General features: G+C 41.7%; 5 protein-coding genes and 1 long non-coding RNA gene across 6 annotated transcripts; 2 read left to right on the top strand and 4 right to left on the bottom strand.

Annotated features, from left to right (window-relative positions):
• Positions 1–6,108: 6,108 nt before the first annotated feature.
• On the bottom strand, positions 6,109–15,759 carry marveld2b (MARVEL domain containing 2b). Its single transcript, XM_034170999.1, has 7 exons — positions 15,377–15,759; positions 12,923–14,189; positions 10,219–10,254; positions 9,955–10,130; positions 8,368–8,539; positions 8,235–8,285; positions 6,109–6,989 (listed from the first exon to the last, which is right to left on the bottom strand). The coding sequence occupies exons 2-7, from the start codon at positions 14,165–14,167 to the stop codon at positions 6,873–6,875; spliced, it is 1,797 nt and encodes a 598-aa protein (XP_034026890.1). The 5' UTR covers positions 14,168–14,189; positions 15,377–15,759; the 3' UTR covers positions 6,109–6,872.
• Positions 15,760–27,283: 11,524 nt separating this feature from the next.
• LOC117511048 (granzyme A-like) lies at positions 27,284–35,785 on the bottom strand. The gene is made up of 5 exons (XM_034170998.1): positions 35,708–35,785; positions 35,461–35,602; positions 35,216–35,348; positions 30,816–31,091; positions 27,284–27,481 (listed from the first exon to the last, which is right to left on the bottom strand). The coding sequence occupies exons 1-5, from the start codon at positions 35,766–35,768 to the stop codon at positions 27,329–27,331; spliced, it is 765 nt and encodes a 254-aa protein (XP_034026889.1). The 5' UTR covers positions 35,769–35,785; the 3' UTR covers positions 27,284–27,328.
• Positions 35,786–63,847: 28,062 nt separating this feature from the next.
• On the bottom strand, positions 63,848–69,639 carry LOC117511047 (granzyme A-like). The gene is made up of 5 exons (XM_034170997.1): positions 69,553–69,639; positions 68,821–68,962; positions 68,593–68,719; positions 65,550–65,825; positions 63,848–64,103 (listed from the first exon to the last, which is right to left on the bottom strand). The coding sequence occupies exons 1-5, from the start codon at positions 69,611–69,613 to the stop codon at positions 63,939–63,941; spliced, it is 771 nt and encodes a 256-aa protein (XP_034026888.1). The 5' UTR covers positions 69,614–69,639; the 3' UTR covers positions 63,848–63,938.
• A 20,535-nt stretch (positions 69,640–90,174) lies between these two features.
• LOC117509854 lies at positions 90,175–102,645 on the top strand. The gene is made up of 3 exons (XR_004560566.1): positions 90,175–90,322; positions 95,348–95,350; positions 102,634–102,645. It is a non-coding gene; the product is annotated as an uncharacterized LOC117509854 (long non-coding RNA).
• A 7,075-nt stretch (positions 102,646–109,720) lies between these two features.
• On the bottom strand, positions 109,721–133,389 carry LOC117509991 (cell division cycle protein 20 homolog B-like). The gene is made up of 9 exons (XM_034169600.1): positions 133,384–133,389; positions 130,274–130,535; positions 122,545–122,661; positions 118,228–118,454; positions 118,013–118,107; positions 113,024–113,252; positions 111,148–111,273; positions 110,546–110,672; positions 109,721–109,818 (listed from the first exon to the last, which is right to left on the bottom strand). The coding sequence occupies exons 1-9, from the start codon at positions 133,387–133,389 to the stop codon at positions 109,721–109,723; spliced, it is 1,287 nt and encodes a 428-aa protein (XP_034025491.1).
• A 2,062-nt stretch (positions 133,390–135,451) lies between these two features.
• Positions 135,452–141,213, top strand: gpx8 (glutathione peroxidase 8 (putative)). The gene is made up of 3 exons (XM_034170996.1): positions 135,452–135,685; positions 135,842–136,103; positions 140,904–141,213. The coding sequence occupies exons 1-3, from the start codon at positions 135,479–135,481 to the stop codon at positions 141,065–141,067; spliced, it is 633 nt and encodes a 210-aa protein (XP_034026887.1). The 5' UTR covers positions 135,452–135,478; the 3' UTR covers positions 141,068–141,213.
• Positions 141,214–144,179: the final 2,966 nt, after the last annotated feature.

Below are 144,179 nucleotides of genomic sequence, written 5' to 3'. Positions count from 1 at the left end.
CTTTTGCTATTTTTCCTTTTATGTAATTTATGTGTGACTTCCATGTAAGATCTTCATCAATCATAACTCCTAGAAATTTCGTTTCTTTTACCCTTTGTATGTCCATTCCATCTATTTTTAATGACACATCATTTTTTTCCACTCTGTCATTAAACAATATGAAATTTGTCTTATTAAGATTTAGTGACAATCTGTTTATATCAAACCAATGTTTAATTTTTTCCAACTCTGTATTTATCACTTGAACTACTTCCTGTATATCTGATCCAGAGTAAAATAATGTTGTATCATCAGCAAATAATATGCTGCCAAGTACTTTAGATACATTCACAAAGTCATTGATATACAAAATAAACAATTTGGGTCCAAGTACCGACCCTTGTGGTACTCCATAAATAATGTTACACAATTCTGATTTAGTATTATTTATCTGTACAAACTGTTTTCTATTTTCTAAGTAGGTTTTTACCCACTGATGTGCAATACCTCTAATTCCATATTGTTGTAACTTGTGAAGCAATCTTGAGTGGTTGATAACATCAAAAGCTTTTATTAAGCTTCTATTGTTGTTGATATTTTCTCTGTTAATTCCATAATTGCCATAGCTGTCCAATGTTTTGTTCTGAATCCATACTGAGCATTATTTAAAATATGATGTTTCTCAATGAATTTGTCCAACCTTGTCACAAAAAGTTTTTCCGTAATTTTAGAAAACTGTGGAAGGAATGACCCTGGCCTGTAATTTGAAAAATTATGTTTGTCTCCATTTTTATATAATGGGACTACAATGGCAATTTTCATTTCGTCTGGGAAAATTCCTGTTGACAGAGACAGATTACAAATGTAAGTGAATGGTTCAATAACAGTTTCTATTATACTTTTTACAGTCATCATGTTTAAATCTTCATAGTCAGTTGATCTTTTGCTTACACAGTTTTTTACAATATTTCTTATGTCATCTTTTTCCACATTGTCAAGGAAAACCGTATTTACAAGTGTATTTAATTTATCTTCTACTATTAGTTTATTTCCCACCAGACTTGATCTCACATTTGAAAAATAATCATTAAACTCATTTGCAACTTCTTTTATGTCATATATCTCTTTATTTTCCTTGACAAAGTAATTTGGAAAAGTTGATTTCGCTCCATCACTTTTAATCACACTATTTATAATTCCCCATGTTGCCTTTATATTATCTTTACTCTTATTTAATTGTTCACTATAATAATCTTTTTTTTGTTTCCTAATTATTGTCAATAGTTTATTTTTATATTTTTTTGTATCTGTGTTCTGTTTCCTTTGTTTGCATTTTTAAAAAGCACCTATATAAATAGTTTTTCTTTACACAAGCATTTTTTATTCCTTAGTCAGCCATGGTTTATTTACTCTTTTCTTACTAATTTTTATTAATTTACAGTTTTTATTATATGATTTCATCAGTATTTTCATAAATGAATTATATGCTACATTAACGTCACCGACATAAACTTTTTCCCAATTTTGATTTTTAAGGTCATAATTTAATGCCTCCAAGGCTTTTACTGACTTATCTCTTTTAAAATTTCTAACAGTTTTTTTTTTCTTGTACCAATTTTTGTATTTAAATATTGAAAAAACTGGTAAATGATCACTAAGATCTGTCATCAAGATCCCATTCTTAATAATTTCATCTGTTCTATTTGTTAATATATTGTCAATTACAGTTGACTTTGCAATTACAATTTGAAAACCTGATGACAATTTCCAATCTTACATTTTCTGGCTTTTCAAAATAGTGTCATTTTTTAAACTGAAAAGAAACCTTTAAAAGCCAGTGGCAGGTTGTGGGGTGGGATTAACAGCATTTAGCTGATGTTCACTAAAGTTTTCAGAAATACAGAATTAAACAACACATGTTGTCAAGAAGATTGTTTAAGAATGTCAACAAGCATGGATCCTTTGTATTTAAACTTATTTGAAAAAGATAATAGCAATTAATTTCAGACAAAATTGATTTTGCACAAAGGAACATTCAACCCTTGTCCTTTCAAAAGTTGAAAGTTCTAAAATTGTCAAACCTTTAGGACCCCTTCACACATAGCACAAATAAGTACAGCTCAGGGCAACTCACGGTGGAACAGCTGGTACAATGTATGAGCGAACCACAAAAACATCGAGCCAACAGGCAGGTGTGAACGATGCCGCTGCGACGGTTTTGTGCACGCGGGAACACAGTGTGAGCTGCTGTGAAAATAAAAAACACAGGCCACCCATGAGATTCGAACCTGCACTTTCCAAACTTTACCACTGAGCTGCCATCACTGTCCTATAAAAGGTGTTGAAAAATGCCTGATATCAAGAAGGACATGGACATATTTAAGAAAAAATAAAACCACACACACACCATATAAAAACACCACATTTTATTGAATCCCTCTTATCAAGTGGCCAATACAAATATGATCCATCTGTTCCTCTGTAGATGACCCATGATCACAGATGTACAGTAATGAAGTGACATGAATAAGAAGCAGGGCGCTCTTATCATGTCCACATCTGCTGGCGACGTGTCCAGCTGGCCCTGTGCACATGTCCTGTCTGACACGCGTGTCTTGTGGATGGCATGCCGCAGGACAGACACTGCAATGTGTGGACCAGAGCTCACATGGGTGACATGACATTCAGATCACCTGCTGCGTGTTATGATCTGACAGTCCATTTCACCTGCGGTAGCCTGTCAATGTGTGCACCGTGCGCATGCTCACTGCAGCCCATTGCAGCAGTGATATATGATTTATGTATGTCCACGTGAGGACAGCAAGCAGACACATGCGCATCACAGTGGACAGTTATTAGTTCATGTCCATCCAAACAAGGTATGTGTTCTCCAGCTGGGACGTCCAGAGCCACAGATCTCCACAGCCGCTCCTGTCGGCAGCCATACCCCTGTCAGTTCAGCGCACACACCACCGTGTCACTGTGTCTGTTTGCAAAGACACACTCGTGGGGGAACTTAGACAAATTTCACATCCAACTCGACAGTGATCATCTGCTGACTGTTGTCGTGCTAATAGTGCAAATGGCCACACATTTTCTAAGTGCCAAGCGAGCGGTGTTGATGTTTGTGTGTGTCAGCTGGAATTTGTCCAACACCTACTACGAGAGGGTTCAATGGGCTCTCATAGTGCACATTCTGTCTTTCAGCCGCTGGTTGTGCGCAAAATAGTTGTAGCATAGGTGTACGAGGCATTGGAGGCAGCTACAATTTTACAAATATTGCATACAATTCCTGCTTCATGCACAATTCGACCACATTTGTACTATGCGTGAAGGGGCCCTTATGCACGTAACACTCTATTGTACACTCAACAAAAATATAAACGCAACACTTTTGGTTTTGCTCCCATTTTGTATGAGTTGAACTCAAAGATCTAAAACTTTTTCCACATACACAATATCACCATTTCCCTCAAATATTGTTCACAAACCAGTCTAAATCTGTGATAGTGAGCACTTCTCCTTTGCTGAGATAATCCATCCCACCTCACAGGTGTGCCATAGCAAGATGCTGATTAGACACCATGATTAGTGCACAGGTGTGCCTTAGACTGCCCACAATAAAAGGCCACTCTGAAAGATGCAGTTTTATCACACAGCACAATGCCACAGATGTCGCAAGATTTGAGGGAGCGTGCAATTGGCATGCTGACAGCAGGAATGTCAACCAGAGCTGTTGCTCGTGTATTGAATGTTCATTTCTCTACCATAAGCTGTCCCAAAGGCGTTTCAGAGAATTTGGCAGTACATCCAACCAGCCTCACAACCGCAGACCACGTGTAACCACACCAGCCCCAGGACCTCCACATCCAGCATGTTCACCTCCAAGATCGTCTGAGACCAGCCACTCGGACAGCTGCTGAAAACAATCGGTTTGCATAAACCAAAGACTTTCTCTGCACAAACTGTCAGAAACCGTCTCAGGGAAGCTCATCTGCATGCTCGTCGTCCTCATCGGGGTCTCGACCTGACTCCAGTTCGTCGTCGTAACCGACTTGAGTGGGCAAATGCTCACATGCCTGGCATTGGCATGTTGGAGAGGTGTTCTCTTCACAGATGATGCCAAGGAGATGTGTTGCACTGCATGAGGCAAATGGTGGTCACACCAGATACTGACTGGTATCCCCCCCCAATAAAACAAAACTGGATCCTTTTCAGAGTGGCCTTTTATTGTGGGCGTCTAAGGCACACCTGTGCACTAATCATGGTGTCTAATCAGCTCTGGATATGGCACACCTGTGAGGTGGATGGATTATCTCAGCAAAGGAGAAGTGCTCACTATCACAGATTTAGACTGGCTTTGTGAACAATATTTGAGGAAATGGTGATATTGTGTATGTGGAAAAAGTTTTAGATCTTTGAGTTCATCTCATACAAAATGGGAGCAAAACCAAAAGTGTTGCATTTATATTTTTGTTGAGTATAACTCGGTTAATACATGTACAGGCTACACACCACATTAGTTTAAGACATCATTATCTGCCTTGATATAGTAACTCAGTTTTATCAATAAAGCAGAGTGCAAACACAACAGTGTCCATGCATGATCACTAGTTTTAAGTTGTTACTGTCATTACGTGTCCTCTGACATTTTCAGACTAATCATATGAAGACAAATGTACAATAAATTTATTGTTTTAAAACAAACAACAACTTACAACACATTTCTGAAATAATACACCACAACTCTCGTGTCATTCTGAAAACACATGAACGTAAAGTATTTACTAAATGTTTTCTATAAGAACCCACGTTTTATTGTAGCTTACTATCATTAACTCAAAACATCTGTGTGGATTTTCCAGAGGAACAGTCAACTTCATCCCAAATTTCAGTGATTACAGCAACACAGTATTTACATCATTCTATCACTGTCAGTAACAGCTCATTGAACCTTGTTTTGCCCCAACTGAGAAGTTTAAATCTCACTTAACAATGACAGTGTTTATGATACTGACAATAATAATGACTAAAATTATTATTGTTCATTTGCAGATCTATTCACAAATGTTCACTATCCTACTTAAAGGGTTCAAACTTCTGGAAATTATGTAAATTGATTTTACAGTAATCCTGGTAACAACTGACTGACAGCCAACAAAAATGGATGTAGTGGCATTTGCCCACATTTCTGTGTACAGCCACTAATTGTCCTTCTCTTTTTGGGACTGGTCACACAGCAGATCATCCATCTCCTCCATCTCACTCTGTTCACTGGATCTTCTCTCACACAAACCACTTGGATGTCCTCTTTTTTTGGCCTTACATTAATCATAATAATGACGTGAATTTATAGAGCACCTATTATTGTTATCATTCACTCACACATGGTGGTGGTGAGATACCAGTGTAGCCACAGCTGTCCTGGGCAGACTGAGGAAGCCTGGCTGTCATTCTGCACCTATGCCCCTCTGACCACCACCTCATTCATACACACTCATAAATAACTATGCTTTTTGATTGTGGGAGTTTCCGGAGATTGTGGAGTACCCGCAGGAAAACCCACGCAAACTCCACATAGAAAGGGTGGGAAGCGATCCCACAACCTTCTTGCTGTGAGGCAATAGTGCTAACCACTAAGCCACCGCCCATTCCTCCTTCTGTTTGTGGTGCCTCCATACTCATGCATCCTTCTCCTGATATACCCTGCCTGCTCCTCTCAAACCATCTCAGTCTCACTTCTCTCACTTTGTCTTAAAACCATCCTGCCTTCTGTGTCCGCTGATATGTTCGTTCACTATTACTGTCCATCCCAAGAAAATCACAGCGTCTTCCCTCTGTCATCTCCAGCTCCGCCCTCCTGGTCTTTTGTTTGTGCTGCTGCTTCTATTCATCATTTTGCCAACCTTGACTTTCACTCTTGCAGATATCCTTTCATCCACAAATCATTCCTGTTACTCTTCCCCACCCACCCCTCCTGCCAGCACTCTATTTTGCATTCTCTACCACACCTCCATTACTTGGAAAGTTGGCCCCACGTATTTACTTATCTACCTTCCACTCCTCTATTCCTTGTTAACTGCACCATTCTGTTGTGCTCTCTCTCATTCACATACATACTGAGTCTTGCTACTTACTTTCATTCCCCTTCTCTTCAGTGCCTACCTGCCTCTCTCTCAGTTCATCTCAAACTGTTCCCTACTGTCACTACAGACTAAAATTCCATCTGCAAACATCATAGTCCATGGAGACTTCTGTCTAATCTCATCCACATAAAACGACTGTTAATATCAACAACAACAAAAACTCAAGTAATACACTAGGTTGTTCCATTATGCCTACCAGAGATGTAAACTTGCAACCAAACTCCCTGTATGTTTGTTTTGTGAATTGTTCTGTAATTTATGTCTGTAGCATGGCCCAAGCAGAGGGTCACCCCTTTGAGTCTGGTCTGCTTCAGGTTTCTTCCTGAGGGAGTTTTTCCTTACTGCTGCTGTTCTGGGGGTTGGTAAGGTTAGACCTTACTTGTGTGAAGTGCCTTGAGGCAACCTTGCTGTGATTTGGTGCTATATAAATGAAAATAAATTGAAAATTGAACCATCCAATAACCAGAATGTAGGTGATGGATGGATGAACAGACAGACGGACGACCAGTCTGTCATTTAATGTACGACCCTGCATCAGGAATGCTGTATATACAAAGCAATCCCATCCATTTTGGATGGTTTCGATTAGGTGCTCTGAACTCAGATGAGGTTTATGGAGAAAAAGGGTGCTTCATGCATGCACACACACACACACGTACACACACACACACACTTTCTGTGCATGTGAACCCTTCACTGGCGTGCACAGAGTGATCTTGAATGTGTAAGCAGAAGCGAAGTGAGAGTTTATTTCCTGTCATTCCAGTCCATAACTTTGTTGTACTCTTGAATCTTCTGCTTGATATGGGAGAGTTTGTTCTTTAGGTACTCACAGCGATCCCTCTTTTCTAAATAGGTTGGATCCTGACCAAAGAAAGACAAATAAATGAGCTTTTCTGCATTGTTCAGCTTTCTTTCTAATAATAACATGACTCCCTTCTGGGGAGGGAATATGTTTCCAAATATTTGTCACAGGTTAATTGCTGCTTCTGGAGTGCAAATAAGGCAATCGATGCCTTTACGGTGTCAAATCTCACGCATAATCACGTTGTCGCTGGGGAGGCCGAGATTTCGTTGTCAGTGTAAACAAGTGTTTGCAGCAACTTGTTTGCAACATTGCGTCATTATGGAGGTGAGTTCAACCAAAATATGTATTTAGGTGTTTAACTAAGATATTCGTGAGTCTTTAATGTGAGTTTAAAAAAAAGTGTGTTGCTGTTAAGGTTGTGTGCCAGGAACTGGTTATTTTTGGGTATCCTTAAGAAATGATTCGATCCGTCGACATCAATTGCCTTTTTGCTTAACGATTCCCTTATCGATCCTTCAGAGTGGCCGTTGTTTTTGGGGATGTTTGTCAGGAAAATGATCATTTCTTTACATTAGTTATAGACCCTGCAGTGGGTCTGTATAATCAACCGTTTCTGCAGTGCGGCTTTGCATTGAACCTTGAATCAATGAAGCAGTGCTTTGATGTTCGATCTGCTGCTTCGTTGGTTCTTTGTTTTATTTCACTTTATCTTAATTTTTTCCCACTAAAACCCTAAAGAGCATATGTCTGTGAGTAATATTGACCTTTTTCATGTTAAACTGACCTGTTGTGGTCTTCTACAATTGTTGATAGATGTATTTTATAACTTAAAAATGGGACTGATGCTAACGCATTAGCATGTCTATGGCATTTTCAATGTTAAAGTTAGCATTAAGCTGAGCCATTATCAATCCTCCCTCCCAGCGTGCAAAGGATTCTGGGATACTCTAAAACCATCAATAAATAAATAAATAAAATCCTTTAAAAAGTTGCTTTAATTCATGTAAAAATTACATCAGTGCTTTCTCACATGTCCCATGACTTACTGGACATGCACCAGCTAACATGTTGTTGCATTGGTTTCCCAATTAGTTGATCAATTATTGGGGTAATTATTAGATTAGTTGATTATCAGAACAAAAACTCTTCAGTTGCAGCCTCATTTATAAAACTTTCTATTCAACGAGACTTAACCTGCTTACAGAACACAAGCACAAATGTTCACCATTAATAGTTTTAAGACGCTTTTAGCTGTTTACAGTAAACTTGATTATAAATCAGTTTTCACTGTGCATACTTACAGCTTTCTTCTTCTGATACTCCGTCACTATGCTGCTGATCCGCTCCTTCTCCTTGAGGAACATGTACATGTTACATGTGTGGTTCTTATACTTGTACATACATGAGTGCAGGGTGACAGAGTGAGGGCTGTACCATTTGGCTGGAGGGACGAGACGACAGATTTTGTATCATTTCATCCATTTCCTCAAACTTTTTGGCCGTGGCCTGAACCTCAGCGTGGAGCTCTCTGTACTCGGCGTACTGGTCATTGAACACAGCCCTGTACTGATCTCTCTCTTCATCATTGTGGATGGTGGGGTACTTCCTGTAAACACAGGACAGGAGAACACTTGTATTCTATTTTCTTGCTGATGTTGCAGTGCTGCCTTCACTATTGCTATTTAAACACTTCAGCTCTGACCCTGAGTCAACTGCTCAAATTTAGATTAAAGCAAACTACAGCAACACAACCTGAGATCCTATAAATGATTTAGGTTTTGTGTGACATCTAGATCATAATCTAGGTGTCACACAAAAGCACTAACATCTCAGTCCAAAACAAGGGATTTTCTTTGGCCACTCCCATTGTCCATCCTCAGCATCAAGGAGGAGTTATGCCACTAAGTCAAACTGGAGGTCTTTGGCAGCTTGAAGGGCTTCCTATCTGGAAAAGCTAAATCTATGCTGATTGTAGTCCACCTGCATTCTTGGTCAGAGGTCTTTTTAGTCTCTGAACGGTTCTTGCAGGGAGTAATTTTGAAAATATGCCTTCTACCATGGACAGTCTCTACCGTGTCTTTGTAAATTTGAGAAGGGGCAACGGTTTCAGAGAGCAGGACTCATAAACTTTCCCGTGAGGCCTTTCCAGCTGGTAAAAAAGAATAGAAAATCTCAGATTACAGCACACACAGAGGGTGTGTTGCTTTTCTTTGCACAATGCAAAGAAAAGCCATACATGAAGTGAAAATTAAGATCAGGGATTGGATCAATATGAACAAAGCCAATAGCAATCCTTTAGAAAATGTCAGTATCTGCACCTGCGCAGACATACATTAGTACTGAGACATCTGTACAAATCTGAGGAAAATCATAAGTGGAATGCATTTTTTTTGTGCCTTTTCAACTGATGAAGATACTCAAAGTGCTTTACAATCATGCTTCACATTCACCTTTTCACTCACACACACTGATGCCAAGGTGATGCAATGAAAAATGCACACAGGGAGGATCTTAGGAATTACAGGCTTTCTCAAAGGCACTTTAGTGAGTCATCCATCTCACGGGGAATCATGCATGATGTAGAGTGGGCATCAGGAGTTGGGCTACCAATGTGAAGACCTGGGTTTAATTCCTGGTCACACTACCTGCCTGTGTCCTTGAATATGATATTTCATCTACATTGTCCAAGTCCATCCAACTTTAAATGGGTACCAGCCCTGGATGGAGAAGTAACTTGTGTCAGACTGGCGTCCCATCCGGGGGGAATTCTCATCCACTTCACGCTACAGAATCCACAGATAAACACTGGCACCCATGGATCTCAGGGCCTTACTTATTCACTCCAGAGTTCAAAAAAGAAAAAGGTCTGTTTCAGGAAGCCATTTGAGGATAAAGATCTAATCCTGGTTAAATTATAACTTCACTTCATCCTCAGTTCTACTTCTTTATACTGTAACAGCACCAAATAAGCTATTTTATAACTGCAAATTTCCTGCTCAGAACTAAAAATAAAACACTCACGCTACATAATCGGCTATAACGAAAGGTTTGGGTATGTGTCCAGCTGGAATGTGTCCGCGGAGGATCTCTGGCTGTACAGCCATCAGCGGAGCAGCAGAGTCTCCCGGCCGGTCCATGATATCCGGCTGGATGGTGGGAAGAGGGGTCTGCTCAGAGGTCCTGGAGCCTCCACCAAGCTAGAAAGACACAGAATGTGAACTCAGATTGTGTATTTTGTCTTCCAGTATCTACTCAAAAACTACACGTGTGTTTCTTCATACTTACTATAGACAGAGGCACTGATGATTCATTGGTTTTCATCTAGGACATGATGAGGACAGAGTGACAGGTTCAAGATTAGAGGGTCAGTACTCAAGCGGTACATTTAATTTAAATTTAAATGCTGTCTATCTGCTTTTACCCAACTAAAATATCACTTGTGCAGCCATTTGGCTTTAGAAACCATAAAGTTCATAAAATATATCTGTCTGTTTCTTGGCGATTTGTAGCGCACAGTCCTAACGTGCATGGCAAGTGCACTCAGGGCGTTTCCAACTTCACTTTGCTTTTTACATGATGCATAACCTGAAGGGTTGTATTCACTGCTAAACTACTAATGGGTTTGTTTTGAATGCAAGATGAATTTATCCAATCACATCACCTTCTGTCATCACCTTTAACAGCCAGATGTGCTGGAACGTTGCACATTTGTATGTACTAGCGAACCAAAGTGAGGGCTTTCCAGGCAAGGGAACGGAATCTGGGTGCAAAGCATCAAATCATGGGAGCGAAAACTGCTCAGTACCTCCTTCCTATCTTAATATCTTAAAAGTCTCATGGGTTCAGGTCATTTCGGTGGGCTAGTGGATTAAGTATTCTTACATCAGTTCAGTTATAAGGGTCACAGGGAGCTGGAGCCTATCCCAGCAGTCATAGGGCATGAGGCAGGGTACACCCTGGACAGGATGCCAGATTGTCACAGGGCCACATATAGACAAAGAAACACAGGCAGACTTTTATTATTATTATTATTATTCATCCACCCCCCCAACACCCCTCCCCAATGAAGAAAACAAGCAAAAAAATCTCGTACAAACCACAGATATTAAAGTTTCATTGTCGATTGATGTAGTAATGCACATTCTGTTTGAATTTAGAGTCTCCCATGTGGCTTCTGGCAAACATGAACCTAGATTTCATGGTCGGTTCTTTTCAATAATGTCTTTCTTTGTTCCGGTCTACCGTGACGCTGGGAACGCTGGAAATAATACATACACTATAAGTTGATTACTTTTTATTTGCACTGTGGCTGAAAGAAAGGTTGTAGACATCTAATTCTAAACACTGATGATAAGAAATGGCTAATATTTATGTTTTAAGTGCCAAGAGAAATTGGAAACAATTTTTCAAAAATATATCTTTAAAGTCTCATGGGGTCAGGTAATTTCTGTGGGCTAGTGGATTAAGTATTCTTGCATTAGTTCTATTAGTTCTATTAGCTCTGTATGCACCACTCTGCATTTAATCATTAGTGATCGATCTCTGCTCCCCTCCACAGCATGTCTTTTTCCTGGTTCTCTCCCTCAGCCCCAACCAGTCTCAGCAGAAGACTACCCCTCCCTGAGCCTGGTTCTGCTGGAGGTTTCTTCCTGTTAAAAGGGAGTTTTTCCTTCCCACTGTAGCCAAGTGCTTGCTCACAGGGGGTCGTTTTGACCGTTGGGGTTTTTCCGTAATTATTGTATGGCTTTGCCTTACAATATAAAGCGCCTTGGGGAAACTGTTTGTTGTGATTTGGCGCTATATAAATAAAATTGATTTGATTTGATTATAAGCACTAAATAATAAACTGAACCCAATGAGACTGAGAAAATGTAGGTGAAAGCATCTTTAACGTCGCTGTTTCAGCTGTATATTTTGCAAAATGTTGCTGCTTGCATTGTGTAACGTGTAGAACGATAGACTCTGAATTCAGTGTTCCCACTTCATATTTTGGTAAAACATAAATTTATTTTGATGTATTGATTTAATACATGTACCACACCTCACGTCCCGTGACTGCTGGGACAGGCGCCAGCCCTCCGTGACTCTTGATTGGAATAAGTGGGCATAGAAAATGGATGGATGGATTTAATACACGCCACATGTAGCATTTTGGCAATAGATGGCAAATATAACCTCACTCACTCACTCTTCTTCAACCGCTTACTCCAATTAAGGGTCAGGGGGAGCTGGAGCCTATCCCAGCAGTCATAGGGCATGAGGCGGGGTACACCCAGGACAGGACGCCAGATTGTCGCAGGGCCACATATAGACAACAAACACAGGCAGACTGCTATGATTATTATTATTATTATTACGTCCACTAAGGACGTAATAAAATCATTGCCGTTTATTGTATTTGTCTGTTTGACTGTTAGCAGAAATCCACTGCTCGGATTTTGACTAATTTTTCAAATACGGACAATTTTTTTAAAGTTTCCAATCCACCTAACCTGCATGTCTTTGGATGTGGGAGGAAGCTGGAGCAAGTGGAGGGAACCCACACAAATACAGGGAGAACATCCAAACTCTATACAGAAAGGCCACAGGTGGGAATCGATCCCATGACCTTCTTGCTGTGAGGCAACAGTGCTAACCACTAAGCCACCGTGCTGCCTGCAAATGACACTGTAGAAATAATTGTTCACTTTTACACCAGAAATGTAAGGATTGTGAAACTCAACAAGTCTATCCCTTCTTTAGGTTGCCAAGTTGGCAGCCTAAAGAAGGATGTTTCCTCAGAACACGTCGCGGCCAGCAAAGGTGGCAAAAATCCTTGCAAACTTATGTTAGGTTTCGGGTTAACATTAGGACTATTTTCATTGATCACAAAATGTTCAAAAGAAGAAGAATTTGCACAGCTGGGAAACTGTAGCACTCAGTGTACATGCTTTCTGTTTGTTTGGCTCCCAGGCTTAGAGTCCATGTGTTATGAATGTGTGTTTCAGACCTCCTGAGCCAGCGCCTCCTTCCTCATCCTTGCTGCTTCGTGTCTCCATAGCTTCAGACAGACTCCTGAACTAATGAAGTAAAGAACCATGTTGAGGAAGAGGAACACGATGGCTGCTGTCTGGCCGGCCTCAGTGCGACAGAATGCTGCATTGATTCCAGCGTTGAAGACTGGGATGTTGCATAGTCCCCCACGATTGGTATCCCTCACATAGACTATCCCTGCTGCCAAGTAGAGCACTGCCAAGGCGAGGTTGATTGAACACTCTGTCAGTGGCCACCATGATGAGTCCAGAAGGATAGCTCGGTAGTACATGCTCATTCCAAGAACGACCAGAATTACAGTTACTATCCATGCCAGACCAGCCACCACAAGGATGAACGGTGTCTTGGGACCTGTGTAACCACCCCCACTTCCATACGCAGCTGCGCCTGCACCTAGACCACCGAAAAGCTGTGGCTGAGAGTATCCATATACATTGAACCACTCGTTGTCTTTGTGCACATAAGCACAAACGCAGGCGAAGATGGCAGCTCCCAACAGCAGCTGCACGCCACCCAGAATCCTTAGCAGGCCAGCCCATGATTTCATGTAGGCATAGCGCTGGTGGTACTCCTCCACCCGTTCCATATATGTGAGGGCTGAAAGGGTTGTCGGCACCGCAGATGCTGAGTCAAGAGCTTCGGCACCCAACAGCAACCCATCCCGCTCCTTGCGAGAGCTGTCGCTACCGCCAGAGCCACCGTAGGGGTCCCGGTAAGACCCTGGAAGGGAAGGAGATGGTGGTGCTGAGTGGGGAGGTGAACATGGGACTCCTGCTGTGGTATGGCAGTTTACACTCTTCTTGGATGAAGGAGTGGGAGAGTCTGGGATTGGTAGTGGAGGAGGAGGGGGAAGGGAAAACTCTTTGTTGCTACGGTTACCGCTGTTGCTGCGGAAGAAGTTCTTGACAGAGTCAGGAATGAAGCGATGGACTGGCTTGATGTCCATTGCATCACAATCCTCATCAAATGGTTCCATATTGCTTGGGGGATAGTAGGAATCCAGACCCACAGCTGGCTGCTCGGGCAGAGGCGGTGGTGGGAGGGGGTCGAGGCTAACAGCCGGCTCTGATGTAAGCAGTGAGCTCGGGGGTGGCAGGGGATACTGGTCCCGCGATAAAGAACCCACAGGGACCTCGTCATAGTATGGGATCTCCCGCACCCGGTCAAACCTGGTGGCAAGTCCACCTCCACTTGAAGACATCGGGATGTGGTCTGTGTCCTTTCTGCAGAGTGAAAGAGAAGATCAGTACACAAAGTGTCATCCTGTCCTTCATGAAAATGATGATTGCCAGAAGATGCAGACTAACACATTCAGCATTGTTCTTGTGTCTTAATGGCTTCCTTCACTAATCTTCATGCACAATCAGTGTTTTGAGGATGGCCTGCTCCATAAAGCTTTACCATAATGTTTTCATCTCCTAAAATTTGATTTGGCTGAACTTCAAGATGGGGACACCAACGCTTCACCACGCTGGAGCAGATAGATAGCAGCTGCCTGAGTAGCTGCCATCCATGAACCAAGATGATTTTGTGGGGTGGTGGTTGCGGCACCATACACCATCAGTGCATAGTCCCATACCAGACACTGGAAATGTTCTTCTATCCATCCCCTGACTTGTCAAAAGACTGTACTGGCTGAGATGTTTTAGTTGTGTTCAATGAAATGAGGATGGCACTTACAGCATGTACTCCATTATTACTGTATATTTGCATTTTTAATGTCATTTTGAAAACTTTAAACTGACCGTAGGAGTGCGTGTAAGTGTGAATGTGTTTGTTTGTCGATATGTGACCCTACGACAGAGTGGTGTTCTGTCCAGGGTGGACCCCGCCTCAGTAAGTGGGTATAGAAAATGGATGAATGGATGGAATTTCAACCATGTTTTAGAGCTTTGTTTTGACTTTGAAATTCAAGAACAGAATTTAGAAAATATGGGAAGAATCCTGTTTATTTTTTCTTTTATTTGACATCATAAAGCAATAAAAATGGCCAAAATCCCAGCAGGTTTAAATGCATCATTTATATAAGTGCTGCATTAAAACCTGTTTCACTGGCGGATTATTGGAACTCAACGTCAACGATTTAAGACAAATACTTTAAAGTTTACATCATCATCAGTCAGAATATCATTACAGTCTCTTTGAATCCCCCCCTTTTTTAAAATCTCAACCCCTCTACAGTGGATCCTATGTGAGGGGGACATGAAAAACTTTAAGACATCCCGTGAGACTTTCATAAGACTACAACATTCATAAATACAGTTTGACATGTTCAGCTTCAAGCTCTTAAAACATTTTCAGGTCTGTGTTCCTGCAGCGTAAAAACTGAATGCAGCTATAAAAAAAAATGACTAACAGCAGCTTGGTGAATGCAGTTTAGACTTTGAGAGGTATGTGAAGGCTGACTTACCTGCTGTTTGTGACTGCGTCTGTTTTTGTCTGAAACACTAACAGCCTGTCAGTCCTTCTTTGTTCTCTGCTTCTCTCACACTGATCTCAGGCCACCATTACTGTCAGCTCTGCTCTCATTTACCTGGGAAAACTGATCCCAGATCCCACACTCCGGTGAAACTCACCTGGCCAGTTAGACCAGGTGAGCCAGGCCAGTCCCATGCTGCGTTCAGAGGCCCGTCTGACATCTGAATTTCAAAGTGCCTCAGGTTGACATTTTTCTTTCTCTTTCCCTTTATGTCTAATTTTGACAGGGGGAAAACAGAAAGGGAATAAAGAGGAAGAAATTTCACGATTAAATAATAAACACAGACAATCTCAACTTTGCCCAACAGTCTTCAGAAAAAAATGACATGAGATCCAAGCTAAAACTTTCCTCACAGAGCTGCTGGGAGCAAGTTTTAAAAAGAAAAAGAGAGAACTGTCAAACAAAGAGAAAGGGCGGGGCTGACCTCGCTGATGGATGATGTAATGTTCCTGACTATGTCCTTTGTGATTGGATTACATGGATGTGATTAGATAGATAGATAGATAGATAGATAGATAGATAGATAGATAGATACTCAACTGACAGCAACCTTTAAATATTAAATACATAATTTGATGTGGATGTACATTCCATAATTGTCCAGCAGGTGTCTGTATTCAGCAGGTGCTGTCGTCTTTTTTCATTGGAAACTGTGTTGAGTTTGCCAACATGTTTTAGATATTATTTAATGAGCTGTTAGCTCACATTTACACGGCACTGCCTCCAGCAGGTCACAGACACGTCAATGGGATGTTACATAGGCTAAACAAAGTTGCTTTTTCAGTTGAGCTAGTGCATCAAAGCTCATTAGATTTTAACCAGTTTGTCCTCATTGTATATAATTTTAAGTTGGAGATGTACCAGGTGATAGTAGTTACCGTGTTTCAGTTATTAACGACATAAGCTAGGTGGAATGGACAAACCCACTCACCCTTCTACATTTTTGTTGTACAATTCCTATGCAGGGAATAAGCTCATTTATTTTCAAAAATGTGCATTTTAGATATTCACACTAAAATCTATTGAGAACTTTTTTGGGATAAAAAAAAAAAAATCTGAATTTGACAAAGTAAGTCTGTCTGCAGCCACCCATAGTGTTGCATTAGTCTGAGAATGGAATTCTTATTTTCTCATTGTTTAAAAGCGGCAATATTCTACAACTCAGATTTCATAGTCACAAATCCACACAACCCTGCAGAAAGGATTTAAAAAAATACCTTGGCAGAATTCTTCCTTCTTGCTCTATCTTTCTGCAACAGGGCTGCCCAGATCTGGACCATTGGGCCATGTTATAGTGCATTTTTTTATTTTTAAATTTTATTTTAGATTCACAATCTTAATTTTATATAAAATATAAATACATAATTGCGGTGTAATTGTATGTATATTATTCACTCAGCATCAACATTTGCCTTCATTCTTTGGCCCTCCATCCAGATTCATTTATAGCTCTTCCATGGAAGGAATTTGGGTACCTCTGTTATCAGCATATGTTTAGTTTTGAAATTACATGTAAATTACATGTTGAAATCAGCTTGTCATTTTCTTCTCTTTTTTTTCTTTGTAGGCCTACATCTGGTGGTCACCAAGGCCACCATTGTCTGTTCTGGCAATCCATCTGGAATTTTTGTCCACTCCTCCAACACATATACACTAGCACGTGATGCAGACGAGCACTAATGTGCTACTATTGTGTTATCTTGTTGTTCATCCTTCACATATAGGACAATGTGGTGCACCAGTCTCATGCTTTTTGAAAAATGTGGATTTTCAAAAGGATACTGTATCCGCAATGTTGGAAAAATTGTAGTTGTGCGAAACACTTGTAGTGGCTGCTCTGCAGCATTTGATCATATGTTTACTCCAAAATATACCTAGAAATTTTATTTTCATTATGATGTTTTTTAATTATGTTTTATTACGCAGTAGCACTACACACTTCATTTACTCCTCAAAATGTTACTAGGGTATCCATCGTTCAGAACTGTGTTGAGGCCATACAAGGCTGGACGGCGGCTAATTATCTGTCTTACACACAGATAATTAACCACCGTCCAGCCTAATGTTGTTGTTCATTCGGCTGCTTCCAGTTTTGTTCGGGGTCGCCACAGCGGATATAGCCAGATCCGCATTGGTAATTGACACAAGTTTTACGCCGGATGCCCTTCCTGACGCAACTCCAGTTTTACCTGGAGAAACACACACAGCCACTGGTGTTCCAAAGAGGTCTCCCATCCAAGTACTAACCAGATCCTGCTCTGCTTAGCTTCTGAGATCTGACGGGATCAGGCTGACACAGAGCAGACCGAGTGCCGCCATCCAGCCTAATACAGACTGTTAATTGAGCAAAGGGTGTTTATACGCATGTACATGTGATTTCTTATTTATTTATTTTTTTTAATAAATCTGCAAAAAAAAAAAACTTTTCATGTTGTCATTATGGGGTGTTGTGAGTAGAATTTTTGGGGAAAAATGAATTTACGCCATTTTGGAATAAGGCTCTAACATAAAATGTGGAAAAGCTGAAGCGCTGTGAATACTTTCTGGACGTACTGTGGACTCAGTCTTGCTGAGACTGATTGTTAATAGTTATATAAACGACAGTGTCTGACCTGGTTGAACAATGAACAAAGTAGCTTTCAGACATCAGGACGTGATCATAATAATGCCAGGTGTTTCCACCCATCAGGGTGTTTTATGAACTGGGCAGCTTCATTACAGTGTGCAGAGAAACTTTGAAAACTTTGGTCTGATGACTTTCTTGTGTTACTTTTATGCACAAACAGTTACAGCTTCAAATAAAGCTCGGTGAAAAAAAAAAAGAAGGGATATTTAACCATAATTAATCGATAAAAATAAATCAGTACAACAGATAGACAAATGAAAATTTTAGCCTTTTAAAAATATACAGTTTCTTTTCAGTGATCTTACCCAATTGTCACTGAATATGCAGTACACTAATGAAAAATGTAATTAATTAATTAATTAATTAATTAATATTCCAGTCACAGTCACAGAAGCCTATAACTCCTTCAGAGGTGTCATGGATGTCTTGGTGGCTTCGTTCATTCATCTCCTTCTCACAGAGTTACTCAGATTTGAACAGCCTACTCCAGGCAGGTTGACCACACAGTACCATCCTTTTGTTTTCCTCATTGATGTAAATTAACTCCAAGATGTATTCAGTGTAAATATTCCTGTTATCAATTTTCTGATTTGCTGAAACAACACTGGCTGTAAATGTGATGATTGAGTTGTGTTATTGTCATTGTGTAAAACATTCTTATCCATGCAGTTGGTTTGGTTTTTTGATATCTGTATTGAATTCATGTCATGCTGTAAAGATTTGTTTTCACTGTGAGTTTAAAGGTGGAGTGCCAGGAAACATAATGAAATTAAGACGACTGTTAGAATGTTGATGGGGACCAAAGTAATTTTGTTTGTTAGTGTGAATATAAAGGATTCCCAAAATATTAGACTGAACGTGATTAAAATTTGTCCGTATCTAAGCAAATTCTGAATTATTGGCATGTGCGAAAAATTCGAAAGCCAGGACGCCATTGGGGTGACATCGCAGGTCACGGGGGGGGGTCACCGCTAGCTGCGATGCATGAAGAGCATGAAGAAGGCAAGATGGAGGAGAGAGACAGTAGAAGTGGAAGAAAGCGAGGAAGACCGGTGATATACACAGAAAGTGTTATGGTCTGGACGCAGGTTGAGGAGCGGTCCAGCGTCTGACTGAACCCAGCACTAAATAACCAGAAGCAGTTCCAAAAGAAACAGTTTTATTTTCTTCCCACTGTGCTGTACACAAAATACAAAATAAATGAGTCTGGTGGGGTGAAGAGGCGGCGCGCTCTCCCAGCGCCTCAACGGATCGGAGCCCGAACGTTCTGGACTCAGGAGTTCCGCCGACACCCCCCAGGTGGCTTTTCCCAAGACTGTACTCTGTGAAGGAGGAACAGAGGTGAGGTTATTCAATACTTATATCAAGAAACACTATTTAGAGGCACACTTATCAGCAACACGTTCAGGACTGATTTCAGGCTTAATTCAAAAGAACAGCTGCTCACAGCTTGTGGAGGATTATCAATCCGCACGCCACAGCCGTGAGGAGCAAACGAGCAATTCTCTTCAATACTTAAATTTAGCTGCGCAACAACGCCACATTATATTCACAGATAAGCTTGTCAGCTTCTGGAGCGGCCCTCAGCGTCCTCAAACGATCATCACACGGTCGTATTCTCCGGCCCCTAAGCCCACATCACTGCTGGCTTAAATGCAGTTCTTCATCTCTTCATTGGTACCAGCTGAGAGTCCTTAGAACTACACGCGAATGTCACAGGTGTCGTAAATCGTCCCGATTAGAGAATCGCACGTGAGTGCAACAGGTGCAGCAGATCACCGTGACAGAGGTGAGAGACTCTTCTGCAGCACATTCTCCCCAGAGATCAGCCCCAAACCACCTGGGAAGGAAAACAAACACAAAAAACGCAAAACAATGTCCATCCAAGCCCCCCAACACACAACAGTACCCCCCCCGTCAACGGGAAGCCTCCCGGCAACCGCACAGACCTGACCCGAAAACCGCCCCTCTCACCGGGGTCCAAAACAGGAGGCAGGCAGCGACGACGCTCCCAGAGTCCACAGCAGGCAACAGGGCCAGGAGACGCGGCTGGAATGCCGGCTGGCAACAAAACAAAAACACCCCCAAAAAAACCCCAAAGAGTCCCAACACAACCCACACAGAAAAACAAAAACACAGAAAAAGCCCCCAGCATCCCCCCCCCAGAGAACACCACGAACACACCCCAGGGAAGCACACCGGGGAAAAACACAAAAGAAAAACACAACATGATCGAAAACCAAACGAAACTTACGGGAAAATTCATCAAAGGATTCTAACAGTGATGATTTGTTGCTCCACAACGCAGTGACCCACGCCAGGGCGTCACCTCACAGCAGATTTGTAACATATGCAACTCGGCTACTCTCAGAGGAGAAAGACGCCGGTCGCTGAGCAAAAACCAAGGAACACTGCATCAAAAACGGAGCACAAACCTCCACATTTCCCGAATAAGGCTCCGGATGACAAATAACTGGTTCAGGAGCCGAATCTCTGGACGGTGAACTTATCTGCACCGGGCTCGATGGAACCGGAGCTGCAACTGCAGGAAGCGGAACAGCCTGCGCTACAAGCTCCATAACACGGGCATCTGTCTGCTTAATTTGGATCGAAAGGTGCTGTACTTGCTCCCAAATCATCTCCAGGTGTTTCTGGACCTTTTCCTGAAAAGGAACTGCTTCTGCCGCTGGGTCCATACTGGTTTGGCCGGAGAATTCTGTTATGGTCTGGACGCAGGTTGAGGAGCGGTCCAGCGTCTGACTGAACCCAGCACTAAATAACCAGAAGCAGTTCCAAAAGAAACAGTTTTATTTTCTTCCCACTGTGCTATACACAAAATACAAAATAAATGAGTCTGGTGGGGTGAAGAGGCGGCGCGCTCTCCCAGCGCCTCAACGGATCGGAGCCCGAACGTTCTGAACTCAGGAGTTCCACCGACACCCCCCAGGTGGCATTTCCCAAGACTGTACGCTGTGAAGGAGGAACAGAGGTGAGGTTATTCAGTACTTATATGAAGAAACACAATTTAGAGGCACACTTATCAGCAACACATTCAGGACTGATTTCAGGCTTAATTCAAAAGAACAGATGCTCACAGCTTGTGGAGGATTATCAATCCGCACGCCACAGCCGCGAGGAGCAAACGAGCAATTCTCTTCAATACTTAAATTCAGCTGCGCAACAACGCCACATTATATTCACAGATAAGCTTTTAAGGATAATCACCTCTGATGTGTGCTGACAGCGCTTGCCTCTCACCCTCGTCCTCCTTCACAGGTGCAATGTCAGCTTCTGGAGCGGCCCTCAGCGTCCTCAAACAATCGTCACACGGTCGTATTCTCCGGCCCCTAAGCCCAGATCACTGCTGGCTTAAATGCAGTTCTTCATCTCTTCATTGGTTCCAGCTGAGAGTCCTTAGAACTGCACCCAAATGTCACAGGTGTCGTAAATCGTCCCAATTAGAGAATCGCATGTGAGTGCAACAGGTGCAGCAGATCACCGTGACAGAGGTGAGAGACTCTTCTGCAGCACATTCTCCCCAGAGATCAGCCCCAAACCACCTGGGAAGGAAAACAAACACAAAAACCGCAAAACAATGTCCATCCAAGCCCCCCAACACACAACAGAAAGTGTGAAGAAAAGACGTCATTTGGAGCAAGAGAAAAAGAGAAGAGCAACGACGGTGAGAGATTGTTGGGAGCGACTGAGACAGAAGACTGGCGATCGAACTCACGAGGATTTTGCAGCGCTGCTTTTGGACAGGTGAGTTGCCTGGTGACTGGTGTCTGATGGTGTACAGTTGTGGTTATTATCTGATATATTATCTGATTATCTGAGTTATTAAGATTATCAGAGATTATCTGAGTTATTAAGTGCATCTTCGCAACCGCAGATGCACTTAATTATTAAGATTATCTGAGTTATTAAGTGTGTCTGCGCACCCGCAGATGCACTTCCGGCTTGGATTCGTCTACAGGTTTTGATGTTTGCTGGAGTGAAATACACTATGGATTTCCCTGAAATTATGTATGTTCCCATGAATTAAAAATTTCCCCCAAATTTTAATGGGTTCTAAATATGATGTTGTTTATATATTAAACATCAGACTATATTTTATCTATTGAAGATTGCCGGTATTCCAGCTTTAAAGGTGGTCATTTTAGAAATTTTGATATGAAAAAGCCTGAAAAAGAAAGAAAGAAAACTCATGATGTATGTTTCTAAAAAGTGGGTGCCAGGAAATTAAGAGTTTACAAATGTCATATTTCTATCTTTCAAACTTCCAAATGGGTCTGCTTGCTGCTGTGCATTTTTTGAAATGCTGAGTTTGGATCTAACTGCCACAGTATCACATCATCAGTACCGCGGGAAACTGATCTCTGTGTTGTTCAAGAATGTGAAAGAAAGAAAGAATCAAGAATGTGTGGCGACAAAACCAATACCTCATGTTGTGTAATCACTTTGCACTCCCCCCCCCCCGACCCCCCTTTATCTTTGAATATTATGAACCTAAAAAAACCAAGCAGATCATCAGCTCCGTTTGCTGACTGTGGGCTGTTTATTTCCTTCCTCGGTGGAGGTCTTTAACATTGATTCACTGTGTTCTCACACATATATTCTATTCGCATGTAACAGAGGTACTAACAAATCTTTTAACAAGCTTTTAACTTTTAATGGAAGACTAAAAGTTGTTCTTGTTGGACAAGCCTTAAGAAAAATAAATAAACGCACTTTGGGAAGTAGAAATAAGAATTCTGACAACAATCATCTGAATTCTTTTGCATTACTCGAGTGCCCTGTAGGGGCTGTTTTTATCGGGGAAATCATCACCAAATTACAACAAAGTTGCCTCAAGGCGCTTCACACATGTAAGGTCTAACCTTAGCAGCCTCTAGAGCAAGCACACGGACTACACACAGACTGCCCCTCCCTGAGCCTGGTTCTGCTGGAGGTTTCTTCCTGTTAAAAGGGAGGTTTTCCTTCCCACTGTCGCCAAGTGCTTGCTCACAGGGGATCGTCTTGACCGTCGGAGTTTTTCTGTAATTATTGTATGGCTTTGCCTTACAATATAAAGCGCCTTGGGGCAACTGTTTGTTGTGATTTGGCGCTATATAAATAAAATTGATTTGATCTGATTTTGACTACAGTGGTAAGGAAAAACTCCATCTGATGATTTGAGGAAGAAACCTCAAGCAGACCAGACTGAAAGGGGTGACCCTCTGCTTGGGCCATGCTACCAACACAGTTGACAATACAAATATACAGGAAATTTTTGGGAGTCCATGCTGGTGTACAGGACGGGAGGCTTGCAGAAGATGATGCCCACTCCCACCTCTGGATGTAGCCACACCTCAAACATATATGGGTGATTCTTTAACTATGGGCACTATTGGCCTTGTAAATGTAATTTCCACCACACCATTGCCTTACAATATAAAGCACCTTGGGGCAACTGTTTGTTGTGATTTGGTGCTATATACATGTGCTCTGATGTCACTGTTTATCTCCATAGAAACTACCCAAACAATCTTTCATACAAACTGTTTAAAGGGACATTACAGTGTTGTGGTGGAAATTACGGCAATAGTGTGGGACAATTACATTTTGTTTAAAAAAAATCACAACAGTTGTATGACATTGAATACCCCAATTATGTTTTGATTATTTTACTGCATTTTATTCAGACATATTTTAAAACATTAGAAAAAACATTTCTTTACCATTCATTTTTATCACTGAAGATCAAAAGTCTGGGTGTGGGACAAGCACAAAACGGCAATATTTGCATATAATGATGCTGAAAAAAGGTGAAAAAGTCATCACAGACTACTAGAACAAATTTTTTAAAACACTTTCATTGTAAAGATAACTATAAAAGTGTGAAATTTTCACTTTTTTCTGTTTTTCATACAATATGATCAAAGGACATAATAAGTGCCCGTAGTCTAAGAATCACCCACACACACACACACACACACACACACACATATATATATATATACACTCAACAAAAATATAAACGCAACACTTTTTTGTTTTGCTCCCATTTTGTATGAGATGAACTCAAAGATCTAAAACTTTTTCCACATACACAATATCACCATTTCCCTCAAATATTGTTCACAAACCAGTCTAAATCTGTGATAGTGAGCACTTCTCCTTTGCTGAGATAATCCATCCCACCTCACAGGTGTGCCATATCAAGATGCTGATTAGACACCATGATTAGTGCACAGGTGTGCCTTAGACTGCCCACAATAAAAGGCCACTCTGAAAGGTGCAGTTTTATCACACAGCACAATGCCACAGATGTTGCAAGATTTGAGGGAGCGTGCAATTGGCATGCTGACAGCAGGATTGTCAACCAGAGCTGTTGCTCGTGTATTGAATGTTCATTTCTCTACCATAAGCCGTCTCCAAAGGCGTTTCAGAGAATTTGGCAGTACATCCAACCAGCCTCACAACCGCAGACCACGTGTAACCACACCAGCCCAGGACCTCCACATCCAGCATGTTCACCTCCAAGATCGTCTGAGACCAGCCACTCGGACAGCTGCTGGAACAATCGGTTTGCATAACCAAAGAATTTCTGCACAAACTGTCAGAAACCGTCTCAGGGAAGCTCATCTGCATGCTCATCGTCCTCATCGGGGTCTCGACCTGACTCCAGTTCGTCGTCGTAACCGACTTGAGTGGGCAAATGCTCACATTCGCTAGTGTTTGGCACGTTGGAGAGGTGTTCTCTTCATGGATGATGCGAAGGAGATGTGTTGCACTGCATGAGGCAAATGGTGGTCACACCAGATACTGACTGGTATCCCCCCCAATAAAACAAAACTGCACCTTTCAGAGTGGCCTTTTATTGTGGGCAGTCTAAGGCACACCTGTGCACTAATCATGGTGTCTAATCAGCATCTTGGTATGGCACACCTGTGAGGTGGGATGGATTATCTCAGCAAAGGAGAAGTGCTCACTATCACAGATTTCGACTGGTTTCTGAACAATATTTGAGGGAAATGGTGATATTGTGTATGTGGAAAAACTTTTAGATCTTTGAGTTCATCTCATACAAAATGGGAGCAAAACCAAAAGTGTTGCGTTTATATTTTTGTTGAGTATATATTGGTCAGTGATCACCTTAGTATTTCTTCTGTTTCTCTTGTTGCTTAATGCTGACAAATTATACCTTATATATATATATATATATATATATATATATATATATATAAGGTATAATTTGTCAGCATTAAGCAACAAGAGAAACTTGTTGCTTAATGCTGACAAATTATACCTTATATATATATATATATATATATATATATATATATATATATATATATATATATAAGGTATAATTTGTCAGCATTAAGCAACAAGAGAAACAGAAGAAATACTAAGGTGATCACTGACCACTAGCCCTAAGCTTCACTAAAAGCCCCAGACTTCAGATAAATTTGAGGCCACAGCCCACTATGTTTATGAAATTAAATAAATTTAAAAGGGTAGGCAGGATAGTACCACATTATGCCAGTATGCTAGCCATACGAAATGGAAAATAAGTGCATCTTAAGTCTGGACTTGAAAGTCTCTACAGAATCTGTAAGAATTTATTGATGCAGGGAGATCATTCCACAAAGCAGGTGCACAATAAGAGAAAGCTCTGTGACCCGCAGACGTTTTATTCACCTTATGGACACAAAGTAGCCCTGTGCCCTGAGAACGCAGAGCCCGGACCGGTACGTAGGGTTTAATTAGGTCAACTAGGTAGGGAGGTGCCAGTCCACGAACAATTTTATAGACTAGTAGCAGAACCTTAAAATCTGATCTCACTGGGACAGGAAGCCAATAAAGAGATGCCAAAATGGGTGTAATGTGGTCAAACTTTCTGCTTCATGTCAAAAGTCTGGCAGCAGCATTTTGAACTAATTGGAGAGTCCTAATGCTAGACTGTGGTAAACCAGAAAATAGAACATTGCAGTAGTCCAATCTAGAAGAGACAAATGCATGAATCAGGGTCTCAACATCAGCCATAGACAGGATGGGATGAATCTTCACTATATTTCTCAGGTGGAAGAAAGTAGTCCTCGTAATATCTCTAATGTGGAGGCCAAAGGACAATGTAGGATCAAAAATTACCCCAAGGTTCCTCACTTTGTCAGTGTGATGTAAGACACACAAGCCTAAGCTAAGTGTTAGCTGGTCAAATTGATGCTGATGTCTCACTGGACCAAGAACCAGGTTCTTGTACTTGAGAGGCTGCACACCACAGGAGACGTTCAATGAGATGAAAGAGACTCATGGAGAGGAGGCCCAATCATAAGCCATAGTAAAGCACTGGCATCGTCATTTCAAGTGTGGTCAGACATCGGTCTCTTGTGCCGTGCCACTACACCACCGTACCACCTTGTTTGTGGATTCAGAGAACTCTTATAAGGTGTTGTATAAGGATGTCTGAGGTCAGTTTGACAGCAGAGAGATGTGTGGTCGGAATGATGTATATGTTCACGGTGTAGGTGGGACTCTATCACAAATCAGCCCCTCATACATTCACATTTTATTCAAAGGGCACAAAAATAATGTCATAAATAAATAAAAAAACAACCAATTTTAGAATGTTGTTAACTAAAGTGAAAATCAAATCTTTCCTTGAGGGTAGTGGAGCCCAAATTAACATGGGTCCATAAATTTGGAAATAGCATCACAGTGGATCATCATTTCTTCATTTGTTGAAGTTGTAATTCATGAATTCATTTTAAATCTTGCTGAAGGAATCATGATGAAACCCATGGACAACGTACATAGAGGCATCAGAAAACTCTATTTCAAACTTTGAATTGATTTTTCTTGTTAAATTAGGATACTTTGAACTTCAAATGATGATCTCAGAACTTCAAACAAAAATCCTTTTCTTTCTACAAAATATTCCAGTCACAATCAGTGGTTCTGCTTAAATGTCCACGATTCTCCAGTGTTTGCCTTGCTAAGACATTTGAATGACTGGGGCTGATCAGAGGGGTGTCATGGTGGCAGCACCCCTCATGGCGACCACTAGGGGGAGTCCTTCTTTGTCTTTTGTGAAACAAGTAAATGTTTGCTTTAGCTTTAGTTTTTAGCATTTCATGAATGATCAACTTGTCAAACCAATTAAAACATTTAAAACATTTTTCAACATGTTTTCTTCTTTTATTGTTGTTAACATGTTAAAAAAAAAAGCATTCCATTTTTATTATCGGGATAAATAAGATGTGCAGAACATTCTATTTCTTCATTGTTTTGTTGATCCAGGTAAGCTTTGTTTCGGAAAGAAAGGCATACACTCCAGGCTTGTGTATCTGACCACAGGGATTGTCTCCAAAAGAAGTGACTCCAACGAGCTTGTTGTCACACAGCAGTGGCCCTCCTGAATCACCCTGGAGACAGAAAACAAACAGCTCTCATTCTGTTCTGCCTCCATCATATACTGCAATCAATCAGTTATTAAAATGCGATAAAGCAAGTGAGGAGTCATGGTAAAACGAGAAACCAATGAATAGCTGCTCCTCAACAGGAAAAACTTCCGCCGCATTGTGTTTCACTGAAACCTGGCTCAGTGAACATATCCCTGACAGCGCTCTGCAACTGCCCAGCTTCCAGCTCCTGTGTACGGACCGTGTAACGGAGCTTTCTGGGAAGATGAGGGGAGAAGGAACATGCTTTTATATAAACGAAGGTTGGTGTACAGATGTGACAGTGTTGAAGAGGATGTGCAGCCCTCAGCTGAAAACTTTTTTCATAAACTGTCACCCGTTCTATTCACAGTGGGAGTTTCCTCATTTGTCCTGGTTGGTGTTTATATCCCACCTCAGCCATGCATAATGGAGGCGCTGCAGCAGCTCGCTGACCAGACCACAGATGTGGAGAGGAAGTATCTAGACTCCCTGCTCATCATTCTGGGGGATTTTAAACAAAGCAAATCTCAGTCACGAACTCCGTAAACAGACAGCACATCACGTGTCCCACAAGGGATGAAAACATTCTTGAGCACTGCTACACCACAATAAAGGACAGTATCGCCCTGTTCTCCGTTCTCCATGCAGCTTTGGGACTCTTTGATCACTGCCTGATCCACCTTACTCCTACCTACAGGCAGAAATGAAAATCTGCAAAGCCTGTAGTGACAAGGGTAAAGAAGTGGACAGATGAGTCGAGGCAGGAACTTCAGGCCTGTTTTGACTGTACAGACTGGAGAGTCTTTGAAGTTGCATCTATAGACATTCATGGACTTTGTGACACTGTGATATTTTACATCAGTTTTTGTGGGGACCTGTGTGTGCAGACTAGAACCAACCTTCTGCACACACAGTAACAAACCTTGGTTTACTGTGAAACTGAGGCAGCTCCGCCAGGCCAAGGAAGAGGCCTACAGAAGTGGTGACAGATTCCTGTACAAGAACGCTAGGAACAGACTGGCAAAGAAGATCAGAGTAGCAAAGAGATGCCACTCTGATAGGCTGAAAAAACAATTCTCAGCCAGTGATCCTGCAACAGTGTGGAAAGCAGACATGGGGTCAAATACTTTGCATTGTATTTAAATACAAATACAAATACTTTAGATTTTCAAATTCCAAATACAAATACAAATACTTTCAAATACAAATATAAATACAAATACTTTATATTTTGAGTATTTCAAATACAAATACAAATACTTTATATTTTGAGTATTTCAAATACAAATACAAATACTTCCTATGAACTATAAACAACAAATCAACACAAAAACTGATAAACCGGTGACAATTTATTGTGAAAATAGCATGACCAAATACTATTGATAAGTAAAGGATTTTTTTTTATCACAAATTCACTATTATAATATCACAGGCAATAATCAAACTATCACAATCTATATTCAACACGGTGTCACAGAGATTCCCAAGTTTGAAAAGTATTTGAAAAATGTATTTGTAAAAGTATTTGGAAATACTTGGGATCTGCAATGTATTTGAAATACAAATACAAACACTTTGAATTCAAAATCAGAAAATACAAATACAAATACTCCAAAAAATGTATTTAAGTATTTTCAAATACAAATACTTTTGTATTTGGCCCCATGTCTGGTGGAAAGGCCTTCAGCATGCCATCCCCCCCACCCTATGGGGAACCCTGACTGGCTGAGGAGCTGAACCTGTTTTATGCAAGGTTTGAAAGAGACCCTCTCACGCCCCTCACCCACCCCAACAACAATGGACTACCTACCCCCCTTAACACCTCTTTACCCGTTTCCCTCTGCAACCCCACCTGCACTAACGATCTGCGAAGAGGATGTATGCCAGCAGGTTCGCAGATAAAAGATCAAGAAGGCTTCAGGACCTGATGGTGTCTCTCCCTCATGTCTGAGCGCCTACAGTGAGCTGCTGGCCCCCCATCTTCACCCAGATCTCTGGAGATGTGTGTGGTCCCCTTGTGCTTCAACCACTCCACTATTATCCCAGTCCCAAAGAAACCCTCCATAACAGGACTAAATTACTACAGGCACATTGCCCTGTCATCTGTTGTCATGCAGTCATTTGAAGAGCTGGTGTTGAGCCACCTGAAGGATGTAACAGGACCCCTGCTGGACCCCCTGCAGTTTGCCTACCGGGCAAACAGGTCAACATGGGACTGCATCACATCCTGCAGCACCTGGACTCTGCAGGGACGTATGTGAGTACCGTATTTGTTGACCTCAGCTTGGTGTTCAACACCATCTCCCCAAACATTCTCCATCAAAATCTCTCCAACCTCTCTGTACCAGCTCCCGCTTGAGTGGCCTCACTTGACACAGCAGATGATGCTGGGGAGCATCACATCCAGCACACAGACAATCAGCACTGGTGCCCCTCAGGGGTGTGTGCTCGCCTCACTGCTCTTCTCTCTCTATATGAATGACTGCACCTCAGGGATCCCCTCTGTTAAACTCCTAAAGTTTGCGGACGATACCACCATCACTGATCTCATCCAGGATGGTGATAAGGCTGCATACAGACAGGAGGTGGAACCGTTGGTCCTCTGGTGTGGTCAGAACAAACTGGAGCTGAACCCACTCAAGATTGTGGAGATGATAGTGGACTTCAGGAGAAAATTTTATTTGCACATTATTTGTTGTGAATTATTTAGTGTTTAGTGTTAATTTCTGCATGCTTGTGCAGAGAGAGTACAGTTCAAACCGGAGTCCAGTTCCTTGTATTTTTTGAAGATACTTGGCGAATAAAGGCGCAGCTGATTCTGATTCTGAATCACAGAATTCTAGTGGTTTGATCACTTTGGCAGATAAATTGCTGAAATATTCATTGAAACTTGTTTTTTTTGTTGTTGTTGTTGTTTGTTTGTTTCATGATACTGTAACTGGAAATTAAATCAACAACCAGCTGTGTTGTTGAGCTAACAAAGCCACCATATTGGGATTTGGGTAAAGAGAACACTGGCCGTTTTCCTTTAAAAATGTAAAGCTGGAAGGTTTATTATTTATGTGATTTATTCTTTAACATAATAATAATAATAATAATAATAATAATAATAATAATAATAATAAACTCTTCAGCTGTCAGTGGATAATAAATTAGAAGAATAAATATTCTTCTCAAATTTGAACTCATCTGTTTCACATTTGTAACGTCATGTTCAAATTTGGTGAAAATCTAGTCCATTTTGATCAAGCATGGACAGAGTACATTTCTGTTTCCCCCTTGTGGTTTTACATCATATTTGCAGTACACTTACTTTACAGGTGTCAACTTCTTTGTCACCATCTGAACCAGCACATATCATGTTGAGGGTGATGACATGTTTGTAGTTATAATATTTTTCACTGTTGCATTTCATTCTGTCAATCACAGTCACGTTGACAGCCATCAGGACATCAGAGATATTGTTGTTACGACTGTTGGTGAGTCCCCATCCAGCAACCAGACACGTGCTGCCAGCTGGGGGGTCTGTGATGGTTTCACTCAGCTTCAGAGGTTTCACCAGGTCTGTCAACTTCGCTGGCTCTTTAAGCTGAAATAAAAAGAAAATTGAATGTTTACAGCTGCAGGTACAGTGTGGTGATAAAGGTTGTCAAGGTTGATGTCACATTATCTCTTCTTTGGTGATGGGGAATCATGCTCCCATTCTATCTCTTGTGATGAACAATAGGTTCCACCATTTCACAAAAAACAGGGTTCTTAAACTTGACTGCACTCGCAACCAATAGACAGTGTTTATCAGTTTTTTCATCAGTCTATATGTGCTGCAAAATGTGAATGTCCCCTTTGGGTGACTGTGATGAAGATATGAAGGGCCCATTCTCAGCTTATGAAAAGACATCAATTCATACACTAACAAGTAGATGCTATTTTCCATTTGTGCACATAACCACCCCAAAATCCGACACACCGTTGCTTTAAATCCTGAAATCTGTGTCCTGAAAATTAAAGGATGAATTTTCAAAAAGCTTGTTGAAAAGGTTTGATCCAACTTGAAACAGGACTTTGTCAAAGTAACACTTTTGGCCTTGAAACTGAGAAACACATATTTGACGTTCCCCTACAATAGACGGGTGTCATGACCAGGGCGTACCCTGCCGCTCGCCCTATGATTGATGTGATAGGCTCCAGCCAAGCCTCCCCCCCGTGACCCTTGATGGGAGTATGGAGTAAGCGGGTACAGAAAATGAATGAATATTCCATGTTCATGCATGAAATATTAAACTTGCATTTAAAACATGCATTTGAAACTTTTTGAAAATGTTGTGAAATTAACTGAAATTAATTAGGTTCAGGACAGTTTTTAATTGAATTTGTGTTATCTGGTGTGGAATATGTGCTATAATCTTTATAGGAAGTCAGAAAGCTATGACATTTGGTTTAATTTTATTTATTTATTTAGATTTTGTTTTTTTAGTATGAGAGCCAATGTTCGTAAAATGCAGAGTCTGGCATTGAACATATAATTCTGATAAATTGTCAGCGCCAAGACAGAACAATACACAACACCTTCTCTGGGAAAACATGCCAAACATGGAATAATATTCTGACTGAACTCCCCATTATTACTGTATGAATGAAGGTATAGCCTCCGTGAGAGGTCTCATAACTCAAGTGTGAAAACATAAACTAAAAAAAAAAAAAAAAAAACGAAAAAAAAAAAGTGCTCAAATTCACACTGAAAAACGTTTTCAATTATTGTATTTTCTGGAGTATAAGTCCCACTTTTCCCTTTTTGTTTGATTGTTTGTTGTTGCCCTTTAGAAGTTTGGGAGGTTCAACAATTTATGTATATACGCCGTTAAATTTTGCTTTTTTTTTTTTTATTAAAATGAAACAACTATTTCTATAGGCCCTTTCAAGCACAATCAAAGCATGAATCAAAATAACTTCCAATCTCCAATAAAATAATAAATCTCAGTAATAAAAGTACACTACAACATTCCACAAAATCTAAAGTGCTAAAAATATCCAGAAAAAGGTGTCACTAATGTCTGGTCTGACCTATAGGTGTGACTTACATTTGACTTCTGTGTGATAAAAAATTGTATGTGAGCTATACTCTGGGAAAAATAAATAATTGGCATCACTCAGTGTCAAACACACACGCACAACTTCAACCGCTTAGTCCAATTGAGGGTTGCAGGGGTGCTGGAGCCTATCTCAATGGTTATAGAGCGTGGGGCGGAGTACAACCTCGACAGGACGCAGTCTGTTGCAGGGCCACATATAGACAAACAAACACATTCATACTTGCACACACACACCTACGGACAATTTAAAGCTTTCAAACCACCTAACCTGCGTGTCTTTGGATGTGGGAGGAAGCCAGAGCACCTGGAGAGAACCCACGCAAACACAAACTCCAACAGAAAGGCCACAGGTGGAAATCAAACCCATGATCTTTTTGCTGTGAGGCAACAGTGCTAACCGCTAACACTGGTCAACAACAACATTTGTTGTCTGCGTTTTTTCAGCTGATTTAGGACGAATCTGATGCGCTGAATCCAAAAGTCACATTGGTTTTGCTCAATCAGGTCAAGTTTTTGAGTTATGGCCACATGTCGTATTTTACGTTTTTGTTCACATGTACGCATGTGTTTCTGTTCATGTGGGATAGTAGGGACCGTGCTCAGCATTACATGAAGAAGGACTGGCCTGTGCGGGAGGAATTGGTGCCTTGCAAAGAAAGGAACGTCATCAACGACCCTCTGGTGGACAGAGACAGAATACTCTTCCCACCGCTGCACATCAAACTCGGCTTAATCAAGCAGTTCACCAAGGCTCTGGACAAGGATGGTGACTGTTTCACTTACTTGTGCCAGGCTTTTCCAGGATTGACCATGGAGAAGTTGAAAGCTGGCATCTTTAATGGTCCTCAGATCCGTAAGCTCATCAGAGATCCAGAGTTCGAAAACTCAATGAACGAAGTGGAACTGGAAGCGTGGAAGGCATTTGTTCTGGTAGTAAAGAACTTTCTTGGCAACAATAAGGCCAGAAACTACGCAGAACTTGTCAACAACATGCTGACTGCTTTCAGAAACCTGGACTGCAACATGAGCGTCAAGATGCACTACCTATTTTCACATATGGACCGGTTTCCTGAGAACCTGTGTTCAATGAGTGACGAGCAGGGGGAGAGATTCCATCAGGACATGAAAGAGATGGAGACCAGGTATCAGGGTCGCTGGGACGCAGTCATGATGGCTGACTACTGTTGGACTCTGAAGAGAGATCCCCTGCAGCTGAGTATTCCAGGAGATCGAATAAATGGAAGTTCAACCCCTGAAGTTTGAACAATGGTGAAGCAACATGCAATTTACGTGTACTTACCTTTATCATTGCCCACCATTCAGTTTACAGTAATCAATGTTTCTATCAGGTAATAAATATATGTTGTTGGAAAAACATTTTTTTCTCTTAAAAACATATTTAGGATGGTATGTGTTGACAAAATCAGCTGATAATGCCATAAAAATGTAATTGATTTTGTCACAAGATCTGATTTTTTTTTTCAAATCAACTTTGCACAAAAACCTGACCTGATGGAGAAAACGGATGCCATTTCCTGATTCAGCAGTGCAAAAATACCCTAAATCAGTTGTAGAAATCTAGACAACATTCAAAAAGTAAAAAATTGTTGCCCAGTGTAATCTACCGTGTTGCCCAGTGTCAAATATTTAAATGTATTATTTAATTTATGTTTATTCATTCCTCATTGTTGTATTTTAATTCTCATAGCTCTTTTTTGTGGCTGTCTGCTTGTTTGGTTTGATTTGTGTTTTTCTTTGCCTCATTCTGTTCATATTCAACTTTTTGGTTTTATTTGTCCTGGTAAGCTACAGAAAGATGATGATGATGGTGATTATTATTATAATTATTGTTATTTAGGGGTGCCGGAAAAAATCGATTCATATCCGAATCGCAATTCGTATTTATTAAGATTCTGAATCGAAAATGTCCAAGAATCGATTTTTAAAAAGCATTTTTTAAAACATTTTCTTGCTTACTTGCTGCATGTACTGTTTGTCAGGCAATGGCCTCCGTACTGCAGCGTCCCCGCGAGGGGAGGGTACGCCGTGCTTCAAACATTCGTGAGCTGCAGCTTACCATGGGGGATGAAGTGCTAATTCAGCCAGCACCGTCTTTGCTGAAGGCAAATGTTTGGGCGCATTTTGGATTTTATTATTTGCTGCGTAAGAAGTAAGAGCTTGACATGATTTATGCAGTGTGCAAAATCTGCAAAATGAAAGTTAAGTACTTTGGAAACACTTCAAATCCACAAGCCCACATGCAACGCCATCACCCGGAGCTAAAAGAAGAGGAGCAGCGGTCTCTGCTGTCTACTGACCAGTGCTTCGCTAAACTGCCAGCCAACTCTGAACAAGCAAAGCGGATAAGTAAATTTACATCTTTAGAATCACTTGATTAACCTCGTAAAGCTGCATTTTCTTAAACATAAACATTTTTTAAGTAACATAACTATTTCTCAGAGCTCTTTCAATCGAAAATCGATTCTGAATCAAATCATCACCCCAAGAATCAGAATCGAATTGAATCGTGAGTTGTTGTACGATTCACATCCCTATTATTATTATTATTATTATTATTATTATTATTATTATTATTATAACAGCAACAGTAACATGGACCTACCTTGACCAATCTGAGGTCATTGTCCTTTGTGCTATCATTATATGAGTCATGGGGAACAGAATCGGTGATGTTTATGATTTGTTCCCATTTTTTCTGAGTGATGTTGCGCACTCCCAGCAGCACCTTCACAACTCTGTAAAAGCACAACCCAAGGGATTCATTACATTGTAACCAAACTCACAGCGTCAGCAGACGTACGTGTGTTCTGAGTTGGTCTCATGTACAGTATGAATTAGGTTCCTTACTCAGTACAGTGGGCAGCAGTCAGGACCCATTCTGGGTCAATGAGGATCCCTCCACAGATGTGGGTTTTGAGCACCACCAGAGCCATATAAGGCATTGAACGAGGGTCGACTGCTTTCCCACCAATGATTTTGGCCCCATCACCTACAACAAAACATAGACACATTCAATGAGTGTTCAGCCAAAGAGAACAAGAGTCCAAGTGGTCCATCTGCAATATTACTTTGCACGGTTACACGAGTGACTCACATGACTGCATCAGAAGAAGGACCGCACCAAAGAAAAACCCAACAGTCTTTGAGCAGAGCATCTTAACTTTGGGTTTGACCTGACAAACGCTTCAGCCAGGACTCAACGCAGAGGAACACTTTTATCCATTCAGCTCAAAGGATGTGGTCTGAGGGTGGAACAAGTGAGTCATCCAAATGAACACGGATGATGCAAGAATTGTTGATACCATCGATTCAGAGTGAATATTTTGACTCAGGTTTTTCATGCGAAGTGTTATCGCATCATCATGGGGCCACTTAATCTCATCTGTCACCTTCCCAACATATTATTTAATTTTAATTGAACCTTTATTTAACCAGGTTAGTCCCATTGAGATCGAGACCTCTTTTCCAAGGGAGACCTGGACAATTATGAAAGTTTCCAATTCACCTAACCTACATGTCTTTAGATGTGTGAGGAAACCGGGGCACCCAGAGGGAACCCATGCAAACATGGGGAGAACATGCAAACTCCATACAGAAAGGCCACAGGTGGGAATCGAACATATGACCTTCTTGCTGTGAGGCAACAGTGCTAACCACTAATCCACTGTGCTGCCAGCATTGCTACTACAACCCCTGGCAAAAATTATGGAATCACCGGCCTCGGAGGATGTTCATTCAGTTGTTTAATTTTGTAGAGAAAAAAGCAAATCACAGACATGACACAAAACTAAAGTCATTTCAAATGGCAACTTTCTGACTTTAAGAAACACTATAAGAAATCAAGAAAAATTATTGTGGCAGTCAGTAATGGCTACTTTTTTAGACCAAGCAGAGGGAAAAAAATATGTAATCACTCAATTCTGAGGAAAAAAATTATGGAATCATGAAAAACAAAAGAACGCTCCAACACATCACTAGTATTTTGTTGCACCACCTCTGGCTTTTATAACAGCTTGCAGTCTCTGAGGCATGGACTTAATGAGTGACAAACAGTACTCTTCATCAATCTGGCTCCAACTTTCTCTGATTGCTGTTGCCAGATCAGCTTTGCAGGTTGGAGCCTTGTCATGGACCATTTTCTTCAACTTCCACCAAAGATTTTCAATTGGATTAAGATCCGGACTATTTGCAGGCCATGACATTGACCCTATATGTTTTTTTGCAAGGAATGTTTTCACAGTTTTTGCTCTATGGCAAAATGAATTATCATCTTGAAAAATGATTTCATCATCCCCAAACATCCTTTCAATTGATGGGATAAGAAAAGTGTCAAAAATATCAACATAAACTTGTGCATTTATTGATGATGTAATGACAGCCATCTCCCCAGTGCCTTTACTTGACATGCAGCGCCATATCATGAATGACTGTGGAAATTTACATGTTCTCTTCAGGCAGTCATCTTTATAAATCTCATTGGAACAGCACCAAACAAAAGTTCCAGCATCATCACCTTGCTCAATGCAGATTCGAGATTCATCACTGAATATGACTTTCATCCAGTCATCCACAGTCCACGATTGCTTTTCCTTAGCCCATTGTAACCTTGTTTTTTTCTGTTTAGGTGTTAATGATGGCTTTTGTTTAGCTTTTCTGTATGTAAATCCCATTTCCTTTAGGCAGTTTCTTACAGTTTGGTCACAGACGTTGACTCCAGTTTCCTCCCATTCGTTCCTCATTTGTTTTGTTGTGCATTTTCGATTTTTGAGACATACTGCTTTAAGTTTTCTGTCTTGACGCTTTGATGTCTTCCTTGGTCTACCAGTATGTTTGCCTTTAACAACCTTCCCATGTTGTTTGTATTTGGTCCAGAGTTTAGACACAGCTGACTGTGAACAACCAACATCTTTTGCAACATTGCATGATGATTTACCCTCTTTTAAGAGTTTGATAATCCTCTCCTTTGTTTCAATTGACATCTCTCGTGTTGGATCCATGATTCATGTCAGTCCACTTGGTGCAACAGCTCTCCAAGGTGTGATCACTCCTTTTTAGATGCAGACTAATGAGCAGATCTGATTTAATGCAGGTGTTAGTTTTGGGGGATGAAAATTTACAGGGTGATTCCATAATTTATTCCTCAGAATTGAGTGAGTCCATATTTTTTTCCCTCTGCTTGGTCTAAAAAAGTAACCTTTACTGACTGCCACAATTTTTTTTCTTGATTTCTTATAGTGTTTCTTAAAGCCAGAAAGTTGCCATTTGAAATGACTTTAGTTTTGTGTCATGTCCGTGATCTGCTTTTTTCTACAAAATTAAACAACTGAATGAACATCCTCCGAGGCTGGTGATTCCATAATTTTTGCCAGGGGTTGTAGTCAGGACTCAGAGGAAAGAGTAGTGGGAGAAGAACCCATTCATTCACTCTCTATACCAGCTTATTCGAGTTAGGGGTCACAGGGGAGCTGGAAGCCATCTCAGCGGCAGGGATGAGAATTTTCTGTGGATCTGCAGATATCTGACTTTTTGTGGATTTCTGAGCTATTTCTGAAATTGGCGTAAATCCGTTGAGAAAATTTTTTTTGGGGGGGGGGGGTGCAGTGGGTGCAGTGGTGCCATCTGCTCGAGTTAAACCTTTTAAAACTTTCCTCTTATGCATGGGAACCAGAATAGCATCGCCGAAACTTGAAGCTAAAAACATGCAATGTCATTGGTTACTTTTTCTGCAACGGTGAACTTTCAGCCAATCACAATCTTGGTAATATGGAAAGTCCCTGAAAGTACCCGGACATCTTTAACATGGCCAAAATTATTGAGAGAGAGAGGATGAAGACCGCGTTAAAGAGTTCAATAGTGGTGTAAAATATAGATTTAATAGGACATGGTTGGAGACGGAGGTGGACGTGGACGGAACAAAGGCAAGAGTCAGTGAATTTGCTCACAAGACTGAGCTCCCCGGTAAAGCTCACCGCATGTTATGTTCGGATTTCATCAGCAGAACCTTGGAAGAACACAGCAAAATGAAGAAACATCACCAAAGTTAAAATTAGACAGACTAATCTGCCCAGGTCCAGAAGAGCGCAGAAGAGGCCAGTGAGCCCCAAAGTAGCCCACAGCACTCATCCTGGCCAGCAGTCGAGCATCCAGTGCTCAGGTGTGTGTCCAATAATTCTACTCATGCAGTTAAAATGTGTTTACAATCACAGAAATTTTTAAGTGTGGTGCAGTTATTTAAACTGTAAACATACTTAAGTGAAATTCAGGGCTGCAAAACCAAAACAGCAAGTTATTAGTTGAGTTAATAGGGTTTCAAAAAGGAATAGTTTGTACCATGTGACATCCTTAGTTATCATGTTATGGGGTAACATATGTCACAGTCATAGAATCAAAATTGACCCTTACTTAGGAGACCAAGCATTCAACACAATCAAAACTATTCCATTTATTAATCCTATTAGCTCATTCAATAATTTGCACTTTTTACCAAAGTTGGAGCAACTTTAACTTTTGACCTCTGTACAAACTGAAACTGACCTTTGTCACCATTCTTGCTGTTTTACCCCATAACTCCAGAACATTCATTTGTAGATGGTCCAAACTATGCCTTTTTGGAACCTTTATCATCAGACAAATAATGTGGTATAGTTTTCAATATGATTGAAGCATTTTCAATTTTTGACCCCTGTGTAATTCCTCAGTTGTTCAATAGGCAGCCTACCTGGCTGCCTATTGAACATTCAAATTTTTTTTTTTTTTCAAAAGAGTAATGCCTAAGGAGTATTTTTTGCCGAATTTGGTGCTTGCTTCACCATTTGAACATTTCCGCCGTCAATATTCTGTTATCTGCTGCACTAGCTTGCATCTCAGATGTACCTGTTAAAGATTTTGTATATAAGTTATCACTGTTAAACATTTGTACCTTTCTCTTTTGTTCATTTATTTGTACAGGCCTGTTGTGTGGTATCTGTTGCATTGTTTATTTTGACTGTTGTGACCTTTATGACCTTATGCTGCGCAAGTGCTTACTGTGCAAAACAGGACACTCCAAGCAGATGCAGAACAGATGATAAGTGCAACAGACGAGCCTGCAAGAACAGGATGTGCTGACCTTCAATGATAAGATTAAACAAAAGGAAGCAAAACTGTTTCTCCACGCAGCTGCAATCATTAGTATATGTGCCATAAGATGTTTTGTATTACGGGAGGAAACTTGTCATGCGATGTCCCCCCCCCACCTTTAAGACAAGTTTCACAATGTGGGTAGGGCTTCTCCTAATAAAAAGAGTGAGCGTGCAGCAATCCACAGTGCTCTCAGTGGTACTACGTGTACGGACTGTCTGCACTCCTCGCGAGCTTCAATTGATATTCTGTCTCACTGGTAGCCAAGTGCTTGCTCACAGGGGGTCGCTTTGACCGTTGGGGTTTTACATAATTATTGTATGGCCTTGCCTTACAATATAAAGCGCCTTGGGGCAACTGTTTGTTGTGATTTGGCGCTATATAAAAAAATTGATTGATTGATTGATTGACTCTGTTTGTCTTGCTAAAGGTTTTAAGAATGTTTGGAGGAGAAAATACCCAACATTGACTGGGGGCTCGTCCGGGATCTCAACAACACCGGAGGTGTCCGGCGGAGGTCGTCAAGTCCAGACGAAAATCCTTGGCCAAGGTCTGATCGATTGATCGTGTCTGCAATTGTCGACCGCCGTTGGCATCGTCTGGTTGATGAGATTTTCCCGAAGAAGACAGACAGGAGGTCGAGTCAGTGAGTAGAATTTCTTTGTAACAGTACTGAGTGAGTGGTGATCAGATCACATAAACAGTTAAATTCCGCAAGCGATGACGTAGAATCGTCTGTTAATGAAACACAGTTAAATTCTGCGAGGAGGTCGGACTCCTCTACGATGGCGAGGAATGCACGTAGTTAAATTCCGAAGGAGGGTGCGGACTCCTCTGTTTATATACGTGTACCGGTAGGGAATAAAAGTGAATAAAAGTGTGAAAGTGTAATTCTTTGGACAAAGTAAGTGACAACCGTGTGTGGAAGCAGAGGCAAGTGATTCCGCTTCCTACGGGGAGGTGAAAGGAATCAACCACACGACGGACTGTTAATTGTCACGTCCAAAGAAAGTGAAAACTTCAGATTTAGAACACCCTAGGTGTGCCCACGTCTGAAGTCCAAATTATAACAAAGAATAATAAAAATGGGGGGAAAGACGTCTAAAAAGAAAGAAAATTTATCAACTGACGACTGGAAATTATTGGAATCAAAAAATCCAAAAGCAACAAAGAAATTGGAGACCTGGATAAATAAACATGACTTTGACGGACGACTGAACCTGACCAGTATTCAGAAACTGAAGGAGGAGTTAGAACAGGAACATAAAGGTGATGAGAAAAAGAAGCAGAAAGTAGGGGCAGATTTAGTGGCATTTTGGGAGGAAGAAGCAGAGAACAGACAGAAAGGAGCAGAGAAACAAAGATTAGAGAAAGCAAGGAAAAAGAAAGGGGTAGGTAAGGCAGAGGAAGATGTGATAATTCAACATAAAGAACCTGAACAACCTCAGAAACCACCGACGGCTGGACCGTCGGCAACAACGCATTTGTACCCTCCTCTACCGGAGGATGATGATGTGCCGCTACCGCAGTATGATATGGCAGTGCAACCTAAAGTAAAAAGTGAAAAACAAGAAAAGCCACAAACACGCAGTCAAACAAAAGTGCCTACAGCTCCTCCCATGGAGGAACACAGTGACCAGGAAGGTGCCTATCCTTTGATAGAAGTACCAAATCCTCGTGCAGGAACTTCAGGGCACCGACCAACCATGCTCGTATATCGAACATGGAATGCTGATGATATCAAAGCAGCAGTCGACATGATACCATCACCACATGTCGATATTGAAGGATTCATGCAAGATATAGAAAATATTAGAAATTCTTACCACCTCAATGGACCTGAAGTCCAACAGGTATGGATGAAAGCATGTGGCCCTAAATGGAGTCAGGTACGCGGAGACTGGAATCCTGCAGACCAGGATGGCGTACCGTTGCCACATGATGATCCAGTCTTGCAAACACGAGTGGAAGCCATGATTACACGAGCAAAAGGTGTGTTAGGACCAAAAATAAATTATACTGAAATTACCAGGACAACTCAGAAAGAAGGAGAGCCATGGACAGAGTTTAGATGCAGATTTGAGAGTGTATTTAGGGTCCATAGTGGCATATTGCCAGGAACACCAGTGTATGAACAACAATTGAAAAACGCTCTGATCCAGCACACCAATAAGGATATAAAAGCTTGGATACAGAAACATTGGATTGGACTGCCAACAGGCACATTGGAAGAAACACACACCCACTGTTGTCATGCAGAAGAAGTCTTAAAGCAGAAAAAGACAGGAAACAGCGACAAAGGAGTGTATGTAGCACAAGGAGATGATGAAATATATTACCAACAGGGTAACTTAAGACAGCAGAAGCAGTGGAAACGCCCCCAAAAGCCATGGCAAAACAGACAAGGTGGACAGCCACAACGTCAAGGACCATGGCAACCACAACAGCAGCACAGACAGGGAGGGCCACCACGTGGTCCCCTGATTTGTTGGAACTGTGGAAGAGAGGGACATATGTCTAGAAATTGTCCGAATCCACCTGCTGATGGAGCAGCAGGAAGAATTCCACAACGGAATAATCCTCCACAACCACAGTATCCACAATGACTAGATTCCATAATCCATGACACCACTTCAGACAGTGAGTCTGAGTGCGATATGGATTTATGTGCCTTACTGGGAAATCCGGTACCAAAACCGGAAGTGACTTTGTTAGTAAATGGACGACCAGTGGTATTTCTTTGTGACACAGGAGCATGTAGAACCACATGTAATGACAACATACCTGTCCATAAATTAAGCAACGAAACCTTTAGGGTTCGCTCTGCAAATGGACAAACATCAGACGTCCCTATTACTAAACCCATAACCTTGGAAGATCCATTTGGAATGACGTGTACACTGCCATTGCTGAACATGCCACAGTGTCCCGTAAATCTTCTGGGACGAGACGGATTGACTGCATTGGGCTTGTCCATAATTGTGGAACAAGGGAAATTAGTTGTTAAGCGCACAGGAGGTGTTAACATGGTGAGAGAAGAAAGCGATGACCCCACATTCCACTATTACTATACATTTGACATTTCTGAAGAAGATGCTGCAGGATGGGGTAAAGATGTCGTCTTGCAAGCGACAGCCCTACTGAAACATCCTGAACAAAAGATGTCGCCACCTGACCTGCATGTCACAATGTGGCACAAAGACACTCCAGGTCCTGATGGTGACTATGAAAACAAACTGAAAGACATTTCACCTGTGAAGCTGACAATGACAGATTTGATTCATGATGGCAATTCAACAGCTGTCATAACTGTAACAGGTGCCACTGAAGATATCCTAAAATTAAGACTCACAGGCATGCCACTACATGTGTCACTTTGTAAACCATATTTGGCTGAGTGGCAAGATTTAGGTGTAATGACCATGACAGCACTATCAGTAACTGATTGGGACAAAGTGGGACCACACACTGAGTACAGCCCTTCAACAAAATTGTACAAAATCCCAGTTAATGTGTCTCTGTTATTGAAGGCAGGAACACACATTGATGTGTCCACTTCACAGTCCTGAGTGTTTCAGTTGAGTCCTGAAGAAGATGATCTTCTTTCTTCAGTACCATCAGGATTGTGGACAACAGGTCCTTCAGACGTAGGACTGATTAAAAATGCACAACCTGTAGTTATAAGACCAAAAACAGAATACAGACCATGTGTAAGACAGTATCCGTTGAAACCTGATGCAATTGAAGGAATCAGACCAGTAATAGAGGATTTGTTAACAGCAGGAGTAATAGTGCCATGTCCAGATTCACCATGTAACACACCCATATTTCCTGTAAAAAAGGCTCCGCCCTCAGTAGGATGGAGAATGATACAGGATCTCCAAGCTGTAAATGCTGCTGTAGTGAAAAGAGCTTCATGTGTTCCAGATCCGCACACACTGTTAAATTCATTGAGACCAAATTCTAGTTGTTTTTCTGTAATAGATATCAGTAATGCATTTTTCTCTGTACCGGTGGACCCAGATAGTCAATTCTGGTTTGCCTTTACCTTTAAAGGACAACGATATACATTTACCAGATTACCGCAGGGTTATGCAGAAAGTCCAACTATTTATTCTCAAGTCATGTCAGCATGTTTAGCCAATTTCGTTCCACCGGCAGATAGCCAACTATTAGTGTATGTTGATGACATTTTGATTGCCTCTGACACACGAGAAAACTGCATAACTGACACAGTAGCATTATTGTGTTTCTTATTTGATAATGGCCACATAGTGAGTAAAAACAAAGTTCACTTGTGTAGGGATAAAGTAAAATATTTAGGACATGAATTATCAGCCACAGGGCGTACTATCCTGTCTGACAGGAAGGAAGCGATTTTACATGCTCCAAAACCACAAACCAAAAAACAGATGATGTCATTTCTTGGACTGACTAATTACTGCAGGGCATGGATCCCTTGCTATGCAGAACTGACTAGTCCACTTTCTGATTTGATGTACAAAGATGATATTTCAATGTCAACCGTGTTGGAATGGAACAAAGATGCTGAGGAAGCTTTTGTGAAAGTGAAACAAACATTAGTGTCATCCACAGTTTTGGCACTACCGGATTATAGTAAACCATTCATTCAAACAGTAGATTGTAAGAATAAGTTCATGACTAGTGTTTTGGTACAAGCATATGGTTCAAAATTAAGGCCAGTCGCCTACTACTCATCTAAACTGGATGCAGTGGCAAGTGCTCTACCACCATGTGTGCAAGCTGTTATTGCAGCCTCCATGGCTGTTCAAAGTAGCAGTAATGTTGTTCTATTCCATCAGCTGACATTGAAAGTTCCACATGCAGTTTCAGCACTTCTGTTGCAAACAAACATGACCTTCTTATCTCCAGCAAGACATCTTTCGTGTATGTCATTACTATTATCACAACCACATCTTACTGTAGAACGGTGTACAACATTGAATCCGTCGACATTGATGCCTCTACCTGAGGATGGTGAACCGCACAATTGTCTCGATGTAGCAACAGTTTGTATGAAGGCCCGCGCTGATCTACTGGATACGCCCATCCCACATAGTACAATTGTGTATGTGGATGGTTCCTCCACTAAAAATGCTTATGGACAAACACAATCTGGATATGCTGTTGTCACAAATTCAGAAGTATTGGATTCTACTTCATTGCCATCGTCATTCTCAGCGCAAGCAGCTGAATTAGTTGCTTTAACTGCAGCTTGTCATTTGTTTAAAGGAAAAGCTGTGACAATCTATATGGACAGCCAGTACGCTTTCAGCACAGTGCATGTGTTTGCAAAATTGTGGGAAGAGTGTGGGATGGTGACGTCGTCTGGAAAACCGGTGACTCATGCCACTCTTCTAACTGCACTACTGAAAGCTGTCAAATTGCCAAAACAGATTGCTATATGCAAATGTGCGGCTCACACCAAAGGCTCTGATGTCGTTTCAAAAGGAAATGATTTCGCTGACAAAACCGCAAAGGCAGCAGCAGCTTCTTCTGTTTTTGTTGTACAGGAAACCACTCCAGATTTGCATTTAGGTCACACCCTGCTTGCTGACATGCAACAACAGGCACCTGAAAAGGAAAAACAAATGTGGTTAAACAAAGGAGCTACATTTGCAAATGATTTGTACTCATGACCACAAAAGAAACCCATATTGCCAAAAAATATGTTTAAATGGGCAGCTATCATGAGCCATGGCGTGACGCATGTCTCACCAGGGGGTATGATATCGCAATTACAATCTATTTTTTGTCTTTATGGGTTTGATGCATATGCAAAACAGCATTGTAGAGCATGCATGACATGTGCAAAACACAACTCACAAGGCAATTTGAGACCCCAAAGAGGCAAATTTCCAACACCACAATATCCCTTTCAAGTGATTCATATGGATTATATACAGTTGAGTAAACATGAAGGGAAGGAATTTTGTTTAGTCATAATTGATGCCTTCTCAAAATGGGTAGAATTGTTCCCCACAAAACATGCAGATGCACTTACAGTGGCTAAAGCATTGTGCAAAGACATCATTCCACGATTTGGAATACCAGAAACAGTCTATTCAGATAATGGAGCGCACTTTGTTAATACAATAGTGCAATATGTAGGAGAAGCGCTACAGATTAATCTCAAAAATCACTGTGCTTATCATCCACAAAGTGCCGGATTAGTGGAAAGGATGAATGGGACAGTAAAAAACAGACTTAGAAAGACAATGGAGGAAACAGGCAGACCATGGACACATTGTATAGATTTGGTGAAGATGTACATAAACATAACGTGTACCACGGGTTTGACACCTTATGAAACATTGTTTGGAAGAAAATATCGACTACCATATTATGGGCATATTTGGGATGTACCTGAGGAAGCCAATTTGGCAGATTACATGAGGAAGATGTTAGAAAGACAACGAGGGAGAGTTTCAAACACTGATGATCCCATTTCTCCACAGGATGACCCTAAAGTGGTACCTGGAGACTGGGTGTTGATAAGAAGCATCAAGAGAAAACACTGGCATTCACCTAAGTGGGAAGGGCCCCATCAAGTACTACTCACAACACCCACAGCCTTGAAAATAGGAGAAAAACAAACGTGGATACATTTAACACATTGTAAGAAAGTGATCTCTGTAAACCCAGTGTAAGTACGGAAGGTGAGAAAGTCTGATAATAGTGTGTGGCTCGGGTGTTAAGATCCAGAGCAGACACGAAAATCAGCAGAAGCAATTACAAGCCACTGACCAGAAACTTAGGACACTGACTTTAGGGAGATCCTGACTATGGGGCGCCATACACCATTATGGATGAAAACAGCATTGTGCTGCTGGGCGTTAGCGTTGGGAGCCATAACGGTCACTATATGGGGAATGCATGTGTGGAAAAAGGGAATTGACAATGGGAACATAGAGAACACCACAACCAGAACAGATGAAATTACAATTGGTAATGCAATCCACCGCGGTAGACGATATGTGGTTACCTCAAATGGAGTAACCTGCTACAATCATGGGAGGCAGATACTATGCGGCCTAAATCCTTGCGAGGACCAGGAAACATCCTACCAATGGGTTTATGCCTGTTACACCACGCCCAGAATCTATTATGTTGTACAGATACCCTTTTTGGCCCTCAGGCAGAGCAGCTGGGTTAGCGACCCGGAACAATGGCTGCATTATGATTTTTATATGACTACAGGTTTTCCCCGAGCCAGTCATTGGTGGGGAAATACCTTTCTAACAAATGGCCACTGGGCGCAAAACTCGTATGGGTGGACAGATGATGCAGTTAAGTGGAAAAATATATCAAATTTAACAGTCAGCGGCCGAACCAAAACAGTGACATTCACAATAAATTCATTAGCAGTCCCGATAAGTAACCCAGTGCATGTCTGCCACACATTTGCACTGTGCGCCTACAAAGCGGGATATGATCCCTGCTGGAAGATTGTGCTGTGTCCAAAAACACCGAACACCAACGTTTCAAGAAACACCTTCGATCAAACAGTACCGGGCGATCTTCTGCCAGGACCAGGGTCAGTAAGAGCAAAGCAGGCTCGTCTGCACAAAGGGCCGCTATCGGCAGACGACTGGTTCCTAGTAACCACAGGAATTTGCGGACAGAATAATAATTGGCTCCTGATGGCAGAGCAAGCAGGAAATTCCACAAAACAGGACTGCATAGTATGCATGGGTCCAAGACCTATATTGCAAGTCATACCAGCAGCCTTAGAACAAAGCTGTGTACTACTGGTAATGACTAGTACATCAATTAGACCCGAACATAATTGCTCAAAGTGGGATAAGATCTATCCACTGTCTGCCATGTCACGAAGCAAACCGCTGTTCTCTGAAAAAGTGGCACTAGGAAATTATACGTGTGTAAACCTCCCAGGAACGGGAAAACAGTTGGGTTTGTTGAATTACAGTACCTGGTGCCAAAACACCGTTCAAACCAACATGCCCTTTAAGCCAGTAAGCAGAAGTGACGTGTGGTGGTGGTGTGGAGATAATAGCCTTTTTGATAGATTGCCTAGGAATGTGTCGGGCTACTGTGCCTTAGTGTCCCTACTCCTCCCAGTAAAAGTCATTCCCATTTTAGCTAAGGACTTGCTGTCGCACCTACAGTCTGTGGTGCCTGAAAATTGGCATAGAGTAAAAAGAGATTGGAAAGGAGTGGGAGATCCAACATATATTGATGCGATAGGAGTCCCCAGAGGAGTGCCTGATGAGTATAAACTGGCTGATCAGATAGCAGCTGGATTCGAATCCTCCATCTGTTGGTGGTGTTCAATTAATAAGAACGTGGACAGAATAAACTACATCCACTACAATGTACAGAAATTAGGAAATTGGACTGAGGAAGGATTTAAGGCTGTCCATTCACAGTTAGCAGCCACATCCCTTATGGCCTTCCAGAACCGGATTGCTCTGGATATGTTGTTGGCAGAGAAAGGAGGTGTTTGTGCCATGTTCGGAGAACAATGCTGCACATTCATTCCCAACAACACAGCTGCAGATGGCAGCCTCACTCAAGCCATCGACGGTCTGAGGACGTTGAACAGGAAGATGAAAGAGCACAGTGGAGTAAACACCGAAGGCTGGGATTGGTGGCTGGAAGGGATGGGAAAATGGAGGTCTTTGATTTCTTCACTATTAGTGTCTATAGCAGTGTTTGCTGCGATTCTGACATTGTGTGGATGTTGTTGTATTCCGTGTATACGTGGACTTATTAATCGAATGATTACAACAGCAATAGGGCCAGGAATGCCCACTTCAGCAGCATACCCTCTCCTCGGACCCGAAGCCGGGGACGATGACGAGGATGAAGATGGCCACAATGATGACTGGGAGCAAGGAGTTCCTGAAGTTTTCCCTGGCCAAACTAAGTATGTTGACCCAGACACCGATGATGATGAAGACGATGACATAACCTCTGGGGTGTAAGCCTGTAGAACATACCATGATGAACCTCTTAGTGAAAATCTCGCAAAAGAAGTGCTAAGCTAGGTGATAACTACTATATGTTTAACAGGCGATAAATAGGAGGGAAATGTTAAAGATTTTGTATATAAGTTATCACTGTTAAACATTTGTACCTTTCTCTTTTGTTCATTTATTTGTACAGGCCTGTTGTGTGGTATCTGTTACATTGTTTATTTTGACTGTTTGACACTCCAAGCAGATGCAGAACAGATGATAAGTGCAACAGACGAGCCTGCAAGAACAGGATGTGCTGACCTTCAATGATAAGATTAAACAAAAGGAAGCGAAACTGTTTCTCCACGCAGCTGCAATCATTAGTATATGTGCCATAAGATGTTTTGTATTACGGGAGGAAACTTGTCATGCGATGTCCCCCCCCCCCACCTTTAGGACAAGTTTCACAATGTGGGTAGGGCTTCTCCTAATAAAAAGAGTGAGCGTGCAGCAATCCACAGTGCTCTCAGTGGTACTACGTGTACGGACTGTCTGCACTCCTCGCGAGCTTGATATTCTGTCTCACTGGTGTTCTTGACTCTGTTTGTCTTGCTAAAGGTTTTAAGAATGTTTGGAGGAGAAAATACCCAACAGTACCTTCTGGCAAATTTTAGCTGAACTTTCAGGTCTTCTTTTTAAGGGCACTGTAGATCAACAAACTCAGTCTCACCTGTGGTCAGATTAGAGTTCCCAATTCATCTAACCTGCACGTCTTTGGATGTGGGAAGCCACGGATCCTGGAGTGAACCCACACAAACATGTGAAGAACATACAAACTCCACACAGAAAGGACCAGGTGGGAAGCGATCCCAGGACCTTCTCACTGTAAAGCCAACAGTGCTAACCACTAAGCCACCATGCCACCCATCACTATCGTGTTTTGGGGTTTAGTTTCATGTTTGAACTTCTAAAATGTTAATAAAAAATGAGAATACTGTACATGCTTTTCTAACACTGAAGTGGTCATTTGTTTCTGGGCTGGGTTTAGTTTTCTGTAATTTGACTTCATAAGATACCTAACAGGAATTAGGCTCCTGACATTTAAATGTAACATGCCAAGGCCTGATCTGGCTCTGAAACTATCAGGAGTGTCAATATTTTTCAGAGAGGGCAAGGGACCTGGATTAGGCTGAACATTGCCAGACAATAGTAGAAGAAAGATAAAACAGTTCCTTTTTACATAAAAAAAATGGTCCCTCGTTATCGATACTGGAGATTTTCAGGTCAATGAGTGAGTTTTCTGTGTGTATAAAACTGCCCTGCAAAACAGACATACACATCAGGGAAAGGAGATTCAATCGGTTTAATCTCGACAGATAGCAGGACAACAGTTGATGTGAAACCACTTTATCAACAGCCGATAATGACCAGGTACAGGTCCCAGAACTGGAGAAATCCAAAGATGGTTGTGCCTATGCACCCCACCACCACAGCTCAACAGTACCGACCCCCGGAAAACACATGAGAATACAAGAAATAATACAAGAATTAGATTCATTATTACTATTGTTACTGTCTGCAAAATATAAATCGAGGAAGAAGAATGGACGAAAAATCAATTAATTAAACAACATAAAGACATTCAGAGCACAGCTAACGGCTATAATAGCTGTGTTTTGGACTGTCCCCGGTAGCCAGCGGCTGACTGTATCCTGACACCGATGGCCAGCAAACACCTGCATCCAACAGACCAGCAGGCTCCAGCAGCTAAAGTAAAACAGGCTTCAGCAGCAAGTGGGCTCGCAGGGTCCAGCGAGCTCATGAGCTCCCACAGCTAGCAGGCAGGATGGCTCCAGCAGCAAGTGAGGCAGCAGGGATGTAGCAGCAAGTAAGATAGCAGGCCTCAACGACTCCAGTGGCAGCGGCTACAATGGCAGCTAGCAGTTCCAGTGGCAAGTGGGCCAGCAGGCCTTGATGGCTCTAGTGGCAGTGGTTCTAATGTCAGCGGCTCCAGCAGCTGCAGCACCTCCTGCTAGCAGGCTCTAGCAGCAAGTGGGATAAAAGGCTTCAGCGATGAGTGAGCCAGTAGAACTCCGGTAGCCAGCAGGCCACTACCAGGGCAACAGGCCGTGAAATCTCCCCCAACGGTAAAGGCTCCAGCGGTCAGCAGTCACGGCAGTGGGGGTGTTTTAAGACAGCAGACCTTAGACACCAGCAGCCAAAACTCTAAATGGGTCCACAGAGGAAAGCCGAATGGCGCTGCAAGAATGACAGACAGCGGATGAGGTTGGAGCTTGCAATTAACTTAAACTCTCCAGCTCAGGATGGGAAAAAAGCTCAGTCTGCAACAACACCTGCTAAATCCAATTTGGTCTCAGTGAGAAAAAAAATGCACTTAATAATACAAATCTAAGGAGAATGCCATACCAGGAAGTAATGCTTTGCTAAGCTTGGGGGGAGAAAAAAACAAAAATGGCACAAGGAGTTCAAAGTTCTACTTGGAAACAGAGCATGAGGAGACCAAACATTGCCACAAAACAAAATAATAGATTCTGGCGATGATCTGCCCAACTCCAACACAGAAAGGACCAGGTGGGAAATGATCCCTTGACCTTCTTTCTATGACATAACAGTGCTAACCACTAAACCACCATGCCACCAGTAGAATGTTATATCAACAGAAAATCATACTTTATACAAAGTGAAATTTGGATTGGCACATGAGACCGGCTCATATTGTTCGTTTTTCTGACAGTATAGCAGCATCTAGGTACCCTGGAGTCTTTTGTGTGGAAGACGTCCTGTCCAGTGCAACTGGCTGTTGGCTCTCAAAGCTTGGTAGACCAACACCTCTCCAGGATCTCTAATTTGGAAACCTTGCTTTTCCACTTTATATTCATGATTTTCCTCAGGGATCTTTGCTGAAACTGCTCCAGCAGCTGCATGTGGCGATGGTTAATTGTCCAGGACTCACAGCAGAAGAGCACAGTCCTCAGGGCAGTGGCTCTGTAAGTGGTAATTTTTGTGCTAAGCTTATGCCCTTATTGTTGGAATAGGCTCCAGCCCCCCTCTCCCCCGCCTGCCCATGTGACCCTTCATTGGAGTAAAGGCCTCCTGACACTTGCATGACTTTGATACATGCACTTGCATGCTCTGTGTCATGCAGGAGAGTAAACTCGTCTTTAACTGGTGTAGACTGAACGTGAGAGGGCGCTGGTGCGGGCAATTGTGCAAAGAGAATTTTTAAATATTCAAAAAATCTTTCACGCATAAATGTCATGCAATGTAGCGTGATCTACTCACCAACACTATGTGCAGCTTGTCGAGTAAAGAAGTGAACAGAGTGAGTGATTGCGTCAGTGCATGGCATCAGAGTGCAGCTCATCTGAACGATTATAATGAGATGTTAAGTCTGTCATAAACATACTTTTACAACTGCACACAAGAAGGAAAGAACATCCAACTGTTTTAGCAAGCCATGACAATGTAAACATGACAAATAATTACCTTTTTAGGTGGCTCCAAATGCTTTCTCCATCTCGTCCAGTGCGCACGTGCTCGAACAGCTGCTGCTGAAGTGCTTCTCTGTGATTCAGGAAGCGATTCAAGCCATTTTCAACAGCTAGTGTGTAGAGTAGTTACTAGAGTTAATAGAGTAGTTACTTGTAGTTCCTGGGGTTTGTAAGAGTAGAATGGGAGGCAGAGCCTTCAGCTTTCAGGCTCCTCTCCTGTGGAACCAGCTCCCAATTCAGATCAGGGAGACAGACACCCTCTCTACTTTTAAGATTAGGCTTAAAACTTTCCTTTTTGCTAAAGCTTATAGTTAGGGCTGGATCAGGTGACCCTGAACCATCCCTTAGTTATGCTGCTATAGGCTTAGACTGCTGGGGGGTTCCCATGATGCACTGAGTGTTTCTTTCTTTTTTTGCTCTGTATGCACCACTCTGCATTTAATCATTAGTGATTGATCTCTGCTCCCCTCCACAGCATGTCTTTTTCCTGGTTCTCTCCCTCAGCCCCAACCAGTCCCAGCAGAGGACTGCCCCTCCCTGAGCCTGGTTCTGCTGGAGGTTTCTTCCTGTTAAAAGGGAGTTTTTCCTTCCCACTGTTGCCAAGTGCTTGCTCACAGGGGGTCGTTTTGACCGTTGGGGTTTTTACGTAATTATTGTATGGCCTTGCCTTACAATATAAAGCGCCTTGGGGCAACTGTTTGTTGTGATTTGGCGCTATATAAATAAAATTGATTTGATTTGATTTAGAGAAAATGATTAATCCGCCATGAAATAATTATTTTATATATGCAGCATCCAGCGTCCAGCATCCAGCGCGTGGCAGCCGGTGGAACAAAGCACGACATCCAGCTGGAAACAGAGCAGGTGGGATCATCACGACGACGTGCGTGCAAGTGTGTTCATCAAAGTCATGCAAGTGTCACTGGGCCTTAAGTGGGTATAGAAAATGGGTGGATAGCTAGATAGTTTATTGATGAGTCTACCAAAAGCTTGGCTTACCTCAAGAGAACTTGGAAGGGAGGGAATATAGTTCTTGGGTCCTGCAATGGTGCTGCTTGGTATATAGGTTCAGTTTTTTCTGAGACTGATTGTTAATACTTATGTAAACTACACTCCATGCAGACTGACCACACAGTACCATCCTTTTGTATTGCTCACTGATGTAAATCAACTCCAAGGCATATTTGGTGACTTGGAAATATTCCTGTTATTTATTCCCTGATTTGTTGAAAGAAAAGTGGCTGTAATCATGATGATTTCATTTGATTATTCTCACTGTGTTATACCTTCTTATCCATGCAGTGGGTTTGGTGTTTTGATCATTTTTATTGAATTAATGTCATGCTGTAAAGATTTGTTTTCAATGTGAGTTTAAAGGGGTTCATTTTAGAAAATCTGATATAAAAAAGCCTGGAAAATGAATGAATATAGAAAACTCACAGTGTATTTTAAAAAAGCAGTTGCCAGGAAAGAGTATTGTCATAGTGTGTGTTAGTGCTGTTGTAGAACAGCTGTCACGTAACCTTGCAAAAGCTGCACTGCACAAAAAGCTGCAGCACATCAGTGATATGTGTTATGCCCTTAAATGTAATGTCCACATCAGCAATAAGAAAACAGACTGTTTCCAGGACAGGATGTGTGATGAGTGAAACTTTTTTTTTTCTCAAAACTTCTGAGATAAGCTATCTTTCTCAGAAGCACATCTCCGAGTCTGAAGACAAGAACTCTTCAAACAGAATGGGCAATCCACCGAGTCAGCAGTCAGAATTTTTTTTTTAATTTGAATTCAATTTATTAGACACCCATCCATCCATCTTCTACTGCTTAGTCCAATTAAGGGTCGCAGGGGGCTGGAGCCTATCCCAGCAGTCATAGGGCGCGAGGCGGGGTACACCCAGGACAGGACGCTAGTCTGTCGCAGGGCCACAAACAGACAAACAAACACAGACACACCCACACACACACACACCTACGGACAATTTTTAAAGATTCCAATCCACCTAACCCGCATGTCTTTGGATGTGAGAGGAAACCGGAGCACCCGGAGGAAACCCACGCAAACACGGGGAGAACATGCAAACTCCACACAGAAAGGCCACGGGAATTGAACCCACAACCTTCTCGCTGTGAGGCAACAGTGCTAACCACTAATCCACCGTGCTGCCTATTAGACACCCATGCAACAAAATATCACTCATATACGACAACAAAACTCAAACAAAGTAGTCAAAGAAAAAAAAAAGGCAGTAGGAAAATAAATAAATAAACAATGTACACAGTGTTTCTGTGAAGGCTCTTAGTTGTCCAGGTGGTTTCCATAGTAGAGAAGCTTGAATCTTCGACTGGACTGGGTTGCTTGACGCGAGGACTCGCGTCAAGCAACCCAGTCCAGTCGAAGATTCAAAATTCTCTACAATGTACACGGTGCCTAAAGGCGTAGGCAGAAGCAAATCTTATCAACGCCTACACCCCTCCATGAAGTCAGATCAAACCAGGCATATGTGCCTGTTCATAAACATTCATTTCTAAACAAAATCTGAACAACAGCAGCTCATAATTACAATTAAAAGAAAGCAATATTTCACAAACACCTCCCAACACAAGCTAGGTACCACCTACGTATTTCAGTAGAAAAGGTTCAAGTATAACAACACCTTCATACAACAGAACTAAACCACTTTCATCTAATACATATCTGGAGAATACCATTTCTTAGTATAAATATTTGAACTGGTTGATATCTGGACATCGCTTGAGTTTGTCAGGTAAATTATTCCATTTTTTAGGACCACAAATGGAGACACAGAAGCATTTCATTTGCTGCAACATGGTGAAGAGCCCTCAATAACTCTGGATTCAGTACCTGGATTTCTATCAGTATAGGTTTTCAGTCAGTTTTTTTTAATTGATAAAGAACGTGAGTCATTCATGATTTACGAACACGACAGTATACAAATTTCATATTTATATCCTTCAAACGTGTAAATGGGTCTGCTTTCTGCTGTGCGTTTTTTGAAATGATGCATTTGGATCTAACAGCTATGGTATCACATCATCAGTACTGTGGTAAACTGATCTCTGTGGTGTTCCCTGAACATCAAGAATGTGTGGCGACTGGTATTGGTTTTGATCATCAGCTCATAAATATATTCTGTTCCCATGTAATAGATGTACTAACAAATCTTTTAACAAACCTTCACCTTTTAATGAAAGACTAAAAGTTGCTCTTGTTGGACTAATGTTAAAAAAAAAAACACAAGCACTTTGGGAAGTAGAAATAAGAATTCTTACAACTATCATCTGAATGAACACCTTCAAACCATGAAAATGCTCTGAGAAATGGAGCGTCACGTAGATTCACCCTGTAAGACTCAGGATTTAGCTTTCCTCACATTCGCTAATTCATAACACCTGTTATTTAATCAGAAGCAGGTGATCTCAATTTCTGCATAAACAGTGACCAATAGAAAATGCCAAAGCCAGTTCAAGATGGCAATCCTGACTCACCTCTGGTCTGTTAACATACCCTGTCTGAGGCTTTGCCTCCTCTACCCCGCCACCTCCTGGTTGGCCTCTGTGTTCTGCTGACTTCTGTTGGTTCCTGTCTGTTTTCGACCTTCCTTCTGCCTCCTCTTTGTGTCACCTTTGCTTGGTTCCTCCATCCGACGCCCGGGGGTAGGCTACATCCCTGCCTTCTTCCGATGGCAGGATTTAAGTGCAGTATATTCCAATGCCATCAGGAATGGGGACCTGAAGGGATAAGCAGAGTGCCAAGAATACAGTTACTGAAGTACAATGTGTGGCCATCATGATAAATCATAAAAAAAACTTTGGGCTTCATTTGTCCTGCTCAGGTCACACAGGGTCTTGCCAACGCTTCACCTCTTTACCCATTTATGGATTAGCCAGGATATAGGTGGAATAAGCACTGTTTGTAGCCCTGTGCTAGCTTCCCATTGAATAAAAAGTATAGAAGAATAAAAATGAATATTTTGTTAATTGCAGCTCGGGCATATTTGAAAACATATTTTACTCGTACATATGCCCGGTACGAAGCTCAATACTCAGGCACGTACGTGCTAGATCAAAAATTGTGCCACATGGCCAAAATATTTAAGCTGAAGCTCCCTCACAATGCAAGTGGTACTCCTCATCTTCATCTCCCTAAGTAACCACTCATTTGATACAAAGTCATTCCAGCAGCATCCTCTGAATTCTCCCTTTGCTTCTGCTTACACGGACATTGTTACCTTTTTAAACTGATAATCTGTGTTCCAGACCCACACCTGTGTGTTTAACAGTGACATTGATTGTTCCAATCCACATGTCAAACTACTACAGCTAATTGTTATTTCTGCTGACGGCACCCTGCTTAGAAGTAAATAAAGACTATTTGAAAAGCCCATTGGTGGTGTTTTCTGTTCAGGGGTCTCCAGTTGTGCAACAAACATGGCAATCATGTTGACTCTATGCCAAAATAAATTGATCATCTGATGCTGGGTTCTATGAGTTATATTAAAACAGTCAAACCCAGTTGGCATTAAACCATCTGAACAATATAATAAAGCTGTCATAATGTACTCCCCATATGTATCATTTTCTTGATGTAACTTACCTGTAAAATATGTAAATCAGAAATGTTTTATCATCAGCAGAGGTGGCCAAGAGATTTGTGTGCTTGTTTTCAGAGCAAAAGCTTCCCAGCTCAATACCACACCTGCCCATTCAGACTTCAGACAACTTTATTGATCCCAAAAAAGGGCAATTACGTTTACACTCCAATTACCTCAGACAAGATACAGCAATTAATCCACAATTACTTGTTTATCGTAATAATGGCACACATTAAAATTAAAGACTAAACTACTAGATTAAATCTTGATAAAACTAAAATTATGTTTTTTGGAAATTACAAAGTAAATTCTGAGATAAAGATATGTATAAATGGCGTTCAAATTGAAAGAGTATCAGAATGTAAATTTCTTGGTGTAATAATAGACGAAAAATAAGATGGAAAAAGGACATTAGATATACATCAATCAATCAATCAATCAATAATTTTATTTATATAGCGCCAAATCACAACAAACAGTTGCCCCAAGGTGCTTTATATTGTAAGGCAAGGCCATACAATAAATACGTAAAAACCCCAACGGTCAAAACGACCCCCTGTGAGCAAGCACTTGGCGACAGTGGAAAGGAAAACAGGAAGAAACCTCCAGCAGAACCAGGCTCAGGGAGGGGCAGTCTTCTGCTGGGACTGGTTGGGGCTGAGGGAGAGAACCAGGAAAAAGACATGCTGTGGAGGGGAGCAGAGATCAATCACTAATGATTAAATGCAGAGTGGTGCATACAGAGCAAAAGGAGAAAGAAACACTCAGTGCATCATGGGAACTCCCCAGCAGTCTAAGTCTATAGCAGCATAACTAAGGGATGGTTCAGGGTCACCTGATCCAGCCCTAACTATAAGCTTTAGCAAAAAGGAAAGTTTTAAGCCTAATCTTAAACGTAGAGAGGGTGTCTGTCTCCCTGATCTGAATTGGGAGCTGGCTCCACAGGAGAGGAGCCTGAAAGCTGAAGGCTCTGCCTCCCATTCTACTCTTACAAACCCCAAGAACTACAAGTAAGCCTGCAGTCTGAGAGCGAAGAGCTCTATTGGGGTGATATGGTACTATGAGGTCCCTAAGATAAGATGGGACCTGATTATTCAAAACCTTATAAGTAAGAAGAAGAATTTTAAATTCTATTCTAGAATTAACAGGAAGCCAATGAAGAGAGGCCAATATGGGTGAGATATGCTCTCTCCTTCTAGTCCCCGTCAGTACTCTAGCTGCAGCATTTTGAATTAACTGAAGGCTTTTCAGGGAACTTTTAGGACAACCTGATAATAATGAATTACAATAGTCCAGCCTAGAGGAAATAAATGCATGAATTAGTTTTTCAGCATCACTCTGAGACAAGACCTTTCTAATTTTAGAGATATTGCGCAAATGCAAAAAAGCAGTCCTACATAATTGTTTAATATGCGCATTCAATGACATATCCTGATAAAAAATGACTCCAAGATTTCTTACAGTATTACTAGAGGTCAGGGTAATGCCATCCAGAGTAAGGATCTGGTTAGACACCATGTTTCTAAGATTTGTGGGGCCAAGTACAATAACTTCAGTTTTATCTGAGTTTAAAAGCAGGAAATTAGAGGTCATCCATGTCTTTATGTCTGTAAGACAATCCTGCAGTTTAGCTAATTGGTGTGTGTCCTCTGGCTTCATGGATAGATAAAGCTGGGTATCATCTGCGTAACAATGAAAATTTAAGCAATGCCGTCTAATAATACTGCCTAAGGGAAGCATGTATAAAGTGAATAAAATTGATCCTAGCACAGAACGTTGTGGAACTCCATAATTAACCTTAGTCTGTGAAGAAGACTCCCCATTTACATGAACAAATTGTAATCTATTAGATAAATATGATTCAAACCACCGCAGCGCAGTGCCTTTAATACCTATGGCATGCTCTAATCTCTGTAATAAAATTTTATGGTCAACAGTATCAAAAGCAGCACTGAGGTCTAACAGAACAAGCACAGAGATGAGTCCACTGTCTGAGGCCATAAGAAGATAATTTGTACTATGATGAATTCTAAAACCTGACTGAAACTCTTCAAATAGACCATTGCCCTTCGAGTGTTATATTGTACATTGATTTTGCCATATTTAACTTACTGTATAGAAGTATGGGGTAACAACTATAAGAGTTCACTTCATCCACTCATTATATTACAAAAACGCGCAGTTAGAATTTTGCACAAAGCAGAATATCTAGACCACACAAATGAATTGTTTATTAGGTCAAAATTATTAAAAATGACTGATCTGGTAAAATTTCATACTGCATTACTAATGTTTAAAGCCAATAAAAATGAATTGCCATGTAATATACAGAAACTGTTCTGTAAGAAAGAAGGACAGTATGGATTGAGGGGATGTGGTAACTTTATAGTACACTATGTAAGAACTACTCTGAAAATTGGTGTGTGTCGGTATGTGGAGTCAAGTTATGGAATCATTTGAACAACCACATTAAATTGTGTGGAAACATTTATAAGTTCAAAAAGAAATATAAAGAAATTATGTTAGCACAGTACACAAACAAGTAAAAAATGTTTATAGAGTTAGTAAGAAGTGTAGACTATTGTATAGACATTGAACAGTAGTATCTGGTGTACGGCATTATGACAGTAATGATCAGGGTGCAAGACTATTTGTAATTGCTTAGAAGGTAAAAATGTGTTAAACTTTAAATGAATTGAAAATAATGGAAAGCCATTGATACAATTGTTAGTGCCTAACTACATTCTAATGTAGAAAAGTATAAATGAAAAGGACAATATGTATGCATGCATAGATGTATGTGTGTAATTGTGTATGGGTTTTCATGTACTTGTATATAGGTGTGCGTATATGGGTATTGATGAGCACTTGTAAGGGGTTTGAATAATTGAATATGGAGTTGTTGAGTATACTGCTATTGAAAATTGAATATGTACCTCACAAGGAAGATCCAAATATGAAATTGTTCTATTCTGTTCAGTTACGTTATTTTCTGATTGCTATCTCATTTTGAGTGTATTTAACTGTGTATAGTAACGGGTGTATGGGGTGGGCGTTTATAAGCTTTTGCTTCAGCCCATGCCCTTTCAGCCGCACCCAATTTGTTGTATTTTCTTTGGTTTTTTAATTTGTTATGTTAGTAAGAGTTTATGTTGGTATTTTGTTCATGTGCGTGCTGAATAAACTTATTCATTCATTCATTCATTCAAAAACACATATACATTTGACATTGTTTATGTGCACTAAACTTGAAGGCCTCTTCAACTGGAGTCACGCCGCCGCTAGCTTGGGGGGAACGGGGACCTGCCACAGCTAAAACCCGCGCAGCCCCCGGAGGGGAAAGGGGTGGCGTGAGCAGTGGCTGGGATGGGGTGTGTGATGGGGGGGGGGGGGGGGGGCAGGAAGGGAGGTAAAGGGAAAAATGGAGCATGCTTCAGTCTTTGCCCATGTGTAAGTCTGTCAGTTTATTGTCTTTGCGGGTTGAGATAAGAAAGGAGCCGAATAATCACACCAAGGCCTGAAGACATTCCTCTGGGGGAAAACAGTCAGGCAATTTGTCCTTCAGGCCAGATAAGCCTGGAGTGTTGAGGTTGAGCAGTGAAAAACACTTTTAACAGTTCTACTTAAACAAACAAATCCAAATTATGAATTAAGAATATTCACCGGCCTCCGAAACCTTCAGCTTCAACTGCAAGGCACGCATCTGCTCCAAGATGTCATCCAATTTGCGTCTGAGTCAACGCAGTCTGAAAATGCACTGCTTTGCCAACCTCGTTAATCATGACGGACAAGCGAGGGGGCAATGGTTCTTGATGCAGTTGTCTTGCCAATTTTCCGGTAGATCAGGGCTGCACATAAGCCAGAAAGTACCAGCCCTGCTACCATAAAGCATGGTTTACACATAGACAGTTTTGTCGACGGGTAGTACGTAGACCGAGTTCGCGGTAGTTCCGGCTGTTTTCACGGTGGAAAGGGGCGGAGCATTTCGACCACTGTACTAGCCGCAAATACGCAGATAAAACGCCGCTAAATCTGCCGAATAAAGTGGCGTTTTGACGCCGTAGCATCCGGCACACATTAGGCAACAGGGGTTAATACCCAGTTCTATCTTTTACAATCGCAGGTTAAGACGCGCGTGAGAACGGCAGTGTTCTGCTGCCGCCGATAATGTCCTGTGTACCGCTGGATTTATCCAGGCAAATCCTGCGTTACTCCAGGAACTTTTGCATATAGGCACTGCCCCCAGAGTATAATAGGCTGAAGCAGCAGGAATACATGCCTTTGTCACTGCAGGGGGACGGAGATACTCAGCCTTTTCTTCTCCTTTCCTTTTCCCCTCCTCAACGTGTTGCTCCGTCTCCACCACAGGCTACCCTCTGCTTCTGAATCAGACCTCTTGGTAAGTCCTTGCTGCTGCCAATTTTCTTTTAGGAGGTATACTGGAGCTTCTCTGCAAAAATATCTGGAGCTGGCCGCGAGTGAGCGAGTGCATGCAGCGCACTAACGTTCTTATACTGACCGCCGCCTATCGGCCGTTTGGAACGCCGTTAACCGGGAGGTGGCATTTAGAACGGCGTACTGTCCGCTAGCGCCGCCGTTTTGTTTGCCTCTATCGCCAGTTAAAACGCCTTTGAGGACACTGATGTGGGCTCTATCGCCGTTTTACACGCCGTTGATTAGGGATACAACGCCGGCCGCCAATTATGGCGGTGTAAACTGCAGCACTACAGAAAGGGGCAGGATGAAATGGCGATTAAAAAGTATCAAACGCCGTTGTTCGCGTTGTCTCCGTCGTCACGCGAATTCTCCGGGAGCGCTCCCGGAATTATTCGACATGTTGAATAATTCCCAGTAAAGCCAGAACTAAGCCACGCCCCCTAGTGCCGGCATTAACAATGGCATTTGATCCTTAAGACGGCCAAAAACTCTTCCGGGATGCTTCCAGGAGCTCTTACCGTCTTTGTGTAAACGGGGCTTAAGACCAAAAATGAATAAATCCTCGACATCCTCAATGGAGAAAGGCTCCAAGTATGCAATAAGCCAAGACCCCCAGGAGTCGAGAACATAGCCCGCAGGATATGTTCCATCTGTGCAGGTAGGATCCCCCGCTCCTGACCTTCTTGTAGAAAAGATGGTGTCAATAGCCTTCAGAGACCTGCTGATCAATTCCATGGTTAATCCAATAGTAGTCCAATAGATCCAATATCCAATATAATTTGAGGAATTCACAGTCTGGTGAAGTAGGGACTTGAAGGTTAAAGCAGAGAGCAGAGATAAGGGAGTGGAGGAGATGTAATCACCCTCCACATTACATTACCCATGTAATGTGGAGTTGGGTCAGAAAGGAAATCCAGTGTAAAACATGTGCCAAATCAAAATGTAGAAGAATAGGATCATCTTTAACATGGGTAGCCAACGAAAGCACAAAGCTTGTTTCCAGAAGGACCCATGGCACATGTCTCTCACTCCTCCCCAGCACTGTTGTTGAGAGTGCCATTTGGGAGCGTGACTACAATCGGGAAGCGAACCTGGATCGCTGGTGTCCCAGTCCAACATGCAAACCATTATGCCACCACCTCCCTCCCTAGATTCATAGTGGATTGATGGTCTACAGTCTCGACCTTCAGGTAAGTGTCTGTGATTATTTCATTTCATTTAATCTTTATTTAACCAGATAAGAAAACACACTGACATCAAGTTTTTTGTTTTTGTTTTCATTTCATTTAATCTTTATTTAACCAGATAAGAAAACACACTGACATCAAGTTTTTTGTTTTTGTTTTTTTTTTTTTTTTTATATTGTAACAATGTGTTTTTGAACTTTTATACTGAAACTTTTCCATTGGCTGGTAATTTGTTTATTCTGTATGTGTGGTGGAATGCTGAAATTGACACGTAACCTTGCTGCCTGTCTTGGCCAGGACGCTCTTGTAAAAGAGATTTTTAATCTCAATGAGACTCTTTTCCTGCTTAAATAAAGGTAAAAAAAAAAAAAAAAAGACCTCTTTCACAGGGGCAATCTGTTCAAACAAACACTTGTACAAACACAAGTAGTTAACGAATGGGCACAATAATTATTTTACAATAACACAAGCTCTAAATCAATAAAACTCATGGTCTAAGACAAGGTTTAAGACATACACATTGAATAAGGATTTCCGTTGTCGGTTTTCTAATATCGATCGGAAAGCTGTTAGCAAAATCAGCCCAGGCAGTTTCAGTTCCATTTGAAGGGCATTCCAAGAAGAGGGGAAGGCAACACTAAAAGCTTTCTTCCCCTTTCCGTTGGAACACAGGGAACAGAAAAACACAAAATGTTATTTGAATGTAAGGTATAACAGCTTACAGTTCGCTGCAGGAAAGTGGACAGATAGGTAGAAACCAGCCCAACAAGTACATGAGCCACCTTTGTTCCAAAGAAGACATGCCATCCTTGACATAGAGTTCGCAATGATGGGTAAGGCAGCTACTACCGGTGATGAATCTGAGAGCACAATGATACACTGGAGACTGCAAATACACAACATCACCATAGTCCAATACAGACATAAAAGTAGCAATTATCAAATACCTCTGAGCTTTGGGGGAGAAACAGAACTTGTTTCTATAGAAAAACCCAAGTTTATGAATGCATCTGTATTCTATAGAATTAAATAATAGATGAAAAATGTCCTGATGGAGTTCCAAAAACATGACATCAGAAGTCATACTCAAGTTTCTTTTTATTATGTCAGTCTGTGGCATTACATGACAATAGTTTTATCTCAAAATCACAGACAATAATTTCCTTTTTGAAAATATTCCTTTCAAAAATCAGTAGTTCTACCTTAAATGTGCATGATTTTTAAGGGTTTGCCTTGCAAAGACAGCTGAATAATTGGGGCTGATCAGAGGGGTGTTGTGTTGGCTGAACCCCTCACAGCCAACATTAAGGGAGCACTCTTGTTTGTCTTTACTAAAAGCAGAAGGCTGTAGTTTAACTTTTTTAAATTAGCTTTCTAACACTGATCAAATTGATCAGAAATGTATTTTCTGCACGTTTTTTGTTTTCTTTTACTGCTATTTAACATGTAAAAATAATATGCATTACATTTATATCAGGCTGAATAAGAAGCGCAGAGCTGAATGAGCAGAATTTTTTATATTTCGTGATATTTCTTCATTGTTTTGTTTATCCAGGCAAGCTGTGCTTTGGAAAGAAAGGAGTACACTCCAGGCTTGTGTATCTGACCACAGGGATTCCCTCCAGAAGAAGTGACTCCAACGAGCTTGTTGTCACACATCAGCGGCCCTCCTGAATCACCCTGGAGACAGAAAACAAATAACTCTCATTCTATTCTACCTCCATCACATACTGCAATCAATCAGTTATTAAAATGTGATAAAGCAAGTGACGAGTTATTGTAAAACGAGAAAGGACACTCAAGTTCCAAGTATCCGTCACTCATAATTTGCATCATACAGTGGCTTGCAAAAGTATTCAGCCCCTTGGTTTCACACATTTTAATTTGTTAATGGCATTTCAAATACAAAGAGTAAACCAGGCTTCTCAATATAAAAATTTCTAAAATTATCTTCCTTAGACTCAAGCTGAAAGTAAATCGCTACAACCTGACATAAATTAATTAAAAATATAAAAGCCAAGATGATGGGTTGCATAAGTAATGGGCCTGTAAATAATTACTTTTATTGCCAGTTTTCTTCAGACAAGTTAGGGGATGGATACATGAACATTTCCAAGTCACTGAATATGTCTTGGACTTTATTTACATCAATTATGAAGAACTAACTGATGTAAATAAAGTTCAAGACATAGTCACTGACTTGGAAATGTTCATGTATCCATCCGCTAACTTGTCTGAAGAAAACTGGCAAACTGATTATTTACAGGTATTATACCAAAGGGGCTGAATACTTTTGCAAGCCACTGTAGAATTCTGCTGGTTTCTTTGGCAGATCATCCATCCATCCATCCATTTTCTTCTGCTTTATCCGGAGTCGGGTCGCAGGGGCAGCAGCTCAAGCAAAGCCGCCCAGACCTCCCGATCTACACACACCTCCTCCAGCTCCTCCGGGGTAACCCCAAGGCATTCCCAAGCCAGCCGAGAGATGTAGTCCCTCCAGCGTGTCCTGGGTCTTCCCCGGGACCTCCTCCCAGTGGGACGTGCCCGGAACACCTCTACAGCGAGGCGTCCAGGGGGCATCCGGAAAAGATGCCCGAGCCACCTCAACTGACTCCTTTCGACGTGGAGGAGCAGCGGCTCGACTCCGAGCTCCTCACTCGGGAGGAGCTCGGAGGAGATCAATTATGATTTGGCAGATCAATTATGACATATTCACTGAAACTTGTCTTTTTGTGTGATGATCCTGTAATTGGAAATAAAAACAAGCTGTGTTGTTGAGCAAACAAAGCCACCATATTGGGATTTGGGTAAAGAGATCACTGGCAGTTTTCCTTTTAAAATGTAAAGCTGGAAGGTTTATAATTTATGTTATTTATTCTTTAACAAAATAATAATTCAAAAACTCTTCAGCTGTCAGTGGATAATCAATTAGAAGAATAAATATTCTGTTCTGTACAGCGGGTGGTCCTTTGAGGGTCATGCTCAAATTTGAATTCATCTGTTTCACACTCACTTGTGACGTCCTGTTCAAATTTGGTGAAAATTTAGTCCATTTTGTTCAAGCACGGACAGAGTACGTTTCTGTTTCCCCCTTGTGGTTTTACATCATATTTGCAGTACACTTACTTTACAGGTGTCAGCTGGTTTGCCACCATCTGAACCAGCACATATCATGTTGAGGGTGATGACGGGGTTGTAGTTATAATATTTTTCAGAGTTGCATTTCCTTCTGTCAATCACAGTCACGTTGGCAGCCATCAGGACATCAGATATTTTCTTACTACTACTGTCGGTGAGGCCCCACCCAGCAACCAGACACCTCCTGCCAGCTGGGGGGTCTGTGATGGTTTCACTCAACCTCAGAGGTTTCACCAGGTCTGTTTCCTTCACTCGCTTTTTAAGCTGAAATAAAAAGAAAAATTAATATTTACATTATTTTATCATAAATCACCCCTGCCATTTTTGTCCACCTACTTCACCCTACCTGTTCTTCACCTCTCTACCGCACTATCCATTAATCTGGATAGTTAATCACAAGTATTTAAACTGTAGCAAAGGTGCTTTGGACGACCACACAACCAATTGTGTTTTCTTTACCTTCCCCATTTTACAAGATTGCCCAACTCCCAATGTCTGCATTGCCTCAAAGTTCACAATAAAATCACCAGTGTAAAACTAACACTGACAGTGTTAAATTAACACTGCCAGCGTGCATATGGTCCCATATGTACGTGTGGGACCATATGATCAGAGTGGGATCATATGTATGCTGGCAGTGTTAATTTAACACTGGTGATTTTACTGTGTTGTCACCAAGTTGTTGACCTAACCAGCCTGGCCCAGAATACTTATCAACCCTCAAGTAATTCATGAATAAATTTTAAACACCCAGGATTTCCGGCAGGGAGCTTCAAAGTATTGTTGTGAGGCCCAAAACACACTCCTTCCTATTGTAGGAAAATTTAATGTAAGCCACGAGGATGGAACCATAGTGCCCATTTTAGACAAGTTTGGTAAAGATATGGACCTCCTCATAAATGTATTTTTAACAAAGAAAAAAGTTAAGTCTTGATTCTTTTATTAAAAAAGGCTAGTAACCAACCAAAGGCCAGAATCAAACCTACTTTCAAAGCTGTTTATTCTGTGATGTAGTTAGAATTTGCATAACCTTATCACTGTGTTTTATCAATATTATGGTTATCATATTTTTATTTTCATAGGTGTAAACTTGTATTTATCACATTTTATTTTGAGCGGGAAATTTAAGAGTGGAATACAATAAAATATTGTCATCTTCGAGTTACACAAAGAAAATGTTAAGACTTTAAAAACCAGCGTCTCCATGCAGACGCTCTCTTGTGAGCTTTCTCTTTTACCCTTTTTATCTTTTTGTGCTCACTTTTCACATTTGTCACCTCTTCTTGCCTTTTCGGCTCTTTGCTCTGTGTACCTTGGTAGACTTTGTGTGCTAATCAACGTTCTTAATTGAGTTAAAGTGGCTTCAAACTTTTTGTAAAGTTAACGTTTGCTGGCGAACATTACTTCCCATTAAGGCCTTCCAAATTAAAACAACAATCCTTTTGTTACAAAACTCCTGATCCACTTCACGTTTTTCTTTTTGGTGAATAGATTAATAAAGTCACTGAAGCATTTATTCTGATAAGCAGAGACAGCAGTCTCTCAATGGGAGAATCTATCCGGGGCCATTGGTACTGGCATTCATTCAAAATGCTGCTCTGAGAACAGAACCCAGTGAAAGCTTAGAACTGACAGAAGTAACGGACAACCTGCAAACCACCTCAGGCAGTGGCTGGCAGATCCATTCTCTCAGAGCCCATGCAGTTGAGCTGGTGGAGAGCGGGAGAGAAATGAGCGAAAGGCACTTAGGACCACCACATCTGCAGCTTTTTGGGTACCGGGCCCCCTGGGAGAAATCAAGAGATCCCTCACAGCTATCAAAGTAAGCTGTCTGGTTTTGTCAGACTCTAGCAGGAATGGCTTTATTCTACCTATTCCCATTTATCACTATCGCACCACTCAAATAAACACCAAATTCAATTCCCAACAGAAGATAAACTATTGCATTCTTCATTTTCCCGTAGATGTTATGTTATAAGACAATCAGACAATAATCATTCTCTGAACCATTGCTGCCTTTGCCAAAGTGCATCACTGCAACACCTGCATGAGTTAAATAAATGGATAAACATAAAGCGGGAACAGAGGTATCGAACCCATATATACAGAATTCAGGACTTGAAAGAAAGAGATTGATTTCTTGTTGGCTGATATTCCACACATTAATATCATATGTTATACTCATTCTGACCAACAGGTGGTGTCCCGAATTACACACACACACACACACACACACAACTTAATTGGGCTGGAGCCTATCTCAGGAATCACAGGGCATGAAGCAGGACACCAGTGTGTCGCAGGGCCACAAACAAACGAACACATTCACACCTGCACGCACACATACGGACACTTTCAAGTTTTCAGTCCACCTAACCTGCATGTCTCTTGATGTGGGAAGAAGCCGCAGCACCCGGAGCGAACACACACAAACACGTGGAGAACATACAAACTCCACACAGAATGGCCATGGGTGGGAATTGATCTCATGACATTCTTGCTGTGATGCAACAACCACTAAGTCACTGTGCTGCCATGCCCCAAATTAATTAAAGGGTAAATTTAACATAGTTTTGCTGCAAAACTCATCAACTTTCACCATCTCTACTCCTTCCAACCGCAATATTCCACTGTACTCCCCCTCATTCACACACATGTACTCAGCATTGATCCAACTGACTGTCATTTCCCTTCTCTTCAGAGTGTATCTCCACATTTCCAGGTTTATCTCAACCTGCTCTCTACTCTCACTACAGATCATGTCATCTGTAAACATTATTGTACATGGAGACTCTTGTCTGATGTCATCCGTCAACTTGTCCTGCTGTGCATTTTACCACTATCACTCTGTCTTTGTACAAACAACAAACATTTAAGGTATGGGTCTTGGACCCTTTCTGACTGTCGCTTCATGTTTTAAATGGAATTTTAAATTTAGTTAATCCAAATATGTTCATGAATCACCGAGAATGAATTCTTGCTGTCCATCATTATAACTAATAGAATCTTTATTTCATGAATATCTCCTTACCTTGAGCAGCATCAGGTCATTGACCTTCTCATGTTCATTAAAACATGGATGTGGAACAGAAGTCTTGATGCCTTGGACCTGTTCTGGTTGTTTGATGGAGTGCATCCCTAGCTGCACCTTCTTAACCCTATAAGAGCACAAACCAAAGGAGTTAAAACAAACAAACTCACAGCATCAAAAGATATGCGTGTGGTCTGAGTTTGCCACATGTATTGATTAGGTTCCTACTGAACACAGTGGGCAGCAGTCAGGACCCATTGTGGGTCAATGAGTGTTCCTCCACAGGGTCCCTTACTGGTCTCCAGCAGAGTCATATAAGGCATTAAACGGGGGTCGACTGCATTTCCATTGATGATTTCGGCACCATAGCCTACAACAAAACACATTCAGAGAATTTGATTAACAGAAAACAGACACATTCAATAAGTTATCAGCTAAACAGAACACAAGTCCCAACTTTCCTTTTTGCTAAAGCTTATAGTTAGGGCTGGATCAGGTGACCCTGAACCATCCCTTAGTTATGCTGCTATAGACGTAGACTGCTGGGGGGTTCCCATGATGCATTGTTTCTTTCTCTTTTTGCTCTGTATGCACCACTCTGCATTTAATCATTAGTGATCGATCTCTGCTCCCCTCCACAGCATGTCTTTTTCCTGGTTCTCTCCCTCAGCCCCAACCAGTCCCAGCAGAAGACTGCCCCTCCCTGAGCCTGGTTCTGCTGGAGGTTTCTTCCTGTTAAAAGGGAGTTTTTCCTTCCCACTGTAGCCAAGTGCTTGCTCACAGGGGGTCGTTTTGACCGTTGGGGTTTTACATAATTATTGTATGGCCTGCCTTACAATATAAAGCGCCTTGGGGCAACTGTTTGTTGTGATTTGGCGCTATATAAAAAAAAAATTGATTGATTGAATTGATCGGTCCATCTGTAATATTCCTTTGCACGAATACGCATGAGTGACTCACATGACTCCAAAATCAAGAGGACCGCACCAAAGAAAAACCCAACAGCCATTGACCAGAGCATCTTGTTTTTGACTTTGACGTGACAACAAATCAGCCAGGACTTGCCTTAACACTCATGCACGCTTTTATACGTTCAGCTCAAAGGATGTGGCCTGATGGTAGAAGTAATAAGTCAGCAAAATGAACACGGATGACGTGAGAATCCTTGAGCACATCTTCATTTCAAAGTCCGCGGTCAGTCTTTCAGTCAGTGTGAACATTTTGGTTCAGGTTTTTCACATGAAGCACCATCTGTTGTGGTCTGTCCTGTCTGTGTCTTGTGTCCTTATGTTGGTTGTCATTGTGGTCTGCCACGTCTTTGTCTTATATGTTGGTTGTGTTTTGCATGCTTTAACCATTTTTGAGTTTCACTTTAGTTTTTAGTTCTTGTTCCTTGATTTTGGGACTTTGCTACTTTGTGGTTTGATATTTAGTTATGGTATGTGTTATTTTCCACTCACCTCCAGACTTTGTGTTTCTGTCACGCTGTCTTTGTTGGCCCTGTGTGTGTGTGTGTGTGTGTGTGTGTGTGTGTGTGTGTGTGTGTGTGTGTGTGTGTGTGTGTGTGTGTGTGTGTGTGTGTGTGTGTGTGTGTGGGTGTGTGTGTTTGTCTTTTCATTTATCTTTGATGTCTTTTTAATAGAATGCAGTGGGCCCCAAACCTGGGGTCTAAAGTTGCATCCTAGGCTCTATAGTTATCCTAACCAGAGCTGGCATTGTATCCGAGGGCTCTCTTCAAGATAGCGATCGTTCCCTTAATTGTAGACAACTACACCTTATGGTGCTTGGGTGACCAGGTATTGCCTCAAGGTATTTCTTCAGATTCTTCTTCATCAGGCCTGTGGCTCCCACCACAACTGGGATGATATCGATGTCTTTCAATGACCATGTTGTTCATAGGTCATTTTTCAGGTCTTGGTATTTCGTGATCTTTCCCCGTTCTGCTCAACTTAGGCCATAGTCATTGGGGACTGTCACATCGATGATTTTGGCTGTTTTCTCTTGCTTGTTCCAGATGACAATATCAGGTTTGATTGCACCTCCTTTGATATGTCTTCCTGCTGGGAACTCTTTGTCGTAGAAGACAGTTACTTTTCCTTTGGTGTGTGTGTGTGTGTGTGTGTGTGTGTGTGTGTGTGTGTGTGTGTGTGTGTGTGTGTGTGTGTGTGTGTGTGTGTGTGTGTGTGTGTGTGTGTGTGTGTTTGTAGGCATGTCTCTGTCACCGGTTCTCCCTCACAGCTGTCTCACATTCCTAGTCACACCACCTGTCTCTCATCTACTCATCTCTGTCTCACTACTTAAGTTTGTCACAGTGTGGTCCTCAGTTGCTGGGTTTTTCTGGTTTGTCGCATTTTTGATTGGTTAGTTTTTCTGTGTCTGTTCTTATCTACTTGACCTGGTGTTGCTGTTGCCTCTCCTCCTGTGTTACTGTTTATTGGACTGCTCATTAGCTTTGGACTAACCAGAATCTGATAAATTATTGGCTCTTTTCATACACCTGTCTGGCTCATAGCTGCATTTTTGGGTTCAATCCTGCCTCATCCTAACACCAACATGTCATCACAGGGTGAAGTATGGGTTTAAGCAGTGGGCCACAAGGCCCCATTAAAAAAAAAATAGTTTATTATCCTTGACATCAGAAAGAAGCGGTCAGGGCGGGAGGATTTTTTTCTTAAGCCGCGTTCACACCAGGCACGACGCGAGCGACAGCAGGGACAGGTTGCAATGTAATCCCTATGGAAGGAGGCACTGTGGCGTCCAACGCGATGCGATGGATGCGAATGAAATGATGCGAGTGAAGCGATTTTGAGCAATTGGCATGATATCACGTCGCGTTGCCCTCCTCCCCAAGTTGAAAAATCTGAACTTTTTTGTCTTGTCGCGAGTTTGGGGGAAGAACGAGCAGCAGCCCCGCAGCAGCGGCAGCGAAGTTTTTTTCTTCACGTGCGCACGCGAGTGAATCATCCATGAAGATTATTTGATTTATTAACTACACAGATGTATAACAAATGGTGACTGGTTTATAAACACAATTATGACAGAGCGAGCAGCAGAACCGCATCAGCGACAGCGGACAGTTTTTTTTTTTAATTGTTTACATGTGCGCGTGTGAATGGGACAGGAGGCCCTCAAACTGGGTCCTGCAGAGGCGGAAGGACCACTGAAAGCAGCCGTCATCCAGACACAGCGCCTGCAGCAAATGATGCATTTGATACTCCCCGAATTGGGAACGTCTCATGAGGATGTTGTGAATCCAGGGACGGTGCCGCTGGCGACGTTTGTCAGCTTTCAACAACAATTAAGAGCACAGCAACTCACTCCGTGTGATCAAGGTCTGTCATGTTGACTTGACTGACAACCGGAGCCGGTGAGCGGAATGAAAGCTCCTCCTATTTGATGACACACTGGGGCGAATTTTTGTCTCGCCTCGTCACGCCGGTGTGAACGTGGCATTAGAAACAACTACATAAAATGTCATTTCAAAACTGAAAAACAACACATACTGTTGGGAAGGTGTCGTAGCACGGACCCACAACAGGGGGCGCAAATGAACTGACAATAAGTAAGCCAAAAGGTAACAATTTAATGTTGTGATATTACACAACGAAACGTGTCTTAATGTTCACAGTCAATAAACACCAGGTGACGTGTGGGCAGGCTCGAAGATAGAAGACGCCCGACGAGAGAGAAGCCGCGTCCCACACGGCCTCCACCACCAACGGCCTGAAGAACACCGGAGCCGCCAAGTCCCGAGTCCCCAGGTGGCCTCTGTCTTCGGCTGTCGACCCTGGTACTGCTGGCAGAAAACAGAAAGATGATGTGTGAGTGTGAGTCCGCACACTCAGTAATTAACAGTCCAGACACCGTTAGGAGGGAGCACCTCCACCTCCAAATCACACACACTCGTGCAGCTCCTGATCAACCACTTATCTGGGACAGGGTGCGAGGTGAAGCCGTCACTGTCACACCAAACGCCAATCCTCCAGACAAGGAAAGCACCAGGAAAACGGCTGCAACAGAAGTTCAGATTACTATTCAACGTATAAGTCAGCAGAGAAAATTACCTTAGTACTGGTAGTCGATTTCTCGGCGGGGAGGTGGAGTTGCAGTCCGGCTTATATGGTGGTGTAGATGAGTGACAGCTGGAGTAATGAGTGACAGCTGTCACCTCCTCTGGGTCTGGCGCCCTCTCGTGCTTGGAGTCCGCACTCCAAGCAGGGCGCCCTCTGGTGGTAGTGGGCCAGCAGTACCTCCTCTTCAGCGGCCCACACAACACATACAGCACCCGTATACCAAGTGAGGAACTGAAAATATCAGATTTGTTTAAAATAAATATTTCCATGTTGAATACAGCCATTGTACAGCACACTAGTAGTGAGATAAACATGCATAATGTGTGTGAGTGACAAGGAGCAACTGATTGTGGCTGTCACAGTCCAGTCTCACGTTTTTTTACGTCCTCCCGTCACGAAATGATTCAAATTTTCGCGACAGGGTTTTTTTTATTTAACTCACTATTACTCACCCTACTCCTACCCCCAATGCTAACGTTAACCATAACCTAACCCTACTCCTTCCCCTAACTCTAACTATAACCACCCCCGACACCCCCCCTGGCTGCACTTTTAATTATGTGCTGCCATCACGGAATGAATTAGAATGAATTTGTGCTCCCATGATGAAAATTTTGCACTTTTCATGACAATATGACAAACCAATAGATTAATGTATATTTTGTGCTGCTGAATCACGACATGCCGTGAGACTGGGTTGGATTGTCAAAGGCCGTCTTTGGCCAAAGCTCACTCGCCTCCCAGTGTACGTGCCAGAATAGACTCTTTCTCTCCGATTGTTCTGAGTTATTTTCATTAGTTACTTCCTCCAAACCATCAACATGTCTATTAGATCCCATTCCTACCAGGCTGCTCAAGGAAGCCCTACCATTAATTAATGCTTCGATCTTAAATATGATCAATCTATCTTTGTTAGTAGGCCAATCTCCAACCTTCATTTTCTCTCAAAAATTCTTGAAAGGGTAGTTGTAAAACAGCTAACTGATCATCTGCAGAGGAATGGTCTATTTGAAGAGTTTCAGTCAGGTTTCAGAATTCATCATAGTACAGAAACAGCATTAGTGAAGGTTACAAATTATCTTCTTATTGCCTCAGACAGTGGACTCATCTCTGTGCTTGTCCTGTTAGACCTCAGTGCTGCTTTTGATACTGTTGACCATAAAATTTTATTACAGAGATTAGAGCATGCCATAGGTATTAAAGGCACTGCGCTGCGGTGGTTTGAATCATATTTATCTAATAGATTACAATTTGTTCATGTAAATGGGGAGTCTTCTTCACAGACTCAGGTTAATTATGGAGTTCCACAAGGTTCTGTGCTAGGACCAATTTTATTCACTTTATACATGCTTCCCTTAGGCAGTATTATTAGAAAGCATTGCTTAAATTTTCATTGTTACGCAGATGATACCCAGCTTTATCTATCCATGAAGCCAGAGGACACACACCAATTAGTTAAACTGCAGGAATGTCTTACAGACATAAAGACATGGATGACCTCTAATTTCCTGCTTTTAAATTCAGATAAAACTGAAGTTATTGTACTTGGCCCCACAAATCTTAGAAACATGGTGTCTAACCAGATCCTTACTCTGGATGGCATTACCCTGACCTCTAGTAATACTGTGAGAAATCTTGGAATCATTTTTGATCAGGATATGTCCTTCAATGCGCATATTAAGCAAATATGTAGGACTGCTTTTTTGCATTTGCGCAATATCTCTAAAATTAGAAAGGTCTTGTCTCAGAGTGATGCTGAAAAACTAATTCATGCATTTATTTCCTCTAGGCTGGACTATTGTAATTCATTATTATCAGATTGTCCTAAAAGTTCCCTGAAAAGCCTTCAGTTAATTCAAAATACTGCAGCTAGAGTACTGACGGGGACTAGAAGGAGAGAGCATATTTCACCCATACTGGCCTCTCTTCATTGGCTTCCTGTTAATTCTACTCAACAAAAATATAAACGCAACACTTTTGGTTTTGCTCCCATTTTGTATGAGATGAACTCAAAGATCTAAAACTTTTTCCACATACACAATATCACCATTTCCCTCAAATATTGTTCACAAACCAGTCTAAATCTGTGATACTGAGCACTTCTCCTTTGCTGAGATAATCCATCCCACCTCCAGGTGTGCCATATCAAGATGCTGATTAGACACCATGATTAGTGCACAGGTGTGCCTTAGACTGCCCACAATAAAAGGCCACTCTGAAAGGTGCAGTTTTATCACACAGCACAATGCCACAGATGTCGCAAGATTTGAGGGAGCGTGCAATTGGCATGCTGACAGCAGTAATGTCAACCAGAGCTGTTGCTCGTGTATTGAATGTTCATTTCTCTACCATAAGCTGTCTCCAAAGGCGTTTCAGAGAATTTGGCAGTACATCCAACCAGCCTCACAACCGCAGACCACGTGTAACCACACCAGCCCAGGACCTCCACATCCAGCATGTTCACCTCCAAGATCGTCTGCGACCAGCCACTCGGACAGCTGCTGAAACAATCGGTTTGCATAACCAAAGAATTTCAGCACAAACTGTCAGAAACCATCTCAGGGAAGCTCATCTGCATGCTCGTCGTCCTCATCGGGGTATCAACCTGACTCCAGTTCGTCGTCGTAACCGACTTGAGTGGGCAAATGCTCACATTCACTGGTGTTTGGCACGTTGGAGAGGTGTTCTCCTCACAGATGAATCCCGGTTCACACTGTCCAGGGCAGATGGCAGACAGCATGTGTGGCGTCGTGTGGGTGAGCGGTTTTCTGATGTCAATGTTGTGGATCGAGTGGCCCATGGTGGCGGTGGGGTTATGGTATGGGCAGGCGTCTGTTATGGACGAAGAACACAGGTGCATTTTATTGATGGCATTTTGAATGCACAGAGATACCGTGACGAGATCCTGAGGCCCATTGTTGTGCCATACATCCAAGAACATCACCTCATGTTGCAGCAGGATAATGCACGGCCCCATGTTGCAAGGATCTGTACACAATTCTTGGAAGCTGAAAATGTCCCAGGTCTTGCATGGCCGGCATACTCACTGGACATGTCACCCATTGAGCATGTTTATGATGCTCTGGACCGGCGTATATGACAGCGTGTACCAGTTCCTGCCAATATCCAGCAACTTCGCACAGCCATTGAAGAGGAGTGGACCAACATTCCACAGGCCACAATTGACAACCTGATCAACTCTATGTGAAGAAGATGTGTTGCACTGCATGAGGCAAATGGTGGTCACACCAGATACTGACTGGTATCCCCCCCCCCCCCCAATAAAACAAAACTGCACCTTTCAGAGTGGCCTTTTATTGTGGACAGTCTAAGGCACACCTGTGCACTATTCATGGTGTCTAATCAGCATCTTGGTATGGCACACCTGAGAGGTAGGATGGATTATCTCAGCAAAGGAGAAGTGCTCACTATCACAGATTTAGACTGGTTTGTGAACAATATTTGAGGGAAATGGTGATATTGTGTATGTGGAAAAAGTTTTAGATCTTTGAGTTCATCTCATACAAATTGGGAGCAAAACCAAAAGTGTTGCGTTTGTATTTTTGTTGAGTGTAGAATAGAATTTAAAATTCTTCTTCTTACTTATAAAGTTTTGAATAATCAGGTCCCATCTTATCTTAGGGACCTCATAGTACCATATCACCCCAATAGAGCGCTTCGCTCTCAGACTGCAGGCTTACTTGTAGTTCCTAGGGTTTTTAAGAGTAGAATGGGAGGCAGATCCTTCAGCTTTCAGGCTCCTCTCCTGTGGAACCAGCTCCCAATTCGGATCAGGGAGACAAACACCCTCTCTACTTTTAAGATTAGGCTTAAAACTTTCCTTTTTGCTAAAGCTTATAGTTAGGGCTGGATCAGGTGACCCTGAACCATCCCTTAGTTATGCTGCTATAGACTTAGACTGCTGGGGGGTTCCCATGATGCACTGAGTGTTTCTTTCTCTTTTTGCTCTGTATGCACCACTCTGCATTTAATCATTAGTGATTGATCTCTGCTCTCTTCCACAGCATGTCTTTTTCCTGATTCTCTCCCCTCAGCCCAAACCAGTCCCAGCAGAAGACTGCCCCTCCCTGAGCCTGGTTCTGCTGGAGGTTTCTTCCTGTTAAAAGGGAGTTTTTCCTTCCCACTGTCGCCAAGTGCTTGCTCACAGGGGGTCGTTTTGACCATCAGGGTTTTTCTGTAATTATTGTATGGCTTTTGCCTTACAATATAAAGTGCCTTGGGGCAACTGTTTGTTGTGATTTGGCGCTATATAAATAAAATTGGTTTGATTTGATTTGATCAGTACCCCAGGAGAGAAGGGGACCAGAGACTATTAATCAATGCCGATACATCTTTCTGGCAAGGTCACAAGTCCTCTCTATATCCATTTTTGTGACCTCTGAGTGCTTCATCTTGACATCATTGGTGCCGACGTGAATAACTATGCGACTATATCTTATGTCATGTTCCTGAGTCTGTCTTCCCTTCTGCAGTGCCAGGACCCTAAGATGGGATGCAGTGTTGGGAGCTCTGGCCCAGGAATACATTTAACGTCAGGCGGCGTCTGTAACCTGACTTTGTGGGTGATAGAATCCCCTATCACTAAAGTCCAGCATTTTGGCCTGGAGACAGGAGTGGAAGTCACTCGTGGGCTCAGAGAATTCACATCAGGCAAAACCAAGGGGGAGAACCAATTCACACTTCGAAGTGGCAAGTGTGATTGGGGTACCACAACTGGGCACCAAGCTCTACGGGGCTTCCTCCGCCTAGCCACAGTCCGAAAGCCGTCCTCCACAGCCGGCGTTTCTAGGCTGATGCTAATGGGCACGCTAGTCGGCCCAACACTAACCTCATCTGGAGTGCACGTAACATCTAACTCCACTGAGCTAAGAAGCTGTTCTAACTTATGGACACGGCTCTCTAAGAGAGCCACCCTATCTTACAATATCATGCAGGATTACAGAGGGTGTAAAGTAGTGTACTTTATGCACTAGGAAATTCAAGCGTAAAGCCAAGCAAGCACGAGCTAACCAATAATGACTAAGCTAGCCAGTCCTAAGGCTCACACAGGATTCACACAGATGAAAATAAATGAATTAAAATTCACAGCAATTACACTGAAAAAGTAGCAGAAGTATTAGACTTGTAGGAGCAGTTTTAAAAAAAAAGTGAAAAAAAGAAAAACCTCCCACGAGTAAACCACTCCTAAGATTACCACAAGAGTATATTGATGAAAGTATATTTGACTTAAAAACGATTGGTTGTGAGTATTATACGGTAGAACAGCTGAATAGTGAAAAAATTGCAGAAGATACCCTGTCACTCATACATATAAACAGTCGAAGCTTGTATTGTAAAATGTCACAAATAAAAGATTATTTAAATCAGTTTAAAAATAGATTTAGTATTGTTGCAATCACTGAATCTGGCTTAAAGATGATCTCATGGATGAAGTTCAAATGGAGGGATATGAGCTGTATTTTGTAAACAGAAGATATAAAAAAGGCGGTGGTATTGCTCTGTATACAAAAACAGATCTGATGTGTACAATTGTTGAAGAAATGACAATTATGAATGATGTCATAGAAATTGTAACAGTGGAACTTGTACATGAAACATCTAAGAATATTTTAATTAGTTGTGTATACAGAGCACCAGATTCTTGTGTTGTGAAATTTACAGATAAAATAATTGAATTATTCCATCAAATTAAAAACAAAACGCTTTTTATGTGTGGGGACTTTAATATTAACATAGAAAGCTCCAGCTGCCAAAGATTAAGTGATTTTGTGAATACAATGTATAGTTTGGGGTTATTCGCCTTGATAACAAAACCAACCAGAATTACATCGCAAAGTGCAACGGTAATTGATAATATATTTACAAACAGAACAGATGAAATTATCAAGAATGGGATCTTCATGACAGATATTAGCGACCATTTACCAATTTTTTCAATATTTAAATATAAAAATAGGTACAACAAAAAAACTGATATAAACTTTAAAAGAGATAAGTCAGTAAAAGCCTTAGAGGCATTAAAATATGACCTTAAAAATCAAAACTGGGAAGAAGTTTATGTCAGTGATGTTAATGTAGCATATAACTCATTTATGAAAATATTGATGAAATCATACAATAAAAATTGTAAATTAATTGAAATTAGTAAGAAAAGAGTAAATAAACCATGGCTGACAAAGGGAATAAAAAATGCTTGTGCAAAGAAAAACTATTTATACAGGTGCTTTTTAAAATTGCAAACAAAGGAATCAGAACATAAATACAAAAAATATAAAAATAAACTATTAACAATAATTAGGAAACAAAAAAAAGATTATTACAGTGAAAAACTAAATAAGAGTAAAGATAATATGAGGGTAACATGGGGAATTATAAAAAGTGTGATTGATAGTGATGGAACGAAAGAAACTATTCCAAATTACTTTGTTAAGGAAAATAAAGAGATATATGATATAAAATAAGTTGCAAATGGGTTTAATGATTATTTTTCAAATGTAGGGTCAAGTCTGGTGGGAAATAAACCAATAATAGAAGATAAATTATGTACATTGGTAAATACGGTCAATAGTATTTTCCTGGACAATGTGGAAAAAGATGAAATAAGAAATATTGTAAAAAAAACTGTGTAAGCAAAAGATCAACTGACCATGAAGATTTAGACATGATGACTGTAAAAAGTATAATAGAAATTGTTATTGAACCATTTACTTATATTTGTAATCTGTCTCTGTCAACTGGGGTTTTTCCAGATGAAATGAAAATTGCTAAGGTAGTCCCATTATATAAAAATGGAGACAAACATAATTTTTCTAATTACAGGCCAGTATCATTGCTTCCACAGTTTTCTAAAATTATGGAAAAAGTTTTTGTAACAAGATTGGATAAATTTATTAAGAAACATCATATTTTAAATAATGCTCAGTATGGATTCAGAACAAAACATTCGACAGCTATGGCAATTATGGAACTAATAGAGAAAATATCAACAACAATAGATAATAAGGATTATTTTGTAAGTATTTTTATTGACCTGAAAAAGGCTTTTGATGTTATAGACCACTCAAGATTGCTCCACAAGTTACAACAATATGGAATAAGAGGTGTTGCACATCAGTGGGTAAAAAGCTACTTAGAAAATAGAAAACAGTTTGTTCAGATAAATAATACCAAATCAGAATTGTGTAACATTATTTATGGAGTACCACAAGGATCGGTACTTGGACCCAAACTGTTTATTTTGTATATCAATGATTTTGTGAATGTATCCAATGTGCTTGGCAGCATTTTATTTGCTGATGATACAACGCTGTTTTACTCTGGATCAGATATACAGGAAGTAGCACAAGTGATAAATACAGAGTTGGAAAAAGTTAAACATTGGTTTGATATAAACAGATTGTCACTAAATATTAATAAGACAAATTTCATATTGTTTAATGATAGAGCGAAAGAAAATAATGTGTCATTACAAATAGATGGAATGGATATACAAAGGGTAAAAGAAATTAAATTTTTAGGAGTCATGATTGATGAAGATCTTACATGGAAGTCACACATAAATTACATAAAAGGAAAAATAGCGAAAGCCATTGCTGTTTTGCATAAAGTAAAATATTCATTAAATAGTTATGGTTTATTAACATTGTACAATTCATTGATTGTCCCATATTTAACTTACTGTGTAGAAATCTGGGGATCAACATATACAACCTATATACAACCTTTATTTATTTTGCAGAAAAGAGCTTTAAAAGTGATTAGTAATAGTGGTTTTAGAGATTCATCTAATCCATTGTTTATTAAGTATAGGGTACTTAAATTTCATGATTTAGTTGATTTGAAAATATTACAAACGATGTACCAAGTTAATAAAAATACTTCACCAACAAACATTCAAAATATGTTTGAAAAAAGAGTAAGTAGTTATAAATTGAAAGGAATAGAAGTCTTTAAAAAACCAAGATTTAGAACCAAAGTAAAGGAAAGGAGTATTGCAGTAAATGGTGTCAAATTATGGAACAATCTTAATAAAGAAATTAAAGAATTAAGGTCACTTAAATAATTTAAAAAACATATTAAATTAGATGTATTAAGTAAGTATGAAACTATGAAGTAAGTCAGTGGGCTGCAAGAAAGTCAAAAAAAAAAAAAAGTAAACTGTTAATAATGTTTGGAGTGTCTTAAGTTTAAATATAACCTGTCAGTGATGTAATCTATTAATTAATGGTCATAATTATGAAATGGGTCAGTGGTATGTGACAAGTTAAAGAAATGCAATCTGTTAAATAATGTTGACTATGATGCTGTATATTGAAAGATTGTATTGTTAAAAGGGGCAGAAATCATAAGACTTGTTCTTCTTTCTGCTCCTTTTCATTCTGGTATTGTGGTGCTTTTGTTTTTTGCTTTTCTGTTTTTCTTTTAAATGAATGAAATAAATATTAAAAAGAAAGAAAGAAAAAGTAAGGTACTAAACTAAAATTCACAACAGTTACACTAAAAAACTAACATAAGTATTAAAGGTGTCGAACTCAGAGTGTTGCTGTCATTGAACCGACATGTCTGCTATTTTGGCATTGTGTGATAGCTCGCGCCCACAGATTGAGCTCGCCAGACTACTTTCGCTACCCTGCTCAGTGAGCTGATCTCGTTGGAGTGACAACACACAGAATGTGTCTTCCCAGATAGATCTCTTTCAGTGCAGCTTCTTGTTCTGACTTTAATACGAAGTTAACACCCAAGTCTTTCATCGCCAACTGTAAATGGTCATCAAAACATTCCAATTGTATCTTTCTGAACTCTTACGCAACAAACTCCATCGTGTCAGTGTTTACAATGTGCTTGAGCAATAACAGGTGATTTACAGTTATTGTTTATATATATTTATTGTATTCTGTACTCTCATATGCCATGTGGGGTCGTTAGAGTGATCAATAAATTTCAAATTTCAAACTTCAGGTGAAGTTGCTGATAAACTTTAAAGTGTCCCTGCCACGCCATGAAGTTTTTACATATTCTTGAAGAATAAAAAAAGCTTTTTCCACGTCTTTTTTTTTTTTTACCATAAAATTACACTGAACAAGGATTTAGACATTTCGTTACCCATATGAGAATTTGTATTTACCGCCTCCAAGCATAACCTACTTTATCGCTGCGACAGATGTGATGTCATGTGAGTAAAGAGTAAAGCGAGGACCTGTTTACCAACACGGCAGACACGGACAGCGAAGGCATAGTGAGCAATTATAGTGAAAATTTAAGTGACATATTGATTGTTTTAGAAGAAGATGAGGTTTCTGATGAACGAAGCGACAATGAAAATAATGAGGGGCTCTAGCCGTATATGTTCGAGTCGTACGCAACAGAAGACCAGGATGAAGCGGAGGTGTCAGGGGATGACAACAACAATGAAGGCGATGTCGAGGAGGATATAAGCCGCTTACAAAATACAGAATGGTTTGTTCACCCACCACCTTTTCTTATAAATGATCATTTATTCCTGGGTAATAGACAGTTCCACCTGCATTTTGATCAATTTGGACTTGGACTGCGGTGTGTTTGTATGTGTATGAAAAAATTATTGTACAGCTCGCAATATGCCTTTTCCTTCACTTTTGCCACTTCTCTTTTCGCCTTACGCTGCATCTCCTTGTACAACCCCTGGCAAAAATTATGGAATCACCGGCCTCGGAGGATGTTCATTCAGTTGTTTAATTTTGTAGAAAAAAAGCAGATCACAGACATGACACAAAACTAAAGTCATTTCAAATGACAACTTTCTGGCTTTAAGAAACACTATAAGAAATCAAGAAAAAAAGATTGTGGCAGTCAGTAACGGTTACTTTTTTAGACCAAGCAGAGGAAAAAAAATATGGAATCACTCAATTCTGAGGAAAAAATTATGGAATCACCCTGTAAATTTTCATCCCCCAAACTAACACCTGCATCAAATCAGATCTACTCGTTGACATTGACCCTATGCCATGACATTGACCCTATGTGTCTTTTTACAAGGAATGTTTTCGCAGTTTTTGCTCTATGGCAAGATGCATTATCATCTTGAAACATCCCCAAACATCCTTTCAATTGTCCAAATAACAACGTAAACTTGTGCATTTATTGATGATGTAATGACAGCCATCTCCCCAGTGCCTTTACCTGACATGCAGCCCCATATCATCAATGACTGTGGAAATTTACATGTTCTCTTCAGGCAGTCATCATTATAAATCTCATTGGAACGGCACCAAACAAAAGTTCCAGCATCATCACCTTGCCCAATGCAGATTCGAGATTCATCACTGAATATGACTTTCATCCAGTCATCCACAGTCCACGAATGCTTTTCCTTAGCCCATTGTAACCTTGTTTTTTTTCTGTTTAGGTGTTAATGATGGCTTTCCTTTAGCTTTTCTGTATGTAAATCCCATTTCCTTTAGGCAGTTTCTTACAGTTCGGTCACAGACGTTGACTCCAGTTTCCTCCCATTCGTTCCTCATTTGTTTTGTTGTACATTTTTCGATTTTTGAGACGTGTTTTAAGTTTTCTGTCTTGACGCTTTGATGTCTTCCTTGGTCTACCAGTATGTTTGCCTTTAACAACCTTCCCATGTTGTTTGTATTTGGTCCAGAGTTTAGACACAGCTGACTGTGAATAACCAACATCTTTTGCAACATTGCATGATGATTTACTCTCTTTTAAGAGTTTGATAATCCTCTCCTTTGTTTCAATTGACATCTCTCGTGTTGGAGCCATGATTCATGTCAGTCCACTTGGTGCAACAGCTCTCCAAGGTGTGTTCACTCCTTTTTAGATGCAGACTAACGAGCAGATCTGATATGATGCAGGTGTTAGTTTTGGGGATGAAAATTTACAGGGTGATTCCAGAATTTTTTCCTCAGAATTGAGTGATTCCATATTTTTTTTCCTCTGCTTGCTCTAAAAAAGTAACCGTTACTGACTGCCACAATCTTTTTTTCTTGATTTCTTATAGTGTTTCTTAAAGCCAGAAAGTTGCCATTTGAAATGACTTTAGTTTTGTGTCATGTCTGTGATCTGCTTTTTTTCTACAAAATTAAACAACTGAATGAACATCCTCAGAGGCTGGTGATTCCATAATTTTTGCCAGGGGTTGTACTCCTGTCTACTTTCTTCATCTCTCCGACTATCCCAAAACTTTTTCACCAACCTCTTTCTCCTTATGCTTTCCTGGACCTCTTCATTCCACCACCAAGTCTCCTTGTCTTCCTTCCACTGCACCTTCCTCCACTCTTATATGTTACCCTGTGCTCCTCCTTTTTCTTAAAGTAGGTATTCACCACAGCCATTTCCATCCTTTTTGCAAAATCAACTATCATCTGTCCTTGATACCATATCTACCCATTACTTCCTCATCACCTCTGTTCCCTTCATCAACATGCCCATTGAAGTTTCCTCCTATCACCACTCTTTCATGCTTGGGCACACTCTCCAACACCTCATCTAACACACTCCAGAAATCTTCTTTCTCCATCTCACAACCTACCTGTGTGGCATATGCACTGATGATATTCATCATCACCCCTTCAATTTCCAACTTCACACTCATCACCCTGTGAGACACTCGCTGAACCTCCAACACACTTTTAACATACTCTTCCTTTAAAATGACCCCAACACCATTTCTCTTCCTGTCCTCACCAAGGTACAACAGCTCTTACTTCCCTTCCACTTGGTCTCTTGCACACACAATGTCTACCTTTCGCCTCTCCATCATATCAGCCAGCTCTTTCCCTTTACCAGTCATACTACCAACATTCAAAGTCCCCACTCTCATTTCCACCCTTCTAGTTTTCTTCTTCTCCTGCTGTTTGTGGAAATGTTCTCCTCCTCTTCTTCGTCGTCTTTGCCCAGGAGTAGCCCAATTTCCACCGGCACCCTGTTGGGCAACAGCACTGGTGGCGGACGTTGTCAACCCGGGCCTCAACCGATCCGATATGGAAATTCAATTCTTAGTCTGCATAGTTGGGTTGGCTTGTTTTACGCCGGATGCCCTTCCTGACGAAACCCTCCTCATTTATCCGGGCTTGGGACCGGCACTCAGAATGTGCTGGCTGCACATCCCATGTGGCTGAGTTGTGTCCAAAAAAAAAAATCTGCTCAATAAAAAACACAAAAAGCTGGAAATGCTGAACAAGGAGGCAGAAGAATTGGACAGAGATAAATCTGGTCTGGTCTTATAAACAATATTAGGGAACAAAATGCATCTTTGCAGGAGAAGGACAAACAGATTCAAAGGCTGAAGGAGGAGACACAGGAATTTGAGAAGGACAGATCTGCTCTTATGAACGAGAATCAGGAACAACATACTTCTGTGATGAGAAGGACAAAGAGATCGAAACACTGAAGACGTCTGTGCAGCGTCAACAGTGTGAATTGGACAAACTTGAAGATCAACTCTTTGACAAAAAAGAACTCATCAGCAAACAAAAAAAAAGCAACTGGCTTACCAAGAAGAACACATTGAGGAGCTAAAGGACAGCAGGGAGGCTCTAAAACAGGAGATCCACAATCTTCGTCATGAGCTTGACAGAAGAGAGGAGGAGGAGATCCTAGGGAGACTCCCAAATATTCACAATGAACTTAAAACTTTAAAAGAATCTTCAGAGTCCATTGAGATTCCAGAGGACTTACAGCCAACCACAGTCTGTGGTTGCTAAGCAACCATCCAAAAGTTGGTGGTATCACTGTTCTTGTGGCCTGCAAACACTAGCCAAGGCTGGAGGACTCTTTGCCATGGGCCTATTTGTCGGTGTTGCGATAGCCCAGCACACCATAAGAGGTGCTTTCACTCAGTAGAGCAGAACATTGATGGCCTAGATGTTAAATCTGTGGGCTTCAGACCAGAGGCTTTTTGGTTCAAATCCGTGTCAGACCAGCAGAAATCATGAAAGGGTGTTGAGAAAGGTCCTTAATCCCCAAGTTGCTCCCAGTGTTCAGCTGGGTGCCATGCAGGGTGAATGTGAGCCATTTTTTAATTCTTATTTTATTTCTTCTAATAGTAAGTCCCTTCGGCTGCTCCCTTGTTTGCACTCGGGGTCGCCACAGCAATTCCAAGGTGGATCTGCATGTTGAATTGGCACAGGTTTTATGCCGGATGCCCTTCCTCACGCAACTCCACATTACATGGAGAAATGTGGCATTAACCCCATGGACACCACCCCTTGGCCACCATTTTATTTCTTCTAATGGGGTTCTGATATTTTGAGTATTGTTCATGGATCTTTCATTATAACTCTGTGCTTTATTTGATTTTCATTTCTTTTGAACACTACATATTTCATGAAAAAAAAAATGTGTGAAAAACACAAAATAAATATTTAGCAACATGCGATGTGTGTTGTCAGTGTGTGATGTTTCATTTAAATCCATGAACCAGCTGAGGAGGAGTTACATTTACAATGTCAATATCACGCAGTAAGATGCATGAATTAAGCACAAAAGTACAGTTAGTTTCTTGCTGAAGACATTTAGTTTGACCACAGAAATTTACCTCGTGTTCTTTTTCATAAAGTGTGCAACTACTGTCTGAAGTTTCAATGAAATCCACCAACTGATCGAGGAGAAGTTGCACTTATGACAACAATATGTTAAATCTGTGCGCTTCAGACCAGAGGCTTCTTGGTTCAAATCCATGTCAGACCAGCAGAAATCATGAAAGGGTGTTGAGAAAGGTCCTTAAAGGTTCCCACGCCATGATGTTTTTACAGCCGTATGCGACAGAAGACGAGGATGAAGCGCAGGGGATGACAACAACAACAAAGGCACTGTTGATTAGGTTATAAGCCACTTAAAAAACAGCAAAATGGTTTATTCCCCCACCAGCTTTTCTTATAAATGATCATTTATTCCTGTGTAATAAACAGTTCCACCTGCATTTTGATCAATTTGGACCTGGACTGAGGTGTGCTTTTATGTGTATGAAAAAATTATTTCAGCAGCACAACGTGCTTAAATTCAGGAGTTTGTTCTAAAATCAGTGAAAGTGAAGTTTCTGTACATTCTGTATATATTTAATAATTTATAAGTCAGTTTCTTGTGATTGCTAATTCTTCACATTCTATTCAAAGCAAATGATTGCTAATCTTTATCTGAAAAGCTGAAGACCCACATAGGATGGGGGAAAAACGATTTCTAAATAAAAGAAAATTTTACAGTTGGATCCCCTCATTATCGTCACTGTCACTTCATTCATCAGAAACCTCCTCATCTTCTTCAAAATCAGTCGATATGTCACTTAAATCTTCGCTATAATCGCTCACTATGCCTTCGCTGTCTGTGTCTGCTGTGTTGGTAAACAGGTCCTCACTTCGATACCTTTACTTGCATGACGTCATATCCGTCACAGCGATAAAGTAGGTCAAGCTTGGAGGCGGTAAATACAAATTCTCATATAGGTAATGAAACGTCTGAATCCTTGTTCAGTGTAATTTTATGGTAAAAAAAACAAAGACAACATGTGGAAAAGGCTTTTTTTATTCTTCAAGAATATGTAAAAACGTCATGGCATGGCAGGGACACTTTAAATTTCTTAAATATTTATTAAGGCCACTCTTAAAACTTCAGTTATCTTTATAATTTTATTACTGGTAAATTTTAGAATTCATGTAGATCAGATATACTCATTATCAATTATCTGAGAACTACTTTTTGTGCAGGAATTCATCAAGCACGTTGGCCGCGTACTAACACAGAATGCTCAGAAACTGGAGTTGTTCAGCCATAATGAGAGCGTCTACTTTTAGCTTGCCATAAGCTAAGCTAGTGGCACTCGTGAGAGTGTGGGTCAAACTAGCTAACACAAGCTAACCGCTAGCGAAAACGGTAGCCACTCCTAAGATTTACACAGGAGTAAAATAATGACCTAAAATTCACAGCAGTTACACTGGAAAGCTAACAGAAGTATTACACAGGTAAAAAAGAAACAGCTATAAAAGTAACGGTGGGCGGGGGGGGGGAGTTGACCTAGCTAGCGAATGCTAACCACTAGCGATTCACAACAGGACTGTAGTTAAATAAGATTCAGAGTAGATACACTTAATAACCAGAAGAGTGCTAAAAGAAACGTATACAACCGTGTAAAGTTTGGAAGAGCATCACAACAGCAAACAATCCACTGGAAGCCACTGGTACGGTGGAAAGAGCCAAAAAAAAAAAAAAAAAAGCTGAAGCTCACCGGTTACACAAATAGCAAAATGTTACTTGCACTTATGATGTCAATATGTTAAATCTGTGCGCTTCAGACCAGAGGCTTCTTGGTTCAAATCCATGTCAGACCAGCAGAAATCATGAAAGGGTGTTGAGAAAGGTCCTTAAAGGTTCCCATGCCATGATGTTTTTACAGCCGTATGCGACAGAAGACGAGGATGAAGCGCAGCTGTCAGGGGATGACAACAACAACAAAGGCACTGTTGATTAGGTTATAAGCCACTTAAAAAACAGCAAAATGGTTTATTCCCCCACCACCTTTTCTTATAAATGATCACCAGTTACACAAATAGCAAAATGTTACTTGCACTGCATTGCTTTGAAAGAAGAAGAAATAATATCTCACACACAATTAGAATGTTCTAACAATAGAAAATCAGACAACAGATAAAATTGCCACATGAGACTCATATAACATGGCTCATAATTTTGCTCATATAATTTTAATTTTGCAATGTTGTCTTTTAGATTTAGCTTCATGTTTAAACTGTAAAATGTTTCATACACAACAAGAATACTGTGGGTACACTGAAATCTTTATTTTTTCTGTGCTCGGTTTTGCTCTGATTTGACTTCATAAGATATCAAACGCCTGTATGTTTGACACATTTGTCAAGCGTTAACCATGGTGAGTATATACAGGGTTTGACTTTATTTTGTCAGAATGCATTAATGGACCCAATAGTGAAATGAAAAGAAAGTCTTTGAGAATAAATCCAAAAGCACTCTGTCTCCTCCTCCTGTAAAGGGATATATAAGTTCAGCATCCATTAACTGGAGCTCAATAACCTGATGATTACTGTTCCAAAATGTCTTGCACCAGGAAATTACACGCAATGGTAACGTTTGGCACACTTATCTTCATAGATCTTCATTGGTTTTCTCTGTTTTTCTCCACACGTACAACTTGTTACATGGATATTTCAGATTATACAACACAAAACAGCATTTTACATGTGAATCAACCAATAACAGAAAAGATGTTTGCATTGATGGGATCAATCAGATTATTTGTTCTAAGAGAGACACTGGACTTGGATGACAAGGAAAATTGCCATTCATTATCTCAAAAAAACAAAAACAAAACAACAACAACAACAACAAAAAGACTGAAACCAAACTATCATGCAATGAGATGAAAGATTTTCCTCTCTGTGTTCTTTCTATAGAGCAGTGTCAAAGTAAAAATAACACAGACATAAGTGGGATTTATTCTTCTGTCCCCAAATTGTGACTCTTCATTGACAATTTATGTAGCTGCAAACATCCCAATGCATGCGTAAAATCGGTCCAGAAATTTTGCATAGTGACACTGTGGTAGAGTGGAGACTGATATCACAGTTTTTAGGATCACCAGGATGTCGTTCTCCACTGTTAACACAAAGAAGTTGGTAGAACTGAAGATGTAAAAAAAAAAATTGTTTATGCACTCAAAAATAAATTAAAAGAACCTAAATATTTGAACTTAATGTAGTATGCATGTTTTGATTGCCGTTAAATTAAGTCATTTAACTCAAAATGTTTAAGTTTTAATAAAATAAACATTGCTGAATTAGATGATTTAAATGAGCAGAATAATGTAATGCTTTGAGTGGATAAAAATGTAAGGTAATCAGTTTTTTAAATTTTTTTATTAGTTCTGACAATGTATTCAGAGTTAAACTGCTTCGGTTGTGCTGCATCTCCCAAAACTTTGAACAACATGTATTACTAAAATGAAAGTTTGACTGCAAGTGTGATAGGTTAGAAGGGTAGCGCGCCTTTAATACTATGCTCATTACCAATAAATAGTGATTAGTGATTGTGCCAGTGCCCAAGGTCGGGAGGTCATCAGGGGTCAAAGACTACAGACCGGTGGCCCTGACATCTGTGGTTATGAAGACAGTTGAGAGGCTTCTTCTTCGGCTTCTTGGGCCACAATTACAGCCTGCATTCGACCCTTTACAGTTTGCCTATCCAGCGCATATGGGTGTGGAGGATGCCATATTGTTCATGCTGCACAGGGCACTCTCCTTTCTTGATGGCGTGGGGGAGTATGTGCGGCTTATGTTCTTTGACTTCTCAAGTGCATTTAATACCACCCATCCCTCTATTCTGAGGGATAAGCTTGTGAAGTTGGGTGTGGAGCACATATTTATCTCCTGGATCAGCAGTTACTTGACAGAGAGAACACAGTACGTTAGGTTGGGGCAGGCAATTTCTGGAACTGTGCAAATGAGCATCGGCGCTCCCCATGGAATGGTCCTCTCTCCTTTTCTTTTCACATTGTATACATCTGACTTCACCTACAGGACTCCAACATGTCATATGCAGAAATATTCTGATGACACAGCTGTGGTGGCCTGTGTGAGGGGAGGGGACGAGACAGAGTACAGGGCAGTTATCAAGGAGTTCACCAACTGGAGCAGGTGCAACAGGCTGGTATTGAACACCAGCAAAACAAAGGAAATGATAGTTGACTTTGGCAAGAGGAAAGCACAACACCTACCAGTCAGTATAGACAATGTGAGCATTGAGGTCATCTCCACATACAAGTACCTCGGCGTCCACATTGACAATAGATTGGACTGGTCGGTGCAGGTAAATGCAGCGTATAAAAGGGGACAGAGCAGATTGTTCTTCCTCAGAAGACTGAAATCTGTTGATGTTTGTAGCGATATGCTTTTCCTTTTTTATTAATCTGTTGTGGTCAGCGCTCTATTATTTGCTGTTGTGTGTTGGGGGAACAGCCTATCTGTTAGGGACAGTAACAGACTGGACAAATTTGTCAGGAAGTGCGTGTCAGTGATGGGGAGGGAGGCGGCCTCTGTGGGTGAACTGGTGGAGTGTAGGTTGAGGTGTATTATGAATTCCATTATTAATAACAAATCTCATCCTCTACACGACACTGTGGTTGCTCAGAAAAGCAACTGCAGTGACAGATTCCTCTCCATGAGATGCAGGACTGAGAGGTATAGAAGATCATTTGTCCCGGCCGCCATGAGACTGTTTAACGCTTCTTGTTATTGTAGTTTTATTTCCATGTGTTTTTATATTTGTCTTATTTATTGGTATTTTATTGTATGGATGAACTGTGTATGTATGTATGCTCTCAGGCAGATGAATTTCCCCTTACAGGGGATGAATAAAGTATTTATCTATCTATCTATCTATCTATCTATCTATCTATCTATCTATCTATCTATCTATCTATCTATCTATCTATCTATCTATCTTTCTGCCAATAAATAATAACTCATAAGGTGATGTCATATTAAAAACAGTAGGGAATAGAAATAGCTAAAAAATAGTAAAGTGCTTAAAATGTTTAAAAGGTTTGTAATAAATATACATTTACATAAAAGCCTTCAGAAGAATATAAATACAGTTAAGAGTTGGTTAAAAGTGTGTTACTCTTTATTTTTTCGAAAATGTTTTGTAATTCTATTCAAAGGAATTGTGATCGCATTCTCTGAAATCGTCTAGTAATCCTGGGATCCTTTATTCTTGCAACTTGTAATGTCTTCATTGCAATAAACCGTAGGAGAAACGACTCAAAATAACTCTTGATTATTTCCTCATATTTTTAGGTAAAAGTTTCCCAATGTTATAAAAATGCATTATATGCATTATTAAGCTATTTTTCTGCTTATATTGCATGTTACAGTGAAGCTAAAGAAATGTTTTCATTCATATTTTAAGAGTTTAAAATACGTTTTTCTGCATGTGAACTTAACTTGAGTCTGCCATTTTATGTTAAAAAAGACAAGGGGTAATAACAGTTGGTCATACTGATTTGCAATAAACCTGCATGAGAGAAACAACTCGAAAAAACTTAAGATTATTTCCTCATAATTTCAGGGGTACTGCATTACATTACCCCATATTCAGGGGTACAACACAAATATCACATAATAGAGATCAAAGACATGCACAGTGCAAAAATTAAATGTACTGACAAAAAGCAACTTAAAAAACAGAATACAGTAAAATAATTTCCATGTATTTACCACTGTAAAATGGAAAAAGGGTCTGTCTTTTGACAGATGACTGCTTTCTTGGAGATGTTTAATTAGGTTCACAGGATAGTGATTTAAGACTATGGCAAGAGGTTAGTAGATCAGGGATGGATGCTAGGGATTGGGATAGAGATATGGGATAGGCCTTGAGGTTTGTGGCTCAGTAATTAGTGTGAATTAGAGGGTAATTAGAGTGTAGGGGATCAGAGGTTATGGTTAGTGGTTAAAGGATCAGGAACTATGGATAGAAGTTAGGATTTAGAGTTAAGGGATAGGGTTAGGGGATCAGAGATTACAGCTAGGATTTAGGGGCTACGGGACCAGGTGCGAGGGCTACAAATCAGTGGATTATGGTTAGGTTAGATTTTTAAATGATAAAACAATAATAATCTGCATGGATGAACCTGTGTTCTCAAGCACTTGTTTTCCTTTCTCATAAATGATCAATCTCGTTGTCATCGTCCTGCTCTTGTTGGGCTGAGACACTTGTTTCTTTCTATTTGTGAGACAGTTTCTTGTAAAGCTTCATGCAACAAGAATAATGAACAAAGCCGCTGAAGGAGAGCAGATAAGGTGATCATCATTCAGTTTAAAAGTCCTTTCTTCTATTTGTTATCCATGTCTTCAGGGGTTGGCATCAGCTCGACAACTGTGTCATCACTGGAGACGCCGACTGATGAGATGTCATGATCTGAATCCTTCACAGTGTCTGGACACATAATAGGGTGACACATGATGAAAAACAATAGTATCCCCTTACCTCTAAATTCCACCAAGCACAGTGCATTGTGACCACATCTGTACCATATTTTGGCAGTGTCTATTCATGTCACAGTTGTCAGAGCTGATCTTAGCCATGCTTATAATTCCACCAGGAGTACAGTGGAACCTTTAAGGCATGTCCCAAAAGCATCTTTAAACTTTGCTATGCAGACACTATATGTGAAGTATATTTTTTGACAAATGTTAGTTCTGGTACTTGTCTGTCAGATCAATCAGGCAACGCTCTCACCATGATTAATTCATTTTTTTCCATCATTTCATTTCTCGTCAAAACAAGGAATTTTTAACAAAAAATTCAGCCAGTCTGTATTGTTCAGAGCTGGACTTTTACTGTACAACCTTTGAAGACTACAGCACAATAAAGTAGGAAATAACAACATTACACGTTTCATTCATGCATTCATCTTCTACCGCCTTGTCCAATTAAGGGTCGCGGGGAGCTGGAGCCTATCCCAGCAGTCATAGGGCGTGAGGCAGGGTACACCCAGGACATGACGCCAGTCTGTCGCATGGCCACAAACAGACAAACAAACACAGACACACCCACACGCACACCTACAGACAATTTAAAGATTCCAGTCCACCTAACCCGCATGTCTTTGGATGTGGGAGGAAAGATTCCAGTCCACCTAACCCGCATGTCTTTGGATGTGGGAGGAAACCGGAACACCCGGGGGAAACCCACGCAAACACGGGGAGAACATGCAAACTCCACACAGAAAGGCCACGGGAATCGAACCCACAACCTTCTTGCTGTGAGGCAACAGTGCTAACCACTAATCCACCGTGCCACCCTTACACATGATTAAAACATGCAATTAAAAAACCTTATCACTATAGGCTACAATTAAGACATGGTAGAAGCACAGCATTCAGTGAAAAAGATAACCGAAATCCACAAGTAAACAAATGCTCCACTCCTGAAACACAGCCGGTGTGATGTGATAAATCAAAACCATGGTTGCACATGTGACCTCATGAAGGCATTACTAGTGAAACCAGTGAATTATACTTTCAATCTGTGTAAAATGTTCAAAGCTTCCATTGCTGAAGCTGCAGCAGCAAGCTGTGGCCTGAAGGTCTTAGGTGCCTCAAGGAGCATCAACCCTCGAACACTGTGGTAGACACCGGTGGTCAGAGAAGCTGTCTGACTGAAAAAGGAGTCCTTTTGGGATATGTCATCTCGGAAGACTCCTGAGGAAGTTGCAAGGTACCGACAGGCTCAAAGGGCAGCAGCCTGTGGTGTGGAGGAGGGCAGAGCAACCACGGAGGAGGACTTTCTGTCGGCACCAAGGTGCATCTGGCGGACTGTGAGGCATCTCAGGAGGGGAAAACTGGGAACCATCCAAGTTGTCTACAGTAAGGATGGGACTCTGTTGACCTCAAATGAGGATGTAATCTGGTGCTGGAAAGAACACTTTGAGGAACTCCTGCATCAGACCAGAGCGCCCTCTATAGTAGGGGCAACGCTGGAAGCTGATGAAGGATTATCATTAATTTCCCTGGTGGAAGTCACTGAGGTAATCAAACAACTCTGCAGTGGCAAGGCCCGGGGATTGATGAGATCCATCCGGAAATGCTGAAGGCTCTGGGTGTGGAGGCATTGTCCTGGATGAGACATCTCTTCAACATTATGTTGAGGTCTGAGACAATGCCTAAGGAGTGGCAAACTGGGGTGGTGGTCCCCATATTTAAAAAATAAAAGGGATCCAGAGAGTGTGTCCCAAATACATGCGCATCACACTACTCAGCCTCCCTGGTAAAGTCTACTCCAGGGTGCTGGAAAGGAGGGATTTGGCCGATAATCGAACCTCTGATTGAAGAGGAACAATGCGGGTTCTGTCTTGGACGTGGAACAACCAACCAGCTCTTCACTCTCACAAGGATCCTGGAGGTTGAATGGGAGTATGCCCATCCAGTCTACATGTGTTTTGTGGACTTGGAAAAGGCGTATGATTGGGTACCCCAGGAGATACTGTGGGAGGTGCTGTGGGAGTATGGAGTGACGGGGTCCCTTTTCAGGGCTGACCCATCTCTGTACTCACAAATCGAGAGCTGTGTTTGTGTGCTCGGCAGTAAGTCAGACTTGTTTCCGGCTGGGGTTGGCTTCCGCCAGGGCTCCATGTCACCACTCCTGTTTGTGATATTCATGGACAGGATGTTGAGGCATAGTCGGGGGAAGGAGAGTGTCCAGTTTGGTGGGCTCAGGGTCTACATAACTGGTTTTTGCAGATGATGTGGCCCTGTTGGCTTCATTGGCCTGTGACCTCCAGCACTCACTGGATTGGTTCACAGCTGAGTGTGAAGCGGCTGGGATGAGGATCGGCACCTTTAAATTGAAGCCATGGTTATCAGAAAACCAATGGATTGCCTACTCTGGGTAGGGAATGTGGTCTTGCCCCAACTGAAGGAGTTCAAGTACCTCAGGGTCTTGTTCATGAGTGGGGACAATGGAGCATGAGACTGGCCGGAGAATTGGTGCAGCAGGGGTGGTATTGCTTTTGCTCTCCCATAATGTTGTGATGAAATTGGAGCTGAGCCAAAAGGCAAAGCTCTTGATCTACTGGTCAATCTAGGCCGATATCAAACCTATCATTTTGTTCTAAAATTCTAGAAACAGTGGTTTCACGGCAGCTTGTGGGCCACCTTACTGAGAATAATCTTTCTGAGCCACTGCAGTCTGCTTTTAGAAAATATCATTCCACAGAGACAGCTCTCACTAAGGTGGTGAATGATCTTCTGCTTGCAATGGATTCGGACACCACTACGGTTTTGTTGCTGTTGGATCTCAGTGCTGCATTTGATACCGTGGATCATCATATTCTACTCAATAGGCTGGAGAATCATTTTGGGATTACTGGGAGTGCCCTTGCATGGTTGACATCATACCTGAGCAGTCATTCTCATTGTTTTGTACAACCCCTGTTCCAAAGTTGCAATGTTGTGTAAAATGTAAATAAAAACAGAATACAATGATTTGCAAATCATCTTGAACCTATATTCAGTGGGATACACCACAAAGACAAGATATTTAATGTTAAAACTGATTAACTTTATTGTTTTTGTGCAAATATTTGCTCATTTTGAAATGGATGCCTGCAACACGTTTCAAAAAAGCTGGGACAGTGGTATGTTTACCACTGTGTTAGATCACCTTTCCTTCTAACAACACTCAATAAGCATTTGGGAACTGAGGACACTAATCATTGAAGTTTGCAGGTGGAATTCTTTCCCATTCTTACTTGATGTTCGACTTTAGCTGTTCAACAGTCCGGTGTCTCCGTTGTCATATTTTGCGCTTCGTAATGTGCCACACATTTTCAATGGGCGACAGGTCTGGACTGCAGGCAGGCTAGTCTAGTACCCGCACTCTTTTACTACGAAGCCACGCTGTTGTAACATGTGCAGAATGTGGATTGGCATTGTCTTGCTGAAATAAGCAGGGACGTCCCTGAAAAAGACGTTGCTTGGATGGCAGCATGTGTTGCTCCAAAACCTGGATGTACCTTTCAGCATTGATGGTGCCATCACAGATGTGTAAGTTGCCCATGTCATGGGCACTAACACACCCCCAGCATTACAGGTGCTGGCTTTTGAACTTTGCGCTGGTAACAATCTGGATGGTCTTTTTCCTCTTTTGTCCGGAGGACACGACGTCCATGATTTCCAAAAATAATTTGAAATGTGGCCTCATCAGACCACAGCACACTTTTCCACTTTGCGTCTGAGAAGGGCCTGAGCATTTCTGGATGTTGTTGATGTATGGCTTTTGCTTTGCATGGTAGAGCTTTAACTTGCACTTGTAGATGTAGCGACGAACTCTGTTAACTGACAGTGGTTTTCTGAAATGTTCCTGAGCCCACGTAGTAACATCCTTTACACAATGTCAGTTTTTAATGCAGTGCCGCCTGCGGGGTCGAAGGGCATTCAGTGTTGGTTTTCGGCCCTTCCGCTTACATGTAGAAGGTTCTGCAGATTCTCTGAATCTTCTGATTATATTATGGACTGTAGATGATGCAATACCTAAATTCCTTGCAATTGAACGTTGAGAAACATTGTTCTTAAACAAAGGACGTACAGGAGCACTTCAGCATAACAAAAAAATATTATATTTACAGTTTAAAGGAGGCTTCAGCATAATGATGAATACCATCTTTACATACACACACATCTTTACGAGTGACAGGGCAAAAAAAAATCTAAGAAGGTATCAGAAAATTTAATTTGAGATGGCAATAAAAGGTTAACAGAAAATAGAAGGGCATGTAATCATGTTAGGGTTGTTAGAGATGTTCGTAGAGGAGGTACTCTAATAAGAGCTGGGTTTTCAAAAATGACTTGAAAGTAGAGAGGGGTGCCTCTGCTCTGATAGTATTCGGTAGCTTGTTCCACCATCAGAGAACCACAAATTGGAAAAGTCTGAATGGCCTTAAGGATGGCAGTGCTCAACGCCATTCCTTGGAGGATTGAAGCAGTTGGGGTTTGTCTGGGATTTTCTGCTGACGGATCCCCTCCCGTTAATTTAATGTGGGGAGCGAACTTGGGGACTCAAAGATTGACAGTAGATGGACTTAAAAACCAGATGCTGTATTAAAGAAATGCCCACATTGAACAAGAGAGTCACCATTTACAGCGCTGGGAGCTTGACAACAGACGTCTCATGCACCGCTGAGGCCAAGAACCCCGACTTCCAGGCTATAGCTGCTCTTAAGCCTGTCCTGGGCCCCCAGGTGGGCGGGTCTGGCCCTATTGGGTGAAAAGTGTTGTGTTTGACATGTATATGCGGTGATGCATTATCTGAAATGGTATATCTAAAAGTAAAATTGTGTTTAGTCTGTGTAGCATGGTAAGCAAAAGGACAGTACACATCATGGCGTCCCAGAGGAGATATGAAGTTATCAATGTAGCAAAGTAGAGACATACTGCCCAACAGGTAGCATAAGATTTTTTGAGAGCATTTAATTAGATGGGTGCAGACCCACTAGGCATTAGTGACTTGAATCTGATGTGGCTGGCAATGGACAGACAATGGAGTTTGATAAAGAGTGAACTTATGCCCCTTTTTAGGTTGACCAAAAAAAAAACCAGAAACACTACGGCGTTCTGGATCATCTGTAAAGGCTTCACCTTGAAAGCTGGGAGGCTCATGGAAGAGTGTTACAGAACTCAAGGTGAGAGATAACCATGGCCTGTCCCAAGAGAGTTGGGTGGGATACTGAGTTAACCAGTTGATTTTTCTATTGTTTTTTGGTTGTGCTATAGTACAAATAGGTGCAACCAGGATTACTCTGGAAATCCATATTTGACACTTGCTTGATTCTCTTTCTGTGCACGTTATTTTGATTTTGTACAAATCGGAATTATTCCAGAAATATTGCATGTTCAATAATATTTTTGCTCTTCTAGCAATTGTGATACTTATTGCAAACAACATTTTGAGATACTATATCGGCCGGTGACCTCCAACACTCACTGGATCAGTTCGCAGCCAAGTGTGAAGCGGCTGGGATGAGGATCAGCACCTCTAAATCTGAGGCCATGGTTCTCAGCAGTAAACCGATGGATTGGCTACTCCGGGTAGGGAATGGGCCTTGCCCCAAATGAAGGAGTTCAAGTACCTCTGGGTCTTGTTCACGAGTGAGGTGACGATGGAATGTGAGATTTGCCAGAGAATCAGCGCAGCAGGGGTGGTATTGCATTCTCTCGACCGTACTGTTGTGACAAAAAGGGAGCTGAGCCAAAAGGCGAAGCTCTCGATCTACTGGTCAATCTTCATTCCTACTCTCACCTATGGTCATGAGTGTTGGGTCGTGACTGAAAGAACTAGATCGCGGGTACAAGCAGCCGAAATGGGCTTCCTCAAAAGGGTAGCTGGTGTCTCCCTTAGAAATAGGGTGAGAAGTTCGGTCATGCGTGGGGAGTTCGGACTAGAGTCATTGCTCCTTCGCATTGAAAGGAGTCAGCTGAGGTGGTTCGGGCATCTGGTAAGCATGCCCCCTGGGGACGTCTCAAGGGAGGTGTTCCAGGCACATCCAGCTGGGAGGAGACCCCAGGGAAGACCCAGGACTAGGTGGAGAGATTATATCTCCACACTGTCCTGGGAACCCCTCGGGATCCCCCAGTCAGAGGTGGTCAATGTGGCACGGGAACAGGAAGTCTGGGGTCCCCTGCTGGAGCTGTTGCCCCCGCGACCTGAACCCGGAAAAGTAGTTGAAGATGGGTGAGTGAGTGAGTGAGTGATATGTAAATACTAGCAAGTTGCCCGTGTAGATACACGGGCTCTAGTTTGAATCAAATACATAAACATACCAAAAGGCAAACGCCAGCTCTCCCCAGTTTGTCCATGATCAAAGTTACACACATGCACAAACGTGCACAGAGGCCACTTGGCTTTTAATATATGGTCATTTTCGAGACATGGGAACATTCTTGGGATGCAGACCTTGGACAAGTTCAGAGATGGCGAACCTTGACCTATTTTAAGAGGTCAAAAGGTCACATTCTGTTTCCTGTTTTTATGCTCATATGGCCGAGGGTATTTTAGCATTGCGTTATATAATCACAGCACTGTGATTTGTTAATACTTGTGCATTATCTGTCGCAAGCAGGTGTCACATGTCACCAAATCAATTTCAATAGAACTCACCTTGGATGTTTCCAAAAAGTGTTTGACAGTAACGGTTGTATAAAATGTTTAATATTTTACACATAGAAAATAGTCTGGTTTCTGCTTTTTGGATCTAACGGTCACAGTATCACATCATCAGTACTGTGATGAATTCATTTTTGTGGTCTTCTCTGAACTTCAAGAGTATGCGATGACAAAACCCAAATGTCAAGCTGTTTAATCATTTTGCACCCACCCCCAACACACACACACACATACACACACACACACACACACCATAAAAGGTTTCAGAATGTCATATCAATTTGGGGACTGGGGGCTGGGGTTTTTTTCCGATTCTCAGCAGACGTTTTCGCACAAACCCATACAGGTCCCATGTAACAGAAGTACTAAGAAATCTTTTTACAAGCCTTTATTCTGTTTTACAGCCATTTCCTGGGTTTACTGTTTAATGGTTATGGTAATAAACTTATCCAGCAGAAGTGAATCCAGTCTGCTCACGTTTGACAAACTCAGGTCAAATATCAGGTATAAACAGTGTTGCCAAAGTACATTTTATAAAGTTACTTTATTAGTTACTTTATACAGTTCATTAGTAGCTGCAGACAACTTTTCGGCAGCTGCTGAATGTAACTAATAAAGTAATTAGTAATCTAACGGTTATTTTTAAGATTGAGTACTCAGCAAAGTAATCAGCAAAGTAACTATTAGATACTTTGCTGATTAGTTACTTTTCTGAGTACTCAATCTTAAGAGCCCCTTCCCACATAACACGATTAAAGCTGACTAGTGCACAAAGGAGGAACTGCATGCCATTCATGAAAAATCGGAGCCACCTCTAACGTCTTGTACACCTGTCACTACAACTATTCGCGCACACCAGCAGCCAAAAGACATGTGGTGTGCATATGCTTCATGCTCCCCCACTCCACAACACATGGCATGTGTGTGTTTTGTGCGCATCCCCCCTCCCCACCCACAACACACGGGGCGTGCGGGGGGAGCACACTTGCATGAAATTGTATGTTATGTATAGGGTTGGGTATCGAGAACCGGTTCTTTTCGAGTATCGTTAAGAAATTATTCGATCCACTGATATCAATAGCATTTTTGCTTAACGATTCCCTTATCGGTCCTTCAGAGCGGCCATTGTTTTGAGGGTGTTTGTCAGGAAAATGATCATTTCTCTACGTTGATTACAGACCCTGCAGCGGGTCTGCAATCAACCGTTTCTGCAGCGTGACACCACTTTGAAGTGTGAATCAATTAAGCAATGCTTGGATCCATTAGCTCATTGGTTCTTTGATTCGCTGCTCTTCAGAAACGACAAGTCTGCTTCTTAACCCCCCTCAAAGCCATTAAAATATCGTGAGTCACTTTTGTGTGGATTAAAGTCACTAACTGGGACTCATGTTTTGTTGCAGTCAAGAAACGAGAATCGTCATCCTTTCCGTTGGCACAGCTCCAAACGCTGCGCGGCTCTCTGCTGAGACAGAGTCCGGTCGGAATTAATAACTTCAAAAAGAATTGCCACTTTGAATAAAATGACACTGCTTATAAACGTTGTAATACAGAGAAGAAACTACAATTGACTAAAATGTTTTTTCCCTCCCAAAATGAGACTTCCTGGGTTCCTTATAAATTTTATCCTGACGTGCAGCGCAGCCAGCTGTAAGAGCTCAGCTCAGACGTATGGAAAGACATTCATACCAATAATGTCTGAAAGGAAATGCTTTTGACAATAACAATAGATTTTGTTTATTTCTATTTATGTCCAGAGATCAAGGATCCACCATGTAGAGTTTATTATGTCCAAAGTGTTGTGAAAGTGTAGGAACACGGACCCACAACAGGGGGCGCAATGAACGGACAATGGAGGAAGATAAATAACAAGGTTTACTATTGTGAAACAAGCACAATAAGTACAACAATCACAATTTGGGGTCGAATTTGCTGGTGTCGTGTGGGCAGGCTCGAAGGTAGGAGACGCCCGTCTCAGTCGAACCGGAACCACCCCGATCTCCTCTGCCACCGAACCCTGGAAATACTGGAACCGCCAAGTCCCGAATTCCCAGGTGGCCACTGCCTCCGCTCGTCGGATCCGGTACTGCTGGCAGGAGAGAGCAACAACACACAGGTGTGATGCGACAGCACCCAGTAACGGAGAGGGGAGAAGCCGCCTCCACCTCTTGTCAATGCACAACAGGAAGGTGAGTACTTCTCCAAGCAATGAAGCTTCTAGCAGTCAACAATCCTGAAAAGGTTTAACAAATGATTAGCTGGTTAATCAGAATAAGAATGCAGAGATACTACCTCAGTCTTAGGCGATATCTCGGCACTGAGGTGGAGACGCCGTCCTCCTGATATACCTTGGTGCCGAGTAGAAACAGCTGTGTCCAATAATGGGTGACAGCTGTCACCCTGGCTGCTCATCTCAGGTGGCGACGCCCTCTGGTGCCTGGAGCCCGCACTCCAGGCAGGGCGCCCTCTGGTGGTGGTGGGCCAGCAGTACCTCCTCTTCAGCGGCCCACACAACAGGACCCCCCCCTCAACGGGCGCCTCCTGGCGCACGACCGGGCCTGTCCGGATGGCGACGGTAGAAGTCGGCCAGGAGGGCCGGGACCAGGATGAAGCTCCTCTTCACCCAGGAGCGTTCTTCGGGGCCGTACCCCTCCCAGTCCACCAGGTACTGAAGACCCCGACCCATTCGACGGACATCGAGGAGCCGACGCACGGTCCAAGCCGGTTCCCCGTCGATGATCCGGGCAGGAGGTGGTGCCGGACCCGGGGTGCAGAGGGGTGAGGTGTGATGGGGCTTTATCCGGGAGACGTGGAATACTGGGTGAATCCGCAGCGAGGCCGGCAACTGAAGCCTCACTGCGGCGGGATTGATGATTTTGAGGACCTTGAAGGGGCCGATGTATCGGTCTTGGAGCTTGGGGGAGTCCACTTGAAGGGGAATGTCCTTGGTGGACAACCATACCTCCTGCCCAGGACGATACGTGGGAGCCGGGGCCCGCCGCCGGTCTGCATGTGTCTTCGCTCTCGTCCGGGCCTTCAACAAGGCAGAGCGGGCGGCACGCCACACCCGACGGCACCTCCGTAGGTGGGCCTGGACCGAGGGCACACCGACCTCTCCCTCGACCACCGGAAACAAGGGGGGCTGATACCCCAAGCACACCTCAAACGGGGAGAGGCCGGTGGCTGATGACACTTGGCTGTTGTGAGCGTACTCGATCCAGGCCAGGTGGGTACTCCAGGCCGTCGGGTGCGCGGCTGTCACACAGCGTAGTGTCTGCTCCAAGTCCTGGTTCGCCCGCTCTGCTTGCCCGTTGGTCTGGGGATGATACCCAGACGAGAGGCTGACCGTGGCCCCCAGTTCCCGGCAGAAGCTCCTCCAGACGTGTGAGGTGAACTGGGGACCGCGATCGGAGACGATGTCTGATGGTATACCATGCAGACGGACGACGTGGTGGACCAGGAGGTCCGCTGTCTCCTGGGCCGTTGGAAGCTTCGGGAGGGCCACGAAGTGGGCCGCCTTGGAGAAACGGTCCACTATCGTGAAGACGACGGTGTTTCCCTGGGACGGCGGGAGACCCGTGACGAAGTCCAGGCCGATGTGGGACCAGGGGCGATGAGGCACGGGCAGTGGCTGTAGCTGCCCTGAGGTCTTCTGGTGGTTGGCCTTGCCCCTGGCGCAGGTGGTACAGGCCTGGACGTAATCCCGGACATCGGCCTCCAGGGATGCCCACCAGAAGCGTTGCCGGACGACTGTCACGGTCCTTCGCACCCCCGGGTGACAGGAGAGCTTAGAACCGTGACAGAAGTCTAGGACTGCGGCCCTGGCCTCTGGTGGGACGTATAGTTTGTTCTTTGGTCCGTTTCCGGGGTCCGGGACACGGGTCAGGGCCTCCCGGACGGTCTTCTCCACGTCCCAGGTGAGGGCGGCCACGATAGCGGACTCCGGGATGATGGGATCCGGGGGATCCGACGGTTCCGTTTTGACCTCATCTTCGTGCACCCGGGACAATGCATCCGATCTCTGGTTCTTGGTCCCGGGGCGGTAGGTAATCCGGAAGTCAAAACGGCCAAAGAACAGTGACCAGCGGGCTTGCCTGGGGTTCAGACGCTTAGCGGTCCTGATGTACTCCAGGTTCCGATGGTCAGTGAAAACCGTGAATGGCACGGCTGTTCCCTCCAACAGATGTCTCCACTCTTCGAGGGCCTCTTTCACAGCAAGGAGTTCCCGATTGCCGACGTCATAGTTCCGTTCAGCGGGGGTCAACCTGCGGGAAAAATAGGCACACGGGTGAAGGACCTTATCGGTCTTCCCGCTCTGGGAGAGCACCGCTCCTATCCCTGAGTCCGAGGCATCCACTTCAACCACTAACTGGCGGCTAGGATCGGGCTGCACCAGAACTGGTGCAGACGAGAAGCGCCGTTTCAACTCCTTGAACGCGGCCTCGCACCGGTCCGACCAGGTGAAGGGAACTTTTGGAGAGGTCAGGGCTGTCAGGGGGCTAACTACCTGACTGTAGCCCTTGATGAACCTCCTATAGAAATTAGCAAAGCCGAAGAACTGTTGCAGCTTCCTACGGCTTGTGGGTTGGGGCCAGTCTCTCACCGCCGCAACCTTGGCCGGGTCCGGGGCGACGGAGTTAGAGGAGATGATAAACCCCAGGAAGGACAAAGAAGTGCGGTGGAACTCACACTTCTCGCCCTTCACAAACAGACGGTTCTCCAACAACCGCTGTAGGACCTGACGGACATGCTTGACATGGGTCTCAGGATCCGGAGAAAAGATGAGTATATCGTCTAGATATACGAAGACGAACCGGTGCAGGAAGTCCCGCAAGACATCGTTTACCAACGCTTGGAAGGTCGCGGGAGCATTAGTGAGACCGAACGGCATGACCAGGTACTCAAAATGACCTAAGGAGGTGTTAAATGCCGTCTTCCATTCGTCTCCCTTCCGAATCCGAACCAAATGGTACGCGTTCCTAAGATCCAGCTTGGTGAAGATTCTGGCTCCATGCAAGGGGGTGAACACTGAATCCAACAAGGGCAACGGGTATCGGTTGCGAACCGTGATCTCGTTCAACCCCCTGTAATCAATGCATGGACGAAGTCCGCCATCTTTTTTACCCACAAAAAAGAAACCAGCGCCCATCGGTGAGGTGGAATTCCGGATCAACCCGGCGGCTAATGAGTCCCGGATGTAGGTCTCCATTGATTCGCGTTCCGGCCGTGAGAGGTTGTACAGCCTACTGGACGGGAACTCACTGCCTGGAACCAAATCAATGGCACAATCGTACGGGCGGTGGGGAGGAAGCGTGAGAGCCAGATCCTTGCTGAACACGTCCACAAGGTCATGGTACTCCGCTGGCACCGCCTTCAGATTGGGCGGGACTCGGACCTCCTCCTTAGCTTGGGAGCCGGGAGGAACCGAGGAACCGAGACACTCCCGATGGCAGGTTTCGCTCCACTGAACCACCACCCCGGACGGCCAATCAATCCGGGGATTGTGCTTAAGCATCCATGGAAACCCTAAAACCACACGGGAGGTGGCCTGAGTCACGAAGAACTCGATCACCTCCCGGTGGTTGCCTGACACCACCAGAGTTACTGGAGGTGTCTTGTGTGTGATTGGTGGGAGTAGGGAGCCATCTAGTGCTCGAACCTGCACAGGCGAGGTAAGAGCCACCAGAGGGAGCCCTATCTCCCTGGCCCATCTACTGTCAAGCAGATTCCCCTCAGAGCCCGTGTCCACCAGTGCTGGGGCCTTCAGGGTTGAATCCTCAAACAGGATCGTGACTGGGAGTCGTGTAGCAATGTGGGTGTGTCCCACGTGAATGTTTTGGCCCACCCCTGGCCCAGTCTCTAGGGGCGGGCGTTGGAGTTTAACCGCTCGGGGCATTTGTTTGCCATATGCTCACTCGAGCCACAAACATAACAAGCTCCGTGGGCCCGCCTCCTTTGTGCTCCAGGTGCCCTAAATGTTGCCCTGCTCGTGTCCATAGCTTCGTCAGCAGGGGGAGCCGTAAGCGCACGGAGCGCCGGAACAGAGGAGCGTGGGGACGGCGGAACTAGATCGGACCCGGAAGGGAGAGGGACGACCCGTGCCTGGCCACGCCCTTCGCCTCGTTCCCGACGGCGTTCTTCTAACCGGTTGTTAAGCCGTATGACTAGATCAATGAGCCCATCTAGATCCCGCGGTTCGTCCTTAGCCACCAGGTGCTCTTTTAGGACCAGTGACAGTCCGTTTACAAAGGCAGCGCGGAGGGCAGTGCTATTCCAGCCGGATCTCGCCGCCGCGATGCGGAAGGCGACTGCATAGGCAGCTGCGCTCCGACGTCCCTGTCGTATGGACAGTAATGCGGTTGAAGCGGACTCTCCTCTGTTGGGATGATCGAACACCGTTCTGAGCTCCCGTACAAACCCGTCGTATGACTGAAGGAGCCGTGAGTTCTGCTCCCAGAGCGCTGTAGCCCAAGCGCGTGCCTCCCCGCGAAGCAGATTTATCACATAAGCTACCCTGCTAGCATCAGTTGCGTACATCACGGAACGCTGAGCGAAGACGAGCGAACATTGCATAAGAAAGTCCGCGCACGTCTCCACACAGCCTCCGTACGGTTCTGGAGGGCTTATGTAGGCTTCTGGGGACGGAGGAAGGGACCGTTGAACGACCAGAGGAACGTTGCTTTCGCGCGCAGGGTCCTCAGGAGGGAGAGCCGCAGCGGCGCCCGAAGGGCGCGCCTCCACTTGTGCGGCGAGAGCCTCCACCCTGCGGTTTAGGAGTACGTGCTGCTCGGTCATTAAATCGATCCGAGAGGTGAAAGCGGTGAGGATCCACTGCAACTCACCGATTACCCCTCCCGAAGCCTCCGCCGCGCCTTGGTCTTCCATTGGCCGTTCAACAGCCGGTTGACGCCCCTCGGGGTCCATGACGCTGGCCGAGATATCCTGTTGTGAAAGTGTAGGAACACGGACCCACAACAGGGGGCGCAATGAACGGACAATGGAGGAAGATAAATAACAAGGTTTACTATTGTGAAACAAGCACAATAAGTACAACAATCACAATTTGGGGTCGAATTTGCTGGTGTCGTGTGGGCAGGCTCGAAGGTAGGAGACGCCCGTCTCAGTCGAACCGGAACCACCCCGATCTCCTCTGCCACCGAACCCTGGAAATACTGGAACCGCCAAGTCCCGAATTCCCAGGTGGCCACTGCCTCCGCTCGTCGGATCCGGTACTGCTGGCAGGAGAGAGCAACAACACACAGGTGTGATGCGACAGCACCCAGTAACGGAGAGGGGAGAAGCCGCCTCCACCTCTTGTCAATGCACAACAGGAAGGTGAGTACTTCTCCAAGCAATGAAGCTTCTAGCAGTCAACAATCCTGAAAAGGTTTAACAAATGATTAGCTGGTTAATCAGAATAAGAATGCAGAGATACTACCTCAGTCTTAGGCGATATCTCGGCACTGAGGTGGAGACGCCGTCCTCCTGATATACCTTGGTGCCGAGTAGAAACAGCTGTGTCCAATAATGGGTGACAGCTGTCACCCTGGCTGCTCATCTCAGGTGGCGACGCCCTCTGGTGCCTGGAGCCCGCACTCCATGCAGGGCGCCCTCTGGTGGTGGTGGGCCAGCAGTACCTCCTCTTCAGCGGCCCACACAACACAAAGTTTAAGGATCTAGTAACCAATTTCATATTTATTTACTTTAAGACTCAATAAAATGTTGTTCAATTTCAATTCAATTTAATCAGCTTATAAAGTGCCAGATCACAACAAAAGCCGTCTCAAGGCACCTCACATAGAACAGTTCAACATAAAAAAAAAAAATAAATAAATAAATAAATAAAAATTAAAACATTCAAATACATAATTAAAAACAGAATAAAAGAATAAAACAGATAAAAAATAAAAACTATTCATAAGAAAGAGAATAAAAATAGGCTTTAAGTCTTGACTTAAAAATGTCCACGGACTCCGACTGCCTCACGGTCGCAGGAAGACCGTTCCACAGAGCGGGTGCACGATAAGAAAAAGCTCTTTGACCCGCTGACACAGAAAACCTGTAAAGCCTACTTTTAGTAGACAAAAAATTCACAAGAGGTATCAATAAGGGAATCGATAAGGAATCGGATAAATAAGCAGAATCGATACTGGTATCGATATTGATAAAATTTTATCAATACCCATCCTTAGTTATGTATATGTATGTACAGATGGGGAGCGGCCAGCCAGTGCGCACACAGCACAGTGAAGCACCTCTCAGCTGATCACCGGCCAGAGACTCACTGACAGCTGGAAGTGACAACTCACTGCACACGACGTGTCACATTAAAAACACAGAGGCCACAGCCAGGACAAGTATATAAATAAGTACTACAATAACTACATACACAATTACATGCCAAAATAACTAAAGAAGAAATGATCACATAAGAACAGAAACAGAGAGTGACACTTTGGTCTTTGCGCTGAACAGACAGGCGGGTGTGGCTGGCTGCCAACAGCAGCAGCTGTTGAGATCTCTGGTCCTGCATGTCACAGCTGTAGAACACATACCGTGTTTTGATGGACATGACCTTACAACTGTCCACTGTGATGCACGTGTGTGTCCTTGCTGTCATCATGTGGAAATACATAAAACATAGATCACTTCTGCGATAGGCTGGAGCACGCGTTGACAGGTGGACATCATGTCAACATCATTTGGACATGCAGCAGGCAATCTGAATGTCACGCCTGTCTGACAGGACATGCGTGTCCTGAGAGCGGCGCGCCACAGGACTATGACAAGCCAATAGTGCAACAAATACTCCACTTTCAGTCACGTGTCACCAAAAATATGCCGTAACGAACGCTGTTTTGTCAGTTATTACGGCCCTTTTTTTCACAGTAATTAAAGATAATGAAAACTTCCTCTTCTATACATCGTCTAAGTTCTCTCTTTTTTCTAAATACGTTTATCTCCTTGTTGATTTTAGGCATTTTACGCTCCTGTTATAACACAGTGATTGTAGTGTGTGGTAAAGTTTCCATGTGTTAATCAGTGCTTTTGTAAATAGCAGGTTTGAATCCCGTGAGTGGCATTTATTTTTTATTTAACCAGGGTTATTTAACTGCAGGGTTCTGTATTGGGCCCCCTTTTATTTATTATTAATATCAGCCCAGTGATTTCTACTAATTATACACCAATATCTAATCTGTCAGTGTCCGGTGATTGTAGTGACTATTTATATACTGGGCTAGACATAATAAAACATAATGAGTGCACACTGCGTCATTCATGTCATTTCATGACTGTACGTCATGAAATGTATATGACCATGGGTCATATACAGAGGCACAGAAGGATCATACTTGTATTGTCTGCTCGATAAGAGGGATTAAATATTGGACATTGTGGTGTTTTCTTTTTTTGTGGTGTGTAGATTTTTTTCTTTTATTTATTTTCTCCATAGCAGCGGTGAGATGTGGTTCCACACGTTCCAGCTGTTTTTTTTTATTTCATTTCCTCCACAGCAGTGGCGCGATGTGGTTCCACACATTCCAGCTGTTATTTTGTTGTTGTTGTTGTTGTTTTTCTCCACAGCAGTGGCGCAATGTGGTTCCACATGTTCCAGCTATTTTTTTATTTTTATTTTATTTTCTCTACAGCAGTGGCGCAATTTCAGGGTTCGCTCATTCGGGCTCTTTCGCCATGATTTGTTAGATTACTAGTTACCTTATTGGTTACATTACTTATTAGTTACAAGTTGTTGGCAGCTCCTAATAAAGTAACTGCATAAAGCTGCTAATTAAGTAACTGTATAAAGTAACTAACAAAGTAACTAACAAAGTAACTTTTCAAAGTAACTGTGGCAATACTGGGTATAAATTGAAAAGCAAAGTAAACCTTGCTATAATTGGCTGCTGTTGTTAAAACTGTTTGGACGTTCAAGGTGTAAAAAAAAAGGGTAACGCATAAAACAACGCTCAGTATATTTCAATTAGCACAGCAACATCACCTTATTAATTACACAAAATTCACTTAGAATAAATAAACAGTAACAAGCCGTATGTGGCTCAATTTTGTTTTATTGCTGCCAACAGGCTTTTGAATTCCACACTGATATAATGTAAAATCTGTATTTCTGAAGCATATAACAACCAATGAAACATCACAAAAACTGAAACTTGTACAGCGTCTTTGACACAGAAAGCCTGTGTTGCATGTTCTCATGGTATGCTGTGGTTAGTTCAGGTTTAAACAGGAAACTTGCATTCTGTGCAATGCGACCAAAATATATGTGAGTCCACATCTCACACAGACACCAACCATGATCAGTCACGTAGTGCTGCGGGGGGAACGACATGTTGAGACAATTACATGTCCCAGATGTGAAGGCTCTGGTCAGCTCCTGCAGAGAAAATCTGAGTGCAACCTGGATTTAAGTCCACATGCAGAACTCGATTCAAATGACCTGAAAACAAAAAATGACCTTTAACATCAGATTTATTGTGTTTGTCGTGCATTGGACAAGTCGGCATGAATACAAGAACAATCCAAAGTTACTAAAGCAGCCCTTAAAATCAAGTCACAAAGTGCAAAAAGATGGAATGGTATTTTTGCTTTGCAGTTTTTTTTTTGTTTTTTGTTTTTTTTGTATAATAAAAACAAAAATGTGTGTGAAATATTTCGCACACAAGAGTATAAACATGAAAGAATTTTATTATTAATTAATGACTAACTCTGTTATATCAATATGGGTCGACCAGTGCAGTGAGGTTATGCTGTTAGTAACAGGCAAAAACATCACCGTGTTGATCCAGCCCAGTCTCACATTTTTTTTTTTTCGTGCTCCCTTGACGAAATGAGTCAAATTTTCATGACGGAGCTGTTTTTAACTCACTATTCCTAACCCTACTCCCACCCCAAACCCTAACCTTAACCATAACCAAATCTTACTCCTCCCCCCCACCCTAACCATAACCACCCCTGACCCCCCCCCCCCCCGCTTCACTTTTAATTTCATGCAGCCATCACAGAATGAATGAGAATGAATTTGTGCTGCCGTGACGAACATTAGGTGATTTTTGTCACAATATCACGAACCAATAGATTAATGTATATTTTGTGTTGCTGAAGCACGACTTGCCGTGAGACCAGGTTGGTTGATCAGAGTGCAAATGTCTTTCAGGCGGTCTAACCTGACAGCTGATAGTTTAGGCTGAGAGAACCATCAGTCTGAACCACCCAGCAGGAGACATAGTGATGAGGGAGGCCATGACCTGTGACCAAACATCTCTTGGATTCCGCCCACTTTAGGGAACAGATCTGCAGATAGAGTCGATCAACATTTTATTCAGCAATATGTCCTGTCAGATACACAGATTAGCCATCACACTGTAACCATCTGGCTAATATTATGTAGATCCCCCTTTTGCCATGAAAACACCCCTGAACTGTTGAGGCATGCACTCCACTAGACCTGTGAAGGTGTGTCGTGGTATCTGGTACCAAGACATTAGCAGCACACAAGAACTGCAGTTTTGGAGATACGCTTGCTCAGTTGTCCATTTTGCCCTTGTCAAAGTCCCTCAAATCTTTGTGTGACCCCATTTTTCCTGCTTCAGAAACATCAACTTCAATGACTAAATGATAAATTGCTCCTGTCCCACACACTGACAGGTACCAGTGTAACAAAATAAGAATTGTTACTCACTTCATCTGTCAGTGGTCACAAAGTTACAGCAGATTGGTGAATATTCAAAGAAAATAAATAAATAAATAAAGCGTGAGTGTGTTACACCTGTGAGTTTGTGTTGACAGACGCTACACAAGTCCCTGACTCCGTGTCCCAGATTCTCAACTGTCCGTCTCTCCATCCCCCTCCTGTGGCGATCATCTTTGTTTGCCACGGACACCATCCTATTGCCTACACACACACACACACACACACACACACACACACACACACACACACACAAAGTATACACCCAGGCACATAGTCATCAGCTTGCTCTCTGCTTATTTTCATCTCCACAAAAGCATCAACCTTTTAGCAGCAGTTCTCAATATTGTGATTGTGCAGTGTATCCAGAAAGTATTCACAGTGCTTCACTTTTTCCACATTTTGTGATGTTACAGCCTTATTCCAAAATGGATGATATTAATTTTGTTTCCTGAAAATTTGAAAAACAACACCGCATAACGTCAATGTGAAAAGTTTTTTTTTTTGTTTTGTTTTGTTTTTAGATTTTTGCAAATTTATTAAAAATATAAAACTAAGAAATCACATGTACATAAGTATTCACGGTCTTTGCTCAAATTTAGCTCAGGTGCATCCTATTTCCACTGATCATCCTTGAGATGTTTCTACAGCTTAACTGGAGTCCACCTGGGGTAAATTCAGTTGATTGGACATGATTTGGAAAGACACACACCTGTCTACATATAAGGTCCCACAGTTGACAGTGCATGTCAGAGCACAAACCAAGCATGAAGTCAAAGGAATTGTTTGTAGACCTCTGAGACAGGATTGTCTCGATACACAAATCTGAAGAAGGGTACAGAAACATTTCTGTTGCTTTGAAGGTCCCAATGAGCACAGTGGCTTCCATCATCTGTAAATGGAAGAAGGTCAGATCCACCAGGACTCTTCCTAGAGCTGGTCATCTGTCTAAAATGATTTATTGGGGAGAAGGACCTTAGTCAGTGAGGTGACCAAGAATCTGATGATCATTCTGTCAGAGCTCATTCATCTATGGAGAGGGGTGAACCTTCCACAAGGACAACCATCTCTGCAGCAATCCACCAATCAGGCCTTTATGGTAGAGTGGCCAGACGGAAGCCACTCCTTAGTAAAAGGCACGTGGAGTTTGCCAAAAGGCACCTGAAGAACTCTCAGACCATGAGAAACAAAATTCTCTGGTCTGATTGAACTCTCTGGTGTGAATGCCAGGTGTCATGTTTGGAGGAAACCAGGCACCATCTCTACAGTGAAGCATGGTGGTGGCAGCATCATGCTGTGGTGACATTTTTCACTAGCAGGAACTGGGAGACTAGTCAGGATTGAGGGAAAGATGAATACAGCAATGTACAGAGACATCCTGGATGAAAACCTGCTCCAGAGCGCTCTTGAAATCAGAGCACTCTGGAGCGACGGTTCATCTTTCAGCAGGACAATGACCCTAAACACACAGCCAAGATATCAAAGGAGTGGCTTCAGGACAACTCTGTGAATGTCCTTGAGTGGCCCAGACCTGAATCTGATTCAACATCTCTGGAGAGATCTGAAAATGGCTGTGTACTGATGCTCCCCATCCAACCTGATGGAGCTTGAGAGGTGCTGCAAAGAGGAATGGGCAAAACTGCCCAAAGATAGATGTGCCAAGCTTGTGGCATCATATTCAAGAATACTTGAGGGTGTGAATTGTTACGTACATGTGATTTCTTAGTGTTTTTTATTTTTAATAAATTTGCAAAAAAAAAAAACAAAAAAAAAAAAAAAACCTTTTTCATGTTGTCATTATGGGTGTTGTGAGTAGAATGTTGAAGGGAAAAAAATTAATTTACTGCATTTTGGAATAAGGCTGTAACATAACAAAATGTGGAAAAAGTGAAGCACTGTGAATACTTTCTGGATGCACTGTATCAAGACATTAGCCACATTAACATGCACAGACCTTTACAGCACTGGGCTGTTCCATTGTAGTGAGTGGCTGCCGTGACCTCGACAGCCCTGTGATATCACTATCCCATATATAAAGGACACCATCTGTGGAACCGCTGGCCAGCTGGTCATCTCCTGGCGACCACTGCAAGCTGCACAGTGCCCCTTGCTGGACAGCCGTGCCTACAAGATGTGCTGGAGCTCGTGGATCATGGTGATGGATACGCCCAAGTATAGAACCACTGTCAGAATGTGAAACCATATACAAAGCAGTTTTCTGAGTACTTAAGCCTATATTATTCTCTCTTTAGTGAAATTTATTACAGGGATCATGCTGTACATATCTTTTCAACATTTAGAGTGTTTACACATCTACCTTGTTTGATTCATATTTTGTGAGAAGTGTGAAACATTTCCTGGACCACAGTCCAGACGCAAACTAATCTCAAGTTTGTACCGTTTGAACAGGCAGCTGTTGGAGTGCCAACATGTAGACTTGGGTCATGTCCTTGTCCTTCCACAAGACATTTCATTTGTTTCGTCCTAGTCCACCTGTTGTACATGGGTAAGTAGTGTCCAGCCTTACAGTACAAAATCTGTGGATAAGCACCAGTACCAATCGGCCTCAGGGTCAGTATGGGACTTGCTAATTCACAAGGTTTAATGCCTAATGCCCTTCCTGACACAACTCCAGTTGCACAAGAAGATTGAAGCACAAGTGGTCTTTGAGCCCTAGACTTTCTTACTGAGATGCAAGGATGCTGACCGCCCTGCCACCATGTTGCCAGAAACACAATCCAGACCAAACAGCCAACAGTTACTCAAATGAAAAAGAAGTGGAGGTAAATAGACTGCATTTATATAGCACTTTTCTATCTGAATCAGAAACTCAATGCACTTTACAATGAAGCCTCACATTCACCCATTTACACAAGTACACTCATACACCAATATCAGGCTGCTGCCATACAAGGCGCTCACTACACACCGGGAGCAACTAGGGGATTAAGGACCTTGCCCAAGGGCCCGTAGTGATTTTCCGGTTGGGCTGGGGTTTGAACCGAGGATCATCTGGTCTCAAGCCCAACGCTTAACCACTAGACCATCACCTCCCCCAAGTGTGGTCTCAGTCTGGGTCAAATTGTACAATGTAACATCATATGTGTGGATGATTTTGACTTTTCAACCAATTACAGAAAGTTCACAATTTTTACACAACATGGTGTTTTAATTTAGTAAATTTGAACTAGTCTGAGGTATTACACATGAAGTAATTACTACTGGTAGCCATACTATGAAAATACTATTCTAATCCAATTATATTTTTTCCAAAAATCTGACTGGTTAATCATGTGAGATTTCAGACCATGAAACATTGCGTGGATGGTGGCAAAATATTAAAACCGTTTCACATTTGATGTGTAACTCTGCGCCCTAACCGTGTTGCTGCGCAGGTATCAATAATGGCGCTGTCAGCTGAGAGCAATAGAAACTAGTGCAGTGACAACGATGCCGAAATGTGTTGATTTAATGGATTTAACTGGATTGACTGATGGATTTACTGTGGATTTAACTCAATTCGACCCATTGAGATATCCCATAATCCCATGCGGGCCAGAGAGTTGCTGCAGTCATAACAACATAGAGCCGTTTTACCAATGCATCGCCAGTAAAACTCAATTTGCGACCGAAAATTCCTGCATGGACGTCCGCAGATCATCAGACACAAAGGGTTATTCCCTAATTACAACAGCAACAAAGCACACTGAAATCAGCTTGCATACATTTTTCTATACTGATTCACACACTCTTAGAATGTGACAAACCAAATCCAGATGCCTGTCTCTCTACTTTTGCTTCTGTTGTTGTTGTGTTGCAAGTGCAAGGAAGTGTAGCCCATGTGGGTGAAGATTATAGGACATGTGTATGTCTCAGAATAGATCTTTGATGTGATTTGAATCCAGTGCAAAATAAACATTAAGATGATGCTGCCCTTAAAAAAGAAATGTTCTCTGTTCTTCCTGTGCGTGTCAATTTAAATAGCCAGGAGCTGCTGGTGGCCATGCCCCTTTCCAAAGTGATGGCGGGTCTGTTTTCCAGTGTTGGGGAAAGTAGCTTTGGAAAGTTACTTCAGTAGTTAATCTATACAGTTATATTTTACAGTTACTTCTTACATTTACTTCATTAGCAGCTGCGGACACCTTGTCAGCAGCTGCTGAATGTAATTAATAAAGTTACTCATAATCTAATTTGGTTATTTTTAAGATTTAGTACTCAGAAAAGTAACTATTAGTTACTTTGCTGATTAGTTACTTTTCTGATTGCTCAATCTTACGAGTAACCAAGTTAGATTACTCGTTACCTTATTAGTTACATTACTTATTAGTTGCAAGTTTTCTGCAGATTCTAATAAAGTAATTGCATAAAGCTGCTAATGAAGTAACTGCATAAAGGAACTGTATAAAGCAACTAAAAAAGTAACTTGTCAAAGTTACTTTCCACAACACTGCTGTTTTCACACTGAACTTTTCCTGAAAGTTCGACATGTACAGGCAGAATTGTGGAACTTTGAAGCCATACAGCAAAGTAAACAACACTGCACAACAACCATGCAAATGGTCGATTAAAATCTGATTTTGCACAATATGACTCAGTAACAGCAGCAGTGTAATAGCTCATACTTTAACAGACTAATGTGAATTTGTCTCAGAAATTCTGTACATCCATGATCGAACAGTAAATTACATGGTGTGAGAAGTAAATCTGATCTGTATGACGGCTCCAAACCGTGCTTTTATTTTTTATTTTTAGCTCTGTTCTTGTTTACTTTTTGGAGCTGTGAGGTGAAAAAGACACTAACATCTGTTAAATATTTACATGATTTAAAGCACCAATTTGTAGGATTTAGTGTCATCTAGTGGTGAGGCTGCAGACTACATTATGCCGTCACTAGTCATGATTTTGTTTTCCTTCAAGGCGTCACTTCTTTGGTGATGGGGATTCACGCTCAGTTGGTTTCTCTTGTGATAAGCAATATGTATGACCATCCATTTCACAAAAATAAGGGTTCTCAAGTCGTAACCAGTAGATGGTTTCCAGTGAATGGCCTCTGACTCCTTTTCTTTTTTATCTTCTGTCTTCCAGCTTAGAACCCGTCACACATAACAAGAATGAGCAGGAACCAAGCAGAATCAGCCGAAACTGGAAAAAACACAAACTTTGAGGCGCATTCTGGAGGGACAGACAGTCAGACAGCCGTGCATGACTCCCGTACAACCATGTAGAATGTGGGCAGATCCGGTCCAGAATGAGTCGTGCACACCCACATGGCTGCAGCCCAATCGTTGTTGGACAACTGTACGTAAACACAGACTGCTATCAGACTGCACCAAGATCATAAATAAAGTGCTCAGTCTGTCGGATGGATGCAAAGTGCTGTCATTCACTCACTCACTGAATCGCTCGTCGACTCACTCCCTTGCGCACACTGACATCTGAGTAGGACATTGCGCCGCAAGGATGGATATGTGTGTCACACACATGACGGACTGTCAGCACTGTGCTCATGGACGCAGCACGGCGAGGACGATGTGTTGAACACACGGAGTGCACAGAGGGGCTGTGTGCCGCGCTGTCTGGTTGGATCATCAGCACGTGCCACACCACAGGACGGTGCCAAATATATTTATGTTGTGTTGGATGAGGCATTTGTGGGCCAATGTTGTCAGCACACGGCAGAGCCGGGACAAGAGGGACTTAACCACAGGTTGCAGTGCCTGGCCGGTGTCTGCCCTGCCCTGTCACACACACACCTGGGGCCATAACAAAGGTGAGTTCACATGTTTATTTATGGTGTCATGGGCTGGCGAAACAGTTCCATCATCATTCCGCTGACAGAGTTCGATGATAAACATGTCATAATGTGTGTATTACGGGGGTGGGGGGACATCCAGTTTAGCTGTGTTGCGGGCGCTGCGCCGAGCCGCTGACGCGCACAATGACGCATTGACTCACAGTGAGAGACGGTGCTTTTGTTTGATTGCGCAATGTCTGCGTCCACGTTACATGATGGATCCATGCCAAATACAAGTTGCATAACAACATTTCCTTTGCGCTCCATGAACAGGATCCAGCGGAGGTGCACGTACATGGCACAAGTGGGATATGCAGCAGGATTTGATGTGCCCGATCCATTTTGACCGAGATCAGCTTGTTCCACTGTATGACGGCATACGAATATGTAAATTGCAGTGAGATTGCGCTCAGACTGCGCATTGACTGCCATTCGATGGGTGTCCCACCTGGACTGTACCACAAGTGTTTTGTCCATGTGCAAAACATTCAACGCAGCTGTGTGAATGAGCCCGCCCATGTCGACTGCTCTGAGACTGCTGTCTGACGTTTTCAAACTGCACCTCGACACTTTTTAGATGTGGGTCGATTCATCATTTGGACACTATTTGGCTCCGTTTTTGCTATGTGTGACGGGGTCTAAGCTACAAAATGCAGTGATGGAGTAGGGGAAGTGTACACTGAAAAAAGAGCATGTTTGAGCCAACTTAAAAAAGTGTTACAATTTGTAAAAATGTGAATGAATTAAGTTGTTTGAACTTAAGTTTGTAAGTTAGAGTTGATTTAACTTTCAAACTTAAGTTCAAACAACACTTTTTTTTAAGTTGGTTCAAACATGCTTTTTTTCAGTGTACCTATTTTTGGACAGGTCCTGAACCTTGATCATCAGCCATTCTCAACTCCACTATCACAGACTATCAGATTAGACTATCTATTATTATTATTATTATATATTATATATTATATAATATATATATATATATATATATATTATATTATATATTATGTATTATATTATATTATATATTATTACTATTAGACTATCACATTACTGTGATGTTACTTTGATGTCATGATGATGTAATGGCCTTCACCTAAGCATGTCCATTTTGGGCGATGCATGCAGACACACACACACAGACTGTTGTACCTGCTGAGTAACTGCTGTTTCCAAGAAAGCACTCTGACCACAGACATATGTGATGGCAGACACCTCATATTTCGCTTGTGTTCCACATCCCACAACTAAACAGTCAAATACACAGAAACCATTAAAGTCTTGTGAAAGCCACACTGACTGCTGCACAGCCCCTCACAGCTTGCATGACTCAATTTGCTATGCACTTTATCCTTCAAAGCGTTTACCTGTATCTCCCCTTGTCTCGTCCCAATACAGAGCGCTGTGCCATCTCTGCACCAGCAGAGAGACGAGATTGTCTGACTGTGAGGATATGGCCGGCCCAATTGCGTCTTGGACAGATGTGGGTATATTTGTCCTGCAAGAGTGTGTGTTTCTGAACTCCAAAGGTAAACAGAAGAACCCAGAGCTAATGCAATCATACCATTACAACTGCAGTCGAGAAGATTCGCATCTGAAAAAAGAAGAGAAGGGTCAGGAAAGACAAACTACAGGAGCGACTGTGCTGATTTCACATGCATAATAAGTCTAATCTGAAATGTTCTCGGGCAGCACGATGGATTAGCAGTTAGCACTGTCCTCACCGACAGATGATCTCTGGTGTGTTGTTTGTGAGGGTTTTCCTTCTGGATACACCAGCTTCATCCCTCTTCCACAGACATGGTTAGGTGAATTTGTGATTCTAAATTGATGGTAGGTGTGAGTGAGAGTGTGAATGAGTTTGTCTGTCTACATGTGTTCAGAATAATAGTAATGCTATGTGACTAAAAAGATTAATACAGGTTTTGAGTATATTTCTTATTGTTAGATGGGAAACAAGGTGCCAGTAGATTCAGTAGATTCTCACAAATCCAACAAGACCAAGCATTCATGATATGCACACTCTTAAGGCTACGAAATTGGGCTATTAGTAAAAAAAAGTAGAAAAGGGGGTGTTCACAATAATAGTAGTGTGGCATTCAGTCAGTGAGTTCGGCAATTTTGTGGAACAAACAGGTATGAATCAGGTGTCCCCTATGTAAGGATGAAGCCAGCACCTGTTGAACACGTTTTTCTCTTTGAAAGCCCGAGGATAATAGGACGTTCAAGACATTGTTCAGAAGAACAGCGTAGTTTGATCAAAACGTTGATTGGAGAGGGGAAAACTTATACGCAGGTGCAAAAAATTAGAGGCTGTTCATCTACAATGATCTCCAATGCTTTAAAATGGACAAAAAAACAGAGACGCATGGAAGAAAATGGAAAACAACCATCAAAATGGACAGAAGAATACCCAGAATAGCAAAGGCTCACCCATTGATCAGCTCCAGGATGATCAAAGACAGTCTGGAGTTACCTGTAAGTGCTGTGACAGTTAGAAGAAGCCTGTGTGAAGCTAATTTATTTGCAAGAATCCCCCGCAAAGTCCCTCTGTTAAATAAAAGACGTGCAGAAGAGGTTACAATTTGCCAAAGAACACATCAACTGGACTAAAGAGAAATGGAGGAATATTTTGTGGACTGATGAGAGTAAAATTGTTCTTTTTGGGTCCAAGGGCCACGGACAGTTTGTGAGACGACCCCCAAACTCTGAATTCAAGCCACAGTTCACAGTGAAGACAGTGAAGCATGGTGGTGCAAGCATCATGATATGGGCATGTTTCTCCTACTATGGTGTTGGGCCTATATATCGCATACCAGGTATCATGGATGAGTTTGGATATGTCAAAATACTTGAAGAGGTCATGTTTCCTTATGCTGAAGAGGACATGCCCTTGAAATGGGTGTTTCAACAAGACAATGACCCCAAGCACACTAGTAAACGAGCAAAATCTTGGTTCCAAACCAACAAAATTAATGCCTCGCAGATGTGACGAAATCATGAAAAACTGTGGTTATGCAAATAAATACTAGTTTAGTGATTCACAGGATTGCTAAAAAAGCAGTTTGAACATAATAGTTTTGAGTTTGTAGCATCAACAGCAGATGCTACTATTATTGTGAACACCCCCTTTCTACTTTTTTTTACTAATAGCCCAATTTCATAGCCTTAAGAGTGTGCATATCATGAATGCTTGGTCTTGTTGGATTTGTGAGAATCTACTGAATCTACTGGTACCTTGTTTCCCATGTAACAATAAGAAATACACTCAAAACCTGGATTAATCTTTTTAGTCACATAGCACTACTATTATTCTGAACACTACTGCATATGATACAAGTAAATTGCCCATAAGGGTAAGGGACACAGCTGTAAGTTGATTTTTGACTGTCAACTCATCTTATTTTCACCAAAAGTTAACTTCTCAAATGAATAAACAGTCGAGACCTTTCCGCACATTTCAGCAGCATTTGTCACCATCTAGCGAGCAGTGTGCACATTTCAGAGCTTATGTACATTTCCTACTTAAACCAAAATTCAATTAAAACAACAACAAAAAGCATTTATAAATGTCAGAAATACATAATTAATATGTATATGTCGCATGTGAAGCTCTTCAGCATCTCACCATGTCATTTAGGTCAGTCAGACTTTTTTGAGTAAGTGCTTCAGGGGAGCATTAGCATGGCTAAAATCTTTCAGGTTCTGGCGGCGATCCACCCCCCGAGACCCCCGCCTTTTTAAGCATTTTTCTTTTTTTGCCTTTCAGGTCCGGGGGAGCTCCACCCCCAGACCCCCTAATGACAGCCCTCTTAACCCCCTACCACTTTAAGTATTTTTTAAATGTAGAAGCAAATTAAAATTCAAAGTTTTCAGCTAGTTGACAGTAGGGCTGTACAATATGGCCAAATTATCATATATCAATATTGTCATATCAATTTGATATACAATATGACTATGATTTCACACAGTGAAAATTAAACATTCTTAAACAAACAGTAGTAATGCCATGCTCATTTTGCACTCATCATAAGGATACACTGCCCTCCAAAAGTATTGGAACACTTGGAATTTCACACATTTTAATTTGGTTATGCCATTTTAAATACAAGAAATGCAAAAATAAATAAATAAAAATAAAAATAAAGAATTAAAATTTCTAAAATTATCTTCTTCAAACTCAAACTGAAAGCAAATCTCTAAAACTTGATAAAACCTGTAATCAGTTTTATTGCCAGTTTTCTTCAGACAAGTCAGGGGATGGAAACATCAACATTTCCAAGTCACTGAATATGTCTTGGACTTTATTTACATCACTTATGAAGAAATACAAAAGTTTCTTTCACCAAAATATCAAATCTAGGCTTTCATCTGAAATATACTTTCTGTCAAATTGTAGCTGAACTTTCAGGTCTTCATTTTAAGAAAGGAATTGTTCAGCATTTGACATTTCCTGTTTCACTGTTGACTCAAAATGTGGCACTTCCTGTTTCAGTGTGAACTTGCCACTGAGTTCCCATGAGATTCCATGGGATCTCATCTGTCAATCCAGGAAGTGTCGATCAAGGAAGTGTTTGACATTTGACATTTCCTGTTTCACTGTGGACTCAAAATTTGGCACTTCCTGTTTGGGACTCCCTGTACCATGAGTGAGCTTCACACCGCTGCATGGCGCTTCGCTTGTATTATTTTTATCTCTTTTTTTTTTGGCAGGCAGGCAGGCAGATTTTTGACTTCCCAGTATTAATTCAATTTATTTTCAATTTCTTTCATTTATATAGTGCCAAATCACAACAAAGCTGCCTCAAGGCGCTTCACACAAGCAAGGTCTAACCTTACCAACCCCTAGGGCAAGCACACAGGTGACAGTGGTAAGGAAAAACTCCATCTGATTATTTGAGGAAGAAACCTCAAGCAGACCAGACTGAAAGGGGTGACCCGCTGCTTGGGCCATGCTACAAACACACTTGACAATACAAATATACAGTAAATTTTGGGAGTCCATGCTTGTGTACAGGATGGGAGGCTTGCAGAAGAAGACACCCACTCCTACTTCTGGATGGAGCCGCACCTCAAACAGAGAGAGAGAAAAAAACATAATCAGGCCACAGAAAGACAACAAATAAGGTAGAATATGTCAACATTAAGCAACAAGAAAACGAGAAGAAATACTAAGGTGATCGCCGGCAACTAGCCCTAAGCTTCACTAAAAGACCCAGACTTTAGTTGAAGTTAATTTTAATGTATAAACGTTTCAACTTTGAGAGTTTTACAGTTCTTGTTTTAGGATGTGGAAGGTTTTTTTCAATTTCTTCTTTGCTGATATGACATCTCTAATTTCAGTGGCCTCAAATGATGCATTTCTGATGAGATTCCAACTTGTTTAATATGAGATAATTGTTGTCCTGAGATTATCTTTCTCAAGTGTCTTGTGCCGCTGTTGGTTTGTGGCAAATTAAGGAAAAACAAAATTGAAAATCAGCCTTTTTTTTTTACCTGAATCAGTACACATGGGGTCCAAGCCAGTTAGACTGTGATTGTGTTTGCATTCTAAACCAATACTGCACTGATTAAATTTATTATTGCCCCATGCAAAAACATTAACCACACAGCTTTGAAAAATAGAGTCCAAAGTGAAAATGTCAAAGTTTATCTTTGACGTTTTTTTTTAAATCATCACTCACAGTAGTCATTCAGCAGTGCTGGTGCAGCTAGCTTCATCACGGACCTGCCGTGTTGACTTGATGAAGATTTGTTCAGGACAGCAAATGGCTCTCGATCATTTGAGTTATCTTTAGTGCCTGCAATAGAACACACACACTACAATGGTATACAGTCAAATTAAAACACAGTTATTCATCAGTTTGCTAAAATACCCTTGATTTTTGTTTGTTGTATTAGGGCCCTGTCCCACTGGGGAGAGGATTAATTGCGCATGAATTGAGGATACAAATTACGGGCGTTCCTTGTCGTCCGCAACAAAAATGGCCAAAAATGACAAATGTCCCATTATCACGGCTGTATAACGCATGTAGTGAGGGAACGGATCAGACGCATTGCAATTATCATTTCGGGTGTATTATGATGCATTGCACACGTGTTGCGCGTGCACGGCACCTGCATTGTGGTCATAAATGAAGCACACTCCAGCCGTCGGCATCACTATTCACACCAACAATACAGGCTCTGGAGCATTTGCTGGACTTGGATAAGTTGATTGGAGTAAAGATGCAGTGACCAGGGCGAGTGGTGACGTCAGCGGATCGCATCAGAGCGCAGCTCGTCTGAACGATTATGACAATAAGTTAAATCTGTTATAAACATAGGAATAAATACTGTAACAGATGCAGACAAGAAGGAAAAACACGCAACTGTTTTATCAAGCCTTGACAATGTAAACAAGTCAAATAATTACCTTTTTAGATGGCTCAAAATGCTTTATGCAGCTGGGCCGTTCGCATGTGCACGTGCGCGCGCGAACGGCCCAGCTGCAGCGTCCTCTGTGATGCAGGAGGTGATTAGAGCCATTTTCAACAGGCATTTTCCAGAATAAAATGATTAATCCGCCACAAAATAATAATTTTATATAGGCAGCGTCCAGCGCAGAGTGTGTGGCGGCCAGTAGAACAAAGAACGGCGTCCAGCTGTGAACACAGCGCATCTGATTTGTGGAGGATGCAAATCAGACGTAATAAAAAATGCTTTATTCATGGCCAATATATATGCAGTTGCTACAACTTATTTTAGTTTGTGATGTGGACATGATGGGCACATAAAATATCCATTTTACACACTGTCCCAGTCCACTGCCAAGCTGCAAATCCCTGTCAGTTGCGGATATCAGCAGATGACGGAGAATATACAGCGCATAGATTGAGTATGTATTGAGTATGTATGGAGTATGTAAGGCAGATGTTTCCGCAGCCAAAATTTTGTGCAGCTCAAAAATCCCAGTAATGGAAAAACGTGCCTCTGCGGATAATTGTGGACGTGTGCGGGTGTCGGCCGATTCATACAAGCATGTTTCATGCATATTGCGGATGTTAAGGGAATATGAGCCAATTCTGTGCACAATCCATACGCAAATCCTCCTAAACGCCAGTGGGACAGGGCCCTTAGACCAAGCAGGAGCATGTTCATGCACCGTGCTTCCTTTGCAGAGTTGTGATGTATCACACAAACTGTCTGTGTGTGGTCCACCGGTTATACATGGAGACATTTATGCTTAAAGAAACAAGCACAAAATAAGTTAATTATGCCTGATGTTTACAATTAATTAATTTTTTTCTTTATTCTGTAAAGTCTCTATCTGTGCCGGAACAGCATTCTAGAACAGCAGTCTGTCAAGCACAATCAGCAAACGCCAAGGTTTCAAACTCACAAAATATATACTATCAGTACCTGCTAACATTCCTCTTGACCTTGACAAGTCATTTTGCATGTGCAAACCTAAACTATTTACATGTTTCTATCCTGAATTTTGTGCACACAGATGGACAAACCCCATATTGTATATTTATTTAATGCAAACATCTAAATGGGCAATATGCACTATTTTGTGCATTTTACAGATGCTGTCCTCATTGCACTGTGTTAGTTACTCAGCGTGGAGGTGCATTTGTGTGTGCAATGGTGTTTGCACATGGTGTTACACCTCTGGTCTGTTTGTGGGTGTGTAAAAATAAAAGCACCTGTTTAGGGAAGAATGCAGAAAAGACCAAATGTTCTGGCTCAGTTTTAGCCTTCTACACAGCTCACCACAATATAGAAAAAGAGAAGTGTCGTTTGTGTACACGGATGTATGCATACATATAACTTCAATCATTGACAAACTGTGGAGAGCTCACATTTGTTGTTTGGTATGCTTATGCATTCTGGATCAAGGATGAACACCGCCGAACAGAACATTGATAGGAGTAACTACAGATATTAGCTAACAACACTGAACAATGGACATTGATAATTACATTCTGGGCTCACACGCCAATCCAGCAGGAGGCGGTAAATCATCTATATATTAAAAGTTAAGTGGCATCTGTGTATGTTGTATGAGTGTGTGTGATTTTATTTTGTAAGTTTAATGTAAGTAGATAAAATAATTGTAATATGTTAAAAATACATGGATGACACAAGAAAGTGAAAACAGTTATTTCCATTGTGGTCCATTTAAACATCAAATGACAAAATAGAAGTAATAATAAAACAACATATTAATAATAATAATAATAATAATAATAATAATAATAATAATAATAATAATAATAATAATAATAGTGTGTATATGATAACAAGAACCTGATAATAACAACCTGTTGAAGTAATGAGGTCAGTGGACAAAGGTGTCTGGCAATAAAGTTGAATGGTGCAACACTACTGCAAACTGTATATATTACAGACTCATTACACATAAACTATTGAGTATTCTTTTACTTTAATTTTGGTAATTGCAGCCTACAGTACCAAAAATATAAAATGCATATCTCAAACTATCAGAATATTTCAAAAGATCACTGATTAAGTTCACTGATTAACATCACTTTGAGCAGATGGAGTCAGTTAATCAGTGACATCACCTGGTGGAGTGGGGTGGCTGCAAAGAAAACCTGCACTCTCTCTGCCCTTTCAGGAATCACTTGAATATCCCTGGTCTATGGGGTCACTCAGGTACAGTAATACCATAGTCAGCAAACCAGTTACTAGTCATTTTGGTGCTGTGGGCAGATGCCAAGTCCTGCTGAAAAAGAAAATTGACATCTCTTTAAAGCCTGTCAGCAGATGGAAACATGAAGTGCTCTAAAAACTTTGGACTTAATAAAACACAATGGACCAACAGTAGCAGATAACATAGTACCCCAAAACAAACACTGGCTGTGGAAGTGTTACAGTTTACTTCAAGTGGTGTAAATTCTGTGCCTCTCCACTCTCTTCCAGACTCTGTAACCTTGATTTCCAAATGAAATGCAAACCTTACTTTCCTTTGAAAAGAGAACTTTGGATAACTTAGCAACAGTCCAGTTCTTTTTCTCTTTAGTCCAGCTGTTTCTGACATCGTCTCTTGATCAGGTGTGGCAAGACTCAAGGAATGCCACACTAGTTGGCCATGTGCTGGACACACATGTGCATGGTGGCTCTTGATGCACTGACTCCAGCCTCAGTCCACTCCTTGTGAACCTCTCCCAAGTTCTTGAATGGACTTTGCTGGACAATTTCTGCCAGGCTCCACTCATCCCTGTTGCATGTGCCATGATTTTATAGCACACCTTTCCCTTCCAGTCAACTTTCCGTGAATATTGTCAACAATGACCTTCTGTGGCTTACCCCAACCCCCCGCTTTGTTTGTTTGTTTGTTTTTTTGGAGCTGTAGTGTTGTGTGTTGGGGGGGTGTGGCTGGACATTTTGGTGTTCTTTTCTTTTCTTTGCTCTCCAGGTGGTATGAAAACTGATTTGTCTGTGGAGAAGGTGCTGGCTGAAGAGTCCTTCACCCTCATCAGTGTTATGTGCAGCACCTGTGGATGGTGCTCAGGTGCAGCCTTGGAGACTTTCGGCTGGAGCGGATGATGAGATGGCGTTCTGCATTTAAGCTGTGTGTGATTCAGGCGGAATTGCCGGGAACTCGACCTTGTGATGTTCGTTTGTGAGACGCTGAGGACCGCGCCTGGGTTTGACACATCGTGCCTGTGAAGGAAGAAGGGTGAGGGACACATGCTGTCAGCACACATCTGAGGTGATTAATTGTTTGACTAATTGTTGATAGTAACTTGGTATTTTGTTACGCAGTAGATTTGAATTGTGATGAGAATTGTGCAGCTCGCTTCTCACTGCCGTGGCGTGCGGAGTGGTAATCATCCACCTGCTGTGAGAAGCTGCTCATTTACATAAAGCTTAAATACAGACCTGAATGTGTTGCTGATAGTGTGTGCCTTTTGAAGGATATTGGTTGTAGCTGCTGACTTACCTCACCTTTTCTATCCTTCGCAGAGAGTCGGTTTGTCGTGTCCACCTGGGGGGTGTTTGGCGGTAAAGTGAGTCCAGAAGCGCCGGGCTTCGATCCTTTTAGGCGCTGGAGAGCGTGCCAGCCTTCACTCCACCAGACTGACGCATCTTTTGTTCATACACTTTGTTATGCACCAGAGGGTGGAAAAAATAAATTGTTTTGTTATTGGAACCGCTTTCTGGTTATTTTAGCGCTGGGTTCCTTCAGACGCACGTCCGCTCCTCAACCCGCGTCGACACATAACACTGTAGACTGTAATTATTTAAATTCAAATAATGCTTGGAAATATTTTACTTTATATGCAATGAGTCTAGAAGATATATGATTTTCACCCTCTGATGTATCTGACAAAAAATACTGAACTTTTTCACAATATTCAAATTTTTTGAGATGTACCTGTATTTTCTAAAACCTTGTTGGGAATATTACTTGTGTTAATATCTCCACATAATTACGTTTTGGACAAGACTGGTCAAAACTCAAGGTCAAGGAAATCATAGCGCAAAAATATGTTTATCATATCTCAAAAATTCATATTGATTAGTAACATATTTGTGATCAGTTGGTATAAGTGCCTTCCATATTGAAGTCACAAAAAAGTCACAATATTAAAACATATATAGTTTTAAAAAATACTTTCTGCACATGGTAGGCATCAGCCTACTCTGATACCTTTTAATTTAATTTAAAAAGGCCATTTTTTTTTTAGCATGATGGTGTTTTTTAAGGTGCATCATTTAAAATCTTGCTTTCTGTACAGAATTTTCTGAAACTTCTGATTTACTGAATTGACATTTGGAATTTTCAGATTTGGTCTATTGCTCACAAAACAAATGAACAAAAATAAATAAATCATCAAATATTACAACTGTTAAAAACACAGCGGTGCTTTGGAGGTTTGTGCAGCAACTCCCTTATCTTATTAATATGGTTTCTTGGGTTGCAAGAAACAGGCGGCAGACACCCCCCTCCAGAATGGAGTGAATTTTGCGGTCTTAAAGACAATATCATACTGATTTACTACAGAGTGAGTGGCTACAGTAATAACAGTTAAATAAGTGAACTCTCTCAGCAGCTTAATTAAATGGAGTTCATATTTTATCTTTCTTTCTATATTTTAGTTCAGTTGGATTTGTAACTTGTGGCATGTGTATAAGTCTGTGAGTTATGGTTTTGACTTCTGGTTGTCACTTGATTTAGATTCGATTTTCATTTAATTTTTGAGTTACTTATACAGAACAGAGGATCATGGGTTGGGGAGGAGGGAGGGCGTTATGGGTAGTTATGGGGTTCTGTTCGGTTCCTGTTATATACTTTTTTTTAAAAACTATTTTTGTACCTTAAGTCGGTGACCTGCATTTGAAAATAAAAATTATTTTTAAAAAAAGATGGTTTCTCAGGGAAAGGCAATGCTTTACTCAGCTTCTAAAAAGCGGTGCAAAAAAAAAAAAAAAAAAAACTGAGAAGCACTGGTGTAGATTAAGCAGCATTATGAATTTTAGTAAGAAAACTATCAAGTTAATACCAGCCTGATTTGTGCTTCCTTTCCCTTGTACATCTCTGCTCCACAGCCATCCCTGCAACAAAATAACCAACTCCTTTAACTTTTGCACATTTTAAAGAACTTTCCCAATCAAACTGTTAAAATGAGCTCTCAATAAAAGTCAGCATTAACAGTGACTGCAGTTTATCTGAGTTTGTGATACAGATTTTTTTTTTTTAAAAACTTCCTGATAAGATATGGACCATTTTGATCAAAATTCTGCAACTGATATAATATGTAATATTATTTTAGATTAAGTTCAGCTGTTAAAGAGTATTGCATATTTATTTTAAAGCACTTTTATTAAAGGCATTTTCCACACTTCGAGTCATAATGCAAACAAAGTGTAGAAGAACATCCAGTGAAATAATTTTTCATGTTTTACCTTGTGAATTTGTGTTTACATTTAATATTTGTTATATTAGCAGCATGCAAAGAAAAAAGAAAGCTGATGGAGGGAACCTGAAGCCTTTTTAACCATCACCACTGTGTTTGTATTGTGGCCTGTTTACAAAGTTAACAACAGTGGCACCAGTTCTACACACCTGTTCTGGTGCATTTGCTGTGTCAGACCATCCTGTCACAGTGATGCTGTGCCGTGATGTTGATGTTGCATTATCATAGTGGGACACACCCCTCACCTCCGCCAGTTTCTCTGATGGCAAGACAGAAAACGGAACAAAGTTCACCTTAAGCGAATTGTGCTGGAAATAATCAGCCATCACCACTGTACTTTGAGAGATGTTAATTTTAAAGAAAACTGAATAAATAAGACTAAATCACTAAAATGTTGCTACTATAGTAGTAATAATAATAATGCATTTATTAATGCAATTTATGTTGTAACCATGACTAAATTAAAAATATATTTGAGTTGCTTGGATATGAATTGCATTTAATAATAAAAACAAATTACAAAAATCAAAAACTTTTATCTTTGAACTAGAAAGATATATTTTGTTCTTATGACATGTTAGGGCAGATCGTGCATATTATATAATGGCTGAGTAGATCCTTATCATTTGATTGGTGCATTGTGTGTCACATGACATGGATTATTCTTCCCATTTGTGTTGTGTTGCATTTAGTGTGCACATTTGGTTCCATACATTTTGTACCATTGCACGCTGCAAACCCTACCCACGCACACACGAATGGGGGTGGCGTTTAGCTAAACATAGCGGAGTTTGTTTGGCTGACAGATGATTGAAGGTGCTAATTCTTCTAACGCAAAAAAATCATCCACGACTCTATAAGCCATCTGGAGGCATGAAGAGCTGTTAGGATGAAAACCTGGACAAATTGCTGACATGATTTTTCACTGGATTGAGGAAATACACAGTCTTTTTTTTTTTTGGAAGGACGTCTGTTTTTCCAAGATGTCTGAGAACAATGTTGGACTGTTAAGCACCAGTGACGAACACCAAAATATAAGTCCCTTTTCTGTTGTTTATAAATTAATATAATATCAAATGACAAGGATCTATTTTAGCCGTTATATAAAACAAATAATGAATGTTTTTACATTCTTTCTGTGTAACAAAGATTTGATTTGGTGAAAGCTGGAATGTTCCATCTTTCACATCATGAAATATTCATACCATTGAACTCATAAACATTCATTATTTGTATATTATAATATGAGGAATTAATGCATGACTTTGAAAACTGCATGTCATTGCATATAGAGTGAAGTGTGAAACCTATGGAGAATGTTGCAGGGGCACAAGTATGAACGTGTAAATTAGAACATCATCAAATATGAGCTGTTACTTAAAAAAAAACCTTTAAAAGTGTCAGAATTAAAAGAAAAATCTGATAAATAACATGAAATATATAGGCCTTTAGGTGACTGCTATTATTGATCAGTTATTGCTTGAATAACTGTTGTGAATTCTGTGCTCGTGTTTTAAAATATGACCTTGTATTTTCTCCTGGCTGGGCCTCAGGATGGTTTCTTGACGTTTTGATGGAGAATCCAAATCCAGCCTCTGACAGACCGTGTCAAATTCAAAACCTGTCTCACACTGCCCCCAGGTGGACAGAGGAGTGCTCGCAGCCGGTCCCTGGCTGCTGCCCCGCCTGCGGATCCGCCTCCTAAAGCGTGTGTAAGTCACATGGTGCACGTCCCTTTGTGTCTGACAAAAGAGAGAGAGAGAGAGAGCGAGAGAGAGAGAGAGAGAGAGAGAGAACAGGAAAACCACCTCGATTGTCTCAAAATACTAAAAAAGTCACAGATTTTACTTTTATGATCAAACTCCAACAATGTGCCTCAAACAGCACAGAAAAAATGTTCTAATTCAAACTTTCACAGCAAAAGTATTTTAGTAACACCACCCTTGACGCATGCCCGTATATAGAGGGGGTTCTGCTGATTTTTATCTGATCTGGATATCAACGTTATGTACGAGGGTAGGCTGAAAAGTTCTAAGGCTCCCCATGAAGGAGTAATGCATTAACTGCATTATAGTGAGCCTTAGAACTTTTCAGCCTACCCTCGTATTTTCTTTTCATTGATAATAAGCAACAAGCACTAACTGTTACACAGCCATTATCAAACACCCTCAAGTTTCAATTTCCTCTGCCAGAATAATCCCTTAAGTGATAAGGGGAAACTGCTAGATAAACTTTTCCCATGGGGGTTGAGAATTTTTGCTCCCTGGTCCCTATCCTCCTCTGATATCAAACAGATTAGTAGGCTTGTAAATACCTATGTAGACACACAATTACACTTGTCTGGTTTGTAAAAACATGTTTGTATATATAAGCTGAGAAATAAAGGGAGTTTCTCCTTCCTGTTGCAAATACTGTAAAGGTGCAAATATTCGCGTGGGATTTATTATGCGAATTTCACAAGTTAAACAAGGTCGCCAAATTAAATACCGCTATTTTAATACATAACGTACATATACGTAGATATTCATAATGTAAACGCGAATATTAATACCGCTAAATACGAGGTCTGTTAGAAAACTATCCGACCTTTTTATTTTTTGCAAAAGCTATATGGATTTGAATCATGTGCACTTGCATCAGCCAAGCTTGAACCTTCGTGCGCATGCGTGAGTTTTTTCACGCCTGTCGGGTGCGTCATTCACAACCAACAGGCAGGTATAAAGTTTGCATTAATGTTATCTTGGTTCTTCCTGGGTGGTTCTTATGGCAACTGATCCAATCCCAAACATGGACTATTTGTATATAAAAATGTATTTCCTAAAATGATACATTTTGGGTTTCAAATTAAATTTATGTAGCATTTTACCCCTCGAAATCCTCAAAAAGCTTCTGCTTCGGGGGGGCTTTGCCCCCACAAGAGCGTTGCCCCTCGATCCCACCGGGGGCCCTGCGGCCCACTGGACCCCCAACTCAAGGATTTAAACCCCCCCTTTCACATTCCTATATACGGCCCTGTTGACATAACTGCATATTATACAAATAATGAATGTTTATGAGTTAATGGTACGAATATTTCACGAGGTGAAAGCTGGAACAAAACATTCAACAAGGCGAAGGTGAAGCCGAGTTGAATGGTTTGTTCCAGCTTTCACTGAATTAAATATTCGTTCCATTGAAAGAATGTAAAAACATTCATAATTTGGTTTATATAACAGCTAAAATAGATCCCTGTCATTTGATATTTTATTAATTTTTATACCATGGTCAGTGAGAATTCCATGTCTGACTGGCGTGCATTATTTTCGTGTATACGCACACGTAGTTCGGTGAGTTAATTCACTGTAATATCACTCCGCTCTGATCATCACCATAGCAACGCGCAAATCAGTTGGCGCAGATCAGCTGTGTTTTGACAGGTGAATGACAAAAACGTGATAAAGCATGGATTTCCAAGTGAATTTTTAAAATTTTTGGCCAAAATAAAACGTTTGCACTTCGCAGAGTAACACCACTCCGCTTCACGTGGTGGTGTTTTAGACTCCGCGTTGTGCATTCAAACCGTATAATGCACGGTTTCGAGTTGTTTAATCCTTACATAAACAGCAGAAAAGGGACTTACATTTTGGTGTTCCACTGCTGCTAAGGTCAAAATTGTGACGTGTAGTCCAGTGATGCTGTGCACCGACTTCGGACTTCAATACAAAAAGACTATGTGTAGTTTCTCATTCCAGCCAGTCATTCAGACACCAGAATCCAGAACATGCAGAATAATTTACTGCAGTGTACAGCTCAGCTCATCTGACCAAAGTCACTGTCCTCAGAAGAATTCCAGTGTTTAAAATAAAAATTATGTATTAAAAATGATTATGATTGACTTATGATTCCCAGATTGACTTAGAATGTTGGTTAAAAGCTGCATTCCTTGTTAAGGAGAGGGGAGCATGCTTTGCTCTGGGACCATCCACCCCCCCCCCCCCCCCCCCACCAATGGAAGCTACATCCGCCCCGGTTCATTTACCATTTTACTAAAAACATTCACATTCAATTTTCCCCAAGTTCATGTTTTCTATTTTATCCAATAATGCGTGTTCAGAATGTTGATTGGCACACCCAACCCAACTAGCACCACGGAATGTAACTACAACATTGCTGGGAGGCTGCAATCTGTTTGCTCCAAAAGGAACATTGTGTCCATGTTGCTACCATGTGGACACAATGTTACTTGTAGTTATGTTCCATGCTAGCTAGGAACCAAGTTACAACTGTCAACCACCACCTCCTCTCCAAAGCTAGTTTGATTGATTGATTAATTTTATTTCAGAAATTCAATTTAAGTACATAATAAAATTGTAAATACATTAAAAATACATGGAGGATGACACAAGAAAGTGAAAACATTTATTTCATCTGCTCAGCGTGCTGCTCTCATTGGAGCGACATCTCTACTATTTTGGCATTGTGGGATAGCTCACCCAAAGATTGAGCTCACCGGACTACTTTTGCCTGACCAAGTTTCTGGTTGTTTGCAAAATGACACTGAATTTGCCCACATGAGAAGATGCTGTTAGATGAGTGTGAGTACTGAATTACGATCATTTAGGCGTAAAAACACATAAGATACACAAGTTCGCAGAAATATATCACAATTATCTGGGAACTACTTTTTGCGCAGGAATTCATCAAGCACATTGGCCGCGGGCGAATACAAACACAGAATATCCAGAAACTGGATAGTTATTCGGCCAAAACGAGAGGATCCACTTTTAGCTTGCGATAAGCTAAGCTAGTGGCATGCGTGAGAGTATGCATCTGCCCCTGCAGAAATGGCTAACAGATCTGGGACTGCAAAAAAAACAAAAAAAAAAACATTGTCCATGTTCACACGCTGTGTACAATATTACAGAGCCTGCCTAGGGACATGGAAGTTAATTTTTTTTGGCCCAAATTATTGCATTCCCTCTCAATATTATTGCATCCATATTTCCAGCCTGGCAACACACAGGTTCGTTGAATCGTTTGGATAGATTGCACATCATGGATAACCACAACTTGATTAAGTTTTACTTTAACCTGGGGCTCAAATACAATAATATACTGGAGGCTTTGTCTGTGAGACATAATGTGATTATGTGCATGAAGACTCTGAAGCATATTTTAAAGAAAAACGGTCTGTTTCAGCAGAGATATGATGCACTAGAAGATGCCATGTGCTTTATTCTGGGGGAACTCCGAGGCTCTGGAATCCTGCATTCGCCCTATTGACGTTTCAAATCCCGCAAAACTTCGAAGAGGTCGCCGCACTGTGAGATCTCAGTAACATTGAGAACTGCACTGAGACGCTCTGATCACGCTGCACTTTAACCGCTGCACACAGACAACACCATTAACATCGCAACATAAAACTATTTTTATATTGTGCCTAAAACTCTCATGAATATATTCTCTGGGTTTGTAGATGTTGTTATTGTGTTTGTTTTATGTAAACATGCGAGAATCACAGGCTGTCTCTCCGTTATTTTCAGTGGGAGCTGCTGTGAGCTACACTCGCTTCCTGATCATGTTGTTCTGGGGGAAAGTGAAGTTTGCTCTTTAACGTCTTGATTATTGTCCTTTACAACACTGTTTGCCCATGCAAGGGATTATGGGATACGACAATAGGGTGAATGGCTAGTTACAGGTGTTGCTACTTACTATCATTTTGTGCTCTGATAGGCATCCAGGGTTTTCATGTATCCCATAATCCTTTGCGCGCCAGAGAGTCGCTGCAGTCAAAACAACATAGAGAATCCACGTGATGACAATTGTAAATGAATATTATACTACAAAAATGTATTTTTGATGCTTTTCATCACGTTAATAAGAGACTGCATGCATGATACCCTGAAAACTTGCTAAAACAAATATAATGAATAATCCGTGTCTGCTATGTTTAATCTGCGTGGAGTTTAATAAACGCAAACCGAATTTCAGACATATTATATATATTAGTCTGGAACAAAGAGGACAAACAGTGTTGTAAAGGACAATAATCAAGACGTTAAAGAGCAAACTTCACTTTCCCCCAGAACAGCATGATCAGGAAGCGAGTGTAGCTCACAGCAGCTCCCATTGAAAATAACGGAGAGACAGCCTGTGATTCTCGCATGTTTACATAAAACAAATGCAATAACAACATCTATAAACCCAGAGAATATATTCATGAGAGTTTTGGGCACAATATAAAAATAGTTTTATGTTGCAATGTTAATGGTGTTGTCCATGTGCAGCGGTTAAAGTGCAGCGTGATCAGAGCGTCTCAATGCAGTTCTCAATGTTACTGAGATCTCGCAGCGCAGCGAACTCTCTGAGGTTTTGTGGGATTTGAAACCTAAAAAGGGCAGATGAGCTTTAATATGATATTAGGTTATTGCGAGGGAATGCAAAAACTATTGTGAGGGAATGCAATAATTTTGCGAGGGAACGCAAAATTATTGCGAGGGACCACAATAATCTGGGCCAAAAAAATTAACCACCATATCCCTAGGCGGCTCCGTACAATATCAAAATATGTAAAGCACTAAGCTTAAAAAAATATCCAAAAATCAAAGTGCTGGAAACAAGAATAATCACAGTGGGCGCCACCATTTAACTCGGAAAAAATTTCTGCTTCCGCCCATGAAACTGGGTTCGTTCTTCCCCCTCCAAGATGGAGGCGTTAGGGGGCTACCCTGCCAAGTCCTCCAACCCAAAAGCCAAAAAATTAACTGTCCTTTTGAGTATGACGGTCGGCGTAGGGTGTTTGTTCCTCCTGCAGACTCAGCTGGCGAAGCCCAGAAAGCCGCAGGACTTTTATTCTTTTTCGGTCAAAGACGCAAAGGGGAGGACGGTTTCTCTGGAGAAGTACCGAGGAAAAGTGAGTCCAGTCCACATCATCAAACAGTGCCACAAAAACCAACGGTGTATTTTAATTCTTATTTATTTTTCTCTTTGCTTCGTGTTATGTTGTGCCGACGGGGACGCGTTTTGCTGTGTAATGAGTGTTTTTGTCGTGATATTTTGCTGTTTCCAGGCGTCTTTGGTTGTAAACGTGGCGAGTCACAGCGAGCAGACGGAGCTCAACTATCGCTCCCTGCAGGAGCTGCACCGGGATCTGGGCACGTCGCACTTCAACGTGCTGGCCTTCCCCTGCGGACAGTTTGGGGACACAGAGACGGGGACCAGTCGGGACATCGAGGCTTTGGCCAAGTCGACGTATGGCGTCACCTTCCCCTTCTTCAGCAAGATCAAAATAATGGGCTCGGAGGCTGACCCTGCCTTTAAATTCATCACAGGTCAGCATGCAGGGAGGCGCACAATTCACAAATACTGCTCCTGCAGAGCAACATGACAGTGCATGGACTGAAAAAGATTAATTCTGCTGACAGATTTCCACTCAATGATCAATGTATTGACATGGCTGTGTCTGTTGCTGGAATGTACAAATTTTGGACTTAAAGCTATAGTGTGTAGGATGTACGGGAGTTTGTTGTTCATTTGTGTATAAATACCTAACTACCGAGAGGTAACTCCTGGCCTTCCAAAATGAACCACACCTGGTAGAAGATAGAGGTGGGTGGATCGATCCTAGTATTGATAATATCGATACCATCGCTGGTATTGATACTGAACGATCCTCGTGTAAAAAGATCAATACTCCAGCTTTTTTTCTCTCCCGCATACACTGACTGCTGCGCACGCAGATTCATCAAAGTCTACTGTCACACCGGGCGCGACGCAAGCGACAGCAGCGACAGGTTGCCATGTAATCCCTATGGAAGGACGCATTGTTGCGCCAAGCCATGCAGTGTGACACGATGGATGAGAATGAAGCCATGCGAGTGAAGCGATTTGTGGCGCGATATTGCGTCACGTCGCGTTGCCGTCCTCCCCAATATGAAAAATCTGAACTTTTTCGTCTTGTCGCGCCGCGATGACCAGTCAGGGACGGAATATGTAGTGACGTGGAGATGTCTGGAGTTTGACTGAGTGGGATGTGAACATGTCCTGTATCTGGTAGCCAGTCTGTGAGCAGGACTTATGTCCCTTTTGTCCTTTATTTCACAGTTATGACAGAGTTTGGGGGAAGAGTGAGCAGCAGCCCCGCAGCAGGGGAGCAGAGGTTTTTTTTTGTTTTTTAATGTGTGCGAGCGAGCGAATCATCCGTGAAGATTATTTTATTTATTAACTACACAGATGTATAATAAAGCAAATGGTGACTGGTTTCTAAACACAATTATGACAGAGTTTTTGGGGGAAGAGCGAGCAGCAGCCCCACAGCAGGGGGAGCGGAGGTTTTTTTTGTTGTTGTTGTTGTTTTACGTGCGCACGTGAGCGAATCATCTGTGAAGACTATTTTATTTATTAACTACACAGATGTATAATAAAGCAAATGGTGACTGGTTTCTAAACACAATTATGACAGAGTTTTTGGAGCGAGGAGCAGCCCCACAGCAGGCAGCGGAGTTTTTTTTTTTTTTTTTCAATTGTTTACATGTGCGCGCGTGAACGGGACAGGAGGTCCTCAAACTGGGTCCTGCAGAGGCGCAAGGACCACTGAAAGCGGCCGTCATCCAGACGCAGCTCCTGCAGCAAATGATACTCCCCGAATTGGGAGCGTCTCATGACATTTGTCAGCTTTCCACAACAGCTCACTCCGTGTGATCAAGGTCCGTCATGTTAACTTGACTGACAGCCGGAGCCGGCGAGCGGAATGGAAGCTCCTCCTATTTGATGACGCACTGGGGTGAATTTTCGCAGCGAAAGCAGAGAGACACACCGGGTGATGGTGGCGCGTCCATCGCCACGCGACCAACGCAAATTTGTGGCGTCTGGTCTGAATGCGGCATAAGAGCAGCGCTGTTGTCTGTCACACAACACGGAGCAGCACACCCTTGTATTGTGTTTTGTCAGCCCTCTACCTCAGGAGATTTTGTTTTAAGTTGTGTTGAGTGATATTTTTTAAACAAAAATGTTGGTTGTGATAATAAAGTATTTTGTTGTCACGTACAATTTTTGGCAAAATTCTGTCCTAGGTCTTTGGATAAAATTCTAAAGGTGGTCTGTGTCCAACTTAAATCATTTTTGCAGACTAACAACATCTATGACACATTTCAGTCCGGGTACCGTGAGTTTCATTCCACTGAAACTGCCCTGTTGAAGGTGGCTAGTGACATTATGATGGCCGCTGATAGTGGTAAATGTTCTGTGCTGGTTTTATTGGATCTGTCATCTGCATTCGATACCGTTGACCATGGCATTTTGATTAATAGATTGCGGGATACAGTTGGCATGTCAGGTCCTGTATTAGAGTGGTTTAGCTCTTACTTGGTTGGTAGAACTTTTAGTGTTTCTGTGAACAATGTGATGTCTGAATCTGCTGATCTTTTGTGGGGTGTCCCGCAGGGCTCAGTCATGGGTCCGATTTTGTTCCTGCTGTATATCCTTCCTCTCGGTAAGCTGATCCAGCAGTTCTGCGATGTGTCCTACCATTTCTATGCTGATGACTTGCAGCTGTACTGTTCTTTTAAGACAACTGAAGCACAGAAAATTTGTTCTCTCATTAGTTGTCTCACTAAAATTACAGAATGGCTTACTGAAAACAGCCTGCAGTTGAATTCTAATAAGACTGAGACATTGATTGTAGCTCCAGATAGTGCTATGTCTGTCATTAAGAATCACCTTGGTAATCTGAGCAGCTCTGTTAAAGGCAGCCTGCGTAACCTGGGTGTCATTTTGGATGGAGGGATGTCTTTGGAACATCACACCAGGCAGCTCGTTAAGAACTGTTTTTTCCAAATTCGAAACATTTCCAAATTACGCAAAATGGTGGCTTTTAATGAGCTAGAGATGATTGTGCATGCATTTGTTTCTTCACGACTTGATTATTGTAACAGTCTCTTTACATGCCTCAGTAAGAAAGAGCTGGCCCGCCTGCAGGTAGTGCAAAATTCTGCTGCACGACTTCTTACCCGCGCCCACAGGAGAATGCATATTACTCCTGTCCTCAAGTCTTTACATTGGCTCCCTGTTTTTTACAGGATAAATTACAAAATCCTCGTGCTGACCTTTAGAGCTCTAAATGGGCAGGCACCGGAATACATTAAGGACCTGATCCAGCCTTATGTTTCCAGCAGGAGTTTGAGGTCTTCCAATCAGAACCTGCTGATGGTTCCCCGAACTTGTTTTAAAACTCGAGGGGACAGATCTTTTACAGCTGTGGCACCTCGCCTCTGGAATGAGCTTCCCTGTTCTCTTCGCTCACTAGATTCTGTGGATGTTTTTAGACAGCAACTAAAGACACATTTTTTGAAACTGGCATTTTAGTGTCAATTTATTTTATTGTTCTATATTTGTATGTGTTGTTTTTATTGTCTATTTATATCGTGTGAAGCACTTTGTGACCTTGGTCTGTGAAAAGTGCTATATAAATAAAGCTTACTTACTTACTTACTTTTGGATCCTTTGCGTCTATGAAGATTAAATATGTAAAAGTATTGGTATCGGTATCAATATCGGCGATATTGGGCCTGTATTTACTTGATATCAGATCAATACCAAAATTCCCGGTATCGCCCAACTCTAGTATAAGAGAAAGTTGCAGTTTGTTGATGCTGGCTGCAGAAAGGAGCATGTTGTGATAGAAGCCCATGTTAAAATGTGCAACTTAAGAGCAGAAATAAACATGCTTACAGCCTGGTACAATAAAATGGTTTTGGTCTTTGTAGGTAGTTTAATCCTCCATGACAACTATACATGGGGTGAATTTTTTTTACATATTAGTTTAAGAAGCTTTAAACCATAAAGTTAGGCATAATTAGTGGTGTGTCTGCTTATGAGTGACAGCTAGCGCGGTGCCATTGTGAGCCTAGCTCACACTCAGAGCTGCCTCCCGTAGCACAGAGGCCGCAAATGGGGCGCTTTTTGTGACGTGGGCTTTTTATAATCTAACTCTTCATCTATCTAACTCTAACCATAACGTAAGTGTCTCCCTTCCCCTAACTATAACCTCCCCAGACCTCCCCCCTGTCACCACGTATTTCATGCCCCCGTCACAAAAGCGGCCCATTTTTGTGATGATATCACAAACCCATAGATTAATTGACTTTTCATAATGCCATCACAAACTGCCATGAGACTGGGTTGGGAATACCATGTCTGTCGTTTCTGAGCATTTTCTGACAAATATCTCTAATAATGTGTTTTCGTTGGGTTTTTGCATGTGTGTGGGTAATTGTCCCAACAGGTCATCTAATATGTCTGTGTTCCAGTATTGACGTTGAGTGAAATTTTCCTGTTATTTAATTTTGTATGCAGCTGTTATCACTAGCTTGACGATGATAGGTCCAGTTAATCCATGATAACTGAGGAAATAACTCAGTCATAATTTGTAATGCCCACATCAAAGCCAGGCTTTATGAAAACCACCACTCAGTTCCCCGAAATATGCTTTCATAAACACCTGAACCATAGTTATCCTGTTAGGTTTATTTCTTCGGTAGCTACAGTAGCTCAGTGGTTCAGGAAACAGGGATCATACATATTACAGGCGGAATGACACATTGTGTATCATGATAATTGTATCATGGAGCTGGTATTGAATCATGTTGTTTTTCTGAAATGAGTATCCTGGAGCCATGAAAAGTCAGCTTCTGCATGGAAGAAATAATGATCTCATAGAGAAGAAACAGAAATGATTGAAAACAAACAAATAGGAATGCGGTAACATCAAGGATTACAGTTTGTACATCAGAATAATTTTTCTTTAAAGTTAAACAGCGATGAATGTTACGTATTGTGATGTGGCTTGTTTATCCTGGAGCGGGTGTATCGTTCCACCCCTAATGGATGCATGGGAACATGCATCCTTGTCCCCAAAGAAGCAAAAACATGAAGGGAAACAAAGTCATGGTGGGTGTAGAACAACCTTATCACTTGATGACGCTAAATCCTACACATTATAGCTTTAAAATGCTTCATAAGTATAGATTCATGTGTTGTAGTTGGGTATACAGAATATGAAAACATCCTCATCCTGTGTTCTGAATAAATTTAAGTTTAATAGAAAAATATTGATGAATTCATCTCTTTTGCAGATTCTGTGCAGAAAATTCCAAAGTGGAACTTCTGGAAGTTTCTGGTGAACCCAGAGGGTAAAGTGGTCCGGTTCTGGAGAGCTGATGAACCCATGGAGAGTGTGCGGCAAGAGGTTGCGGCAATGGTGCGCGAGATTATCCTTAAAAAAAGAGTTGAGCTCTGACAGGCGTCAGTGATGGACACTGTGCACAGCTCTGTGTTACATGCATTGGTAGAGTTTAAGGGACTGGACTCACAAATTTGTGAGTGGGTATATGATATGTTGCTCCAGAAATGCTTTGAATGAAGAAAATAAAATAAAATAAAACATTCATTTTATTCCACAACATGTGATTGATGACATATTGATGACCTATAAAACACATTTCCTTTTCTTTGGATTTTAAATGTTGTTATTGTTTGTGACATTAAATTTAAAATAAGAAATAATCACTGTACCATTTTTAAAAATATGCTCTTTAATCTCAAAGTGAAATGTCATCAATGTATCATGATCTAAAATCCAGTAAAATGTAAAACACAGTGTCTTTTGTAAATTCTCTGAGTAGAGTTGATGAAAGGCACCTTGACACTTGCAGGAATTTGATCTCCGCACTGCCGCGCAATTCATCGTGACAGTGCATTCCGCTTTGTCCCGCTTGATGCCACGCTATATAAAATAATCATTTTGTATCCGATGAGGCATTTGCTGTCAGAACTTGGCTGATGGAACTGTTCTCTCATCGCTCCCAGAATCACAGAGAAATTATCTCCAACTGCAGGTTGTCTCATGTGCATTCTGCGGTGGAGAAAATATATATATATGTATATATATATATATATATATATCAAATCAATTTTATTTATATAGCGCCAAATCACAACAAACAGTTGCCCCAAGGCGCTTTATATTGTAAGGCAAAGCCATACAATAATTACGGAAAAACCCCAACGGTCAAAACGACCCCCTGTGAGCAAGCACTTGGCGACAGTGGGAAGGAAAAACTCCCTTTTAACAGGAAGAAACCTCCAGCAGAACCAGGCTCAGGGAGGGGTAGTCTTCTGCTGGGACTGGTTGGGGCTGAGGGAGAGAACCAGGAAAAAGACATGCTGTGGAGGGGAGCAGAGATCGATCACTAATGATTAAATGCAGAGTGGTGCATACAGAGCAAAAAGAGAAAGAAACACTCAGTGCATCATGGGAACCCCCCAGCAGTCTAAGTCTATAGCAGCATATCTAAGGGATGGTTCAGGGTCACCTGATCCAGCCCTAACTATAAGCTTTAGCAAAAAGGAAAGTTTTAAGCCTAATCTTAAAAGTAGAGAGGGTGTCTGTCTCCCTGATCCAAATTGGGAGCTGGTTCCAGAGGAGAGGAGCCTGAAAGCTGAAGGCTCTGCCTCCTGTTCTTACAAACCCTAGGAACTACAAGTAAGCCTGCAGTCTGAGAGCGAAGCGCTCTATTGGGGTGATATGGTACTATGAGGTCCCTAAGATAAGATGGGACCTGATTATTCAAAACCTTATAAGTAAGAAGAAGAATTTTACATTCTATTCTAGAATTAACAGGAAGCCAATGAAGAGAGGCCAATATGGGTGAGATATGCTCTCTCCTTCTAGTCCCCGTTAGTACTCTAGCTGCAGCATTTTGAATTAAATGAAGGCTTTACAGGGAACTTTTAGGACAACCTGATAATAATGAATTACAATAGTCCAGCCTAGAGGAAATAAATGCATGAATTAGTTTTTCAGCATCACTCTGAGACAAGACCTTTCTAATTTTACAGATATTGCGCAAATGCAAAAAAGCAGTCCTACATATTTGTTTAATATGCGCATTTAATGACATATCCTGATCAAAAATGACTCCAAGATTTCTCACAGTATTACTAGAGGTCAGGGTAATGCTATCCAGAGTAAGGATCTGGTTAGACACCATGTTTCTAAGATTTGTGGGGCCAAGTACAATAACTTCAGTTTTGTCTGAGTTTAAAAGCAGGAAATTAGAGGTCATCCATGTCTTTATGTCTGTAAGACAATCCTGCAGTTTAGCTAATTGGTGTGTGTCCTCTGGCTTCATGGATAGATAAAGCTGGGTATCATCTGCGTAACAATGAAAATTTAAGCAATGCTGTCTAATAATACTGCCTAAGGGAAGCATGTATAAAGTGAATAAAATTGGTCCTAGCACAGAACCTTGTGGAACTCCATAATTAACCTTAGTCTGTGAAGATTCCCCATTTACATGAACAAATTGTAATCTATTAGATAAATATGATTCAAACCACTGCAGCGCAGTGCCTTTAATACCTATGGCATGCTCTAATCTCTGTAATAAAATTTTATGGGCAACAGTATCAAAAGCAGCACTGAGGTCTAACAGAACAAGCACAGAGATGAGTCCACTGTCTGAGGCCATAAGAAGATCATTTGTACCCTTCACTAATGCTGTTTCTGTACTATGATGAATTCTAAACCCTGACTGAAACTCTTCAAATAGACCATTCCTCTGCAAATGATCAGTTAGCTGTTTTACAGCTACCCTTTCAAGAATTTTTGAGAGAAAAGGAAGGTTGGAGATTGGCCTATAATTAGCTAAGATAGCTGGGTCAAGTGATGGCTTTTTAAGTAATGGTTTAATTACTACCACCTTAAAAGCCTGTGGTACATAGCCAACTCATATAGATAGATTGATCATATTTAAGATCGAAGCATTAATTAATGGTAGGGCTTCCTTGAGCAGCCTGGTAGGAATGGGGTCTAATAGACATGTTGATGGTTTGGAGGAAGTAACTAATGAAAATAACTCAGACAGAATAATCGGAGAGAAAGAGTCTAACCAAATACCGGCATCACTGAAAGCAGCCAAAGAGAACGATATGTCTTTGGGATGGTTATGAGTAATTTTTTCTCTAATAGTTAAAATTTTATTAGCAAAGAAAGTCATGAAGTCATTACTAATTAAAGTTAAAGGAATACTCGGCTCATTAGAGCTCTGACTCTTTGTCAGCCTGGCTACAGTGCTGAAAAGAAACCTGGGGTTGTTTATTTTCTTCAATTAGTGATGAGTAGTAAGATGTCCTAGCTTTACGGAGGGCTTTATGATATATATATATATATATATATATATATATATATATATATATATATATATATATATATAGTAATGTAATGTAAAACAGTCGCAGGTTGCATAATGTTCACACAAGTGGTACGAAATTAATGCATGCCAGAAATTTTTAACATTTTAAAATTTGCGTTTTGCACTGTCACACAGCTGCGCACAGTTTACGACGAG

The sequence above is a fragment of the Thalassophryne amazonica genome, chromosome 5 (assembly GCF_902500255.1).
Source record: "Thalassophryne amazonica chromosome 5, fThaAma1.1, whole genome shotgun sequence".
NCBI classification, from domain to species: Eukaryota; Metazoa; Chordata; class Actinopteri; order Batrachoidiformes; family Batrachoididae; genus Thalassophryne; species Thalassophryne amazonica.
This window is presented reverse-complemented; position numbering and strand designations above follow the sequence as displayed.

Coding starts and splice junctions, on each gene's coding strand:
- LOC117511047 (XM_034170997.1), bottom strand. CDS start 69,613: ATGCTCTGGTCAATGGCTGTTGGGTTTTTCTTTGGTGCGGTCCTCTTG. Junction 65,826..68,592: donor ATGACCTGATGCTGCTCAAG/GTAAGGAGATAT, acceptor TTTTTATTTCAG/CTTAAAAAGCGAGTGAAGGA. Junction 64,104..65,549: donor AACCAGCTGACACCTGTAAA/GTAAGTGTACTG, acceptor TTCTGTCTCCAG/GGTGATTCAGGAGGGCCGCT.
- LOC117509991 (XM_034169600.1), bottom strand. Junction 113,253..118,012: donor AAACAGCAGTTACTCAGCAG/GTACAACAGTCT, acceptor ACATTCTGACAG/TGGTTCTATACTTGGGCGTA. Junction 109,819..110,545: donor CCTAAACTATCAGCTGTCAG/GTTAGACCGCCT, acceptor TTTTGTTTTCAG/GTCATTTGAATCGAGTTCTG.
- LOC117511048 (XM_034170998.1), bottom strand. CDS start 35,768: ATGCTCTGCTCAAAGACTGTTGGGTTTTTCTTTGGTGCGGTCCTTCTT. Junction 35,603..35,707: donor CCTTCTTCTGATGCAGTCAT/GTGAGTCACTCG, acceptor GTTTTGTTGTAG/GTGATGGGGCCAAAATCATT. Junction 35,349..35,460: donor ACTGCTGCCCACTGTACTGA/GTAAGGAACCTA, acceptor GTGCTTTTACAG/AGTTGTGAAGGTGCTGCTGG.
- marveld2b (XM_034170999.1), bottom strand. CDS start 14,167: ATGTCTTCAAGTGGAGGTGGACTTGCCACCAGGTTTGACCGGGTGCGG. Junction 10,255..12,922: donor AGGAGGCGCTGGCTCAGGAG/GTCTGAAACACA, acceptor ATCATGTCCTAG/ATGAAAACCAATGAATCATC. Junction 8,540..9,954: donor GTTATAGCCGATTATGTAGC/GTGAGTGTTTTA, acceptor CTGTGTTTACAG/GAAGTACCCCACCATCCACA.
- gpx8 (XM_034170996.1), top strand. CDS start 135,479: ATGGAGGCGTTAGGGGGCTACCCTGCCAAGTCCTCCAACCCAAAAGCC. Junction 135,686..135,841: donor TGGAGAAGTACCGAGGAAAA/GTGAGTCCAGTC, acceptor TGCTGTTTCCAG/GCGTCTTTGGTTGTAAACGT. Junction 136,104..140,903: donor TGCCTTTAAATTCATCACAG/GTCAGCATGCAG, acceptor TCTCTTTTGCAG/ATTCTGTGCAGAAAATTCCA.